Raw genomic sequence first — 144,179 nt, forward strand, 5'->3', positions numbered from 1 at the left:
TACATTCTTCCATCCATATGATAAGATGCATATGGCTGAGTGCCCCTCCCACAACACACAATCACACTCACACACACAGTCACATTAACTCGTGGAATTGTGAGGCATGTTTCAAACTCAAGGTTGAATGTCTCCAGATCATAGGCATAACTAGAGATTCTTCACATTTGCTTACTCTAGCCCTGGGATATGGTGTATGCTGAAGACCTCCCATGCATGCAACAACACATGAACTTACGGTTTTGGATGGCACACACAATCGGAGAGTGCTGGGCGTCTCGACATAATCCTTACAGTTTAGAGGCAGACAAAATCACCACTTGAGACTTGGGAGTCTACTTTCGGCTTCTTACACATGCTTACCAATGGATGTTTATCTCAAAATATAGGTAGGTGCATTTGTACCTACTCAGTATGGTTTTGGTTTTTTTCAAAGTAATGTTTTTTCAAATTTTTCTCATACATGTCGATGAAAAGTGAACATTAAATAGTAAATTGGGTATCTTGATGTATTCCTAATATTGGTGCTAAATCCTCTCAAGTTTTTTTTTTGAGGTTCTAAATCTAAAATGGACACACACAATCACATGCTAGCAAATACATAATTTGATATGGAGTAAGTAAATTTTACTATTACGCTTCGAAAGCTTTGTTATTTTTTGTTTGCTCACTATGAGACTTGCAGGAAGAAGTCTACAAAAATTGACTTGATCTAATTGGGATAAGGATAAATTATCTAATTTAATAAATCATTTCATCTCTCTCTCTCTCTCTCTCTCTCTCTCTCTCTCTCTCTCATCATAGTGAAGACTTGTTTTAATCATAGTGGTGACACTTTTCTATTTTATTGATTGAATATGGCATTGGGATCATATTGAAACTTTATATATGTTTTTTTCTATAGCTATGCTAGTTCAATTTGGCAGGAGATGTTAATAATCTCTCTCTCTCTCTCTCTCTCTCTCTCTCTCTCTCTCTCTCTCTCTCTCACACACACACACACACACACACACACACACACACACACACACACACACACACACACACACACACCACTTTCATATGCGACTTACTGTTTTGAGAATGGATACTTGTTGGTGGTATTTACACTACATGGATGGTAGGTATAAGTTAAAAAGGTTTCAAGTAGGACATGGATAACAATTGATAGGTTTTGACACTTGTATTACGTATTCAACGCTAACAAATGTGTTGTCTTGTTTATATGGATGCAAGTGAGGGCTCTATCTATGATCGTTTTGGCTAAACTAATGTCCATCATTGTTGAACTTGGCCTCTTTCACTGCAGAATCAGTTGTTCTTGACTTATCTTATGTAAAAAACACTAGAATATAACTCATTCTCACTATGATGTACAAAAATGAATCAAAGACTGAGTTGTTTTTGTGTTAATTGTTGTCCTTTGTCTAAAGCCAGCTTTTTTTTGAGTTGTTATGTTCTTTTGTGTATAAGTATCAGTCTAAAACAACAACACACACATCCTAAACACAAGGTTCTCCCAAAAAGCTTTGAAATAAGGACGTTGGCTTTGGAGATTTTTGTCTATAGTCTTTGATGGACCCACTATTTATTATGATTCTTTGTTAGGTTGACAAGTGTTAGGTGGTCTTTCTTTGTCTATAGATTGGATTCTTGCTCACGGATATTGTAGTTTTTGACTCTGCTGGTTTTAGGTTGCAGGTTAATCCAAAATTACTTACCCTTATGTAATTATTTGATTCTTGTGATTTCAAGAATATTTTACCTATAAATGAACTACTCTGGATGGATGGTCTGTTTAAGGAATATCCATAGAAATTGATTAAAGCATGGAAAACTTCTACGAATAACTATGAGCAACATCCATACTATTCTCTATTGGCTAACAAAGCCTTAAAACTCCAACTGGAGTATAATCCTCTCTGTTGACATTATCACTTATAGCTCCGATGAGACTCGTGGATTTTTTAATATGATACAGCTCCTTGGCTTCAAAGTTGACTATTCTATTCTCATCAACTTGATGAGGTAGTATTCCCATACTCAATGGGCCTACTGTTGACTCATTGAGTATGGTGCAAGGGTTAGGGCAGACACACACACACACATCACTTTCATTTGTGGCTTACTGTTCTGACAATGGATATTTGTTGATATTCAACACTACATGGATGGTAGGTATAAGTTAAAAAAGTTATAAGTAGGACATGGATAACAACTGACAGGTTTGTTGACACCTGTAAGTATTCTAGGCAACGAATTTTTTATCTTGTTTATATGGATGCAGGTTAGGACTCTTTCTTTACTTAGGATCTGGCCAACACTGTTGAACCTCGGCCCTTTTACTAAAGAATAAGTTGTTCTTGACTATGTTATGTACAAAAACATTAGAACGATACCTCATTCTCACTATGATGTACAAAAATGAATCAAAGATTGAGTTGTTTTGGTGCTAATCATTGTCTTTTGTCTAAAGGCAGTTGTCTTTGGAACTGTTATGTTCTTTTGTGTATAAGTCTAAAAACAACAACACATAGAACTGGTCACTTCTCTTGGCTATGTTGGCTCTTATGCTTGATGCAGCTGATGGTTATATCTACCGTGGAAAAAAACTCCATATTCAAAGGTTATTTAAAAGCCTCTTTATTTTTGTACAATGTTATAAATTAAATGACCCCCCTTTTCTTTACAAATTTTCCTTTTTTTAATGTTGCAAAACCCATCCTATACATTTAATTATTTGACTCTTGGTAATAACATGCTTGACTTTGGAATTAGCTCTATACATGCTAGAAATCTAGGGTTAGTAAGCATCTAGATTAGGGTTAGGCTCTGGTGGTTGTACCAAGCTATTGTCGATGATTGAAGAGGGTAACACCAAACCACAAGAGTTAATACAAAAGTGAAATAATAGTGTATCATAAATAAATACCTTTACATACTCTCCCTTTAACACTAGTCTTGTAAGAGAATGAGTCACTTTTGTGGCTTTTGGAGACTTTTGTATCCCGTCGTCTCATCACCTCCTCAAGCATCTCTGGGTGTCCCCATAGATCCCCGTCAAAATTCCAAATTGCGAGGTGGATCTCCTCATGTGTCCCATAGGCCGCAAGTTCCTATGAGTTATTTTTGCCATCAATGATAACCCTACCATCTTGGTATAATGCATTCTTCCCTTCTTTACGAGCTTTCTTGACTGTAGGCATGCATGCTCACCGGTGGTCCTGTTGCATCTCGGTGAGGTCGTCGTCAAGGTAGATAGGGGGCCCCTCGAGCACTCTCAAGATAACCCCCTTTCGGATGAAGAATGTTCAAGACAACATGAGAGCGGGAGAGAATGGCCTTGGCTCTCCTCTAGCCTCGCATCCGGAGCGATCGGCTCCACAACCCCTCCCTCCCTCTTGACAACGTTTTGGATTTGATGGTTTTGCTAGTTTTCAGCTTTGATGGCACACACCGATGCATAGTGGCTCCAATGAACCATTCCGGAGTAGTTTTTGCCGCGAGTGCGGCTCTTGAATGGTAATTTTGACCACAACATCTGGTTGATTTTGCTTTGTGTTTGGTTTTTGATGGGAGTGTTTTTTACCGATGAGGTAGTGCATTAGATTCTTGACATTTTGCTCATAGGTTGTGCTTCCTTGCAGTGTAGACTATGTATGATTGTGTGGGGCATTTCATAGAGTAGGTTTTTAGCACGGTTTTGTGCAGCCTTATGCATGCATTTGCAGATACAGCTTGAGTTGGGTATAGCTCGTAGGTACCAGGTTCACAAGTTTATAGAATTTTTGGACAGGGACAAGTCCATAGAGCCACTCGTTTAGGAGTGAGCGAGTTTCCAAGCTTTTGGTAGTGCATGTATACCATTTTTGGATTTGTTATGCGATACTGGTGAGGTTTTTTGAGTTTTCACTCAATTTTCAAAGGAAACTCTGTCGATTTTTTTCTAGATTCTCGCCATATTTTATGTGTATCTGCACTTTTTCTCTCTGATGGTTTAGTGGTTGAGTCTTACTCCCACTTTTGACAGGTTTTGTTAACCTTGTACACACTCTCGCAGGAGTGAGAGTTGCATATGCTCGTGTGGCTATAGACTTTGCTAGCCTACAGGTTTCACAGGTTTTTTAATAGATTTTTGGAGGCAATTTCTCTTGTGGGATTCCTTTTGAGCTATTTTTTTCACTACTTGCGTATATAATTATGTGCTTTACGCTTAATTAAGCTATTTTTACCAGATTGTATGCTTTACAAACATAATAGATTGTGGAGCTGATTTTAGGCATATGTGAGCATCGGTTTTGATGCGTTTGATCATGGTTTCCATGATTTTGTAGTGGTCAAGTTATCTCCTACTTTGTTGCCAGTTTGGCATGGTCAATGGTTGAGATTTTTCTTGAGTTTCCTACTCAATTTACAGGGGAGACTCTACCAATTTTCTTGCCATAGTTTCTTGACATTCACTTATGGTTGTAGATATGTGTGATAGTTTAGAGTCTCAAGTGATGATTCGTGAGGGACGGCAGTCTTGTAGTTACCAATATATTGGATGTTGCCATTGTGGTCACAAAGGCACATTAGGTGTCACTGTTTTTAGATGGATGAGGCAACAACAGAGATCTATGCGTGGTGCATATGAGGTTTTGACACATACTAGAGTGGTGGCTTCATATGCGAGTGACGGTGATGTCACGTTTCCTTTTAGAGTTCTTCTTCCTTACATGTCTTCTAGAGGTGACACACCTTCCCGTTGGTTGCTAAACGGGGATGCATTTTTTCATGTCACACCACATTGTGACTGGTTTAGCACCTTTTCTAGTGGAGCTTTGGTTGTGTTCACTTGGCCAATGGTTCGGCGTTTGACATTGCAGGTGTAGAGACGTTTGCTTGCCATTTCCCAATGGTGCATCATATACGCTACGAAATGTGCACTATGTTCCTCAGTTGTGAGATAGAGCTTGATCTCAGTGAGATGGTTAGCAGATTGTGGATTTTAGATATTTCTTAGAGAGTAGTCTTTCTTGATGCACTATGGTTCATTAGTGATTGCCAGAGCAGCCCACAATGGCTTGGTATATCCTATGCATGTGTATGAGGTTTGAGACATCATGATTTGAGCGAGAGATGAGAAGTGTCTCCTCCATGGGTGAGATCCACCATGCTCACGAGACAAAGAATTTAGCTATGTAGGACGTGCAATAGACTCTATAGAGACAAAGATAGATCAATAGTGCTCTAGTGAGACACAATAGGTGTCATTGGAATATGTGCAGGTGGAGGTAGAGCGCATCTGCTCCCTAGAGACACATGTAGGATTACGAACATGGAGTTCTTTGATATGCTCATGCTAGAGGTTGATGAGTTGGTGCCAAGATACACAATTTCACTTATGGAGAGGGACATAATCATCCCAGTGTCGACATTGGCACATCCATACGTGATGGATACACTGATGATGCAGTACATGCATATAGGACGCACTTATTGGCCGATTTCACCTTCAAGTGGGAGATTGTTGGGATAAAGGCCTTTGTGCCTTGCTCGGCCATCTAGGCTATGGGAGCCCACCCATTGGCCACCTTATTACTTTGTACATATACAAAGGCACCTCTTCTTCAGTGTTGTTCCACCCACACACCTTGCACTCCTTCTCCTTTCTCCCCTTTTTGCACGCACCACACCGCACGCATTCTGCAATACGCACTCTTCATCACCAAAGGTTTACTCCACAAGATACAGATATTAGATCAACAACTCATGTCTTGTTGATGATGTAGCATGTCCTATACATATGAAGTGAAGATTAGAGATCCCTTTCTTGATATGTAAAGAATTTCCTTTTTACTTTCCAAGAAACTCATCTTGTGGATGATGTAGCAGGTCTATACATCTAAAGAAAATATTAGTAATTCCTCTCTTGATAAATGAAGAACTTCCTTTTTACCTTCCGTTAGTATTGTGTTTCTTAGTTATTTATGCCTTGATGTCCAAGATTGTTGGCATTTTCCTAGTGCTATGCATTTAAGTGGAACATACTTGCACTTGTACAAAATACAAAAGGGCTACTCTTATTATGATATCAGATGGTATGTGGCTCCGTTTTCCAATGATGGTTTTCCACACACGGTTTTGGGCATTTGGCATTTTCCCACCTACCTTACAAGGATTCACAGTCTTCTTTATGTAGGTCAAATATTGGGCTGACTATACCCTATGGCACTAGCATAATGGCTATAAGTTCAACATCATTGATGCAGATCCCTTTCTATTCTTCAAGATTTATCTTAGGAAATCTCTATAGTTTGCCTTGAAAGTTGATGATCTCACCATAGCTACAGATACATTAGCTTTTTTATGAATGCTTTTAGCCACTTTGTATAGTTGAACACTAATGTGTTCTTTCCCTTGTATATGATCTTTTCAATGGGTTTTCCTCGCTTTGAGGTTTCCCACTAGTAAATTAATCAAAATGAGTTACCAAAAAAGATGTGTGTGTGTGTGTGTGTGTGTGTGTGTGTGTGTGTGTGTGAGAGAGAGAGAGAGAGAGAGAGAACGATTATCTAGCAATAGTTTGATTTCACAACCTATTGAACCATACAATGGGACTAGAGACCAAACAATGTGTATGTAATAACCAAAAACTATGTATACATTAGATAAAATGTAATCTTTAAAATTGACAAATTGATTTCACAAACTATTGAACCATACAATGGGACTAGAGACCAGACAATGTGTATGTAATAACCAAAAACTATGTCTACATTATATAAAATGTAATCTTTAAAATTAACAAAGATAAAACTACAATTGACATTTAGACTTGACATATACGTATACAATATTATTGTGAGTAGCTCCTTGAATGTTTTTTATGGGTATTCCTTCGGTACTCTCTCCTAATACGATGCCAATAATATATTGATGGATGTGAGTGGTAAAGGATACCTGTGGCATTGCTAAGGATGGCTGAGAATGGTAAAAGATGCATGGTTTGGCTAAGGATGTTGTGATTTCTTGCCTTGGTACCTTTTTTTGCCTTAGGCTGATGCTTTACAAAATGCTAATTGGTGAATCTTTTTCAATGCATGGATTAGCTATAGAGGCTGATTTCTACTTAATAGCTATGCTCTTTTTCTTTATAGTGTCTGCATGCAGGTTACTTGGAGCTATTTACTTACTAACTGATCTGGCATAGAATAAGATATTATATCTTGTAGCTGCTTTTGTTGGGAGATGAGGGCAAGCTTCTCTTCTTACTTTGGAATGACATTAAAACTCATAATGGTTTTGCGCTTATACTTTTGAGATTGACTAGTTGTACATGTAGGGGCTTTTGGAGTGACATTATACTATTACTTGCTCTAACACACTAATGGTTAATAGCAAAGTTTTCATTTATCTCTTTTGAAAGATGAAGCTGGCATGGACTAATGGGTCATGGAGCAATATGGCTTTGGGACTCAATATCTATATTGACTAGTTAGATTTTGAAATTAGCATGACATCAAAGTTATGGGGGTGATTGTAGCAACATGAACTATTGCTACTGAGGTTGGCTGTTGGTTTTCTCATGTACTAGGAGCCTAGAGAAAATTGTTTTTCTACTACTTTGAAGATATTTGAGGCATAATACAATGCTCAAATGGAATTTTGTTGAAAAAATTTTAATCCTCTTCTATAAAATCTTAGGTAAATACACATATGTTTTTTGTTGGGAATATTTTGGACCTTAGATGAAGTTATAAACACCCTGTTTCATCTCCTTGACTTGAGTAGTTTACACATGCTCAAGGTGATACTTGTCTCACTGAGATTCTGGTAGGGTTTGGAATACTTAGCTGAAGTTTTGAAGCCAAAACTACACTCTCATAGTAGTATCCTAGTACCCTGGACAAGATCTTGGAAGCCTTGCTTTAAAGTAACATTTAACCTTATCAAAGAGTTCAAACTTGTCTAACCATCCATAGTCCAACCACAACTTGTATGCAGATTTTAAAGTGATTTGAGAAGTCATGTTTTGTAACTAAATCCCTATTGTATGGATCTTGCATAATTCAAACAAGCATATTTAAGCGTGTAGCAACATATGCCATCGGACACATTTCCTGAGGACGAATATTGCTAAGTGAAGCAACAACCAAAACCTTAGTTTAGCAATCATTTTTGAGCCGAGAATTAAACCCTAACAAACCGCAAGTTTATTCTAAGTGGAGTACAATCCAAAGAGCATCAACCATTGAAAGCACTTAGCTAGCTAAGTATTCCAAACCTTGCTAGAATCTTAGTGAAACAAGTACCGTCCTGACCAAGTCTAAACTACTCAAGTCAAGGAGACCAAACATGGTGTTTATAACTTAATATAAGGTCCAAAATATTCCTTGCAAAAAACATATGTGTATTTATCTAAGATTGTTTGGAAGAGAATCAGAATTGTCTCAAAAAAATCCATTGGAGCATTGTATTATGCCTCAAATATCTTCAAGGTAGTAGATCAAACAATATGCTCTGGGCTCCTAGTACATGAGAAAACCAACAGCCAACCTTAATAGCAACAGCTCATGTTGCTAGAATCACTCCCAGAACTTTGGTGTCATGCTAATTTCCAAATCATAAACTAGTCAGTATAGATAGTGAGTCCCAAAGGCATAGTGCTCCATGACCCATGAGTCCATGCCAACTTCATCTTTCAAAAGAGAGAAATCAGAATAGCATGTCAGAGCAAGTAATAGTAGCACTCCAAAAGCCCCTACATGTACAACTAGTCAATTTCAAAAGTATAAGCCCAAAACCAGTGTATGTTATGGAGCATTTTCAGCTTTCAAGGTAGGTCAAAAAAGAAAACCTCGCCTAACCCATTTAGTCATCACATGTAGCATAATTCAGAAGTTCTCCACATTTATGATAAAATAAACAAAGTGAGATAGTAGAAAACATGTGAAGTATAGGCTTTCTCATCATATTCCATAACAGTAGGGGAGAAGATCCCACACAACCTCAATTTTTTTTTCTTTACTACAGACTAAATTCTCTCGCTCTCTTGAACCCAAAGCAGCCAATGTCACCAAATCTAAGTGAGGGATGAAGAAAGTACCTCACCTTTACATAGAAATTGGGCATGGTCTTGGCCTGGCAACTGGCAGTTACCACTTCTTATAGCCTATTCTTTTGCATGCAGTTAGAGAAACAAAGTGTTCAATGCAAGCCCCTTATGTAAAAGAGGACGTCTTTCACATGTTTTTCCCCAAGTGTGAATTGGAAAATTATGTGGATATATTTTTCCATGAGGAATTGATGGGTGCAAGAAAAACCCATATGGTAGTGTTGAGTTAAATCTTTTCCCTTTAAGGTGATTATATATCCCATAGGGAAATGTTTTCTCCCACTAGAGATGTCTTATTCCCTCTTGCTGCAAGCAATCCCTTTTTGGGAAAAACTCTTCCTTATGGAAATCGTGGTTTTCTTGGAAAAGGGGACTTTAACGTTTGTTCCATATGAAAATGAGGGTTTTTTTTCCTTTCTCTTAACAACCTTTCCCTTTTCAATAAGAATATAAAGATTAATTATATAACTACTTTGACAATGCCACTTCTCACAAATCCCTTTTTCTTTTGGTTTTTGGCAAAACTCACAATTGTGAGTGGTTGTTGTATTATAATGTCACAAAGTTAATTACAAAGCAGCCTCAAGCTCATGCCGAGTGAGCCTTGAGGGACAGCAAGTTACATTGAAACTTGGCCAAAACTACCCAGTAGAGTACCAACCTTTACACGACATAGCTCGATCGGGAGGTGAGAGTCGCCTTAATCCAATCATCTGAAGAATACCTTCTACTTACCACACATATTTTCACCTTACTTCTTGTACAATCTCTACAAAGCTAGCCATAGAGAGGTCACTGTGTAGTACACGGCAATTCCTGGCATTCCAAATATTGTTGAAGAAATATTATGTGACAATTTGAGTACAAAAGTCGTTCTAAATACCTGACAACTTTTGGCCACTGAAATCGTTCGTGATACTACGTGCTCAAAGTGGTCTTCAAAATGGATGTGACCAGCACCTAGGGACTCTGTTGTGACACATAATTTAAATAAAAGGTGCGAGTTTTAATCCCAGAGACTCATATTCTCCACATATGGAATATGTCTTAGATAAGGAGGTCCAAAAAAATGACATCCTTCAAGTATTAAATGTACTTGTGTGTGGAGGTAACTGGAAACACTCAACAACATGAGTGAGAGGGACCCTCACTAAAATTTGTTCCATTCTGGCTAAACCGAACTCCATGAGTTCCTAGATCATGTTGCACCCCTTGTGACAACATGTGTCAAACAAACCCTACCATGTAGGTCTATAATTGTAGGATGCAAAAATATACGAGTACACTACTACTCCAAATTTATGCTGCTACATGACCTTGTCATGTGTCTTAAGAGAAAAATGGATGAAAGAATTCTAGGATATTCATCCCACTTTGAAAACTTAATCAAGTCATATGAAAGAATGAAATGAAACCAAAACATAGGCTTATCTAGAAAATAAAGACAACATTCACTTACCCGGAGTTAAGTGCACGAGCTAAACCTAAAAGGTATAACCTAAAAAGTAAAACATGTAGCTGGTAACCCTGGGTGTTGCCTTGGCAATCCAAACCCCTTGGTTAGATTCTGCATGTAAACTATTGACATGGTAACCAACTCAATCTACCATGACCGAATCAATTTACTGTGTCCAATATAGAGTGTAATCAACTTGTAAAGTTGACTTATCAACTACCCCTTGTATATTTTGGATTGCTTTCCTTGACAGTATATCTGTGAAGAGATCTATCAATGATCATCAACACGCATGGAGTGATTTGGTATTTATTGGGTCATACCCCTTGAAATACAATTCCTATAGCCACAATTAGTGCTATATATTCAACCATAGATCTTCATAAGTTGGAATCATACTCACAACTAGAGCTTGAAAGAATCATATTTTTCCATGAACAAAAAAATAAAGATTCATAACACTCCAAGCAAAGTAGTCGTACTAAAGTTTCTTGGTGTGCAAACAAGAGATCCCATGCTTTGAAGCTCTCTAAGTCTATTCATCTCGTCCCATGAATTATTAGCTTGATAGCAAGGCCATGCCTACTTCCTATCCACAGAAACCATCTTCTATATTGCCAACACCTTGTGCATAAAAATTGCATGCATGTAGTCATATACAACGATCACAAGCAAATATACCATCCTCAATTATTCCTTAGTAGAGTGGCCGATGTTAGAGCGGAAGCATAAACCCTACTTTAATGGAATGAGTCTACAATATTGGCATGCCATGCATACATATACAAAAAATAGTGTGATAAACCCTTGGATTCAAACGATGGTCTCAACAGTTTGAGCCGATGGCATACGTGCCTTGCACAATTTGTGTTGATATGGATACATTACAATTGGTCATTTCCATAATTCGGGAGCTCTTAATGGCATCTATGTGCCATGAATCCCAAACATTCCTTCTCTATTGGTGTAGGTTGTCTTCTGCGTGTAAGCTACCTTGCCATCCACATCACCTAATAATTGTGTACATAATTTCTTAAAATTATTAATCTCATTATCCAATTCAAAGCCTGCCCCATGTAAAGGGGTGTGTAATTGATCCCAACATTTCTCAGCAAAGGACACCATCATGCTTTTCTCTCATGCTGCAAAGGACGTACTCTCATTTAGCTTGCAAGTAGCCTCATGCATGTACTAATATACCCACCCAAATATGAATGCATCTTTATCACCAAGCGCACTAGATACATGAAAGGATTTCTAACAGTGACAAATTTTTTCACATTTCTCCAGAACATTGAAGAATTTACAAGCTGATAGCACTTGGTGGTTGAAGCCTCATAGCAAGGATATTTGTGAATCCAAATATCCCATCATCTATCTGACTATTTCACAAAGAGCTAGCTTAACCTTGTGCAACGTTTCAAGAACGTAGTACACGGTCATGAACCGTGTCTCACAAAAGATTTGCAGATTCTTTTGGGTGATTTAGTTCTGAAAAGAGCATAAGTAAAATCATGCTCTCTAATAAACTCAATGACATGATTAGCATCTATTAGAGTCTACCTCATTGAAGACACTCTCCCAAAGTCTTTAAGAAGAAAACTCAAAGTGCAGGCAGCACACGGAACCCAAGTAAGCTTAGGATACTTGATTTCAATTGCATGCCATTCACCTTTGTAATTAGATGCATTGTCTGTGACAATAGCAATGAAATTTTTGGGCCCACTAGCTTTTCAAATTGCACGCTCGTATATATACCTGCCAAAAACAATCTTGTTTTTTCTTTCAAAGAGGTATCAAATGGATCCCTCAAACAAATCAACATCACATTTATCAATGGTTTCTTTTACAAAATTTTCATCCATCAAGAGCAATTGTACATCCATATTATGACACGTACTCAAGAACTATACGCTTCATAATACTCTGTGATAAAGCTTTTACTTTATCTAAATATTATGTACGCATCTTGTTGTAATCAGATGCCACAAATCCTTTCTTCGTTGTGCTCGTCAAAACATCCTTAAAGATAGGATTATGGATAATATTAAAGGGAATTCCGCATGCAAAACAAGCTTGGGTCCACTTGAGATGTAGTACAAGCAACTATTTCTTGTCAAACACTTGATGCAAAGCAGAACCACTATGTGTCTATTGACCACCAACCAACACTACAACGTATCCTTTTAAATAAGAAGTGGAAGTTATGGGGTTCGAGTTACCAGATTCTTGATTGGTAGCAGGGAAGCATTGCTCACCCCCTTGTGCACACATAGGCTGGCTTGCTTCATCTTCAAAATTCATATCCACATTCCTCTCAATCGGTGGAATCACTTTCGGACCGCTTCTTTTTTTCCCTTGAGCAAGTATTCTCTTTGCCTTGAGCACCCATTCAGGAATTTTTTTATGAATACCTTTGGGAGGGTTTTTGCAAGCTAGCACATTTTCAAAAAATTTGGACACATGTTTTTTTTATCGTGTGTGCATTCCCACTAAATTCATGGCCACAAGATTTGTACCTCAACCTTGATGAGGTATTTCCTGTTATCGATTCATCTACGTAGCTTGACTCATATCCTTTAACCATATTGTAAAGGGATCTGTAAACATCAACAAATCCATCTAACAACATTATAGCTCAAGTTAGTTTCAATCTATAACAATCATTACTATCATATTTAAAAATCAAACCATTATCATCGCTACAATCAACAACCATTTATGGTGTCCACAAGCATAATCATGAAAAATTCTATCATTTTCTAAATTTTAAAGCTTTGTTCTTGAGTTTTGTTTCATAATATATTGTTATTTAAATCTTGCAAATCCATCCCCATTGTGAGCTTTTACTCTACACATGATGAGGAGTCACCTAATTTATATCTATATAGCCTTCAAGTGTAAGTAAACTTTGCACATGACAAGCAATATTAAATCTTCTAAAGCTACTTAAATGACTTCCAAGTGTGAGTCAAACTCTACACAAAGCAAGAAATTACTATTCTACCTACCTAAATCACCTCCAGTGTGAGCATTGCTCTACATTTGGCAAGCATCTGCGAAATAAATTTACCTAAGTTACTTTTATGTGTGAGCATGGCTCTACACAAAGAAGTAACTACTAATTTTAAGTTAATTTGAATCACTTTCTAAGCGTGAATTTTTTTTACACGTGGTAAGCAATCACTAGTTTTTCAAGCACATAAGAGTCAAACACGATGCTATGAGTTTTGGCATTCCTAGTCATTCAAAACGAACTCTATGGGCTTTAAGCAACAAACCGTTTCTTTAGTATATACAAGGGCCTTTCATGCAAAAGGTTGGAGACTATGTTTGAGGAGCCACAATTTTGCCTTGATAACAAGAGGTGATCAGTATAAACGATTGTAAAGAAATGTCAAATTGTCAAAATGTGGTATGGCTAATTACAAGCTTCTCATCCATAGTGTGAATCATGACATAGGCTATAGATTGAATGCAAACGATGGGATTTACAATCCTACCATTATGTGTAGCTTGATCTATCACATTTGTCTACAGCAACAAACTCAAAGATGCACAATGGACTTAATTCAATCAGTTTATGTAGCTTCATCAAAAAGCACATTTATATATTGTTCGGTTGTTCACCTATGATTCATCTATTGTAGATTCTTCTACCATGACATATAGAAACAAAGGACAAATGCACATGTAAATAAGGTAGATGTCAAAACACAAAATTAGGTTCACACTAATTGAGCTATTAATCCTCACATATTACCCACATGGATTACTTAAACTTGCCACCCCATGATAGCAAATATGAGGATCTTTGCGACTAATATTACATTTTGAAATGTGTTCACATCGGCTCATTAATAATGTGGCATCAATTCTTTGGACTCATAGCCTCCTGGTAAACACAGATTGAGAGGCAACTGATTACGATCCTCTCACATATCATCCATAAGCAGACCCTTCGTTCGTGTTTAGCGCGAACTGATGTTGTCACATCATGTGTCACATCATGTGCACACAAGTACTTATGTTGTATTTCGATTGTCTTCTATAAACACTCTTCTCATTTGAGTAGACAAGAAAAAAAAATTCAATCCCTATGATTTCTTCTGAGTACTTGCAAGAGCTCTAGGAGTCGCTCATTTGTCTTTTAATCCGGGCGGGGGAAGGGGAAGGCGCGGGGGGGGGGGGGGGGGGGGGGGGGGGGGGGGCGCTCAGTCAAAACATATAAGAAAACATAAGATCTTCCAACCTTCTTTAGAACACCATTCATTGATTTAAGCCACATTTTAGGGTCTCATATTAGACATGTCATTATTAAGGTCCAAAGTAATCCCACATAAAACATCCATATTCAAGATCCATTGGGCACAACGTTCAACGACAAGCACATTGCTGTGTGATGGCAAACCATACCACCGAAACTCATCAGATTTGTCCATGCTCTTTGGTCTCAATCCAATCCTGCACGCACCAAGCTTGCAAACATGGGATGAAGAAATCGACCACTCTTGACTAGAAGCAACCGCGTAAACAACACTTTTAATTCATCTGCTTGTATGAAACAAGAGCAAGCACAACTAACTAAAGTGGATGGACTTTCAAACACGTTGTCTGCACATGCAATTCAAAGTTGAAGTGACATCACATCAAGTAGCAAAATCATGTGGCGAGAGATGCTAATCAAGACAACACAAGCTTACACAATTCTATGAGGAAACTACATACTCACTGCTGCATGCATCAGTGGGTACATGCAAATTCATACATGAAACATGACAAGAAACATTGTACTACTTTGTGAGACAAATCAGCCACAATGAGAAGGTAAACCCAATCAACCTTGCATAGCTGCAAAAAGAATGTGAATGTACAAGAGACGGCGAGTAAAACTCTATGTAAGGGAGTCCCTTGATTTCTTGGAAACATTATGTTACCCATTTCTGGAAATTCGGTATGTGAAACAAAACCTCATGAATTTCACGACAGTCCACTTCATCAAGAAGACAAAGTTGGGCATCGCAATCAATTCTCTTTATCAATAGAGCTTAAGGGTAACACCTATGTGGTTATAGGATTGTCAAATACAACAGTTAAGCACGTTCATCGGGTTCGTTTACACACTGTCATCTCTATTGAGGTTGTTGCTTTTTATGATGTTGAATTTGCAAAGCGGACATGTTGCATTGATGCGAAGCCATTTGTCAATACATGTGCAATGAAAATGATGGCCACATGGAAGCTCCCGGAGTTCAACTCCATCCTCATAAGCTGAGAGGCATATACAGCATTCCTGTGGTAGGGAAAAAAATATGAGCCTTTATTAAAAGACCAGTACACACATCAGCTTTTATTTAAAAGTAGAATCAAGGTGCCACAAAGGTATTCATAAACACTCTTCACCGCATTTTCTGCAGACAGAAACCGATCTTTAGCACCATCAGCAGGTGCCCCCATCAAGCTCATCACTCCTCTTGACGGGCTTGATTTGTCTCCCAAGGTTTTGTCAAAGCTACCTGTTCGTCGAAATTTAAACTTCAACAGCGCACTGATATCCTCATCAGATGCACCCTCCTGAAATGATGGGGTTCCTCCATTTAGTAAACTCGAGAGAGAAAATTCACAATTCATCTCAGACGGACAAAAAACAGAAGAGTTCTTTAGGCATCTCTCTCTCTCTCTCTCTCTCTCTCTCTCTCTCTCTCTCTCTCTCTCTCTCTCTCTCTCTCTCTCTCTCTCGTCGGATAGATCTTTAAGGTCTCTTGGGATGGTTTCCTACGATGTTAAAATACTCTTCTTCTTCTTCTTCTTCTTCTTCTTCTTCTCTCTCTCTCTCTCTCTCTCTCTCTCTCTCTCTCTCTCTCTCTCTCTCTCTCGCGCGCGCCCCTCCCTCGCCCTGCTGCGCTGCTCCTGCACGCTGCCCGGCCCCCCCCGCCCCGCTTGCTGCATCTGCAACCCCTCGCGCCCTGCTCCTGCGCTGCCGCCTCCCCTCGTGCTGCCTCTGCAACCCCTGCTCCTGCGCTGCCGCCCCCCCTCGTGCTGCCTCTGCAACCCTCAGTACTCGAAGAAATCAACACAATCAAGGAGCAAGTACGGGCCATCAAAGAGGGAGAAGAGCAACACAAAGAAATGACGACTTCTTGGATGGATGTTCTTACCAGAACTCAACAGAAGGCAGATGAAGCCGAGAAATGGATCAAGGTGGCCAAGAAAGGAAAAGGCAAGGAGATAACGCCCACGTCCACATCCACTATCATTAATCAGACACTAGAGGAGGAGCAAAGGAGACGGGTGCGCGCTTTACATGTGAGAATTTGCGGTCTTAAGGACAAAGGCAATTTGGGCGAAGAAGTAAAAGAACTCACAGCCTTGATGGGCGTTCATGAGCCGACGCACACAAGGGCGTGGAGAGTGGGCAACATAAAGAAAAATGGAAGCAGTGGAGAAACCTCAAAAGAAAGAGCACTCATCCTCCGTTTTCCCTCCATGGAAGCGAAGAAGTCCTTGAAGAAAAGACCAACTCTTAAAGAGACTGGCATCTTTCTCGGGGATGATCTCACCCTCTCGCAAATCGCTCATATGCAGGAAGTAATGCCAGAGATTAGAGCGGCAAGGGAAAAAGGCAAGATTGCCTTTTACCGAGATGGGAAAGTGGTAATACTAGAGCGACGCTCCACATGACGGTGCGAGACTTATGGGACCACACTCAAAGTGGCTGCCTGGAGCTGTAATGGATCTATGCGTCTTGACTCTTGATATAGGTGCTTTTGAGGACAGCTTTACTGGAAGAGACATCATCTTTTACTCTGAGACACACCGGGCCCCTGGGCAATCCATGCCTCACATCAGTGGATACAGGTGAGAGAAAGCTTACAGACAGGAGACGATCTCAGAGCACAAAGGGCGGGGCTCGAGGGGAGTGGCAGTGTTATTTAGAGAGGACTTGCAGCCACTGATACAGGATGAGCAGGCTAGGTACATGTGAGTGAGATTGAAAGCAGAGACAGGCAGATATCTCTACCTAGCTATTTGCTACTTTCCCCCGAGTACATCAGTTTATGCATCACCCAGAGGACAGTCCCCTTTCTCTATTTTGGATGATGACATATGGGAGTTCTCTAGGGATGGTGACATTATCATCCTAGTGGACTTCAATGCTAGGACTGCCCATCACCAGGCAGTGTTTTATGATACTTCAGAGGAGATGCTAAGAGAGCTAGATGTGGTGGAGACGGGCCTGTCCAGACTATCACACGATGTGGAATATACTGAGTATGGGCGACACCTGATAGACATGGGCACTGCACATGGATTGGCCATCTTGAACGGCCTACAGAGATTTCCTGTTGCGGGAGGTTTTACATGCTTCCCACACAGGCATGGAGCCAGCACAGTGGACTATGGCATGGCACAGCCGAATCTCATCCCTAGTATCTAAGTATCCATGATCTCACAGTTGGGCCCAGACAGGTCGGGGTAGCAATAGATCATGCTTTGGTGTCGATGACCATCTCTTTCCACTTCAATGTAGCACACAAGCCACGGGTAGCAACCCCCACTCGCTACACATTCACACACGAGACGGATTCTGTATACATGGACGGGATCTACAGACGCCTATGCACTGAGGACCCGGGGCGACCTTTGGAGGAGCTAACTACTATACTGACACAGACATTACATGAAGCAGCAGCAGAAGCATACCCGCACACCCAGCCTGAGCAGAGCCGCCGATCAGGAAGCATGCCTCAGAACAGCTGGTACTGTCACGATTGTGACGTATTCTTTACCTTCTTTACGTGATTCTCTTGCAGATACAAAGACGTACCAGATCAGAGACCCCTATACTCAAAAGGATGCGTCTCTTCGACCAAGAGTTGCACCTGTTCGACGAATAGCCATGCCTCTTCAGCGAATGGCTGCACCTTTACGCCAAAGGGTTACAACTCTACAGCAGAGAGACACGACTATTGGCCTAGAGTCATGTCTATTGGCCTAGGGTCATGTCTCTTGATCGTGTCTTTTCAGATTCTATATAAGAAACCCTCTTGTAACAGATTCAATCAATCAAACACACATTCCTCTCTTGTGTCTTTGTCTCTAGTCTAGTTCAGTTTTCAGTTTTCATCTAAGTACAGTTATGAATAAACACACTTAGTAGTAGTGTTCTTCACAGTGGTATCACAACAATTTTTTCCTGGGCCTCTGGACTTGGCTTCTACCTAACTTCGCCGTTGCTCACCCTACCCGCGACAATCTACGTGTTGTATGGCAGCAGAAGAACGCTGGTACACACATGAATCTGAGTATGAGGTAACTTAAGTGTTTTCTCCAATTCATACTTATACTATACTACAGCATACAGTGATGTGTGTGCGACATGTGTGTGTGCAACGTACCCGGAAACTTGCGAGTCCTTGTTCAAATTGGCACCCTTTCGCATGAAAAGTCTTTCCAACAGACACACCCTTTGGGCACCAAGAGACAAGACTCTCTCCAAGCGGTACTACTTTCCCAGCGATTGACCCCTTGCAGCGTTTCACACATAGAATTCGCTGGCTGGCTGCTTTTTACGTACTGCACACAAATTACGTGGCTGAAATTGCACTTTATCACTGGCTGAGTTATTCGCTGGAGTTTATTCGCTGGCTGAGTTTTTTTACTACGCTGGTTAATAACATACGCTGGCTGCCCCTTTATAAACTTGTATATTATTACAAGTGCCCGGCCGCCCCAAATTGGAGTGCCCGGCCATAAGAGGTTTTATTAACTTACCATATTATACAGCATGGCTACATTATTTTCTACGCAACGTACCAGCAACACAGGTCAATTTTGCAAAGCTGGCTTGCTTGCGCTCTTTTCTTCTGGACACACACTCCGCGTCGCAAGCTTTACTGCCTCATGGCCGATGACGCATATGATGTTCCCGTTCTGTACCTGTCGTACGTAGACGGAGTGCCAGATGAAATTCTCCCAGAGAATCCTATTCTGCCAGAACCTACTCCTGCACCTATTCCCGAACCCATTCCAGTTCCGGACATTCCCGCAGCCATTCCATCGCCGGTGTACTCTCCTGAACCACCGAACCCGCTGGAACGTGAATACTTGGTACACATTTGTCAGCGCCACTTTGGCTTCTAGCGTTGGTCGATTTGGAAAGTGACCATACAGTGTCAACAGGACGAGTCAAAGCATTACGAGTTCATCCTTACTCGTTTTCCGCACTTGGCACACCATATCCAAGCGTGTTTCGTTGATAGTCTTTCGGAGATTCAGACTGCGCACACGTTGGTTCCCTTTCATTCGGAGGAAATTGTGCCAGATTATACTCCTCTTACCCCAGAGCCCGACGAGGTCGAGGATCTCACAGAGGACGATCCAGCGTTTGCAGAGTTCTTAGAGCCAGTTCACACACCGCCAACTTTGGCTACAGGGTGGAGTTTTTTAGCTTCGCCTCGATACGAACTCTGACTTCATCATGTCAGAAACAGACCCAGGACAGGGACAGATGGATGCTACTGCACTCCTGGCTGCTATCCAGCAGCAATTCGCAGTCCAAGCGTCACGTCAAGAGCAATTTGAACACTACTTCATTCCTTATCAACAGAGGTCAAATCATTGAAGCAATCGACTTCTTCGCCAGATTCTAGTGCAGCTTCTTCCGTGAAGGGCGGAAATCATCCGATGCCAGATCAACCAGAACAAGTTAATAATCATGAACTTCAATATCTTTTTCGCTTACTCACAGAATCTAATAAAAAGAAAGTAGACATTAAACCGCCAGAACCCTTTGATGGCCGCCGTAATAAGCGAGTCATTGACCAATGGCTGTTCATAAGACACGTATTTCAATAATCTTGAATTGCCGGATGACAAGAAAGTGGCCTTAGCTGCTAGTCTCCTTAAAGATAGCGCCTTCCTATGGTGGCAAAATCGGGTAACCTTAGGCAAACACACATCGACGTGGGCAAAATTCAAGCGAGCGTTGTGTAAGGCTTTCGTGCCAGCTAGTGCCGATTTCCATGTACGCTCTGCTTTGCGTCACCTATGCCAGACAGGCTCAGTGGCTGCATATGTATCTCAGTTCCAAAGGTTGAACTTGGAGGTAATGACATTCAGTCCCGAGGACAAATTACACTATTTTGTCGATGGATTGGAGCCCACTTTACGTGATGATGTACATAAGGCTAATCCCTCTACACTTGAAGAAGCCATCAGTTATGTGGAAAGACTAGGAGACTATCGTAGAGAAAATTTTCCGTCTGGTAGAGCCGGTGATCGCCCATCTAGTCGCGGACCCCGTGCTTCTTTTCGCAACCAACGAGAAATCTCTTATTCAGGCAGCAGACAACAAAATGGCCCTAATTCTATGCAGTCACAATCAACTGCTAGTTCTTCATCCAGGTCTAATGTTTGGAGTTCTAGAGCGCAGAACGGTAGACCTAATTTCCAAAATGATCGGTCTCTTTTCAATCGACGTCGTTGAAGCCGTCAAACTTTTCGGCCAAATTCATATTCAGACAGACGTTCGTATGGCAATCAAGCTTCAACTTCTGTCGCTCCTCCTCAGCAGTCTACTTCACAACAATCCAAAGATGGATTGTGTACAATTTGTGGTGGACCACACAGACGGTACCAATGTGATAAGCGACCTCAACCGTCCAATTTGCGACGCAATGCTAATGCACAGACACCTTTAATGTTACCTTCCACTTCTGAGCAATCTACACCACAGCAAGATAAAGGCAAGCGTGTGGTTAGTACAATTCGTGTTTCTAAGGTGGCTACATTTCTTATGAAAAATGCCAATAATGCTAAGCCCGTCCCGAACACCTTGTCTAACCAGGTTTTAAGTCTTCTTGGCTTCATACATGGCAAACCGATTAACATTTTGATCGACAGCGGTTGTTCTAATAACTTTGTGAGCACCAACATAGTGCATCGACTTAAATTGCCTACGGTCCAAAGTATTCAACCATATGATGTTGAATTAACTGATGGTTCATTTTTGACATGTAACACAATTGTTCAGCACTTGCCATTTGATGTCCAAGATTATCAAGACAGCCTTTCTTTTGAAGTAATGCCATTATCAACTTATGATATGATTCTTGGTCAATGTTGGTTATACCAATATGATCCTCTTATCAGTTTTCGAGGACATTCAATAACACTTTGCAAGGATGGTCAACTCATTACGATAAATGGCTTATTTCAAGTACAACCAGTAGCTGTTGTTTCTGCTTTACAAGTTAAGCAGATGGTACGAAAATCTGAGAATTTTACAGCACTATTAATGATACGTAGCACAGATGCTGCTTCATTGGATACAATTCAATCCACACCAAAACCCAATCCAACAGCTTATCTTGAGCAACCATTCTATAAACCATACTTGGACCTCTTTCCTGATGAATTGCCGAGCACCTTACCTCCTCGTAGACCAGTGGATCATCCTATTGATTTAATTCCTGGCAGTGCTCCGCCCACACGAGCTCCATATCGAGTCTCATATTCCGAATCTCAAGAAATTCAGCAACAACTCGCTGATTTGCTTGATAAAGGTCATATTCGTCCAAGTAAAAGTCCTTTTGGTGCTCCAGTTTTGTTAGTAAAGAAAAAAGATGGTTCTATGCGCCTGTGCATAGATTACCACGCATTAAATAAGCTGACAATCAAAAATAAATTTCCTCTTCCAAGGATTGATCAACTTTTGGGTGCTAAGATATTTTTGAAGATTGACTTGAAGTCTGGATATCATCAAATCAGAATCAAAGCTAGTGATGAGTATAAAACTGCATTTAGAACAAAATATGGGCATTATGAATTCTTGGTAATTCCTTTTGGACTAACCAATGCTCCTGCATCGTTTATGACATTGATGAATGAGATCTTTGGTCCATATCTGGATAAATTCGTTATAATTTATTTGGATGACATTCTCGTTTTTAGCAAGAATATTGCAGAGCATAAAGAACATCTTCGTTTGGTGTTTTTAATATTGCGGACTAATGTGCTTTATATCAACAAGAAAAAGAGCGAATTTTTCAAGGATCGGATCGACTATCTTGGCCATGTTATATCAGCTGATGGAATAGCAGTTGACCCTCAGAAAATCAAAGTTATTGTCGAGTGGCCTCTTCCAACAACAATATCTGATGTTCGCTCATTCTTGGGTTTCGCAAATTTCTACCATACCAAGGTTTACAAGTTTTCGGACATTGTTGCTCCTCTTTCAGAGTTGACGAAGTTTGAAAAGCTTACATGGTCGTCAGAAGCAGAAAAGTCTTTTAATGATCTTAAACAGGCTTTGATTGCTACTTCAGTCATGGCCATTGCAGATCCTCTCAAACCATTTTTAGTAATGACAGATGCTTCAGATCGTGCTTCTGGTGGAGTATTAATGCAAAATGACAGAGTTATTGCCTTTGATAGTAAAAAGTTTACTGCTATACAGATACGTTACCCAGTCTATGACAAAGAGTTCCTCGCCATTATCCATGCCTACCGTACATGGAAACATTACCTTTTGGGAGCCGACTCTATTGTCAAAACGGATCATCAATCATTGCAGTATATTTTTACACAACCAGTTATGAATCCTCGTCAAGGTCGATGGGTGGAATTCTTGGCAAATTTCCACATGACTATTGAATATGTTCCAAGACTTCAGAATTCGGTAGCAGATGCACTCAATCGAATGCCACAAGCTACGAACATGGCAATATCTACAATTACTTTTGATATTCCTGATTGTTTCAAGAATGAATATTTGACAGATCGTGTCATAAAAATTAATATCTATCCAACCCAAATGATTTTCTCATATTAAACTAATCACTTAATGTGGGAGAATACACGGGAACAAGGGTTAAGATATAGACATGTGCTTATAGATCTATCTCAACACGCGGCCAATGGTTAAGGGGCCCAAATGAGAGATGGTCTATCAAAGAGCAAGGCTAACCAATGGAGCATAAGACCTTAGGGTTAGCTTCATTGAAGACCTCCAATAATGTGTGTAAAAGTCCTTTGACCTTAGGCAAGCTAGGGCTCAGCTTGAGGTGGGAACCTGGCCTAAGCTCGAGGTGCTTGTCTTGCTTAAGGTGCTTGTCGTACTTGAGGTGCTCGACATGCTTGAGGTGCTTGATTAAGATGCTTGAGGTGCTTGACTGGCTCCATGCTTGAGGTGCTTGACTTGCTACATGATTAAGGTGCTTGAGGTGCCTTGAGATGCTTGCCTGAGATGCTTGTGGGAACACCCCCTAGTTCAAGTGCTTTGTCATGCTTGATGACTAAGGGGCTTGCTCATCCAAAGTCAAAAAGATCCCTACAAGGAGGGGGGCGAGCCTACAAGGGGGGGGATGAGAGAGAACACACACACACACACACACAAGGGAAGCCCCAACTTGAAGAGGCAGCAAGGACACTTGTCAAGTTCCTCCCCATGTTGCCCTCATGGTGTGCCTGAAGCCTATTGGTTGGCCACCCAAGGGGTCCAATGATAATTTAGGATATTTAATTAATTGATTTTGCATTTATCAAGTCCTCTCTCTCAAAGGGGAAAGGGGGACACTTGTCCCAAGGCTACCCATGTTGCTTGTAATGGCTCCTGCTAGTGATTGACTAGACCTAGAGGGGTCCAATGAGCTTCAAGCATGAGCTACAAGGGGGGGTCGACCCAAGCAAGCTAGGGGGGTGCTTAGGGGGTATACTCACCCACACACACTCACAAACACTCTCATGGTGTGCTATGCAAAGTGCAAGAGCTCCATCTCCTTCTCCAAGCTCCTTGAGAAGTTGAGAGCCTACACCAACTCTCTTGGCTATGGAATGCAAATCCAACCAAGAGCTATGCTTCAATGCTTAAGCTTGCCATCTCCTCCTTCTTCATTACTATGCTATTATGTATGCTAGCAACAAGAATATGATAAGTGAGGAACTACTTCTTTCTCCTATGAAATGTTTCTTCTTCCTCTTCCCTACCCTCATTCCTTGCTAGCTCTCTCCACCTTCGAAGGTGTTTGAGGTCTTGGGATTGAGGCTTGGGATAGTTAATGCTTTCTACAAGTGCATGTTATGCTTATTGCAAGAAGGCTAATGGTTTATTGCAAGTAGACTAATTACTTAATGCAAGTAGATTAATTGTATTGCAAGGTAGATTAATTATTGCTTTAAGCACAAGTTGATGCATAAAAAGTATACATCTTCATGCACTCAAATGATTTAGGGAACACAAAGATTAATGATGTTCACAAGTTCTTGATTGTTTCCAAGCTAAGATGATTGTTGAAATTATGCAAAAGCTTGGTGTGTGAACCTTCCATCTTCATAGTGCCAAGGAGGTCTCAAGGAACACAAAGATTGTATTGTACCAAGTCTCTCTTAATGAGAGAATCTATAATACAAATGCCTTTTGGAGGGGGGACCGGCTCCACATAAATCCGGTCCTCAACTGTTGTCATATTCTCTACACTCTCTCTCTTGTAAAAGTATTGTTCATGCCTAGTTAATTAAGTGTTATGATAGAGTTGCTACTACCAATTAAGTTCACCCTCTATGCTCTCAAAATTGCTCACTCTAATTCTCTTAATTCCGCTATTCTCTAAGTTCATAGGCCATTCCCATTACATTGGTATCAGAGCATTTGGTTTCTCTTTTCTTGCTTAAGAAGAGGGGTCCTTAAGTAGCCTATAAATGGTTGATGTTGTTAATTATAATAGGGTAAGTGGAACTGGGATCTAATATCGGTTTTGTTAAGCCCACTATGTGGGGGATGGTGCACACCTCGGGAGCTTTGGACTTAATAATGGAGTCTTTTTAGACTTGCCTATGGCTTTACCATTATTGAGCCATAAGAAGTCCGAAAGGAGCTAGCCCTTGGCAACTCTGCTATGTTAGACCTACTCCTCTACTCTATAATTAACCACTTTGAGCCGTGGGTGTAGATACTTAAGAGCCGATTTTCAAAGGCTAAGAGGAGTGGCAACTAAGGTTTTGTATTGCCAAAGCATACACTAAGTATAAACATAAATTTTGTTAACATGGCTGACAATAATCAAGAGAGTAGAATGAACATTGATAGCTTTGATTTTGCACATGAAAGTGCTAATGATGATGCTCCCATGCTTCAAATGTCTTGTTTCTAAGCTGCAACAAGCTATGGCAAACCCATTCCTACAAGGCGAAGTTTTCCAACAACTTCATAGTTATGGGATTCTCCAAACTCCCCCAAAAGAGAGAGCACCTGAGAAGTCTCTTCATGAGATTTCCAAGAGAGGGCTCTCTACGGTGAGAGAAGAGGAGAACCCATACGAAGCGCTTAAATGTTTACTAGCGGGCTTACCTCCATCCAAGAAGAAAGACAAAGTCTCTACTTTAGAGCCTTCACCAAGAGGAGGAGAAGGAAGTGAGTCTTCCAATACTTCCAAAGATATGGCTCCAAGAAGACGGCAGCCTCAACAATCTTCAACTTCCCCCAAGGGGGAAAGATCACTGCAAAGTCCTCCTCCTCGTTATCACAAAAGGGAAGAGAGATACCAAATAAAGGAAAAGGAGAGAAAGAGGTCACCCTCTTCTCCATCTTCATCAACTTCCTCATATTCCAATGAAGGTAGCGGCTCTTCTCTCAAAGAGCCCCAGAGGAAAGGCCATCGCAAGTTCTATCCGGTATGGAGAAGGTCCAAGAAGCTAAAGAAGTTCAAAGAGGGAGGGAAGAACACCACTTTCCTTGCCTATGCTGGCACCTTTGGTGCTATGGACAAGGTCTTGGCCTTCATCCAACAACTTGATGCGGCCTTTGGTGATGAGGGCTTCACAGAGTCCTCTAAACTGCGTCAAGTATCTATGCATTACCAAAGTTCCGCTCGACAATGGTGGGATAGCCTACAAGCTCCAAAGACATGGAAGGCTTTAAGAGCCTCCATCATAAAACAGTTTCTGGCAAGCAACGCTAAAGAAAATGTCATCACAGAATGGCAAAACTTGAAACTCTCTCCCTATGAGTCTATCCAAAAGTATGTAGATAAGTTTTGGGATTTATTTCTCAAAGCCACTATCTACAAAAAGATAGACTTTGGGGAGCAAGAGCAACAATTATGAGCGGGTATTTCTGAAGAGAAGGCCGAGTATATTAACTCACAAAGGCCTAATACCATATCGGCGGTCATACACCATACTATGGTCGCCTCTCAAATCGATTCCCAACAAGGGGTTAAGAGAAACTCTAAATCCATGGACGTGAAGGATCAAAATGAGCCTAGAGGGAGGAATAATGCTCAAACTTCCTCCAAAGGCAACTCTAGCAACACCGATAACAAAGCTAAGGAGAAAGGAGTCTATAAAGGTAAGAATAAACTCTCTGCAATAGAGCTAGAGTGTTATCGTAAGGATAACAAATGCTACAAGTGTGGACAACAAGGGCATGTCTATCGTGCTTGTCCCCAAAGAAATGCACGCAACAAGCCACCTTGAGTTTCTATGTTGGAAACTCCAAAAGAGGATGCTTATAGAAAAAGGCTTTTGTTTTTCCTATGCTAGGAGATATGTACATACATGTTTATGAGTCGGGTAGTATCCTATTCCTTGTAAATATGCATGCTTTCACAAGTTAATGAAAATTTATATTTTCATATACATGATTTCTGTTAGAAAGTCTGTAAATGAATTTAATGATTCAACCAATAACAATATTATTAAATTTTTTTTTTTAAAAAAAAGGAATCAAGAGGAATTAGAATTGTATAAATTCCTAAATGGATTCCAAAATGTTTTTATTGATGATATCCCCGTGAGCTATCTCCACAATGAGGGGACAATGGCCATACAATGGAGCTTTTACCATGAAGCTCACTGCCTAATAAGCCTCCTTATTGAGCTTTACAAGATCCACAAGAGGAGTTCGAAAAGGCAATAACATGGACTAGTAAGTTTCGAGAGAGATTCAATAATTAGGTCACATTATCTCTAAAGGTGGTATTTCTATGGATCCACAAAAAGTAGAGGTAATAAAAGATGGCCTAATCCAAGGAATCTACATGAGTTGCAAAGCTCTAAGGGTATGAGTGCATACTAGAGATGCTTCATAAGAAAAATCCATGCTTATAGCAGGTCCAATACATGACTTAACAAAAAAGAACGTTAAGTATACATGGACCGCAAAGAGAGAAAAATATTTCTAAAAAGTTTAAAGAGAAACTTATTTCTCAACTTATGGGATCTCTCAAAGCTATTTGAGGTCCAATGTAATGCCTGGATGATTGCCTTTGAGCAAAACTTTGCTTCAAGAAGGGAATACCATAGCATACGAGATTCAAAGACTCAACTCCAATGAGCGAATGTTGGTCATATACAAAAGGACCTATGAGCTGTTTTAAATGCTCTAGACACATGGAAGTACTTCTTGCGGACTCCATTCATGATGCAAACCAAGCTCTCGGACAATCAAATGAGGTAGGAAAATTTCTTTTTGCAATTTAAATTCTACTTTGCTCACATTGTTGGCAAGCACAATCATGTAGCCGATGCACTTTCCCAATGGCCAAGGGTAGATAGGATATCAATAGCAACTTACAATGAGCTATGTTTTATGATAGTTAAATATGCTTCTAACCCAGGCTTTAGGGATATGATAATAGCCTTACAAATGGAAGAAAAAGAACCACTCATGTAAAAGGATGGTTATCTTCCATACCTCAATAGGCTATATCTTCCTTACTTCCCATGCTCCTTCCATATGCGGGGCAAAGAGAAATTCGAATTTACTCTGCTAGGAGTAAAAAGCATACTTGTATTGGCTTACCAAGAAACAATAACATACAAGAGAATGTTTCAAAATGTATGGTATACCAAAAGATGAAGTATGAAAAAAGGACCATGGCTTGCCAACATCTAATTGTGTCGAATAGAAATCCTACTATGACCACTAATTTTAGTCTCTATCAGAATTAGAGTAATCCTCTTATGTCGGCCTACTATTCCAACGGATGGCCAAAAGCAAAGTTACAAAACTAATGATCCTTGATCTACTAAAAGCATGTGATTCGAAGTAGATCAATGCTCAAAATGAGAGAAGTACTTATCTTAACAACAGTATGTCTCTAATAACGTGAACATACTTCTAAGGAGAAACTACCTTTCGAGGCTAAAGACGGAAGATCCAAAAGTCCCTTGTAGCTTAAGATACCTGGGAAGATCTTCATTGCAAAGGAGTATAGCCGAGATCAAAACGAATCTTTTTACAAGATTAAACAGGCTATATCCATTTATTAGCTAGGCAAAAGAGACTCCTGCCGTTACGCACAAAAGAGCCTTATTCTTTTTTCTTTTTTTTTAAAGTTGGGTCTTGCTAAACTTTCCCAAGGCTCATCTAAGGCAAATTACACACAAATGAAGACCTGCCACAGATCGAGGATGAAGCAGAGGAGCTCCAACCCAAGTTCATCCTTCAACAAGAAGACAAGGTATTAAGAAATGGTAAGATTACTGACAGTATCTTATTTAATTATCCTTTCAAAGATGCTAAATGCATGCAAAGAACATGGCTTAAGGATAATATGAACCTTGTTAATGATTCTTACAATGACACAAAAGAGTAAGCAAATGTAAAAGAAATGCATTTTAAATGATCAATGTTTTTGTCTTATAGGACTCTCTTTTTATGTTTTGTGCACAAATTTTAAAGTATGCATACTTAGGATCATGTTTGTGGTGACTATGTCTCCCAAACACCAAGTAGACCTTGTCACTCTACTTTGGAAGTATGATATGGACTAAAAAGAGCAAATATGCTTGCGGCAGACAATGTCTCTCAAGCACCAAGTGGATTAGTCATCCACTCTGGAATGATGTCGTAGGGTAAAAATGGATCCTCTACCCGCTAAGACCAATGGACTAATGGGTGAGACTTTACCATCTCTACCTCATAGTCGAGGACGACTATGATTTCAAGAGAGAGGTAATGTCATAAAAATTAATATCTATCCAACCCAAATGATTTTCTCATATTAAACTGATCACTTAATGTGGGAGAATACACGGGAACAAGGGTTAAGATATAGACATGTGCTTATAGATCTATCTCAACACGGGGCCAATGGTTAAGGGGCCCAAATGAGAGATGGTCTATCAAAGAGCAAGGCTAACCAATGGAGCATAAGACCTTAGGGTTAGCTTCATTGAAGACCTCCAATAATGTGTCTAAAAGTCCTTTGACCTTAGGCAAGCTAGGGCTCAGCTTGAGGTGGGAACCCGGCCTAAGCTCGAGGTGCTTGTCCTGCTTAAGGTGCTTGTCGTGCTTGAGGTGCTCGACATGCTTGAGGTGCTTGATTAAGATGCTTGAGGTGCTTGACTGGCTCCATGCTTGAGGTGCTTGACTTGCTACATGATTAAGGTGCTTGAGGTGCCTTGAGATGCTTGCCTGAGATGCTTGTGGGAACACCCCCTAGTTCAAGTGCTTTGTCATGCTTGATGACTAAGAGGCTTGCTCATCCAAAGTCAAAAAGATCCCTACAAGGAGGGGGGCGAGCCTACAAGGGGGGGATGAGAGAGAACACACACACACACACACAAGGGAAGCCCCAACTTGAAGAGGCAGCAAGGACACTTGTTAAGTTCCTCCCCATGTTGCCCTCATGGTGTGCCTGAAGCCTATTGGTTGGCCAACCAAGGGGTCCAATGATAATTTAGGATATTTAATTAATTGATTTTGCATTTATCAAGTCCTCTCTCTCAAAGGGGAAAGGGGGACACTTGTCCCAAGGCTACCCATGTTGCTTGTAATGGCTCCTGTTAGTGATTGACTAGACCTGGAGGGGTCCAATGAGCTTCAAGCATGAGCTACAAGGGGGGGTCGACCCAAGCAAGCTAGGGGGGTGCTTAGGGGGTATACTCACCCACACACACTCACAAACACTCTCATGGTGTGCTATGCAAAGTGCAAGAGCTCCATCTCCTTCTCCAAGCTCCTTGAGAAGTTGAGAGCCTACACCAACTCTCTTGGCTATGGAATGCAAATCCAACCAAGAGCTATGCTTCAATGCTTAAGCTTGCCATCTCCTCCTTCTTCATTACTATGCTATTATGTATGCTAGCAACAAGAATATGATAAGTGAGGAACTACTTCTTTCTCCTATGAAATGTTTCTTCTTCCTCTTCCCTGCCCTCATTCCCTGCTAGCTCTCTCCACCTTCGAAGGTGTTTGAGGTCTTGGGATTGAGGCTTGGGATAGTTAATGCTTTCTACAAGTGCATGTTATGCTTATTGCAAGAAGGCTAATGGTTTATTGCAAGTAGACTAATTACTTAATGCAAGTAGATTAATTGTATTGCAAGGTAGATTAATTATTGCTTTAAGCACAAGTTGATGCATAAAAAGTATACATCTTCATGCACTCAAATGATTTAGGGAACACAAAGATTAATGATGTTCACAAGTTCTTGATTGTTTCCAAGCTAAGATTGATTGTTGAAATTATGCAAAAGCTTGGTGTGTGAGCCTTCCATCTTCATAGTGCCAAGGAGGTCTCAAGGAACACAAAGATTGTATTGTACCAAGTCTCTCTTAATGAGAGAATCTATAATACAAATGCCTTTTGGAGAGGGGACCGGCTCCACATAAATCCGGTCCTCAACTGTTGTCATATTCTCTACACTCTCTCTCTCTTGTAAAAGTATTGTTCATGCCTAGTTAATTAAGTGTTATGATAGAGTTGCTACTACCAATTAAGTTCACCCTCTATGCTCTCAAAATTGCTCACTCTAATTCTCTTAATTCCGCTATTCTCTAAGTTCAGAGGCCATTCCCATTACAGATCGAGATTTTGCTGAAGTATTTCGAGTACTTCACACAAATACTCCCACACAAGCAGAAATGAATCTAGTTGCAGCATATACAATAGAAGATAATCTGTTATATTATGAAGACCGAATTTGCGTACCACACAATTTACGCATGAGGAAGATGATTATTCAAGAACATCATGAAGTTCCTTATACAGCTCATCCTGGAATCAATAAAACGTATAAATTATTGGCAGCTGTATTTTATTGGCCTCAAATGAAGCAAGACGTAGTGAACTTTGTTAAAGCTTGTCACTCCTGCCAAACTATGAAGGCCTCAAGACAGTTACCACAAGGATTATTACAACCTTTACCAATTCCAAATGAACGCAGGGAAAGCATTAGTATGGATTTCATTACAACGTTGCTTAAATCATCAAAAGGCAATACTCAGATATTGGTGATTGTGGTTCGATTTTGAAAGATGGCACATTTCATACCTTGCAGAATTACTGCTTCAGCACCAGATATTGCTTCGTTATTTGTGCAACATATATTTCGAATCCATGGATTGCCAAAATCAATAATTTCATATCGAGATCCCAAGTTCACAGGACATTTTTGGACTTCCTTATTCAAGTCATTGGGAACCAATTTGTAAATCTTTGAAATGAAATGTGACGCTCACTACTGCTGCTCGCCCCCCCCTTGCTGCGCCATCGCTACCCCCCCCCCCCCCCCCCCCCCCCCCACCCGCTGCCCCTGCGCGCTGCCGCCCGCCTGCTACCCCCCCCCCCCTGTTCTCGCGCTGCCCCAAAGGCTGCCCGCTGCCCTCCTCTCGCGTTGCCATCCCCACCCCACCCCCCCGCTCGCTGCCACTTGTGCACCCGCACATTCCCGGCTGCCCACTTCGCCCTCGCCGTCCCCCCATCCCCCCCCCCCCGTCCTCTTTGCTCCCGAAGGTTTTTCTGCACCTGGCTCGGCAATGCTTTCTCTTCGGACAAGTGCTTGGCGTACTCGTTCGCAGATTTTCTTCATCGCCCGCTTCTTCGACTCAGCAGTAGACACAAATGGAGGCTCCAGCTCCACCTCAGAGGGACTCGCCTGAAGCCCCCTCGCCCGACCCCGCTGAGCCCACCATTCGACTTGCTCTTACGCCGGCAGAGCAAGCGAGCCTTGCCACAGAGGTAGAACGCTTGCAGGCGACTTCTGTCATCTGCAAGGTTCTCGGCACTCGTCCCAGCAGAGGAGAGCTGCGAGATCTTCTCCAGGCCCGCCTCCTCGCAGAGGTGGGCAAGATCTTGGATGTCCAGATTCTCGGACGGGGGTACTACCAGATTGAGTTCGAGACTTCCGAGATGGCCTCCAAGGTCATAGCTATGAGTCCATTGGCCATCCGAGCAACACGCGCCCACTTTCGACAGTGGCGACATGGTTTTGACCCGTCTTCGGATGTGCTAGTAGAGGAGGCGGACATCCCCATATCAGTCTGCTTTCCGGGTTTACGGAGGGAGTACCTTCCACTTCTCTCCAGGATTGGCTCCGCCATCGGAACTGTCCTGGAGACACCTCGTACGGCAGCATCAGTAGCTGCCAAGGCGGCTGGCATCCCTTCAGTTCGAGTTTTGGTCAGAGATACCCACACGCTCCCGAAGGTCATCCTTCTGCCTCGGGTGAGTGGGGGTTGGTTTAGACAGAGTGTGGAGTACTCGGGTCTCCCGAACCAGTGTTTCATTTGCAGACAGATGGGCCACCTAGCGAAGGCCTGTCCACGGAGGAGACCACGACCCGCACCGCAGCCTCAGCCCCAACCTGCCAAGGCTGGGCCGCAGCCACAGCCAGCGACGCAGAGCACAGATCCAACGCCACCCTCCGAGCCTGGGGCTCCAGCGGAGGAGGGGTGGCAGCAGGCCCGTGGCCGTCGACGCCAGGGGCCACAGCGACAGCCTGGCACTCAGAGTGGCCCCCAGGTGCCTACTCAGCAGCAGTGGGTTCCCACGGGGAACCGCTTTGGTCCTCTTGAGCAGGAGGAGCCCCCTACGCCAGCCTCCACCTCCGCTTCACCCTCGCCAGCCGCTCCGCCTTCCGATCTCCCCTCCTCCTCCTCATGCCCTCCCCCGCCCTCTGCTACCGCTCACTCCCCACCTCGCCCCCCCCATGTCTCTGCCGCCCCACCCCGCTTCTCCTCTCCCCCGCCCCCCCCAGCCCCTTCTCCCCCTCCTCCTGCTTCAGTACCACAGTCGGCTCTGGAGACTGGACCCTTGCCGGCGGCCAGGAGATCTCTTGGCAGCGCCTTCGCCACGAGTCGCCTAGCGAGAGAGGGTCAGCCCTTCTTGCGGCCCCCACTGCAGATTCAGACATCTCCTCTTGCAGCTATCCCTCGTGGTTTGACGAGCTTTGACCTCCGACGCCGCTGGGATTTCTTCGATTACGGGTTTACTCGTTTTCTTGGCGATTCCGCAGCAGACCACGAGGCAACCTGCTTCAGAGTCCACGCTTTGTTCCTCGCCGCTAGGGGGACAGAGGCCTTGGACTCAGCAGTTGGTTTCTCCTTCCCCCTCTGTGGCAGGACTGAGACAGAGTGGTCCCTCGACTCAGTGGTGGGATGGTTGCATACACAGGTTCTCGAGTTCTCTCACCACATGGGACAACTTGGCGTTACAGATCTGCTGCAGACTTTGTGGCCACTGGCCAAGTTTGCGGTGACACCCCCACATTCAGCAGGATGTAGACACATTGTGGTGTACTTTTTTGCTGATACGCAGTGTTTGCCTTGCTATGTATTCATTCATGAGGACTCCTGGACAGAGGAGGTTGCTTTTCGCACGGCTCGCTCTACTTGGGCTTGGACCAGGCACTCACTGCAGTCTCGCCTATCTAGAGGACGCTCAGATGCGGATTACTCCCCATCCAAGCCTGCTTCGAAGATAGCTCGTCTTGCTACTGCGGCAGCATCTGTTCTCTCTCGCTCCCCATGAGGATCGTCTCGTGGAACGTGCAGGGACTCGGTGGGCCCCAGTTTCAGCGACAGCGGGGCCGATTGCGTCAAGAGCTTCAGCGATGCCTTGTGGGAGGAGAGATTGATCTCCTTATGCTTCAGGAGCACCATTTGTCTGAGAGCCGCATTCGGCGATGTGGTCAGATTTTGCGTGGACGCTATGATACCTTTTGGTCAGCTGCTTTTGGACCTGGAGGCATCCAGGGTGGGGTATGTATGACTATTGCGGACTCATTACAGCAGGCCATTGTGGGCAGAGGGATTATTGTACCAGGCAGGGCTCAGTGGATTACTATGCAGGTTCAGGGTAGCCTTGTGGGTTTCCTGAACATCTATGCGCCCAATGTGGCGAGTGCTCGTGCAGAGTTTTGGTCACAGATTGTTGAGTCTTTGCCACAGGTTGACCAGTGGTGTGTAGGAGGGGACTTCAACATGTTGGAGGACCCTTCTGACAGAATCGGAGGCAGCCATGCTACTGTGCATGGAGTCGAGTTAGCAGCTTGGGAGAGTTTTTGTATGACGTTGAGGGTCTCGGATACATGGCAGCATTCTGGCTTTGTGAGGCCTCCAGAGAGTCTTACCTTCTCTAGATCGGACCGCCGAGTGGGAGGAGTGAATCTATCGCGCATAGATCGCTTCTACACTAGTGACCACTTCAGTGACTTGGGGGGATCAGTGGGCATCCTGGCAGGGACATCCTTCTCGGACCATGCACCAGTGATCCTCACAGTGGCAGACAGGCAGAGGAGTGGGAGCACGATGCTTCGCATCCCAGAGCGGGTCTTGTTGGACTCAGCACTCAGAGAGAGGGTCGAGGCTCTATGGACAGAGGGCATGGACAGCCAGGCTCCACCTGCAAACAGAGTCGCCTCAGGCCTAGCTCAGCTCAGCCACTTCTTTCTCCAGGAGTCTTTGGCTCGACGGGCTGCAGCGAGAGAGGAGGAGCAGCGTCTCAGACGAGGCATTGCTTCACTACAGAGGATGCAGGAGCAGCATCCAGACAGTCCATGGTTGGAGGAGCAGCTTCAGCAAGCTCGACAGGAGCTTGCTTGCACAGAGGAGAGGCGCCATGAGTTTGCCTTCCACCGGCATGCATCTCAGTGGACTCAGGTGGGTGACAGAGTGACAGGTGTTTTTTTTGAGACAGTGGGACCTCGGCACTCGCATGCCAAGGTCAATAAGTTGAGGAGACCCGATGGGTCAGTTGTTTGCGAGCCAGAGGATATGCGTGCAGTTGCTACTGACTTTTACCGTGAGCTACTGTCGGCTGAGCCAGAGTCAGAGAGACAGGATGCATGCAGGGAGCAGGTTTGGACACAGATGCCTTGTCTTGTGACTGAGGAGATGCGGCAGAGGCTTGAGTTACCTCTTCAGCTTGAGGAGCTGCACACGGCTCTTAGGGCCCTCCCTCGTGGTAGCTGTCCAGGTGAGGATGGGCTGACTCCCAGCTTCTTCTTGGAGTACTGGGACCTGCTTGGCCCAGATCTTTGTAGTGCCTTTCAGTACATTCTGCACACAGGAGTGATGCCGGATAGCATGAGTGAGGGCCTGATTTACCTCATTCCAAAGGAGGGTGGCTCCTTGGATGAGATTCGACAGTGGCGTCCCATCACCATTCTCAACTCAGCCTACAAAATTCTTGCCAAGGCTCTGAGTTTGAGGATTCAGCCACTCTTGGAGAGCCTTATACATGGGACTCAGACAGGTTTTGTCAAGGAACGCAGTATCCTTGACAACATCTTCACTTTTTGGGAGGCTTCTGCCCTTGCACGGCTCCGTGGGGAGGACCTTGTGATTCGTCTTCTCGATTTTGAGAAGGCATACGACAGAGTTGACTGGGACTTTCTAGAGGGCACGCTACGTAGGATGGGCTTCTCAGAGGCTTGGATCAGAGGGGTGTCAGCTTTGTACAGACAGGCCCACAGTCAGGTGCTTTTGGCAGGAGGTAGAGGTGAGCGCTTCATGCTCACACGATCGGTCAGACAGGGTTGTCCTCTTGCCCCCTTTCTCTTTCTGTTCTATGCGGAGGCGATCAGCACATTTTTGGTGTCACAGCAGGTTGGTTTGAGGGGCTTAGCACTCCCTATACGGGGAGATGAGCTTCTGGACGCTGAGTTTGCCGACGACTCAGCCTTGTACTTAGAGGGCCAGGAGGCCAATTTACACAGATGTGGGCAGGCTTTGGAGACCTTCTGCTGTGCATCGGGCGCACTGATCAACTGGAGAAAGACAGTGGCTTTCTCAGTTGGTAGTGCTCCTGTGCCAGATTGGATGCCAGGAGAGGGTTTCAGGTGGATTCCTCCAGGGACTGCAGTTCGGTACTTGGGTTGTCAGGTTGGTTTGGATTTGTCCCCCGAGCAGCAGATTGCTCCTCTTCTCCTGTCCATCAGGAGAAAGCTGTTACATTGGAGCTCAGCACGACTTTCGCTGGCTGATAGAGTAGTAGTTGCCAACCAGGTGTTGTTGGCGACTATGTGGTACATCACTTCTTGCTGGATCTTCTCGAGTTCTTGTATCAGCCAGGTAGAGAGGCTGATCAGGAACTTCCTTTGGTCTGGTCGCGACACTCAGATTGCCCGAGCCAAGGTGGCTTGGTCGGTCATCACACTTCCTTGTTCTCAGGGAGGGCTTGGGATCATTGATCCAGCACAACAGAGCAGAGCCCTTCTTGGGAAGTTCGTCGTCAGAGGACTTCTTCCAGGCGAGGAGCCCTGGAAGGATTTCTTGTTGCAGAGGCTTCGTGCCAGGGTGCCTCAGGCAGGAGGCCCTTGGCAACCTTCGACCATATGGATCTTTACAGAGTTGCGCCGAGTTGGTTTGAGCAGGAGACTGGAGGACCGATTCGCTGTGAGTTTGCTTCGGTCTTGGGAGCTATTGCGGCGTGGCCTAGAGCAGCGACAACCGACGTGCACGGAGGAGCGCCTACGGCAGCCCCTCGTCTGGAACCCCATGGTTAGCACTCAGAGAGGCCACTTGGTTGGGAGTAGGCCTCATGTTTCTTGGGGTCCCATGGCAGCAGGTCCAGCGCGCTCTCTAGGTGACTGGCTAGAGTTCACAGGTTTGTCAGAGGAGGTGCAGGTTGTCCAGCTACAGGGCATGAGAGGGGTTCAGAGCATGTGTCAGGACATCTCAGAGTCAGTTCCAGCTGATTGGCTCACGCCTCTCGAGCCAGTAGCACCCCGGTGGATGGGAGCCTTCACACGACTGGAGGTTCTCATTTCAGTCAGGGCTTGCTCAGATACTGTCCCAGCCCTGTTCTTCGAGCTTCAGGGTGGGGGACGTTTACAGAGAGTTGCAGTAGAGGCCCCGCAGGTAGCAGAGTGTTGTTTCCAGAGGATCCGAGTTGTGGGCATCTGTGGGAGGACTTGCGTCATAGACCCTGACCCAGCAGCTCTTGAGACAGGACACTGGAGGCTATGGGCTTGGGAGTGCTGTCCACTGGCACGTGTACAGTGGGATCCTGGTGAGTGGCTATGGAGGGACCCATTCTCTTCTGCAGACCGCCCAGGAGTCCCTTTCTTTCAGTACACTGTTCGGCTTGGACGTCATATACTTGCAGCACAGAGAGAGGCCCGCCCCGCTGCAGCACGTCATTGGCAGGAGGAGGGTCTCACAGTTGAGTTCTTGGCAGCTTTTTGGCAGAGGCTGTGGGACTCCAGACAGCCGAGGCGCGTCACCTTGTTCCAGTGGTTGGTTGCACACAGAGCCACAGCAGTAAGGAGCTGGCTTGTACATAGTGGTCTCTCGGCCGCATGTACAGCCTGTGACCAGTTGGTGGAGAGTCAGCGACACTGTCTTTGGGACTGTCCCTCGGCCCAGCAGGTGTGGCTACGAGTTCTTCAGCTGATGCCTGCCCTCTCCACGGCTCGACAGTACACTTGGGGGGCGGCGGCTTGGTCCACCCTCACGGGCCCGGCACTTCAGTTTGAGCTATCTTCCACCAGCAGGATGATAGTGATACAGGGGGGTCGACCTACACTCCAGCCTGCTACAGACCTTACTCCACAGGAGTGGAGCAGTGAGAGAGAGGAGTGTTGGGAGCTCATCAGCGGCCTAGCTCTCTGGTTCATCTGGCGGGCCCGTTGTTTCCACATCTTTGAGGCTCGCCTTGTACCACCAGCAGAGACTGTTCGTGACTTTTGGCTAGAGCTGATCCATACTCTCAGAGGACAGCTTGAGGGACTACAGGGCAGCTCCGACCGCATGCGGGAGCGCCGCGAGGCTTTCCTTCATCTCTGGCGTCCTGGGCCGTTTTACTCCATGGTCCAGGGGGTGCTCAGATGGCACTACTGTCCACCTGTGTGGCTTTTCCCTCCTCCCATCTCTTGATTTAGCCCCATTGTATATATGCTGTTTTTTCATTGGGAGAGTCTCCCCATCATGTTTGTTGTAGCCCTCTCTTGCACAGGTGGATGTAGCCCTATGGGCAGCTTTCATTAACTAATAGAAGGATCTCTTTCTCGGAAAAAAAAAAAAAAAAAAGTCATTGGGAACGAATCTTTTATTCAGTTCAGCTTATCATCCACAGACTGATGGACAAGCTGAACGAGTGAATCAAATATTGGAGGAAATGTTGCGACATTACATACAAACCCGCCTAAATTCTTGGGAAGAATATTTGCCTTTGGTGGAGTTTGCTTACAATAATTCTTTTCATTCAGTGATTGGAATGACTCCTTTCCAAGCAGCATTTGGACATACACCATTGATTCCCGCAAACTTTGTGATTCAACATAAAGTTGCTTTAGCGGATCAATTGGTAAATGAAATGCAAGATATCCTTCTTCAGATCAAGGACATATTGGCACATGTTCGACAGACTTATCAAAAGCAAGCAAATAAACATCGTCGCCATATGGAATTTCAAGAAGGAGATTTGGTGTTACTATATGTTGCCTCGCATCGATACAAAACAGTAAAATCTATTTTTCCCAAGTTACGGCCTAAGTATTATGGTCCTTTCAAGATTTTGAAGAAGAATTCTACAGTTAGTTACAGAATAGAACTTCCAATAGCATGGGGAAAGATTCATCCAACATTTCACATTTCTTGGTTAAAGAAATATATTCCACGAGATTCAATTATTCCAGATGTCTCATCCTATGTTCCAGAAATTGAGGAACAACACTTGATTTTAGTCCCATAAATTATTCTTGATGTTCGACAAAAGGAGACAAGAAGGAAGATTATTACCGAGTTTCTAGTCAAGTGGATGGACCTTGAAGAGTCAGACTCTACTTGGCAAACGGATGAAGAAATGCAGCAATACCCTAACCTTTTACAAGAATTTTTTGATAAACGCATGACAATTATTTAATAACAGGGTTTTATTTTAAATGGGAGGGAATGTCACAATTGTGACGTATTCTTTACCTTCTTTACGTGATTCTCTTGCAGATACAAAGACGTACCAGATCAGAGACCCCTATTCTCGAAAGGATGCGTCTCTTCGACCAAGAGTTGCACCTGTTTGGCGAATAGCCATGCCTCTTCAGCGAATGGCTGCACCTTTACGTCGAAGGGTTACAACTCTACAGCAGAGAGACACGACTATTGGCCTAGAGTCATGTCTATTGGCCTAGGGTCATGTCTCTTGATTGTGTCTTTTCAGATCCTATATAAGAAACCCTCTTGTAACAGATTCAATCAATCAAACACACATTCCTCTCGTGTCTTTGTCTCTAGTCTAGTTCAGTTTTCAGTTTTCATCTAAGTACAGTTATGAATAAACACACTTAGTAGTAGTATTCTTCACAGGTACGATGAGGAGTGTTGCCAGACTAGAGCCAGACTTCAGAGGGAGGTGCTTTTGGGAGACGTCACTCACAGACAGTCACAGATTGACTTCCGACGCCTGGTACGGCGGAAGAAGAGGGCTTTTTTGGCTCGACTCGAGCAGGATCTATATCAGCTATTCTTGACTCGGGACTCGCGTGAGGCGTGGCGGCTCTTTCATGAGCAGCCCCCCCCCCCCCCCCGCTATTTCCTCCACAGAGACCTGGGGTCAGTACGCATCTTTGTACACGGTACCTGGACAGCCGCCCCTCTCCAACCCCCCCGACCCATGCCCACACACATGTGCTTTTTTCACCGCTGAGATGGTGAAGAAAGCTATTGACAGGATGAAGACTGGGAGAGCATATGATCATGATGGCTTAGTCGCCGAGCATTTCATACATGCCAAAGACCTACTAGCAGAGCTTCTACCAGTTATGTTTAACCGTGCCATGTGTGAGGGCCTACCGAACACTTAGAGCCTATCTACGATCGCACCTATCTTCAAGTCAGGAGACCCCATGGAGCCTGGGAATTATCGCACTATTATGATTGGGCACACACTGGCACGGTTGTATGCATCCATTCTTGAGCAACAGTTGAGTAGATGGGCAGAGAGGGAAGGAATGCGTGCAACTGGGCAGGCAGGGTTCAGGAGAGGCTTCTCTACTCTTGACCATATCGACACTCAGGGCCATCATCGAGGAAGGCAGATCTCATGGGAGACGGATCTATTGTAGCTTTGTGGACTTCCGCAAAGCTTTTGACACAATACCCAGAGCTAGATTGATGCGCAGATTACAGGAAATGGGAGTACCCACAGAGCTCATTTGGGGGATCATGGCATTGTACAGATCAATAGTAGGGCATGTACGCACCCCGGAGGGACTTTCTACACCGGTTCACTCCACTATTGAGGTGAAGCAGGGCTGCCCGCTCTCTCCTACTCTTTTCGGTATGTATGTGGATGAGGTTTCTGACTACATTGACAGCGATGGGGATAAAGGGGCACAGCTGGCAGGGACATGGATTCCACTTTTGTTATATGCTGATGATATTGTGTTGATCTCCGAATCCCCAAAGGGAATGCAACCTCAATTGGATGCTTTGCATACGTTTGCCCACGAAAGTGGTTTGTCTGTCAACCTTGGTAAAACCAAGGTTATGGTGTTTAATACCACCCCACAGTGGATCAAGAGGTCAGCACCTACATTCACATACGGCCAGGAGACTATGGAGTACACAAACACTTACACTTACCTTGGAGTGGTTTTTAGCGGACCTACATTCTCACTCAGAAGAGCAGCAGAGACCAGACTGACTAGAGCCCACGCAGCATTGGGTAGGTTGGAGAGGATGTGTTCGCAGGTTCAGTTTCAAGAGCCCCGGACGAAGCACTGGCTCTTTGACACCTTGGTGGCTTCAGCATTGTTCTATGGGGTAGAGATATGGGGACCTTCATTGGATCACCACGGAAGGCCGGGTCGCACAGACGGATGGGGGAACATGGAGAAACCTCTCGTCTCTATGATCTCGCGGCTCATTAGAGCCAAGGCATCAGTACCACGGGCCATTATCCGAGCAAAGCTAGCGGCCCCCCCCACTAGTGGTGGAGGCGCTCACCAGATCGGTCTCCTTCATAAACCGCACATGGGAACTTCCCAGGGACAGATATGCTCGCATAGCACTTGAGCCCTCTCGACAGTTAGCCATACAAGGAGATACAACATGCTGGTATGGGGAGATGACATCATGGTTTCAGGCGCATGGGTTCAACATAGACAGGCTGCCACCATTCCAGTACTCATTGGATGCACCATCTCTCATTCTTACACAGTCGGAGATCACCAAGCTCATCTACCAAGACCTGACCCAGCTAGACACCAAGAGGACATGGATACAACCAGCACAAGAATTGGGCACGAAGATGGCTTTCTATAGAGACCACCTTCTCCAGCTCATGGAAGATGGTTTTGTGACGAGACCAAGATATATGGATACCCACTTGTCTCATGGGATAAGATGTGCTATTGGCCAGTTGCGCACATCGTCTCACCAGCTACGGATTGAAACTGGGAGATACAGCGGAGTACCGGCAGAGGCCATGACATGCCCCTTGTGTGACATGGAACCTGAGGCAGAGCTGCATTATACATGCCGCTGCCCCGTTTACTACAAGATACGAGGCCGCTTCCATTGCTTGTTCAGAGAGGGTTTTGGACCACTCTCAAGAGTAATGGGATACGAAGATCAGAGATGCCTGGGTTTGCTCTTGCTCGAGCTGCGCAGACACAGAGAGAGCCTGATGAATGGCGAGGCTAGCCAGTCTCATAGACGGATCACAGACTTCTTCAGAGCAAACACGGGACAGCCGCAAGAGCCACTCCCACAGCAGAGCTCGCCCTCGTCTCACATCAGAGGCACAATGATCGACCGAACGATTGAACTCGGGAAATCTAGGCGCCCACAACTGCGAGGGACTACACAGCATCGACGGAGGCTACGACAAAAGATTCGGAGCACGCTGGCCAGGCATGCACGACGCCCGGTCAAACTACTAATCATGGAGGAAATTGATGAGATTCGCCAACAACCGATGCTAGATCTTTTGTGATTCAGCTATCCCAACAAGCCGTCCATTTTTGCTTAGTTTTTTGCTTAGCTCGCATCGACCAATCTAGGATCCCATAGTTTATATCTTTGTTTTGTACGGTTTTTGTAGGGTTGTTAGGTTATTTTGTTACTCTGACTTTGTATCAGATCCACCACCTTGTAACTTTCTGGTCTCATAGGTCACTATGGCCTTTTGAAGACGTTAATATAACATTTCATCTCATCTCATCTCATCTCATCTCTCTCTCTCTCTCTCTCTCTCTCTCTCTCTCTCTCTCTCTCTCTCTTCGGATAGATATTTAAGGTCTCTTGAAATAGTTTCCTAAGACATTAAAATACTCTTTTTCTCTCTCTCTCTCATTACCTCCGCTTCAATACTCCTTGGATGCACCCTCCTTGTCTCTCACACGGACAAAGATCATCAGGCTCATACGTCAGGATCTGATTCAGCTAAATACTAGGAGCACATGGATACAGCCGACACAGGAGTTGGGCACGAAGATGGCCTTCTACAGAGAGCATCTTCTCCAACTCACGGAGGACGGCTTTGTGACTAGGCCACCATACATGGATACACACTTATCTCATGGGATAAGATGCGCTATTGGACAGATACGCACATCCTCACATCAGCTCCAGATCGAGACTGGCCGATTCCGAGGGGTGCCGGCAGGAGCCGGGATATGTCACCTATGTAACTTAGAGCCAGAGACAGAACTGCACTACACATGCCACTGCCCGGCATACTATGAGATACGCGGACGCTTCCACTGCTTGTTCAGAGAAGGATTCGGACCTTTTTCTAGAGTCATGAGATACAAGGATCAGAAGTGTCTCGGATTGTTCCTGCTAGAGCTGCGCAGACTTAGGGAGAGCTTGCTGAGGACATCAGGGGAAAGACAGTCTCAGAGACGAATCACAGAGTTCTTTACACCAGACAGAGGAGAGCAAACGGAGGAGTCATTACAACCTACTCATACTAGAGGTACACTGCTTGACAGAGCCACTGAACTTGGCAGATCCACACGTCCACGACCTCGGGGGGTCTCCCACTACAGACGAAGGTTGCAACAGAAGATGCAGATCACTCTAGCTCGACATGCAAGACGCCCAACCAGAGTTCTGACCATGGAGGAGGTCGATGAGATCCGACAGCGATCGATGAGAGATTTCATCTCAACCCACAAACCCCCCCTTCCCCCCCCCCCCCCCCCCCCCCTTTATCTCCTTTCTCCTTAGTGCCTTAGTGTTTTAGTGTTAGTCTTATGTAACTGGGTAACTTTGTAACTTGGTAATTTCCGTACTCAGACATTGTATCAGATTCACCAATTGTAACTTTTTGGTCTCATAGGTCATTTTGGCCCTTTTTGAAGACGTTAATATAACATTTCATTTCATTTTCATCTCTCTCTCTCTCTCTCTCTCTCTCTCTCTCTCTCTCTCTCTCTCTCTCTCTCTCTGGGAAAAAGTCAGGGCTGTCTATTACTGAGTACAAAATAATCCCAGCGGATGCTAAAATAGCCCATCACGCGGGGTGTACAAGCTGAATGAAAGGAGGAGAGCCACTATAGTGACTACTCGACTAGAACAATCTCATGGTGGTCGGTGGGAGGAATGAAGGAGAAACCACTGAGGAGGGGCAGAATGCCAAGTAATCTGACCACCTGTCAGTGTGAAGAAGAGTGGGGATCGTGCCCAACGCCGAAGAAAGGCAAATCGACGAGCCTCGGCTGCTCTAGATGTACCGGAGGAGGAATCCCACTGCCAAATCAGGGTGTGAATGGTGTCTAGCCAAATGGCAACGAGGATATCCTGAAGCAGCTGTGGAGCCGCACTGAGAATGTGAAGACAACGAGCTCTCCAAATATTCCATAGTGTAATACTAGTGATGACTGAGAAAACTGCATCACGTGTCTGCGTATCTCCCTGCCAAGCAATCTGTGGTAGCATAGCCAAAGTCCCTCGTCGATAACCAGTGGAGGTAAGCATGAAGGCTGGATCTGTGGCTGAGCCCTCGTAGAAAAGATGCGGGCCGGGCATCGACATCAACCATGAGACAGATCCCCAAGTAAGAAATCCATGCTAAACACCTGATCTACTGAGTAGAGAGCAAACTGCAAGCCACACTACATGGGAAGCTGAGCATGACCAAAGACAGTGAGCAGGTGACTCAAGTTGACGCAAAGGGCAGCGAGTACATAACGGATCATGACCCATAGTAGCTAGCCAAGTCCCAACAGGTAGTCCCGCATGAGCAATCATCCACATGAAAAGGAAATACGACAAGCAACATGTAAATCCCAGATCGTGAACCAAAACTGCTGCAGATAGGCATGAGAGAGGCCTGAATGTAACCAGAAACACATTCGAGTGGGCTGCTGAGGTTGCTGTCTCATCAATGCTAATCTTCCAATCCGGACAGTGCACTCAAAGAAAGATACGGGTGCCCCTGTGGGATCTGAGTGAGGCCAATGCCACTCTGCTGGGTCCCAGTAAAGCTGCGATAGGGCACGACCCTCCCACACCCAAAGCCTCCAAAGTGCAGCATCAGCGGAAGCAAAACGGGGATCAACACAACGACGCTTCCCGCGTGAGCCAACTACTCGAATGGCCTCCCGTCGAGCGCCGGAGGAGATAAGTAGTGGAGAAGTGGCAGAGTATGTCAATCGAGCATGAATCCCCGGAGAGTTGTCAGTATCAACTGTGAATAACATGGTGTCCAAACGAACTAATAAGAGAGTGCTGCGGTCAAAGAGGCCTTCCCAGCCACAATGAGGAGGCATCTGAAGCGTGCCGCGCATGACTGCATCCCACCGTGAAGGAACGGCAGAATCGATCTCAAGCAGTCTGTTTGGCACCCCGCAACCAATGTCATAATGTTCTGTCACAAAATCTGCATCCAACATACGTGTCTCATAAAACAACCGCATAGAGGCTGCAGGGCCAGAATCCCAAGCAGCCCAATCAATGTGAGTCCTCTCTCCAAGCTGACGAGGTGGATGAACCGAAGAATCAAGAACTGTAGCATTCCAAATGAGAGGCTGGCGCTCAATCTCCTCACGACATGAGGGAGGTGAGCGTACGATAGTCCGTCTCATGGAAACCCAAATCTGAAGGAGTGATTGGAGAAAGGGTGAGAGGGTGGAAGTAGACAAGGGAGCATCCGTAAAGAGAAAACGATACCCTGAATGCCAAGTATGACCGTCTCTAGTGCCGAGTCGTGGAGTCACTGTGCAAAGAGCAGCCTGAAGAAGCATCTTCCAAGGTTCTTGGCCAGGAAAAAGACCTCGAACAATAAGCTTGGTAAGAAGTGCGCGGCTCTGTAACTCTGGATCAATGATGCCAAGGCCTCCCTCTGACCTAGGACGAATGATCGTGGACCAGCGAACTCTAGCACGAGTATCAATAGTCCCGTCTGTGCCACTCCATAAAAAGTTCCTTACTAGTCGGCGGAGCTGAGCTATCACACCAGAATGTAACATCCAACAAGAAGCCGTATACGATATTGTAGCCAGAATGACTTGGTTGGCGACCAATGCACGGCCAGCCAACGACAGATGACGTGAAGACCAATGGCATAGCTTCCTGCGAATAGACTGTAGTACGGGTGCAAACTGCTGTTGTGAGGAAACATCAAATCCAACCTGGAAGCCCAGGTATCGGCATGTCTGACCCGGCTGTAGCCATGTGAAACCATTAGCTGCCCCCCAAGTAGGTATGTCATCACTGCCAACCAATAACCCAAAGGATTTATGCCAGTTAATGCGTGCACCACTGGCAATGCAAAAAACCTGTAGGGCCTCCCGCATTGCATCAAGAGCGGGTAGCAAATAGCGCAACATGAGCATAGTGTCATCAACAAACTCTTGATCGATAAGGTCTGGAGCTATAGGTACTGGCATGGTCAATCCCCGAAATGCATGACTCTGAGCACGAAGAAAGTCAGACAAAGTCTCTCCCACAAAAAGATACAGATAGGCTGCTAAAGGACATCCCTGACGAACAGATCGAGAAAGCTCAAAACTGCGACTGACATGGCTACCAATGGTAATAGCGCTGCTGGCAGTTCTGAAGAGAGCAGAAATACCTGAAATCCATCTCATAGGGAAACCCATCCTGGCTAAAGATCCTTCGAGAAAGTCCCAGTCAACACGATCGTATGCTTTCTCGAAGTCTAGGATGAAAAAAGCCATGGGTTCAGAAGATGATCTTGCCCACTCTACTGCCTCATAAAAAGTGAAGATATTATCCAAAATGCATCGATCCATAACGAAGCCTGTCTAAGAAGTATGAAGAATATCTGGTAGGAACGACCGCAAGCGCTAGCTGGTCAGTAACGCTAATATCTTATAGACCGAAGGGAGTAGGGTAATAGGTCTCCACTGTCGGAGCTAAGTGGTGTCACCCCCCTTCGGAATAAGAGATATGAGACCTGAACAAAGAGCCGGATGCATATATCCTGAGTCAAAGATGTCCTGACAACCGCGAAGCAGTGGTGTATGCAATACATCCCAATATGTCAAAAAGAAGGCTCTAGTGAGACCATCCTCGCCTAGACAGGAGGATGGATCAAGACTGTCTATAGCAGCATGGAGCTCTGTAAGTGTGAAAGGCGCCAACAGGATCTCTACCATAGTGTCTGTACAACGATGTCTAGTGTGCTTCCAGATTTGCTCACGGGCAAGTAAAACCTCAGGAGTGCATACATCAGCAGTGAACACTGTCTCAAAATAATCTGCAGACATATCAAGAATAACATCAGGATGCATATGTAGTGTCCCCTGAGCATCGCACAAAGTCCGCAGAGTGGTGCCAGGAGGGCGTTCTTTATGTGCCGCGAAGAAGTCTTTATTCATTCGATCAGCTTTAGCTATCCAATGAGACACTGAAGCATGATGCGTGAACTCAGACCTAGCCTCCTGTACGCGACGAATCTCTTCTGTGAGCTCCGTCTGTCTAGCAGCGAGATAAACATCCTGAGGCCACTCCTCAAGCAACCGCTGAGTGGAACCAAGGAGGATGTGAAGATCGGACTCACGTACTCTCAACTGACGATGAATGATAGCAGTCTGATCACGGCAGTAAGTACTAGACTGAGAAATGCAGTGAGCAAGAAACTCTCCAGGGGGTCCACTATAAGAATCATCCGAGGACCACAAGTCATGAATCTGTTGCTGTAATAATTGAGTGGTGAGAACACTGTCAGGGATGCGGCAGCCTCGTCTCTGAGCAGAGGATCTAGTGAAGGAGAGAAATAATGATGTGGCAAAATGATCTGAGAGGCTGGTTCCTCTCCATATAGTAGTAAATCCGCCTAGAGTTGCTGCCCAAGTGCCAATGTAAAAACGGTCAAGTCGCTCTAATAATCTCCCTTGCTGTCGCTGAAACCCCCAAGAGTAATGAAGAGTAGCAGGGTGATGACCAAAAGAGGGTATGTGCCAAGCGTCCACACCTTGAATCGCTAGGAGAAATCAATCCCAAGCTGGCTGCTCATCGGGAGAAATGGATGATAGAACGGGAGGTGTGGTGGCTCGCCAATCAGAATCGCTCTCAACGTTGTTGAAATCACCTCCAACAACCCAAGAGTCTACAGCAGGTAGAGCAGCAGCCAAGGAGGACCAAAAGGTAGCCCTCTCCCAAGGGGTAGTGGGTGCGTAGACTGACATAAAACCAATGATAGATTCCCGAATCCGAATAGAAACATAAACTGCTCTGCCAGCGACTAGTGTGCCATGCTGCTGAACTGAGGCCAAGTAACGTGACCCCACTGAGATGCATACACAACTCTGACCATGAAGGCCCACAGCAGGCTCCCAAAAAGTGCGGGCGTCCGATGGCATGAGATTGCCAAAAGGAGCGGCAATCTTATGCTCCTGTACTAGTAGTATGTCCACAGTGCCCACTACATGAGTGTGTAAATCTCTGCAAAGTAAAAGCTTACGGGACCCTTTTACCCGAGAAGTCTGTAAACCATTAGCATTCCAAGAAAGTACATGTAAATCCATAGACTGCATGAAAGAGTAGGTATAATATCTCACTAACTACGCATCTTCTTGGAGGCAGCTGGACCATCCAAGGGGTGAGCTTCAGGCGGTAGGAAAGCAACCCGCAAGCCCTCTCTAAAATATGGTGTTTCATTGCACCAACTGCGAACCTCAGCTTGTTTACATTGCATTACCGATGCTGCAGCCTTGACACCCCAAATGCGCATAGACATAGGAAGCACCACATCTGAGGATACATGAATGACCATAGGCAATGAATAGCAAGCATAAACATCACTCCACTCCATAGCACCAATACATGAAGGATAGTGAGGAGACAGAACATCGGGGGCAGAAGTAGACAACCATAAATGTAGATGAGCCATAGTCTGGGCGTGCACAAAATGGAGAACCTGATCCTCGGACCATTCCTGAGCAGCGTGGAATGGAAGGAAAAAGGAATGCGTAGGCTGAGAGCGACTGCCAATCAAAGAAGGAACACAACCTGTCTTGTGATGCATAAGGTAGAGCTGAACCCGCAATGGTCCGTCGGAGTCACCGCACATCTCAGCCCGATGAGTGCCCCAGGAAAAAGGGCAAGAGCTGAGAAAACTGCGTGGGACGTAAGTATGAGCTGCTGAGGGAGGGGGGGGGCAGAAGGTGGAGGGGGGAGAGCAAGGATAGGAGAAAGAGGAGAAGGAGGGAGAGGTAGTAGCGGTGAATGATCCATCTGCATGGGAATAGGAGCCTCTGGAAGAGGGGGAGGAGCGAGTGGAGGAACAGCAGGTGGAGTAGGAGCTGGTAGCAAAGGTAAGTGATCCTGCGCTGAAGAAGAAGAATGGTGAGGAGAAGCAGGTGGTAAGGGGGTGGTGGAAACTTGAGAGGGAGCAGGAGAGGTAACACTAGGGGCTTTGCATGCATTGGAGGTTGCGGACGAGGACGGAAGGAATGGTTACGACCCACTGTCTGCCATGCTGCCTCGGTAGGAGCCGAAGCAGAGGGAGGAACATGGAGGGTCGAAGCTCTAGGAGCACCTGCACGCTGAGGAGGTGCTCGGGTAGTAGTAGGAGGAGCCGCTTGTTGGCCCTGACCACGTGGCTGAGCATGAGTGCCACGATCCGGCTGCTGTTGTTGCCGATGGCGTGGCAATGTGGGGCATTCTCGCGCCAAGTGTCCCATCTCGTGACAACGTAAGCACTGCCCTGGACGGCCAGTGACTACCATTCGGCAAGAGTAGTCTCGATCGCGCACAGCCACAGTAACTGAATCTGGTAATGAAGTATCCCCAAACACCAAAACCTGAATGCGAGGTAGACCAGAGGCGAAGATGCAGGATCCCGGTACTACTATGCCAAAGTGAGCAGCAATCATCTGAAGGAGATGCTCATCAATAAAATAAAGAGGCATATCCGGGAAGGAGAGGGTCAGAGGGAATCTGGGAATAAGGTGTCGACTGTCAAACTCCTCAGTAGTAAACTCGGGATACCACCGCGTCAGGTATATCATCCTGCGATCAGAGAGTATCGGAGAGCGAGCCAGGAGAGCTGATGCAGTGGCGGGATCGGAAAGACGTACCATGAATATGCCTCTGCCAAGGAATGTAAGCTCTGAGATCCGTCCCTGAGTAGTGCCCAATGCAGTCTGACACCAATCGCGGATAGAAGATCGAGGTGGAGACTGTCCAATCATCCGGCCAACCAAGGCATGTTGTGCCAAGTGTTGTACTTTGGAGTCAATGCGTGTCAACAGGTCACCAGTACAGTCCACGCGATAGGCAAGTGGTGATGGAGCGTCGTGTGTAGCACTCGAGACCGGTAAAGCCGCCATGAAGAATGGACGAAACTGACAAACGGGAAAAGCACGACCCGAATTGAATGTTGGACACTCTCTCTCTCTCTCTCTCTCTCTCTCTCTCTCTCTCTCTCTCTCTCTCTCTCTCTCTCTCTCTCTCTCTCTCTCTCTTAATTGCAAGAAAAGGAGGGCGTGATTACCCTCCGTATTACATTATCAGATTACAGGTCTGAAGGCATTACATCAGCCCGTAAGCAAAGCAAAATAAACAAAACCCCTGACATATACAATAACAACAAACCCAAGGAGAAAAACTACTATTGATACAGAGTTACAAAAGCCGGGTGATACTATAAAATTAGGAGCAGGGGAGTAAGGGAAGAAAGTAGCAGAGAGCTGACATAGAAACAGGCCACCCAAAGCCAAAAACTCCACCAAAGAATCTCCAGTATCAAACTCCGGATCTCCAAGGTTGTAACAACGATGCATCCCAGCAAAATAACATCATCACTACAAAGAGACTCTGCACCAAAAATCCGGAGGGGAGAGCCTCTAGCCATCCTTGGCATTGATCAACAAGGTTATGACATTCTTCAGCCTACAAATAACAAGATGACGATGGGGCGAACCCACCCGGAACCTCCACATTGCCAACAGGTCACACATCAAGAATCCAACAAACAAGAAACAAAACAGAAGGAACAAACAGTAAGCACATAAATGTGCAAGCGCACGCACACGCACACATCCACCGCGCACAAGCAAACACACAATCACATACAAACACAGGCAGAACACGCAGCTCACGCCACACAGAAAAGAGAAAAAAAAAACAGGTTGCAAAAAAGGAGGGCTTGATCCTTTGTATTACATAGCCAAAGTTACAAGGTCCGTAAGCTTGCAGGCAACACAAGAGAAATGGGACTGGCGATGCAAAGTTACAAAGGATGTGTGATACATCAAAAGCTAAGACAAGGAAGTAAGGCAGCTGATTAGGGTTCGTGCAGGTCTCTAAAGGCACGTGCAGGCAACAGCAGGACGCCCGATTTAGGGTTTCGTGCAGGAGTTTGCAGCATGTTTAGGTTTCGAGAACTGCACGCTGCCTTGGAGAGACAGAGAGTACCTGCACACTGCCTTGTTCACAGGCTGCTCGCTGCCCATCTGGCTGCTCAGGTGACCATGCCCGCCTGTGTGCTTCCCTCCTGTGCGCTGACCTGCACACACACACACACACACACAGCCTGCTGCTCAGTCCAGCAGCAAGCACGCGCACATGCATACACACACACACAGTCTGTTGCCCAGTCCAACAGCAAGCACACACCTGAACACATAACACATTCATGCACTCACACAGAAGCATATGGCCAGAGCATTGATGATGTACTGAATTACAACAGTGCACATTAGGAGGAGAGGAAGAACGAACGAGCTGCTGAATCTATTGTTCAGAAAATTCAGAAATGGAGAACAAGGTCAGCTCACCTGTGTGCAAATCCCCACCGACTGTGACAAAGTCAACATTCATGGTCACCAACAAAAGGATAACATGGGTGGAGAAAGAGATGAAAGATTGGAAGACCGAAATGGAAGGGTGGTGGAAAGAGAAGGCCAACCTCATCCAAATGGTCTTCAATGAAGGCTCACAATGGAAGAAAGGGAAGGAAGACCTACGGGCTGAAGTCCAAGCACTCCGGGAAGAGGTCTCAACCCTCAACCGAGAGCTTGCGGAAGCTAGAGTTGGGGAGGGAACTAGAGGAGAGAGAATTCCAGTTGTACGGATTCCCAGAATTCGCGCTGATAGCCTATACGGATTTTTGGATTTTACGTTGACATGCTGACGTGGCACAGTTGTACGGATTTCCACGTTTTACGCTAATTGCTGACGTGGCAGAGCTGTACAGAATTATGCTTTTGTGCTGGCAGCTTTTGGGCATCTGCTTTTGGGCCAATTGCTTTTAAGTTTGAAGGCTTTTCATGTAAACTGCTTTTCATAGGCCAAGGGCCTTTAAATATGTACAGAAGGCTCATTCTCTGGCACGCTTTTGGACAAAGGTGCAAAGGGTGGAGTACCGGCTTGTACTCAGTTGTTGAAAAATAAAGAAATACTGAAAGGGGCGCCAAGGTTTGGGGTCAATACTCTCTGGGGTGGAATTCCGCCACTCCGTGTCGCATGTCGCCTCTCTCTTTCTGTTCAATTGGTTATTGAAGTGCTAAAAGTATGTTCAATCTATTCTTTTCTATTGGCACGTGGTGCCCGTCTTGTGACAGCAAACCACGTTTCTACTGGCTTTAAGAGTTCCTTACTGCAAGATGAATCCTCGATAAGCTCCTTACTTCACATTTGAAACATGGCCAAAAGATGCAGATCCTTTTTCCACCCAAGAAAAAAAAGAATGGGTGAAACCAATGTCAAGTTGCCAATGTCTTCAAATGGCAGGTCCAAGCAATGGAATGTGCAACGAGTAAAAAAGAAACGAGGCCATTGCGTCTCAACAAGCTCTCTACAACCACACAATTTGATGCATTGTCCATGCATATTTGCATAACGTTGGATGGTCCGACATCAAGAATAGTATCTTTGAGAATACCAAAGATAAACTCCCTCAATTTTTACCGCTTGTATCAACAACCTTTAGGAACACACTTACCATAAATGCGTAATACAAGCACATTAATGATTGGCCTTTTCCTGGTGTCAGATCAGCCATCACATACAATCGTACATCCACATTTCTTCCATTTCTCTCATATGCCAAGAAAATCATTGTCTATGCATTTCACTTCATCTCTTAACTCATTCACACTCAAAGCCTCTCCTGTAGGTGGCTTGTATAAGGGCCCTGCTTCGCCAATGGCTTTGACCATATCCAGAAAATAACTTCGAACTTTGCAATAAGACAAAAGTTCGCACTACAATGGCTGCATTCTTCCTGGCTTGCAATGCCACGCTTCTGCAAGCTTTCAGTGAGAGTGGCTACCTTTATAGAACTCTTTGTCTTTTGTTTCCCAAAATTCCATCATTGCATGTACGAGAAGAAACAGATACTACAGACATTGGACCCTCATTTGACACACCCTGAGCAACTCCCAAGTCAAACCCTCCTTCCTTTTTTGCATGCATAAGTGCGGCGCATCTATAACCACCTGCATACATCTTTTACATGCTCTAGGGCATGCTCACATCTGTCCACACCATGGCCTGAAATGTTCAAGCTGTGGGCACATATATTCAAAAGCCCAACCCCCCCACCCCTTCCCCCGGGGGGTGCAAAATCCACTCATGAGGACAAAATTTACGTCTACAAGGGTACATTCCTCTTCCTTCCTTTTCCACATGGGTGACAAACTCCCAGTGTTCCAAGAAAACCAGGATTTCAAGGCTTGAAGCTTTCGCGAATCGGTGGTAGGAGCAGCCCTGAGCCATCGAGCAACAGCCCACGGGTAGGCACAAGTGGAAATGGGTAGGCCCATGGCCCACAGGTAGGCATCTGGTCATGGGTCTCAGCCTCTCACAGTTGTCAACTCTCGCTGTCCACAGTTACGACTCATGACCTGCCGACAAATTCAACCACTTGGCCTCTGTAATAAACGAATAAAAGGGCAGGCTTTTGATTGGCACCGAACCATGCTCTAGACGGATGTACCTCCAGGTGCTACAGGAAGAAACTAAAGTTGAGAGAATACCAGTTCCAAGACCAGCAAAACTGAATTTGCCAAGAAATACACAAATGAAAAACAGTGCGCCACAAAATGAGACAAGAAGCCACCAATCAAATCCGAGAGAGGAGCGCAGTCACTACTAGAAAGCTTGAATCGAAATCAACTAACCTCTGACTTACTTGAAGCCATCGCAAGTAGTGCAGGCCACTTACTCCATGTGGCCTAAAAGCCAAGGTGATTGTGCTTGTGAAACCATTTCTGCTCCAAACTGCCTTACATACTTGGCAGTCCTCCAACCAACCCAGCAGTCTTGTGAACCCTTTCTGCCTATTTCATACTGTGCCTACTTGGCATTCATAACGAACACACACACCCCTCCATTCTATTTCATACTTGTGAACCACCACCTGCATTCGCCAGTTGCCACTTTTACCACCAGCCCAGCAGTCTTTTCCCACCTGACAGCCTCGCGATTCCTAATTCACAATCACCTTTTCCCCCTTTCTCCCTGCACTATCCTAAAGCAAACAATTACCAATGCACTTTAAGTTGCTCCAGAAAACACTAGAAACAATGGCAAGACCACAAAACTTAAATCCATGTAAGAAATCACATAAACTGGTCTGAAAGGCCTAAAAAGAACAACAGGATGGTGGAGTACAGCACGACACTGAAGTTACTATTCCAAACTGAGTATTGATGCATCCAAGATATTCTAGGACTCGAGAGAAACACTCCACACACGCACGCACATCCATGCACACATTGACATACATACTAGTCGAGTAAGGTAGAGCTTACTTGGTCAGCCACAGCATACAGTATGGCAATTATGCAGGGTAGACAGCAGCACACAGCTATTCCAATAACACATGCTAGAGCCACACAGAATACCACAAAGAGGACGTCAAAGGCCAAGAAAACAACGCATAACCTGCAAAAAGGACAGAAGACTGAAATTTACTATCCGAAGAAACCTACTGGCTTTCGTAAAATTCAAAAAGAAATACCAGTAAAGCCTGGGAGCTTCTTGCACAAGAGCTTGACCACCAACAGTTATCCAGTAAAACCCAACAATCCACCACACAAAAGAAAACATTGTGTTTGCAGACTCCAATCGTTTGGCATAGCTGCAGTAGTGGTCAAAACAAACAATTATTTCATAGCAAAAGATGCCCCAAAAAAAAAACACCAAGGACCTCCAATAGAACATTAGTAGTGGCATAGCTGCAGTTGTGGTCAATACAAACAATTATTTCATAGCAAAAGACGCCCCCAAAAAAAAACACCAAGGACCTCCAACAGAAAATTAGCACGATCTTTTTCAGATATCTTCCATCATAGATGGAGACGTCAATAAACCTTTTTAAAACTTTGTAAAGTAAAAAACCTCGGTGCACGCGTAGGTATAGAGCTTAAAACAAAGCTGGCATAGTGGATGTCAGAGCCCACAGAATCGAGAGAGACCAAAGTTCAAACCAGAGATTATATTGTAAAATAAGCTAGATGTATCACCAAAGATCTGTATTAGACCAACGGTCTCTACTGCAAAGCAATTTCAAGCTCCAATATGGTGTAAAATAAAAGGTGGTCCTAATTTGGAAGAGATTTCCCTTAAACTCTGTCCAAACCTTTCTCTACTCAAAACTCTTACCTCCACTGTACCAAACATCAGAATTTACAAATCCAATTATAGAAGCTTGAATCCTGCTCGTTAGATTGATAAGGGTTAAATTATAAAAGTAATGTGATGGAATTGGATTTTCTGCTGAAAATCCTTAGGTCTTATGTTAGTGTACGCTACACACTTCACATGACACCAGCCAAGCACACATTAAACATAGAAGGGAGAAATCTGCCTCATTTTCCAGCCATAGAGCATGACTCAATTACTACATCCTAGCACCACACCATAGCTTGGGTGTCTGGGAGAGTCCTATAACTAGGACTTTGGGCCTTTAGTCCAAGGGTCTTTTGTACAATTGTAATGATCACACAAGATAGCTCACAAATCTGTCCAGAATCCTATTTATAGGACCCATATAAACCCCCTAGCAAAAAGGCCACCCTTTGTCCTTGCCTCTTGAGTCTCGAGATCTATCCCACGTGCTTTGAAAAATATTCGTTTACGTTGTTGTATTCAAGACTATGCTTCCTTCAAAGTGTGTGGACGTCAAGGATCCTATGGAAAAACGCGAAAAAGGTCAAGGCAACGAGAAGAGTGTTGAGCAAGCTCCGCCGCTCAACATCTATTCTCATATGTCCACTCTCTATCTACATTGCCTTCATATCTAGCAAAGATCAAAAGGGCAAAGGGAAAGCCAACCCCGGTGCATCTACACTTGAGGAGGCCGGTTATCAGTCCCCTTCCAATTTTCGCACCTAACCTGATCCTGATCCTCACCTATCGAATCACCAGACACCTCTAAAACTCCAATCTTTGACCCCGCTTTGTGTGAGGTCCTACTATGATCTTCTCGTGAGAGGAAGAGGAGAGCGCGCGCGATGGCTGAACCCTAACCGTGCAAAGGAGAGGGGCAGAGGGAGCGCACGAGAGGGGAGAGCGCAAGAAGAAGGTAGTGCAAGGTCAACCGCTTGGGGGGGGGGGGGAGGGGAGAGAGAGAGAAATGAAATGTTATATTAACGTCTTCAAAAGGCCAAAATGACCTATGAGACCAATCAGTTACAAAATAGTGAATCTAATACCATGTCTGGGTACAAAAGAACTAGAAAAGAACTAGAAGTGGAACAAAATACTACTACTACTACTACAATCTAAAACTACGTGGGTGTAGCAGCTGATACAATAGGTACCCGGTAAACTGGATGTAACAGTGTGTGAAACAAAGATGGAAGAAATGGTGAGGATCCATCCTCATCTGCACTCTGGATTTTAGAAGAGCCCACGTTATTTTCAGTTTGGGGCTGCCTTACTGTTATATACATTGAAATGACCTTTTAATTTAGGTGCCCGTTCACATGGGCGGACACCGGAACCAGGCACAACTGCCTTTATTCCCTACAACCTGCCACCTAAAGGCAATGTGCTTTTAAGATAGAAGAAAGGATCAGCTATCTATGTACAAAAGCTGATCTCATATATATAGTCATCCAATGCCCATCATCTGGCGGCAATATGCAAATCTCTCTGTTGGCAAACTCTTCATCAAAAGATCTGCAAGATTGTCATTTGTATGTACTTTGACCGACTCAATGGCTTTGTCATCAAAGACTGGATTCCGTGCAAGCATAATAGCACTCTGGCTATCACAATGTAGCACAGGAACCTCTTCAGCAATACCAAGTTCTCCCACCAAACGTTTCAGCCATAAAGCTTCCTTATAGGCTTCCGTAGCAACCACATATTCAGCCTCAGTGGTGGACAAAGAAACACACTTTTGCAGTCTAGAAATCCAAGAAACTGCACCTCCTATGAAAGTAAACACATATCCAGAAGTAGACTTCTTGCAATCTGAATTTCCAACAAAATTTGCATCTATAAAACCAACCACAGATGTCTTGTGCTTCCCAAAACATATGCACAAATCCTTTGTTCCCTTCAGGTATCTCAAAATACATTTCATTGCTTCCCAATGTTTCTTGCCAGGATTACTCATGTATCTACTCACCACTAGCTCACTCTTCGAGAGAGAGCTCTCTACATCAAAGAGGGGAAGTGCTTTGGATGCAGGGAAACGGGGCATATCTCCGTGAAGTGCCCTAAAAAGGCACCGAAAGAAGAGAACGACAAGGATGACGACAGGCCTGAGGGTTCGAAAGCAGCTGAGAAACGTGGACGAAAAGGCAAGATGAAAGCAGGACTGGTTCCAGATTGCATGGGTACTGACCCAAGCACGATTGACGAGAGTACAGAACTTTGCCGAGCATGGGGCAAAGTGAAAGACCAAGAAGCCCTGATCTTCTTTGATGGAGGAGCCAAGGCCAACTTCATTTCACCCGAATTGGCGGCGCGGCTCAAGATCACACCCGATCGGATGGGACCACTAGCAGAGGCAGTTCTAGCGGCACCCGGCAGGGACGTAGCCATTACACCTGTCATTGGCAAACTTCAGCTGCATTGTCACGGGTATTTGGGGCATGAGGACTTCTACATAATTCCCTTGGAAGGTTGTGATGTCCTCTTGGGAATTCCCTTGTACCATAAGAACAACGCCATGATCGACAATTGGGCGAGAAAAGCAACTTTGACAACAGAGAAGGGCCAAACTATTGTACTTGATGTAAAACTTAAGGGGAGTATTGTGTCGGCTTCGACCATTTCAAAACTAATGAAATCCAATCTGTTTGTTTACTCAATCTTTTTGAAAGAGTTGAATGATGAGGATAGGACAAATATGTTTGGAGTTGATAAAGGACGCCAAGATTTTCTCCACACTCATGCCGATTGCTTTTCAGAGCGCCTACCAGGCGAGTTACCACCCGCTCATCCTGAGGATCATACCATTGATCTGATACCTGGAAGCACACCACCAAACCGGCCACCTTACCGTGTGAGCCGAGCTCAGAACGAAGAAATTATGAACCAAGTGAAAGACCTCTTGGAAAAGGGTCTTGTCCAGTCTAGTACTTCACTGTACTGCTCTCCAGTGTTGTTGGTTTTGAAGAAAGACAGATCTTGGAGAATGTGCATCGATTATAGAGCTCTCAACAAAATCACCATCAAAAACAGATTTACGATTCCTAGGATCAATCATATTCTTGACCGATCACAAAGATCCTCGTGCTTTAGCACGATCGATTTGAAGAGCGGATATCATCAGATTCGAATCACACCGGGAGATGTCTACAAGACAGCTTTCCGGACGACTTTTGGGTTATTTGAGTTTTTTGGTGATGCCTTTTGGCTTAACCAGTGCTCCTGTGACATTTAACCGGATGATGGACAGGATTTTTCAAGAGTACAAACTATTTGTTGGCACTTTCTTTGACAACATCATTGTTTTCTCCAAGGATGAGGTAGAACATAAAGTACATCTGCTACAGGTCTTTCAAACATTACGAGATCACAAGCTGGTGATTAATGCATAGAAAAGTGAACTTTTTTCTACCAGAGATACACTTTTTGGGACACATTGTGTCAGCAATAGGAGTGCAGATGGACCCGGCCAAGATAGAGACTATCCGTGACTGGCCCGATTTGAAGAATGTCCACGAAGTTAGAAGCTTCTTGGGCTTGTGTTCGTACTACAGGCCATTCATTAGAAAGTTTGCAGAGGTTGCTTCCCCTTTGTATTTGTTGACGCAGAAAGGAGTCCCTTTCTCGTGGGGACTCACAAAGATGACTGCCTTTCAGACTTTGAAAGAGAAATTGACTACATGACCAGTTTTGACTTTGCCGGACTTGCAGAAGTCATTTGAAGTATATTGTGATGCTTGTGGTCGTAGTATGGGTGCGGTCTTAATGCAAGAAGGCCATGTCATTGCCTATGAGAGCAAGCATTACGAGATCACAAGTTGGTGATTAATGCATAGAAAAGTGAACTTTTTTCTACCAGAGATACACTTTTTGGGACACATTGTGTCAGCAACAGGAGTGCAGATGGACCCGGCCAAGATAGAGACTATCCGTGACTGGCCCGATTTGAAGAATGTCCACGAAGTTAGAGCTTCTTGGGCTTGTGTTCGTACTACACGCCGTTCATTAGAAAGTTTGCAGAGGTTGCTTCCCCTTTGTATTTGTTGACGCAGAAAGGAGTCCCTTTCTCGTGGGGACTCACAGAGGTGACTACCTTTCAGACTTTGAAAGAGAAATTGACTACAGGACCAGTTTTGAGTTTGCCGGACTTGCAGAAGTCATTTGAAGTATATTGTGATGCTTGTGGTCGTAGTCTGGGTGCGGTCTTAATGCAAGAAGGCCATTCCATTGCCTACGAGAGCCGATTGTTCTCAAGGCCGGAATTGACAGCACAGATTTATAAGAAAGAGCTTTTGGCGGTTATCCATGCTCTTACTCAGTGGCACCATTACCTACTCGGAGCGGATTTTATTGTCTTCACAGACCTTCAGAGTTTACGCTACTTCTTGTCACAGAAGCAGCTCTCGAAAAAGCAGATGCGGTGGGCGAACATCTTGTCCCAGTTTCACTTTTAGATTGTCCATGTGCAGGGACAGAAGAATTTGGTGGCAGATGCTTTGTCCCGGAAGCCGTTGGTTCTGGCTATTTCCACGATACACCATAAGAGCTTCGAGGATATGGTCAATCAGATACAGATTTTGCAGATATTTTCACTCGGATACGGAATGGGGAGATAGTAGTGGGATATTCCATTCGGGATGGCTACTTGATAAGGAAAACCATGTTGTTCGTTACACAACCGTTGAGGGAAAAGGTTATGACCGAATGCCACTGTCCACCTTTTACGGGTCACCGTGGCATTGCTACCACCTTGAGAGGGGTAGAGAGATGCGTCTTTTGGCCGAGACTCAAGAAAGATGTGAACCATTTTGTGCACAGTTGCTTGGTATGCCAGAAGGTCAAGTTTGACAGGCATAAAGCACAGGGATTGTTACAGCCTTTGCCCATACCCACCTGCCCCTGGGAAAGTATTGCAATGGATATCATTTTTGATCTCCCGAGAACATGGAGTGGTCACGATGGTATCTGGACTGTTATTGACAGATTTAGCAAGCAAGCTCATTTCATTCCAGTGAAGAAACCAGTCAAGCCGGATCACTTAGCGAGACTGTTTGTGGCCCAGATCTTCAGATTACATCGCATGCCCGAGACGATTATCTCCGACAAGGACCCAAATTCATGAGTTTGTTTTGGAAGGCTAATTGGGAGAACATTGGCACACGGTTGCAGTTCTTGTCATCTTTCCACCCGCAGACTGACGGGCAATCAGAGATTGCAAATTCAGTGGTACTAGATTTATTGAAGTATTACATCTCGGATTAGAACACTCAATGGGAAAAGTAATTACCTTTAGTGGGATTTGCTTACAATAACACAATACACTCTTCGATGGGGAAGACGCCATTCCCAAAGAAGACACCACCATCTTTGATGGACGAGACACTTACCACTTGACCTCAACACGTCAGATCACTTGCTTACACAAGAGCATCTACATGGACTTAGGGAGAGGATCTTGGATCTCTTCTTGGGCAAGTTCATTGCTTGGATCTATAGACTGGAGTGGACTTCAGTGCTTTGGACTCTCTTGAAGAGTTTACCCGTGAGATGCGAGAGATCAGGCATCCCGCGACTACATCCGGAGTCACCCGGAGCTTGGCTTAGATGGTAGAGCAGTTGCTCTTCTACACTATTGAACATTTGGATTGCTACCTTCAGAGTTGCTTACATTCACCCTCGCTAACCTTACAACAGACTTATCCCTTGACCTGGGCAGTAGGCCATCCCAACTCATTCACATTGAGAGCCACACCGGCATGCGGTTTGGTGGTGTTAGTGCGGATTTTGTTTTGGTTGACACACGAGGATTGGAGGCAAGAGAGACAGGCAAGAAGGTGCAGACAGATTGGTCTGGCCTTTCCTCTTCTCAAAGGATATTCACAGCGCAGACTGCTCAGTCTAGCTTCCCTTCTTCTACAGGATGATTACGGTGCAGACAGCTTGGTCTGACCACACCTGTTCTCAGAGGTCCTACGCAATGCAGACTGTTGAGTCTGGATTTCCCCTCATCTTGGATTACCCTACCTTCTGACAGGACACCATCCGGTGGTGGTCCGTGCGGTCTCTCGATGACAGCTGCAGCTTACGGTAGCTTCTACAATGTAGACTGTTTAGTCTGGCTTTCCTTGTTTCAGAGCACGTTTACGGCATAGATTGCTACATCTAGCCTTCCTAGAGTTTTACACAGCTTAGCCACCTATCCACATTGGGTTGCAGGTTCATGCATTGACAAGCATTGACAAGCTTCCAATCATTCTCATGACGATTCCGGGGCTTTTCCATTAGACACTTGCACGTCTATTCGCACTTCTTTTGTCACAAAATGATCACGTGGCAGTACTGTCTGGTACGGACATGCACGGCCAGACAATACGGACCGAAACGTGACAGCAGATGACGTAGCAAGTTGTACGGCATGCTAACGTGGCACTTGTACAGACGCCCATGAAACGTGCTGTTAGACTGCTGACGTGGAAGCCTATACAGAATCCCGCTTTTTGCGCTCATTGCTGACCTGGCAATCTGTACAAAATTCCAAAATCTGTGCTGACTGGTTTTTGAGGACCAGTTGCTTTGTGGGAAGTTTGCTTTTGAGTTTAACTGCTTTTGGGGCTTTGCTTTTGGGCACCCCAAGTCAAGAATCTGTCGCGACATGAGAGAGAGAGAGAGAGAGAGAGATTGATTCACTTAAAACACTCCACAGCATCAAATCACAATTAAAATGAGTTGACACGGCCCGGCATACCCCCTTCTTGAAAGAATAGTAAACTGTTTTTGGGGCTCTGCTTTTGGCATCCCTTGTAAGAATAAAAGGACCCAAGGGGCCTCACTCTTCAAGGCATCTGGACACAGAGTCTGAGAGCCGAGGACCCGTGGGAGTATACTTTGTTCAAAGTTTAATACAAAAAGAAATACCAAAAGGGGCGCCAATCTTTGGGCAAATGTCTCTTGGCACGGAACTACGTTGCGCCGTGTCGATGCCCAAGCCTGTGACATCTTTTGCAAAAACGTGCAAAGTTGCACAAACCTCTCACTATCCAAATTGTCATCATCATCCAACTTCCAAGTAAAAAAGTCTAGAGTAATGTAGACAAAAACATAAGAAACAGTACTATCAAATATCACAAGCTTTACTTTCAATAGACTAGCCATCTTCTAATATACCTAATTGAATCCAAGATAAGCCCAAATTCACCCTTAAAGGAAAGTGCAAGGTATAGACTCATGGTAGTCACCCAAAGGACATTATAACCATCAGCTCCATCATGCATAGTAATCACTAAATACTGCAACATTCCCATTGAGTTTTTATGATAACTCTAGAGATGAACGGCAAACTCAGCCATAATGAAGCATGGCACTAAAAGAAGCATTAAATAGCCAAAATTAGCACAAAAATGAGGTAGTTAGCAGACACGCACACCACAAAAGATAGAAAGAATTGGCACAATATCCATTGGTCGTAACTTGGACGAGAACTTCACGACATGAAGTCTGCATGCCTGCTATACGACTATAAAATATACCTCGATGAATCCAGGATCAGCCCAAATTCACCCTTGCAGGAAAGTGCAAGGTATAGACTCATTGTCACGTGCACATCTAACCCTATGTGCATGTGGACAAGCTACTTCATGTTTACGGTTCAAGTCAGCTTAGGAAGTGTTATGGCACCTTTATGAGCCTGTGCGCAGGCCGTGCATGTCCAGGCACTTAGAGGAGTTGCATATCCTCTAGTTGCACACATCATGATCATCAGCATTACAATCAGTAGCCATCAGGAGCATTTTACAGTGCACAGAACCCATTTTCCCTATTTTGGCCATATTTCACTTATTATTAATAAGTGACTTTGTTCGAAAACTGGGTAGGGCAAATTGACTAAGTTACTATATAAGTAAGCTAGTGCTAGCACTTTCTAGTAGAAGAGAGAGCAGAGAACCAAGTTCTGGCAGTGCACCTCCTCAGCAAGACCGGCAGGACCACCTAGCGTTTCCAGCCATCAAGACCAAGCTAGCGTTTTCTGCAGCATATCACCTAGAGTTTGCAGACTCCCAGATCAGCCTGGCGTTTTTGCAATTGCACATCTACATCAGCGTTTTGCAAATTCTTGGCAACAGAACCAACCCTAGCATCAGTGTTTTCAATTTTCAGCAATTAGACTCCGCACAGCAGCCCCCAAACCTCGCACATCTCACTTTCCCGCAGTAGCAGATCCTCGCCGCGTGGTCAAATTAGCCAATGTTTTCAGTTTCAGCCCACTGTTCACGGATTTCAGCACCTGCGTTTTCAGCGCATCGTCGTCGCGTCGTCGCCATCGCCGTCCTCGCCAAAATAGAGTCAGAATTCAGCAAATAGCAGATTTGCAGATTTCAGTGCCTAATGTTCTCAGATTTCAACCCGTCTCGTCGTCGTCATCATTGTCGTCGACATCGTCGGTAAGTCCATTGCATCTAGACCATTGTACCAAATTTGTGCAATCAATAGCATAGACCTCTCTCACCATAGAGAGTAGGGCCCTTGGAGGAGGGTTTGACAACATTCTAGTGTCGTATTCTTCTCTCTCACAATCTCAGCACCATCATTCATAGCGTTTATTTATCCACTTTCTAAAGGAACGGAAGGCTCTCCCTTCCGTAAGTAAAAGGAACTCCCTTCCGTAGGTAAAAGAACCCTTGAGCAGAGTTCGGAGCACTCATCTTGAGCAAAGTTCAACATTCACTTTTGATGCACCTTACATTGGTATCAGAGCTTTGGCAGTGTTTTTGTATCACTCAAGAAAAGAACCACAAAAAAAAAAAAATGCTTGTTGCGGTCGCACGAAACCCAAGTCCACTTGGGCGTGTCGATTCCTAATCGTGTTTTTGAAGAGTGACAGGAAACCCAAGAAAGAAGGGCTTGTCCAGCCTCCCCTTGTTTCTCTTTTCACTCATTGAGAGCGGACTGTGCACTTAGCGGCCGGCCAATCAACGTGAGGTTGGGAAAAAGCAACCTTGGTGTGAGCGCAAGGCCACCAAGGGGTGCACCCGTAGGGAACAGTAGAGCTCGAGTAAGAGAAGATCCTCCTCTAACACAGATTGCAAGCTAAAGAAAGACCTCAAGAACCTCAAGGACTCAAGAACCCAAGAACCTCAAGAATCGAAGTTCCTCGTACCAAGAACTCAGTATATGGTCATCACCCGAAGCGGAATGGATACTTTACGTGAAGGTGATGAGCATGGAGGTGGCGAAGAAGAATTTTCCCCACCCTGAGGGTTTGCCGACCCTCCCCCCTCCCCATCTACGCCAAGGATTGCACCAAATCCTATGGAGGCTTTGGTCAAGACGATGATGGACATGATGTTACAACAAGAAGCACAACGCGCTGCCTTGGAGCATGAGCGCGAAGAAAGAAAAGCAGCCTTAAATTGCGAGCGTCAGCAAGCGCGCTTGGCGGCGAAAGAAAGAAAGGCAAAATTGGATCGCGAGTGCGAAGAAAGACGGTTAGCCTTGGAGCGTGAGCGCGAGCAATAGCGCTTGGCGGCCGAAAACAGAAGGGTAGCCTTGGAGCATGAGCGTAAGCAAGCACGCTTGGTAGCCGAAGACAGACGAGCGGCCTTGGAGTTAGAGCGTGAGGAGCAAAGAGACCAACGCATGCAAGAGTTGGTCCTACAGGTACTTACCTCGAAACCCGAGTCGGTCAAAGATGTTGGTAGTTCATCAAGTAGCTCAAGCAAAGATTCAAACTCCCACAACCCCATCACTGAGAAGTTGACGTTCAGTAAGTATGATGGTACTATTATTCATTCTTGGTTGCATCAATTTAATGCTTACTTTGCGACAACTAAGAAGACAGGAAATAGCAAGGTTTTGACGGCAGCCATGTACCTTGCCGGTGATGCCATTAATTGGTACCACGCATGGCAAGAGGCACAGTTGACCGCGCACCTAGAGGAAGTCGAAGAAGGCGTGCCCCTTTCCTTCAATTGGGCCGACTTCCAAGACAAGCTCAAGGCGCGGTTTATGCCACAACAGTATCTAGCACCGTTGAAGGACGATTGGCACAGTCTCAAGAAAAATGATATGCTAGTTATGCTTTTCTCTAATCGTGTTTTTGCAGCTCGGCACCCAATTACGCAAATCGGAGGATGAGCGCAAGGAGGCATTCCTTTATAGATTGGACAAGTATATCAAGTATGATGTCGAGGTACTCGATCCAATCAATCTCAACAAGGCGGTAGCGATTGCTCTCGCATAGAAGATGAAGCACAATAAGGGAAACCCTAAGGAGAACAAGTCTTCTCAAAGTACCTCTCAGACTTCGCAGAACCCTCAAAACGGTAAGAATGGTAAGAACGGTAAGAATGTCGAGGTACTCGATCCAATCAATCTCAACAAAACGGTAGCGATTGCTCTCGCTCAAGAGATGAAGCACAATAAGGGAAAGCCTAAGGAGAACAAGTCTTCTCAAAGTACCTCTCAGACTTCGCAGAACCCTCAGAACGGTAAAAATGGTAAGAATGATAAGAACGGTAACTCTTCTAACCAATCTTCCAATAGTCTTTCGGAAAAGAACACTCACAATAAATTTAAGGGTAAAGCTAACACACTTGCTAAACCTAAGCTCATCCCATATGAAAAAGCTACACAAGGAATCATAGGAGGATACATCACAGCAGATAAACAAGTCATTTATTCTAAGGAAGGTCGATGTTATCATTGTCACGTCAAGGGTCATATAAAGAAAACATGTCCTAAGATTGAATCTAATGAATCTAAAGAACCCACAGAACCCACATCCTCTGTTAATGCCATAAATCAGAAGACTGATGTGTCCCAAGTTTCTCTTGATCCTCTCATTGATGAGTCTCTCATGAAGTGTTATGGTCATGTGAATGGTCAACACATGGTGGTCTTGTTTGATTATGGTAGTATGCATGATGTGATGGGTGACTCTCTTGTCGAAAGAGCCTGCTTGGAGACTCGCAAGACACCTCCTTTCGAGGTGTCGGGCTTCGCTCCCGAAATGGACTCTCTCATTACACGAGAGTGCCTTCATGTGTTATTCACGGTTCAACGAGTGTCCTTCCGCAGAAAATTTGTAGTGTCTCCTCTTTTAGAATGTGATGTGCTTCTTGGTATCCGATGGTTTCGTGAGCATAACCCTCTTATTGATTGGGCGGATGTCACAAACTGCTGACGTGTCAAAGCCCTGAAGAAGGGAGCCAGCTTGCAGATGTCGGCCAAGGGGCCTAAACCCTTAGAAGAACAAGTAACAGAAGAAGTCCTACCAACTTATGGGGACCCCATCCGATGGGGCCCCAAGTGACAAAGGATTAAAATAAAGCAGGACCTGCACACACACACATAAACCGATGACGTGGCAGATTTTCGAAAATTGCGTTGACATGATGACGTGGCAAGTTGTACGGATTTCCGCATTTTGCACTGGTTGATGACATGGCAGCTGTACGGATTTCCGTAAATTACGCTGGCAGCTTTTGGCATTGCTTTTGAGACCAGAAGCTTTTGAGTTTTGAAGGCTTTTCACTGTAACTGCTTTTCCGGCCAAGGGCCTTTAAATATGAGGTTAGGACTCATTCTCTGGCGTCATAGTTACCAGGAACGAGGAACGCGAAACGGAAACTGCCACAAAATGCCATTCCCTGTTACAAGTACTCATCTTTGAAACACGGAACGGGGATTCGGAACAAGAACTTAGAATGGGAACAGGGAACAGAGACCTGAAAACGGCCATTCCCTATTACTATGTCTGGCATGCTTCATGGCGAAGGTGCAAAGTCTGGAGTACCGACTTGTACTGTGTTGATGCAATATAAAGAAATACCGAAAGGGGTGCCAAAGTTTGGGGCCAATACTCTCTGGGGTGGAATTCCGCCACTCCGTGTCGCGTGTTGTCTCTCTCTCTCTCTCTCTCTCTCTCTCTCTCTCTCTCTCTCTCTCTCTCTCTCTCTCTCTCTCTCTCTCTCTCTCTCTCAATTCAGTTGTTATTGAAGTGCTAAAAATCTGTTCAGTCTGTTCTTTTCTATTGGCACATGGTGCCCGTCTTGTGACAGCGGACAATACTTTCACTTTCAATGCCAAAAGTGACTCTCCCATTGTCATTCGTGGGGAGAAAGTTGTTCATTCTTCACCTCTCATTTCAAATGTGCAGGTGAAGCTTGAAAAGAAAAAGGAGAAGGAGACTCTCTCAGTCTTTTCTTCTCCAAAGCACGACACACATGATTTGCATGATAAAGATGTGATTGTTCACAAGGATGATGGTTTAGTTGATGCTTTTTCTAGTGAAGCTAACCTCGTTGCAGATACGATCAATCACGAAGAACCGATCTTTGCTCTCGAGTCGAGATCTAAGGAACCCACTCGAGAAGTATTGTGTGTTCCCATGATTAGTCAGCACGAACTGTTCGAATGTTTCATTCGTGATGGTTTCTTGTATTTTGGTCACTGTCTTTATGTGTTCCCTTTCCACAGGCATGTCGTATTGTACGATGCACATGATTCACTCATGGATGAGCACGGATGTATGCGGATTTCTATCGAAAAAAGTTTGCATGACAGAGTCTCAGAAAGAGCACAAGAAAATTTTTCCGTCAAGCATTGGCATTTTCATTGTCATTTTCCACAATTGATTGATTTAGATCAGAAAGTCAAGATTTAACCCCATTTTTTGCATGTGTTTGGTAAACGGCTTGGCACTCCGTCGCTTTGTTAATCCACATTGCATGCACAATCTTTTAGGAAGACTAGTATTTTTCCAGTCACTCTACATGAAATGGATATCTTCATGTTTTTGTATTGAGAGTGGTTTCAGGAATTTTCCTCCTTGGAGATTCTTGATGAAGGTGGACCTACATCCATAGCCAAAGTTGGAACATTGAGGCAGCCACAGATCACTTTGTGTTGCTTTCGGCCTGGCCCAAAGAAACAAGCATTGGAGACCTTTATGAAGCTCAAGTATCGCACGACCCACGCATCAGAGTGGGCCAGTGAAGAGTCCTTCCAAGATTCTAGACATTGTTGGCGATCTCCCTCGACGCCATACAATTCGGTACCAGTACCTCACTTTAAAAAGGAGGGGATGTCACGTGCACATCTAACCCTATGTGCATGTGGACAAGCTACTTCATGTCTAGGATTCAGGTCACCTTAGGAAGTGTTCTGGCACCTTTGTAAGCCTGTGTGCAAGCCGTGCATGTCCAGGCACTTAAAGTAGTTGCATATCCTCTGGTTGCACACAGCATGATCATCAGCATTATAGTTAGTAGCCGTCAGGAGTATTTTACAGTGCACAGAAGCCATTTTCCCTATTTTAACCATTTTTCACTACTTATTAACAAGTGACTTTGTTGGGAAACTGGGTAGGGCAAATTGACTAAGTTACTATATAAGAAAGGTGGCACTAGAACTTTCTGGCAGAAAAGGTAGCAGAGAACCAAGTTCTGACAGTGCACCTTCTTAGCAAGACCGGCAAGACCACCTAGCGTCTTCCAGCCATCAAGACCAAGCTAGCATTTTCTGCAGGCTACAGCAGACAGAGTTACCGGGGAACGCCCCCTAGCCCCCGTTCCGGCATTCCGAGGGGCAGTTCCCTTCCCGAACGTTCCGAAACGTCCCGGAACGTCTGACGTTCCAAGTGGCCAGTGCAAACCGGAATGGCCGTTCCGGAACGTTCCGGAACGCCCCCGGAATGCCCCTAGAACGGCCAACGGCTACAAACAAATTTGGCAAAAATTGGAAAAATTGAAGTAAATGTTTGGGCTTCTTTTTGAAGTGTGCAAGGTCTCAAGGACTCATAAAATGCACCCCCCTCCCCCTTTCTCTCCACAAGCTAATCCTCAAGGGTCAAGCTCTCTCCCTCTCACACTCTCAAGATCTCTCCCTCTCAAGACTCACTCTCTCAAGGCTCAAGGCTTCAAGCCTTCAAGCTCTCTTCCTCTCCCTCCCACTCTCTCAAATCTCTCCCTCTCCCTCTCACTCTCTCACTCTCTCTCTCTCTCATCTTCATCTAGTCATAGCAAGGTTGAATGGTCTTCAAAACGAGTTTTTTGTGAGTATTAGAGTCAAAGCACTCTAATACTCCTTGTATTTAAACACAAGGAGCTAAAAAATGCACTATTTGGGTGTTTTTTAACCTCCCATTCAGCGTCGTTCCCGTTTCGGACCCCTAGCCGTTCCCCCGTTACGCGGGGATCCCGTCGCCGTTCCCGTTCCGCGTTCCGGGTAACTATGACAGCAGATCACCTAGCGTTTGCAGACTCCAGATCAGCCTGGCATTTTTGTAGACTACAGATCAGCCTAGCGTTTTTGCAATTGCAGATCTACATCACCGTTTTGCAGATTCACAACGACAGAACCAGCCCTAGCATCAACGTTTTCAATTTCAACAGTTAGACTCCGCACAGCAGCCCCCAAACCTCGCAGATCTCACCTTCCCGCAACAAATCCTCGCCACGTGGTCAAATCAGCCAGTGTTTTCAGTTTCAGCCCGCTGTTCGCAGATTTCAGCACCTACGTTTTCAGCGCATCCTCGTCTCGTCGTCGCCGTCCTCGCTGACATAGAGCAAGAATTCAGCAGATAGCAGATTTGCAGATTTCAGTCCCTAGCGTTCTCAGATTTCAGCCCGTCTCGTCGCCGTCATCATTGTCGTCGACATCGTCGGCAAGTCCATTGCATCTAGACCATTGTACCAGACTTGTGCAATCAATAGCATAGACCTCTCTCCCCATAGAGAGTGGGGCCCTTGGAGGAGGGTTTGACAACATTTTGGTGTCGTACTCCTTTCTCTCTATGTTACTAAATTGGCTTTATCTAACATAAAAATAATTCTAAATGAATTATTGGATTTATAGTGAGAGGGTTTTCTCACTTGGAACACCAAGGAAAAATAATTATAAATGAATTATTGGAATTTTAAGTGAGAGGGTTTTTCTCACTGGAGACATCTGAGTACAGAGTATTCCTAGTGAGTCATTTAAAGTAATGACGGGAACAATGTGAAAGGGAATATCTGTAAGGCCACCAAGAAAAGGTACTTTTGATGCGTCACATCGGATGGGTGACAGGGAGAATCGGGAAGAAGTATCCGACCATTCGGGAACAGACATCTCTGATGCGTCATAGGATGGGTGACATAGAGCATCGTGAAGGAGATTGTACCGTAAGTTCGGAAGGAAAGGACTAGGTGATGGGTATTCCTAATGCGTCACAAGGTGGGTGACGGGTGCATCGGAAAGGGAATATCTATAGTCGGGAGGAAATTCCGAACTGTGTTAGAATTGTGCACAAGGAAAAAGCAAGCACTTGAATGAAGATGGGTTCAGAGGAAACTTTGAGGAAAAACAGATGCTTTCTGAGAAAGCGAGATTGCTTTTCGGGAAAGCAGATGCTTTCCCGCAAGGAAGTCTATGTCTGCATTGCAACTGTGCATGTGATTGCATCTAGGGACGCCTGGGAAGTGCTGTGAAAGCATTGTTTTTAACTTATAAGGTTTTATTGAGTTTTTGGGCAGGTTCAGACTATTTTAAAAATACGTCGGCCGCCCACTTAATAAGTGGGCAGCCATCTAATAAATAAGGCAACAGATCAGCCAGCGTTTTCTCTCTCTCTTTTTTTGGCAGAACAGAAAAAAAAAAAAGAACGGCCGCGATCTCTACACGAGCAGCTATTCGTGCCCGTGGCTAGGAGCTATAAAAGCATCACATGCCCTCACTCAGAGGGGAGGACCAATCTTCGCAAGGAGGAGATGCTGCTGCAGATTTCAGCCGTAAAGAAGACGTTGCCGGTGATGCCCATGGCTGCCCCAAGTGCACCAGATGTCGCCAAGACCCAGTGTGCGAGTTCCCTCGCGAAGAAGTGCCTACGAAGCATGTTTCCATCGCAACAAGTTGCTGTTTTTCTCTGTTTTCAGCCCATAAGCGTCATAGACGGGGCTGATTTATGAGAAGGAACCCAAGAACACACTTCTTTTGTGTGTAGGATTGGAAGAGAGAATTTTCTATGTAGAAATCTCTTCCAGGGAATTGCTTTTCGAGAACCGAGTTGCATTTCGAGCGTCGAGACTTTGAAGGTAACGATTTTCATGTTATGAACTCTGAGTATTTGTTTGCAGGTGTACTTCCTCTTCGCAAGGGAGTAGGAGCAGAGGAAGGCATGAGCCTTTGCAAGAGAAAAGCGCTCTGAGGAACTAGAGCCAGATCAGCCGAGGGGTTTCGTACCCGAGTTTGGAAAGTAGATCCACGGATTGGAGAGAGGTAGTCTCTCAAGTTGTGATCCGGAAGTTGGGATTCCCAAGTAAGAACTTCGTGTCCGGGAAAGCAGAGTTGTTCTGCGGGAAGAGGACTCTGGAAAGAGAGTTGGAAAAGAGTTGCAAGGATGCCATGCCCTGAGTCTAGAAGGTGAGATCCAGAGGCGAGAACCTTGATTCTCGAGGAATTAGAACAAGGAACGAAAGTTCCTTGGAATAGGGTTTTGCCCTAGGAATCGGAAGCCTCAGCTTCCGGGAACCATCAAGTCTTATTCTAGAACGAACGTGGTAATGCGTTCGGTTCAAGTGCTTGTATAGACTTCTCCTTAGTAATAAAGATACTATTACGGGGGGGGACCAGCCCATCTTCTGGTCCCCAGTACTGTGTCGATCTTCTCACTCTCTATCTCTCTCTCTATATATCCTCTGGCTTCAATAATAAGTGATAAATCCTATTTATCCGAATGTATTTTATATTGTTATGCGCTCCCGTTTGTGACACTCTATCTCAGCACCTTGATTCACAGTGTTTATCCACTTTGTTTGCAATCATTTGCACTCTCTCACTAAAGGAACGGAAGGCTCTCCCTTCCGTAAGTAAAAGGAACCCTTGAGCACAGTTCGGAGCACTCTTCTTGAGCAAAGTTCAACATTCGCTTCCGCTGCACCTTACACTCATGGTAATCACCCACAAGACATTATAACCATCAGCTCCATCATGCATAGAATTGACTAAATACTACGACATCCCCACTAACGTCGTTAGTGCCCAATAGTGGGTGTACATTGTAGAACTGGGTACCAATATATGCTCCCACACACACACACCACGAGCATACAACATACAAAGATCTGCGTACTACCTATATTGCTCGCGGGGAATAATATTGTTTAGAGTCAGTTGTTTAAGAGAAATCTATTGGCTATTTCAGGCCCAAAATTATGTTAACGATATGTCATCACTAGAAGGTGGCATTCTTCAACAAAATTGTCATGCGCATGATTTGCTTGATATTAAAATTCAGGTAACCAGTTAAGTGACCACTACTTATTGATCTTCTTTCAAAGTACCAATAATATGCGTACTTTCTAAGCACACATATCCCATGCTCGTTTTTATCATGAACTTGTACTTAAATTATGATCAATTATGAGTATAAATTTGTGCGCATGTGCATTACACTAGTTTTGATCTTTTTTCTCTCCAAGTTCATTAAATGTGTGCATATTTATAGAAAGACAAAATTAGTTGGCTCTATTTTTGTGCTTTTTCAATCAAATGGATGTCAAAATGATGCTTGCTCTTATGATGGATGAACTGATTGTTTTCAACACGTTTGTCTAATCCAAGTTTGATTTCTCTGATTTCAAATAACTACTTGACTCTACATGCTCTCTAATATTCTTTTATGATGTATATCCCCACAAAGGTGTGAGATGTAACAATACCCAACTATGAAAGGGTTTAATAACCATATGCAAAAGGATGCTATACAGTCAAATCCTAACTACCCAATCCATTCAAGCAAGCAAATTCTGAAAACCATAAATTTGCACTGGTGGGTTATCCAAGCTATTTTTAAAAAGAGCCATAAGTCGAATGCACAGTCATGACCAAAGCCTAGAGACATTCTGGAAATCCAACCAGATATCACCAAACCTAAAAGAACATTACATAACCACACATTGAGATGTAATGCCCAATTCTAGCAATAACATGTGAAATTTAAAGGACTTCAAAATTGTAGCAATGGAATTGTCCAGTAAAACATTATTGATCCCCTTGAAATAATACTATCAGTCAAAACTAATTTCAAACTACATGCAGATGATGAACCCAGGTAGTATGCCAATTAGAAGGTCTACCTCATCCATGACTTTTGCAAATACAATGGTCAATGTTCTGATTAATATGGGCATTTGCAAACTGGGACCTTAAGGCTTGTTAAATAAAGGGATCTTACAAGCACATCAACACGTGACTAACTAAACAAACTTGAGATATAAACCATAAACACAAAAAATGATGTTTTAGAGAAAGCAAAACCTGTTACTTCCTGCAGGCGAGTCACCATCTTCCGATGACTGGTCCCCATCTAGCTCACTGCCAGGTCCCAAGTTTCCATATGTGGAGACACCATGAGCGATATTACTCCTTTGTTGGCGTTGTTGATATTGCTGATGGCGTCGTCTATACTCAACGCATACACATACCATGTGCAGCACACATTGGAGGCAATAGCCGCATACCCACAGCCTAAGGGGTGTACTTGGGAGCTCATTCTTACTGAGGCCAATGATGACAGCAGCAACCATGACAAAGGCAAGGTTCCATATGAGGTCTAGAATGACTACAGGCTTTGAATATGCCCAATCGCTCTGCCGCTCTTCAAGCTGCTCAGCAGCAGCCTCTCTAACCATCATTGAAGGTTCCCTCATCATCCTACGGTTACTTGCCTGCCGCAGAAAGCGAGCAGCACCTGATAACCCACCTCTTAAATTGCCGGGGCTTCTCTGTGGGCTGGGTGTGCTATTTCCGAGCAATGGTGAAGTGTCCACCATCGAATCATCTGCAATAGATGAGGTTGAAGGGCGTGTCCTCTCCATGCCCACAACCACGAAATCAAGCTAGTCTCTGTTATTCCAAAAGAATAGCGCGCTCCACATTTCTATAGCTTCTTTCTCTTCACGGTCGCAGGGGTCTGCGCATCTCTCATGCAGGAAAACGCACGGTTCTCTCTCTCGCTCCTCGTCTCTCTCTCAAGCTCTCTCCCTTACCTCTACCAGCAACAATTCAATTTGGGTCCCTCTATAGTCAGATTAGAATACCATTAACTGAACGCATTGTTGTGCATATAGCACAATGTATATTCTCAATACTTCACTAACAACGTGAAGTATTCACACGGGCCTTCAAAAGGCAAAAAGGTGACTATTGAGGGGTCATGAGTTAAAAATCTATTCTAACAAGGTGAAAATTCACTATGGCTTGCATAAGGCTATAAAAAGAATTTAATAATAAAATGTTTTTTTTGTGAGAGAAACAAGAAAGAGACACTACTTTTTTAAAACATTCGTTATCACAATAAAATAGTATCTTTTTTTGAAAAAAAGTGAATCAACAAACTACTTAGACTACAATATATTCCAAAAATATAAAAATATTGTTTGTAAAACCACTTGGAAGCATTGTAGCAAATTGAGAAAAACAAGTGATAAAATCACAAGGCCCGCCCTTGGAGAGTATCTTCTAAAAGAGGACGAAACAACATTCAAAAAAATTAAAAGAAAATTACCAAAATACCCTTGTAATTTGTGGAAGTTTCCAAAATACCCCTCAAATTTCAAAATTTCCCAATGTATCCCTATTATATTGGCCAAAAAATTCCCAAATGCCCTTTAATTTTTCCTTAAAATTAACCTCGCAAGCATCTTTAAAAACGTTTCTTTTTGCAACTCCTCGTAGGAAGAGTGGTTCTCCTCAAAAGAAGACGATACCACTAGGATTTTAGATGGTAATTGAGCTTTTTCATATGAAATTGTTCATCATTTTTGAATGCATATGGCTCTATTTGTGAGCTTATTGGTGAATAATTTTGTCTAAAATGCTAAAAGATAGATCTCCATTGTGATAAACATTACACTATGCAAAAATTGGGACAAATCTATCCCAAAATGATGCAAGGGTATATTGGAACTTTTTCAAATTTCACAGTTATTTTTGAAATTTCCACAATTTTTAGGAGTATTTTGGTAATTTTCCCTTGATTTTAAGAGTAGCCAGTATGTTCTCTAATAACTTCAACTTTAAATGAAACAAGTGACATCTTCTCTACTAAGACTAAGTTGTGGTAGCTGTCATTGCTCATGATAGTGCATCTGTCTTTTTTTGGAAGGGAGAGAATCTTCAAGAATACTATTAATGAACTGAGAGGGCCTTGGACTAGGGTCCTGGTGGTGGACCAGATCTAATTGTTGATGATGTTGGTGATGCCAATCCTTATTTATGAGAGCATGAAGGTAGAGAAAGCTAATGCCAAGGATGGCACCGTGTCAAATCCCTCCACTGAGAACCAGGAGTTTCAAATAGTTCTCATAATTATTCAAGATGCCATTAAGAAAGATCCCAAAAAGTACCACAAAATGAAGCACACACTTATTGGTATTTTTTAGGAGACTACCACTGAAGTGCACCACCTTAACCAGATGCAAACTAATGAAACTCTAATATTCCTTGCAAATAATATGAATGACTCAATGACTAGAAGCAAGTTTGACAATCTTTATGGTTGTGTCGTCATTCCCTGCCTGATCGTCTCTATGGGCTATAGATGTCAAGATTGGTGGGAAGGTTGTTGTCTATTACTATGGTGATGTTGGCAAATGTTATGTTGCAGCCATGAAGGCTCGAGTAGTAATCAATGAGATTGCAAGCTCTCATGGAGGGTCTGTCTATCTTGACATTAGAGGATGTGGTCGAGGTTGTAGACTTTTTGTAACCACTACTAGAAATAAGGATATTATTATGGCTAGCCACGTGAGAAAGACAAAGAACAATGCTATTGTCTGCAACATTGATCATTTCGATAATCAGATAGACATGCATGGTTTGGAGACTTAAGGGCCTCAAACTGATCACTTGATCCTCTTTGAAACAAAAACGGACATCACTATGCTGGCACGAGGGCATCATTGTGCTGGCACAAGGAGATTGACGAATTTGAGACATGCAACTGGGCACCCGAGCACTTACTTGTCCATAAGTCAACACTCCAACAAATGGGCTTACTTCTAGGACACCAGAAGGCTCTAGTTGTCCCTTATGCCATTCTCCATCCATGTCACATTTCATGATTAACATCTGTTTTGTTTCCCTCGTTTCAAACCCAAGATTGTCCCAATCAACATCAGACATGCTATCACCGTCCCTCTGAAACAAACACAACAATCGGGGAAGACCAATGACTTTGGAATTTAGACGCTTTAGCCACATGCATCTATAGCAATCGATCGAAGCTACACAACCGCGCACACACATGCACCCCTCTTCGAACATACAGGCATGGTACCATTTTCTTTCAACTTGAAGATGGGAAATTTTCCTAAAGAATGAGCTGTTAGTTGGACTGAAAGATAAATGGGGCACCTATTTTCCCAAGTCACCAAGTCTAGGCTGTGAAAACTTATTTTGTCATCTTTAAAGCTACCAAAGTAGACATCCTAGACCTTAACTGGAAACATGCTTGTTAGAGATCTGCAACAATGTTACTGAGATAATAAATATGCAAGAGACTTGAACTGCCACTAAAAACAAGGTATCCTCTTGCAAAATGACCCACATACTTGCATCCATGCATACATACATATGATGTCAAGAAAAGTCGATGACAGTGTTGGGGTGCACTATCCACTACATAAACTTGGACACTGGCGTAGACCAGTCTAGAGAATCATACTTTAGCAATACGTTGAAGTGATTTGTAGAAGAGAGATAATACTTCTACAATAAACTCATCCGACTTTCTATAAATTGAGATGTGTTGATGCCATGTTCCTTCACAAATCAGGTGACTACTCAGTTGGAGTTGTGGAATGAAAGGAAGCCTGGATCATATGCCAAGCAAGTATTATATGTGTTTTTCCTAAGCATCTAGACGAGAAGGTTGTTGCTCTGCATCTGGCCAAGCTTGGTACCAAGCTAATCAAATTGTTCAAGGATCAAGATGCTTACATCATATTGATGTGGAAGGCCCTTACAAACCAGCTCACTACCGTTATTGAGACAGCCATAGTTGATCTTATTAGAGTAGGGCAAGCTTAAACTTGAACACATTCAAGCTGCACCTGGCTTGCAGCACTTGTGTGAGGGCTTTAGGATTGCAAAGATAGAGCACAGAGGTTAAGCAAAGAGAGGAGTTGGAGGTTGGGGAGGTTGGTGAGCGTTAACTACAGAAAGAACCAACCTTCACCACAAAACCATGGCTTAGCATAATTCTCGCCCAAATCAGGATGCAAACAAATATAAGTACTCAGTAGCAAACATATCAGACATCAAACATATCTGAAAGCACACCTATAGTACGAGCTCCAAGCTGTGCACAACAGTGATCTTGCATAGATGTGCAAGTACTAAGAAGTGCAAGAGAATGAAAGCAGGACATCTAAAAAGAGTACGAGCATCACCCAATACTAGTCGGTGATCAATACAATGAGCAAGGGGCCAGGAGGGTTGCAACCATACGCAAAGAGAAAAAACCCTACAGTGCAGATGCTCCATGGTTTGTTGCAAGAACCGAAACACGTTTTGAGCGCTCAATCGCAAAGTTATGGGAATCCTAACTTACCAACTTACCCTTGAATGCAATCCCTCTGCCAAATGAAAATAGGACACGTGATGAGACTCCATTCAAAATAAGATTATATATCACCACTCATGAACAATGAAGGGAACGTGGCCTTTATTTTCTTCATTTAAAAAAAATTACCTTCCTCCCTCTAGTTGGCCGACACTAGCAAGAAGCAACTAGCCTTTATATGCCAACACCTAACTAGCAGAGGTGACTCCGAAAATGAGCATTCACTTCAACACATGTTCATCATTAGATTTACACACTCTTCATTTAAATGAGTGCACACTATCTTATTTCAACCAATCAAAATTTTTGGCCTATCAAAAAATGCTTGAAAATACAACTCAACTTTTCTTTCTATTTTAGTCAGCAAAAAGAGAAGGCATCTCTCTATAGCCTTTGCCCTTTGGGCAGGCCAAAAAAAGTAAAAGAGGACGAGAAAGATTGTGTGTGACCCAATTTTCAATGACCTCTTTAAAGAGAGAGGTACACAAATGTTAACACCTCTCATAAAAACCTAGAAAAAATATTTTTTAAAAAGTCTTTTTTTGCTATGTGGCACTAATCGGCAAGCTTTATCTAATGGTCCACAATCACCAAAAAACCAACGCTTTACTAAGGACTCCTTATGTAGTCCAAAAAGGTAAACGCTCATAATGATCTCCATGAGAGAGAGAGAGAGAGAGAGAGAGAGAGAGAGAGAGAGAGAGAAGGTATTGTTTAAAAGAAACCTTTTATTTAATCCTTAATGTAAAGTTGTGGAATTTAGTTTACTTATTAAGCAGTGTTTGCAAAAACCCGGGGTTTAGTGCATTTTTAACTAGTTAGATTTGCAAAATCCTAGCTAGATTATGAGATGGCCTTGACAAACATCTTAAAATATCTATAAATTTTAATGTAAAAATTGACCAATTTAATATTTTGACCTAATAATCAGCAAACTTTCAAGTGTGCCCTTAATTTCTTTGGTTAGGAAAAATCCTTTTGGCAAGCCCTGTTCTTAAGTTTAAAATGAGTTGTGGTTTAAAAAAATCAAAAGTTTTTTAAAAATTATTATGTTCAAACTTCAAATCATTTGTTGTATCCTTTCCAAAATAAAGTAAATATAGCAATGGGAAAGATCATGTGAAAGGCTTTCTCTTCAATGCTCTTCAAGGCTTTCACGACTTTTTGAAGGACACTTGTCAAACACCAAAAATTGGACGATCTTCATCCATATGGATGCTAAGGCGTTTAGAGGCCAAAAATCCTTCCTTTAAGACCTCATTTTGTTATTGTTTGAGACCACCCTTATCGACGGGCCACAATTCTTGGGCGATGTGAGCCGTCAGATTAAGTGCTCGGAAAAAATAAAATCAGCAATGTTTTTTCAAGGCAACGTAGCTAGACAATGGGAATTCATCCAAAAATCTAAGGTGTAATATTTGGATTATAATCAGCCATACATTATCACCACATTTTGATACATTTTCATACATAGTGTTCATCGTATGCTACATATCAAAAAGCTCATCTACACCCTTGCTAGTTCTTGCATAGTTATTTTGTTGGCGTCTTTGTGGGTAGTCACGTTCAAACTGGTCTTGACTACCACATCAAAATCCCTTGTCCTTATTTTGCACATTGTTATTGCAAAAATTTTGTGAACCTCTTTGACTCTCCCTCCCTTAAAAGTTTCCTCTACCACCTATATTGTCAACCATATGTTGATTGCCTTCATTCTAATTTCCATGGGCATGGCCACCTCCTTGACCAACTCCACGTCCCCTACGTCTACGTCTATTGTCATCATAATTACCTACATCTTGTGAAGATGACTCTTCATCGATGTTCTTTTTTTCCACAATCAATAAAGACATAGGGTCTATAAATATCAAAATGTTTTTTCGAGTATGAATTGAAGTATTCAGCTACTTATGTGCTAGTCCTAAATCACACAAGCATGCTTCCACCTTGTCATCATCATCGACCATAACACTAATATAAGCAAGGGATTCACATATGTTCTTTACCTTCAAAATATAGCCAATCACTAATAGACCCATTTTCTTTGTAGTGTTGAGGTCGAACTTCCACTCTAGCTTCCTTGCTTTGTTCCGCTGTGCGAGCTTTTCCTTCTTTTGGCAAGGCAAATGTTTTTGTTTTTTTGAGGGGCTTTACTTTACTACGGCAAAAAGGAGGTTCAATCTTCGTCTCTTAGACAACGGGTCACGTCTTGAACTACGTTAAGTTTAGCCAAGATGCTTTGCACTATTTGTCACATCTAGTGAGACCAAATCCTTCCGCGTCGTTAGAGGAATTAGCGTCTTGTATATGCCCAATCATGGTACTCTACACCTTGATAGAAAACTTGTACATGACCTTCCATGCTCCTTAATTTCAATCTTTGAAGGCTTTCACTTGTTGAGGAGTAGGATTCTCCTAGGGCAACATTGGTGCATCTTCATGTTCACCTTACATGTCCTCCGAATAACCTTTACCCATTAGGAAATCGATCATTCTGAACTTCTAAGCATGGAAGTTGTTGTTGTCCAACTTCTCACTAACATTGCCTTTGATTCCATCATTGTTAGAGACATTTGCAAAAAATAAAAATCTACATAAAAGGGCCTGGAGTAGCGGACCAAAAATAGCCTTTATCTATCACAACCTATGACCACAATATGTGTACATACACCCAAGACAACACTTCACATTACTATACAGTAGCTACAAAAATTGTAGTGCTAACTAAGCTTAGTGCAACACCAAATTGGGAGATTTGTAGAAACCCAAACCTTTGTGTTCCTAAACACAAACACACTCTGACTTGAGATTACAAGCCAAAATGCACCCTATGTGAAATCTAGCTGCACACTTTTTGAATCCCAAGCAGTACGATCTCCCATAAATATTGTCAAAATTGGAGATAGTTATTGATGTCTCCCAAAAATCTTGGTGGTGAGTAAAGTATTGACATGTGAGGGAGGGGAACACAAAAACCCTTACCCTCAAACACTTCTTTTACTACTCTTGCTTGCCGTTAATAGCTCCTTAGCCATAACTAGGATCTGATACCATGTAAAAAGATATAGAAGGAGAGAGCTTGATCTATTACAAGCACACATGCACATGCCCAAGAGAGCACACAATGGAGATGGAGGCACAAAGCTGCTTCTTCTCCTTCACTACACAAAATGGTAGTAAGTTCTACAAGACATAAGTGGGAAATACAACACAATAAGAACTATGAGCAGCAATCAATGTGAAACTACTATTGAGTGTGCTTGCAAGGTAAGTAGCCATCACTCTTGGTAGGTCATCATGCCAATGAATTCCAACTATAGTACCACTGGCGATGTTCCTTCTGTTGGCTCCCTCATGTTTCCAATGATGAATGTAGGCAAGTATCCTCCATGCCTACCATGTGAGGAGCTTGATATCTCAACATTGTTGCCATCGCCACACAAAACTTTAACTCCTCCCAGTTTTCTACATGGCAATATTGTGAACTGTGAGGGACAAAACACGAAGTAAATCATCCTATCAAATGACTACTACCAAATCTAGTAGCATGACTGTGTCAAAAAGGTGACAACAAAGTTTGGGCTTCACAACTTCTTATATCTTTTTTCCAATGGTACAGATTTCAACTAAAATTATCAAGTGACAATGTCCATCAAGGAGAATGGCCATGGTGCAATTTAAGAAGTCAATGGAAAGATTGTTGGAGTGTAAATAACATCATACCTCACAACAATGGCCCTTACACGTGGATAAATTTGGTAATGACTTAGTCCATAAAGCTCACAAGAGATGGCTAAAGTGCAACATTTTCGCTACAAAAATGGTAGGAGTGCATATTTCCAAAATAGTCCGAAAAGAGATGAAGCTACCTCTGCTCATTTATCCTCGACATTTTTCTCTTGAAAAACCTAAAAGATAATCTATGTCCTATAGCAGGGTTGCCCATGCGATGACCAAAGAAAGCAATTGAAGGGTATGAATTGCATGTGCAACTTCTCTCAATTGATAATGCATTATCTCATAACCTATACAAAAATCAAGAATGCAAAGATTGTTTTGTCTATGAATGGGCAGGGAGCACTGACATAGATAGCATATTATGCTCTTGGAAGAATGGAAGACTTTATGGATGCACCCAATTAGCAAGATTGACAAAGTTGGTTTGATGTTGGCCAGCCGTAGTGGAACAAAGAGGTTTGCCAAAAAGCAAAAGACTATGATAAAGAAAATGAGTGAGAATGATGACAAATAAACAAAACCCACAAAACTTCTTCAAGCACTAAGGAAGATAAATAGGAAGAGAACCCAATCCTTAAACAATCCCGCATATATACTCTTCCTTTCATCGAATTCAAAATAAAACTGAAAGAAGTTAGAAAAGAAGTCGAGAGAAAAGTGGATTGAATGGGTTGAAGTGTTGGAATTAGGGTTGCAGGGAAACACAAACACCTTGGAGAAGATGAAGGAAGCTCAAGGCACACAACAGAGAGTGTATTACTTAGTGCAATGGAAAGATAGATAGTCCTAGAATGAATGGGTGTATATACAATGCACATGGGGGGGGGGGGACTCCTAAAGAGGGGAAAATTGCCCCGGCTGTCCTAAGTGTGTTCACACACATCACTACCACATGTATATGGTAACAAATCCCCCCTGAAGTGATGCAGTGAACCAGAGCTGGCACATGAATAAAGGGAAGTGCCATGCCCTGAGGACATGATCATTCCACAAAGGGGAGTAAGCCCAAAGCTTTGCAAAAAGCTTTGAACTTATCACGAGACAATGCCTTTGTGAAAATATCTGCAAGGCTGTCCTATGTTGGCACATAAGCCAAGTTGATCTCTCATGTTGAGAGTCTCTCCCTAACATAGTGGTAATGCACCTCAATGTGCTTTGTGCGAGCATGAAAAATTGGGTTCCTCGCAACTATCAATGCGCTCTGATTGTCAGTGTAGATAGTGTTGGCAGTGTCATGACCAACACCCAAATCAGCCATAAGGCGTTTGAGCCATACACACTCAACCATAGCTGTGAAGACCGCCTTGTACTTAGACTCACAACTAGAAGTGGCCACAGTAGGTTGCTTCTTGCTCAACCATGATATACATGAGCTGCCAAGCATGAAACAAAAACCACTTGTGGACACTCGCATGTCAAAACAACCAGCCCAATCCAAGTCCAAAAAAGCATGTAAGTCTGGCGGCAATGATCCCCCCTTGGGATAAAACAAGCCAATATGTAAAGTGCCACTCAAGTAGCGAAAAATCCTCTTGATAGCCTACTAATGCTTAAAACCTGGGCTATGCATAAATCTGATGACCTGTGAAATTGCAAACTGAATATCCGGCGTCGTGTTGCATACATAAATGAGGCATCCAATAGCAGTTTGGTAAAGAGTGACATCTGCAGGATCACCAACATCATGAAGACTCAATTTCAAACCTGTTTTCACAGGAGTGGCAATAGGTTTGCAATCCTCAAGTCCAAACTTACATAGCAATGTCTCTATGTAACTTTTCTGACACAAGGCAATACCACCATCACACTACTTAAATTGTATACCCAAGTAATGATGCAGCATCCCCAAATCTTTCATCTTGAAAGTAGCATTCAAATCAGCCTTAAATTCAACAATTTGTCTCTCATTTGGTCCAGTGATCAGCAAATCATCTACATAAAGAACCACAATGAGAAGTACATCACCTCACACTTTACATACAATGTGCTTTCTGTTGGACTCTTACAAAAGCCTCGTTTGACCAGATGAGTGTCAGTCTTCTCATACCAAGCACGAGGAGATTGCTTCAACCCATACAAAGCCTTGTTACATTTGCACACCTTATGCTCTTGTCCTTTTTTGACAAAACCGCGAGGCTGTGTTACATAAACTTCCTCAAATATGTCATTATTCAAGAAAGTAGTAACAATGTCTGGCTGATGTACATCCCAATCAAAATGAGCTGCCAATGCACATAGAAAATGCACAGTAGTCATACGACAAGTGGGAGCAAAAGTCTCTTCATAATCTATGCCTTTTTTATGTGCATAACCCTTTGCAACAAGTCGATCCTTATAGCGATCAATCTCACCATCCGGCTTGCATTTCAACTTGTAAACCCACTTTGTATGAATGACCTTCTTTCCAGGAGGCAAATCACATAAAGTCCATGTGTCATTTTCTATAAGTACATCATATTCTAATTGCACGACAACCATCCAATTTTTTGAATTCTGTGCTTCATCAAAAGATAGAGGTTCCTCAACATCATGTAGGCTAGACACAACCAAAGCATAACAATTAGATGCATAAGATGCATGGAGAAAGCCTGAACGAGTGCGACTAAATAAAGGTGCATCCAATTTATTGTCATGCAAAGTATGCACCGGCCATTTAGGCATACCTCTAGCCTGCTCATTTTCAGCCCTTTCCTCAAGTACATCATGTACATCTGCATCAATAATAGGTTGATATGTAACATTTTCAGAAACCCCCATAGGCTGTACATTTGCCTCATTGGAATTTATGTTCGTACTTCCACCACTAAAAAGAGGCAACAAAGTGTCATAATGTCCTATGAGCTTACATTACTATCTCTAGTACATGATAGCAAGGGCTGAACAGAATCTTCCACAAACACAACATCCCGTGAAAGCAGAATATGCTTTGTTTGTGGATGATACAACCTGTAACCTTTGCTTTCAGCACTGTCCAACAAAAATACATTTGACAGCCTTATCATCCAATTTTCTACGTTGTGTTTGTGGCACCAAAGCATATGCCAAACAGCCAAAAACACGCATGTGTTCTCAATAGAAGGCTTTCTCCCATGCCATATGGAGTAATAGACTGCAAAGCTTTCGTAGGACACCTGTTTAGTACATAAGTGGCACACATGATGGCCTCGAGCCAAAAAGAATGTGGCAAAGCTTGACTTTGACCATACATCATGCCATTTCCATAAGTGAAATATTTTTCCTCTCAGCAACACCATTTTGTTGAGGCGTATAGGGCACTGTATATTGGTGTTTTATCCCACGACTAGCCAAAAATGAACTAAATTCATGAGACATATACTCCCCGTCGATTGGAACAGAGGGTGCCCATAGTACATTTCAAGACATTTTCAGCCATAGCCATAAATTGTTTGAAGCATATAAAAACTTCGGACTTCACTTAAGCAGAAACACCCATGTATGCCTGGAGTAATCATCAATGAAAGTCACGAAGTAAAGGTAATTTCCCAAGGATGAAATTTGAATGGGCCCACAAACTTCACTATGCACAAGCTCCAACCTGCAGGTGGCTCTAACTGAACCATCCTTTGGAAACTTAGAACACTGCATCTTACCCAAAATATAACCTTCACAAACATGTTTGACAGGTGCTTCAAGAGGCCGTAAAGAAGCAACCATATCAAATTTCTACAAATGTAGCAAAGTAGAAAAATTCAGATAACCAAAACATGCATGCCAAAGTTTTGCATTTGAAATAGCCTTTGAATCCAAAACTGCATTTGCAAAATTTTGCCCACACTTGTCATACAAAGTGAGCTTATATAGCCCACAGCGTAGCCAGATGCAACAATTTCATCACCGAAACTGAGATCATGTATTGTACATCTGTCATCCACAAATTTGACTACAAGACAAAGTCTAGCAAGTGTAGATACAAACAAAAGATTCTTCTTGATCCCAAGTACATAAAGTGCATCAACAAGTGTGAAAGAACTGCCATTTGCAACAATAAGCACAATCTTTCCAACTCCCTGAACCGGATAAGAGGCATTGTTGGCACAAGTAACTGAATTTAACATGAGGGACAGACTCAAGAGAGGTGAACAAATTGCAATGTGCTTTGTAGCACCACTATCAAAATACCACACATGTGAATCTGCAGCAATTGACATGCATGCATCATGGACGTCATTATTATAGGTACACTCTGCACTAAAAGCCCATTCTGCATCAACATCAGTATCACAGTCTCCTTTCACAGAAGACTCAACAATAGTTGCATTTGTAGTGGAACCGGCATTTGCAGTGGAACCACCCTCTTTCTTCTTAGCCTCTTTGACCTTCAACTTAGGACACTGCTTGATCAAGTGATCATTATCTTTACGATAATGGCAACGCATCTTCTTTTTGCCCTTATCACCAAAATTTCCAGACAAATTGCTGCCAGCAGAAGCATTAGGAACATGTGATTTTCCACTCGCAGAAGAACCATAAGAAGTGGCTGCATTGCTGTTACCACCCTTTCTTTGAGCAACAATAAAATCTTGTTCAACTACACATTGTCTACTCGTGCTTTTTTTGGAAAGTAACTCTTGCAAGAGCAATGTGCATAATGCATCAAACTTGACAACTTCAGGATTTCCTTGGGTCATAAGTCTCCAAGTACTAGCAAAAGTCTGGTAAGGCATCAAGAACAGTCTACACAAGGGAACTGTCTAGAATGACTTCACCTACAGAAATAATTTGCTCATTGATATCCTTGACACAATCAAGGAAAGTGTCCATAGCATCTTCCTCATGCATAATCTTCGACTCCAGCTCTTTACACAACAATGCAATTTTTGCCTCATTGCGGCTTGCATAAAGACCAACCATAATATCCCAAGATTGTTTTGCAGATTTCACTAACAAATGTGAGGAGTAATGGTGCACTTCACAGACAACGCAATCAACGCATGAGCTTGCGCATCCTTTACATCCCAACGAGCTTGTTCTGTCGTAGGGAAAACAACTCTAACAGCAGCAAGACTTGCAACATCCTCAAAATCGCCTCCATCCTTAGAACCAGGACGTACATCAATGCCCTGCACAATATTCTAGACGCCTTTGACACAAGAACATGTTGCATCATGTGGTAATTGTCCCCATCCAATCTGTCCTCAGTAGCAAACATCTTGAACACGTCTGTGTTGTTGTCAGCCATGGTAAATACTACACATGATGTGAAAACTGCCCAAAAAAGAGGAGTTGAAGCGGGAACAACATGTTCTATATAGCACAAAATGTAAAAGACTGCAAGGGACCTGTTATGCAAAAATTGACACTGACTGAAATTATGCACAAAATGATGAAATAGCTTGTGCAATTCTGCTTGTAGTGGAAATGAAGGCCGAAATGAGCTCGAATTAGAAATCTGAGCAGGCATAGCTCTACGAGCTTGCCCTCCGTTTCCACTGTAGGTAGTACTGCACATGACAAAAATTCTGCACAAAATGACGAAATAGCATGTGCAGTACTTCCTACGAATGCTTACCAAAGCTCACTAAAATTGGAGAAAGTGAGCAGGGGTGTGTTGGAACTACTGGCAACTTAAGCCCGAAAGGATGCAAACTGATCTGATACCAATTGTTGGAATTAGGGTTGCAGGGAAACGCACACAGCTTGGAGAAGATGAAGGAAGCTCATGGCACACAACAGAGAGTGTATTACTTAGAATGCAATGGAAAGATAGATAGCCCTAGAATGAATGGGCGTATATACAATGCACGGGGGAAAAAAACCTCCTAAAGAAGGAAAAAATGCCTCGACGGTCCTAAGTGTGTTCACACACATCACTACCACATGTATATGGTAACATGAAGGCCTCAAAGCCCAAATTGCCAATGTTGAGGACCTATGATGACCCAAAAACTATCAAAAGCTTAAGAATCCTAATTAGTAGAAAGATAATAAGTGCCATGGATGGAGGTTGGCCAAAGAAAGGTTCCTATAGGAGCAAAAGAAATTGCAAAAGGCTCAACAAGATAGGGACCAACAAGAAGAGAGTAGAATCCAAGAAGAAGTAGCCACAATTTGGTCTATTTTTTCATTATCCTCCTTAAGTTTGAAGCTGCACTCAAGGAGTAAAACACCAAAGGGTTGACCAATTATCAAGGCTACATGATAAGTCTAAGCATATCACTAAGCAAACGAAGATAAACTGACAAGAATTTCCCTACTAGTGACGAGCTAACCAAAAAGAGCCCAGCTTGAGAATCATGCGGCCCCTACATGCGAGTTAAAATATGGAGAGGTGTCCCCTATGATGGACTGGGTCTAAGTCGCCTAGAAAGGAGTGTCATAGATGGTGAGAGCTGTGTCAAACTCGGACCCTATTGCTCCATGAGGTGCCATCGACAAGTGGATTGTTTGGAAATGTAGCCGTAAGCGGGTGGTAGATTCTATCCAAGGCTAAATAAGGGCAAGAGATCGATAACAAGAAAGTATTGCAATGGTAAGATGAAAAGGATCTTGAAAAGGGATATAAAAAATGCGAAAAAGTGCTAGGAAGAAAGTGAATAGAGGCCGCGACACCCCGTTGGATGCAGAATGATGAGAGATGGTCTGACACTCGTCGACACCGAGTGTTGGTCAAAGAAGAAGAAGAAAGGTTACACAAAGAAAAACAAGAGGAGAAAAGAGCTTAAAAGGAAAGAAATGGGGAAGATGATAGAGTCCTATACCCTCCTTCTCCTATAACAACCCATTCTTAGGAACCGACCCAAGGAGACTAATAGAACAACCAATGTTTCTCCCTCCTCCACTTGTGAGTCTATACAATCCACCAGGGTAGCCAACGAGAACAACCAATCCAAAACACTTTTGAAGACCAAGACCAAGGATCTAACAAAGGAGAAGAAGGTAGATAGAAAGAGGATTCACCTAGATTTGACAACAAAGACTAGGAGGATGATGACCAATGCAAAAAAGAAGGTAACAAGAAATAAGAAAAGGAAGAGAAGAACGACAAAGCATAAGGTGACCAACATGAGGATGCATATCCACCCATTCATATACAATGATCTAAAGACTAGAAAAAGAGTGTTATTCCAACAACACAAATGTAGCTTGCTACTTGTAGAGAGACTATTGCTTTGAAAACTTCCTACCATAGAGATGGAAGTCTGAGTCATCCAAGATTCATCTCAGACTTATGAGCTGAATGAAGTCATTGAGCACTAGCTAGATCATGAGCACCTCTCCTCTTTTCAAGACATGTCTTCACCAACATTGATAAATACATTTAAAGAACATGAAGTCAGCTTGGCCTTGGCACTTTCACAAGACATGGTTAACAAGCTGAAAGATGTTATTTAGCTAGACTATGTTAGCATCCACCTACTCAAGAGAGCCAAGTTAGAGCAACACAAACTTCTATTAGAGTGCAAATAAAGAGAAAGAAGTTTCAATGTTTTCAAAAATCCCTTTCATGAGAAAGATTGGTTGATGGATCAAGACATAGCAAAGAGGCAAAAACTACAAGACGAACTCCATGGGAGGCAAGCTCAATTTCTATCATCCAAGCAATCTAAACAAGTATACCAAGAAAAGATGGAAATCAAATAGGCATTGTTGAGGAAAACACAATATACATCCATCATCTATTAGGAGAAACACAAAACATTAAAAGACCCACTCTCAAAAGATAACGGAGTTACACGTTGTAGCTACCCAAGGGACTCAAGATGAAGCCATACCATTTTCTAGCACTCTTTATGAGAAAGCCACTTCAAGAAAAAGCTCAAACTATGCAATATATTATTAACATGGTTGAGCAGATCCAATAGAAAGAGAAACTAGCCAAAGAAAAGGAGCAATCTTTATAAGATGAGATACAATGAGAATTGGTAGCTAGGAAGACATGGGTACCCCCGGAATCTACTACAATCATACAAGCTCTATTGGATGCTCCCAAAAATATGGACCATACCTCTCGTGCAACTTGGTTTTGGAGGTATCTCCACAATCAAAGCGGATATTATTGCAAAGCTTTCCTTGGAGCCTCAGGGGGGGTCACTATGTATAAATTGTGTAAATCACGTGTATTCAAGGCTTATTTATAAAACTCCTTATCTGTAAATTTTTGACAAATAAAATACACCCTTTTCCTATTCAATCTATAATTTTTTTTCCAATTCCATTTTAGGGTACCATTCTGTATGTGAAAATGTGAAAAAAAGTAAAATTTAATAAACCCTTCTACTGCACTGAGACTACACTCACGTGATAGTCACATAATTATTAAGAGACCCCCCCCCCGGAGCATAGGTTCTTAGATGAAGATCAAGAACTCAGAGAAAAAATTCAAATTGAGAAGATGAGATAGGAGTACAAGGTTTTGTATTTGGCAGAACTTATCTATCGTAAGTCAAATATCCCAATCAAGGACTGTCATATGTGAATACTCACTTTTCCACTCATTTAGAGAGAGATCACTCCCATCGATCAAGGATTCTCCCTTAGAGCCCTACAAAACTCTTTAGGTGGATATGATGAAGTGACATTGAAAGAGCGGGATAAGAGCTTTGTCATGGACAAGAATTCACATGAAGGAAGAGTTAGCTTGAGTAGAGGCCAAATGACATGATTTTTTACTTGATTACACTCATGCAAGTCAACATTGACCCAAACTTCTACCTTATGACAAGAAATTGGACATGGTGGTCCCTTAAAGAGCAAGATATAGGACATTATGCATGGCTAAATAGTATGAAAATGCAAGTACACATCAAACGATATCAGACGACCACAATTACACTACGACTCATAACAAAAAGTGCAACCACTAGGGTGTCTACGACGGCCAAATTAAATGGGAGGCAATGTTTGTTTAACATTATTTTTTGGAGGTCGTCTACTACTGCACTGTGGTTTGTAGGCTCGTTCACTTCCATCCTTCTGTACCCATACATTTTGTTTGCGTATGATCTATGCATTGTCGCCTGTGGTGTCTCATTTTTTGATTGAGTACGGTGGGTGGTTTCCTGGTTATCCTTCGTAGGTATCTTTTGCTGGTTAAGTGGCACTCATATTTTTTTCTCTTTATCAAGTGATTGTGGCACCATTATCTGGCAGAAAAGGCAGATAGAAAAGCAGAACTGGTACCACATGGTGTGGGACCTACACCAAATCTAATGAATGAAAGTACAAACTTTGCCGCTCTTGGGGCAAAGTGAAGGATCAGACGATGGCAGATTGGGCAACTATTTGGGAAGAGCACTACAACAGTGATCCGGCCCTGACTACTCCACCAAAAAGTATGTCAAGGTATACCATATTTTTAAGACTTTCATATTGGAAGGACTTAAAATACAACACCTCTTGGGATCCCATGCACATATTCAAGAATGTAACTCAGGCCCTGTGGGATCACATTATTGGCAAAAAAGGCTCATTGGGGGTGAGGGAGGATTTAAGTGCATTGAAATGTCTCCCCGCCTCCGCCAGTCCATGTCAAGCTCCCAATGGGAAGATTGTGCTTCCTAAAGTGCCATGGATGCTAACCAAAGAAGAGCTAGATCAAGTGAAGGGTTTCATTGCATCTATTTGCACACTAACAGGATACATCAGGTCAGTAAAGGGAGATTTCACAAAAGCAAAGAAAGGTAGAAGCATTCAATTGTATTGGTTGAAGTCTCATGATTGGCACAATATGCTACATGTAGTTCTCTCTCTCTCCCCCTCTCCCTCATTTTGTGTAGATATTGATTTGTGTGTATTACTTTTTCTCACTTTCTTGTTTACTACTTTGACATTGTAATTCATTTTGTTTTGGTGAGTGTCCATATGATGCCGGGACAAGAAAGTGAGGAAGCTATTTTCAAACTCAGAGAGTTAGTAATGTATATCACATCTCCACTCAACTAAAATTTTCTATGTACACAATACACACAAAAAGCACTTAGTGTACTCTTGTGTTTTTTTTTTTGTAGATTTGCGTTCCAAAGAATTGAAAAAGATGCCATCCTTGCTACTCAAACACTTACAGTGGAAATGGTGTGTCCCATTGAGGATGCATTTCCTCGATCAATTCTTCTTAGTCAAATCCACCTCTTGGTTCACGTGGTTGAGGAGATCGCTATATGTTCAGTAGTGCATTCACGCTGGATGTTCTTTTTAGAGAGGTTTTTAAAGACTCTCAAAGAATTTGTGCGGCTACAGTCCCAGCCAGAGGCATGTATGGCCGAAGGGTGGATCATGTAAGAGGAATTTGTTTATATTTTAGAGTATTTGGCACAAGTTGATCCCTCAATGCCTCGCATATGGTTAGACGAGGAGGATGCAAGGATGACTTCGGTGTGCGAGCGTTGGTGCATGAGCATAAACACCCCACACTATAAGAGGAGAAATTGAGAACCACTTCTATTATCGTAGAATAACAAACGGAAAAGGAGAGATAAAAAATTGTGTGTGCGGTAATCGATGCGGTAATAGTCGTGGCAATTGTTTGTAACTAGCAATAAGCGCGATAATAGACGCAAAAATATATCCATGGCTATTATTGCATATATTGCCGTGCCTATTATCGTGGATATTGCTGCGGATATTATCGCTACACGATTATTCAAAAATAAAGGTGCTCATTTGCGCCACCCAAAATATGAGAACCTTTATGTTTGACCTGCATAAAACACATGAAACATCAATTATTTTTTGAAAAAGTGTAAACAAAAAAATAAACAATAGAATTTGAATTTAACTTACCTTGATAATTTAAAGTGCAAAAAACCAACTATTTAAAAAATTTACAAATAAGATGGAATTTAGTTCAGTTGTGTATACATATGCTCATAGAGTTTTTCTTGTGTTACGTTGGGACTTTAAGAGAGGACTAAAAATAAATTTCTATCTGTTCAAGTCCTCCAATGCGCTACCAAAAGAAGTACATCAACGATGCTCGGGTGAAGCAGGAGTGGAATGGAGTGGTGTGGGACCTAAAATGGAAGGGGAGTGGGACCCTATGTTGGAGGAGGAGTAGCTCGGTAAGACGGGACTGTAGAAGGAGGTTCCATCAATGCGAGGCTCTGGATGTAGATAGTCCCTCCCTGGCTCCCCCATAGCGTGGACTACTAAGAAAGGTCGTAGGCTGCAAGCTGCTGTTGCTGAGTGTAATGACCAAATAGTCCCTCCGTCAAACAGAGGTACTCGTCTCGTAAAGAGAGTGCGCGTTGGAGGTTTGGATCTACCATTGGTGGAGGAACCTGGGTAGATGGACCGGCACCTCCGAAGGTGTAGGAGGGCTATGCCTGCAAATATAAAAGAGAAACCTACACTCATGCTCATGAAAACTAGCTACAGGTAAGCTTCATATCTTTTGTTTGGACTTACCGCCTCAAGGTTCGGTTCCACTGGAGGTGATGCCCAACCTGGATGGCAGCCCATTTGAGAAATGAACCAACCAAAAGAAGAATGTGATGGCTTCTCCATAGGAGATGGTCTCTCGTCTGGCATCTACATTACAGGTTGATAGATATCAGAATCTAAGGCTATATCTAATTTTTATATTGCTACATACATAGTCTAATCCTCTCTTTATACCTAAACATACGTATAGAGAGGGTAGAGATATATAATGATTCAAGCTTTGGTTATGACTTCTCTTAGTCTTCGAAAAAATGCACTCAAGTAACTACACCCGTTGTTAGGAGTCTTTTGGAGCAAGGGATTGCGCATATGTACAATACCCATGCATGGTGCATCGAATAAAGGATTGCCCATTTTCCAGAGCCAGGTGGTTACATGGGGCCCACATGTGTACAAGTAGGACAACATGTACGTAGTGCATCGATTTTCATCGTCACCAGTATCAGTGTGCTTTTTCTATAATAATGAGGAGTTGGTAGCACGTAAAAATTCTCGAGAAAGCTATCGGCGGGCTGACACCATGAGGTAAGCACGTGCGTCAGATGGTATCTAGTGGCATTAGGAGGTCGAATGGGGTCAATATTTGCACGTGGATAAGTACGGACACAATGTGGATGTTTTCTTGTGATAATTATGTAGAAAGGTCATCATGAGGACTCTATCTAGGGGCCACTTCACATGGTTGCGGGATTCATTATTGGAAAAAGTTGAGTGCTAGGTGTGCGGATGGATGCAGCAGGGTGACAACTATGCACTACGAGGCCACTTTTTGGCATGTTCGGGGTCCGTTTGAGGTCAACTAAAAGTCCAAAGGTGCCCAAGTAATAAAGCTAAGTGTGGGAACTGAAAAACCTGAGAGAAGACCATAAAAAACATGGAGAGAAGAGGAAGAACAACCGCAAGTGAGTTTTGGCTGTTTTTGGAGCCTGTTTTAGCCATAAACTGCTCATCCGAGGTCAGATTTGAGCACTTTGACATTGTAGACTGGGGTTTTGGGCCATTCCAAATGTGATGGATCTGTCCATTTTGCAAAAATCCTCACTATTTTTTTGCTGTTTTGGCTGTGTAAGTTTCTATGAGCGAAGTCTCTGCTCCAATTTGTGATTGTATCTGGCATATTTTATCCATATTGTGTGAGATATTTGCCCCATTGGTGTTGGCAAAAGCTCAATTGTATCTAAACATAATAAATTCTTCTCTTTTGAGTTGGGTGTGTGTGTGTGTCTCTCTCTCTGTGTGGAGTGGGCAAATGGATAGTCTCTCTCCTCTCACTCCATCGGTGTGTTCCCTGTCTCGGCCAGGTGGGTTGTGTAAGCCGAGTGGTGCCCCATAGTGTGTGTGTGTGTGTGTATCATCCCAAGAGTGTGTGTTGGGTGATTATAGAGGCGTTGTGTGTGTTTCCATCCCACTCACATTCTTTTGGCGCCCCCACGGAGGATCTTCTTCTAGTACCTTCAGCTTCGGGATTACAAGTTGCAGATTACAGGTTACAGACACAGGTGATTCACACAGGTATAGGTAGCTAAAGTAGAGTGATACACTGGCAAGTGGGAGTCACTTGCAGTTGCCGTGGGTATGCATCATTTGGTGCCTGTTTGAGCGCATGGTCCGCTAGTATTGTAGGTTACTTGTGGAAACTACCATTGTACGCCTTTGTGGAGCCTTACTTGGTTTTATTTGTCAGTCCCAGCCATTTCTGAGACTTGGTCTAGAAGATAGTCATTTTTGAGACTTGACTATACGAGATTTGCATAAGCTTTCGTGAGAGAGTCGATAGCGTGAGGTTTTATTGAGCTGGGAGATTCTCAAATGTGAGATCCTTTCGGTAATATAGGTGGCTGGAGCACCCTTTTCGTGACCTCGCCATAGGCTATGTACTAGTGATGTCTACTTGATGCTCGAGTTCTATTGTTGGAAGATTATGCATACATTTACAGTCTATATTTTGGGTTCTCACTGTTCTACTTCTGGGAAAAGTCTGTCAAAAATTTTCCAAGTTATGATGGTTGGTTTTTTGGTCTTTTAAGCCATTTATGCTGTTATGCTGCTAAAATTCTGGCAAAATCAGAGGATAAGTCAGGTGTGTCTTCTTTGGAGCTGCATGGCCCTCAATTCACTCCTTTTCATTTAACACAAAGAATCCAAATAAATGTTCATGTGTCCAGGAAGATTTATTTCCAGCAACGCATAGTCTTTATGTTCGGGCCAAGAAGATTAAGAGAGATACTGGAATGCCCTTTGCCTATTGTAATTACGATGATTAACTATGAAAACTCATTTGATGTGCATGTGTTTTTCCTTATCTAAAAACAAGCTCCATTGAAGTTTCTAGGGATTGAGTCAGTAAAAAGTTTGGGTTCTTGCACGTGTGTTCAAAGGGGTTCTCGAAGCATTGAAACTTGGGTAGCCATGGCTTTCTCTTATCTAGAGTTTCATGGAAGAAGTGATGAAGATGTGGAAGAATTTTTGGAAAAGATGGAGGTTGCCTGCATTAGCAATCAGATTCACGATCCTACACAAATGTTACGTCTTCTCCAAATCTGTTTGAAGAGTGATGCACGAGTTTGGTCCAAAGCATTTGAAGAGGAGTTGCGTGCGGAGGATCCACCTGTGAGATTAAGTTGGGACAATCTAAGGCATGGATTGGAAGTGGAGTTTGTGAAGACAGAAGATCCTGACAAAGTGTGGTAAGAAGTACAAGGTTTGGTGCAAAAGGAAGGTGAGCCAGTAGATGCGTACATACGTAAGTTTTCATTGGCATGGGAGCGGATGTGCAAGGACTTAGCACCACAGGTACCCCACCTGACATGATGAAGAAGGATAGGTTCTTGGCTGGTCTTTGGGAGAATATACGTTGGAGAGTGGAGCTAAAGAAGCCTAGAACATATGAAGATGCATTGGAGGTGGCAAGGAATAAAGAGTGGAAGCTGAGGAAAATGAGCCAGCTAGGGGTAGAGTCTTCGCGCAAGAGACCCGAGTTTCAGCCTATGGACTCTTTACAAGGTCGCATGCCAGGGGTTCATCACGAACCAGTGCTTCCTGTTACTCCTCAGGTTATGCCAGCAGTGGTCACTACAGCAATGCAAGATGATGGACTAAGGCAAGAGATGAGGCAAGTGGTAGATCTAATGAAGGATATCAGCCTCAACCTGTTAGGTAATGTGGGAAATAATCGAGGTCAAGGGAGGTTTTCAAATCAGCTAGGGAGTGAAGAAATGCCTAGGAATGGTGTTGGACAAAGCAATGGTAGGTTCTGGAGGTAGACACCCACATGTTATAATTGTGGAGAGTTGGGACACATCAGCCCGCAATGTGATAAGCCAGCAAGGATGGGGAGAGACATGTATCCATTGCCAAGACAGGTGCTAATTAGGTCAAATGATTATGGCATTGAAATTAAGGGAGAAGAAGGAACCAGTTGATTGACCCAGGAGGAAAAGGGAAAGACAAAGGTGATAAGTGTAGTCACCTTGGAGAAGGCATCAAAGCTAGAGGATACATTAGTGATGCCTATTGGGAAGAGGACCACAGAGCACAAGGAAGGAAGAAGTGCCCCAGGTCCTAGTAAGAAGAAGGGAAAGAGCCATGAAGGCAAGGATGTCAAGGCCAAGAGGAAATGAAGGGCTCGTGGCAAGTTTCATGTTTCAGATTTTCCACTAGGGGATGGGCAATTAAGCTATGACTTGAAGGAGGATCTAACAAGCAGGAAGGCAGATGTTACTTTTGGACAGCTGTAAGGTTTCCAGTTTCTGAAACCTTAAGATTGTATAAAACTTAGTTCAACTGATATGATTATTGAAAAAGCAATGTAGAATATATTGTCCGACCGTGACAAATATTGGTATTTTTGAAATCTTAAGCACAGCAAACCCCGGGCTAGAAATTTTCAGAATCAGATTCCTATAAAATCTGGAAGAGTTACGGGCCCTGATAGGTTACAATAGAAATTCAATTAGGTAAGTAAAATTGGATGGTTTCAGTAATTATTATTATCAAAGACTTTCTTATCCTAAGGTTCTAAAATTTATTGATATTTCCAAATCATTAAAAGTCAGTGAAAATAGTCAAAATAAATTCTGGAAGCTGAGGGGGCAGTGTGGAGCTACGATGAACCTGCCAGGGACTCAAATAATAGCAAGGGACGCCATCTTCAGCCTGGGGACTGCTTGAACTGCAAGCAACTGCCTTTTATAGCCTGTGAGTGCCAGAAACCTCTAAATAGGACCCCTTGCTTCACAATTTGGTGGACTCGGAGCCTTGGCACACTCTCTCTCATCTACAGAGACCGCTATGCATAAATCACTAGAGATCAAGCTCTAGTTGGTTAATTAAACGGTAATTAGCATAACCCTTCTTAATTAGCAAAGCTAGGTTAACCTATTTTCTTAATAAATTAAAGATTAATCTTATGTATACTCAAAAATCCTCTCTTAATTACATATTCTCTGCTGATTGTTGTAATTAAACTTAGGGATATTAAGCTAATTAATTTATTATATCATATTAGGGCTGCAATTCTCCATATTAATCATAAATTACTGGGAATTATATTAATTAAGTTTAGATTATGTTGAGATAATTATCACAGCTGCATTGGATTGTCATTAAGCTAGCAAAATTATCTTATAATTTTCTTGATTTTCATAATTAATTAGGTAGAATTACACTGTTTTTTTGAGAAAACTAAAGGGGAAAATAATCAAATTAATTCAAAATGCTTTGAGTTATTTATCAAAGGTTAATTACATGTTAGAGAACTTGTGATAATTATGTCAAGATCAGATAATTAATTTACCTAATTACTTTAGCAGAAATACTCTGTTTTTAGATCAAATAAAATAGGGGAGATTAGTAAATTGATTCAAAATGATTTGAGTTATTCAAAGGTTAATCATATGTTAGGAAACTCGTGATAATTATATCAAGCTCAGATAATTAATTTATCTAATTACTTTAGTATAAATACTCTATTTTTAGGTCAAATTAAATATGAGAAATTAGTAAATTGATTCAAAATGCTTTGAGTTATTTATCAAAGGTTAATTATATGTTAGGAAACCTGTGGTAAATATGTAAAGCTTAGATAATGAATTTACCTAATTACTTTATCACAAATACTCTGTTTTTAGGACAAATTAAAAGGGGGAAATTAGTAAATTGATTCCAATTACTTTGAGTTATTTATCAGAGGTTAAGTTTATGTTAGAAAAATTGTTATAATTATGTCAAGCTCAGATAATTAATTTATCTAATTACTTTATTAGAAATACTCTATTTTGAGGACAAATTAAAAAGGGAAAATTAGTAAATTGATTTCAATTACTTTGAGTTATTTATCAGAGGTTAATTACATATTAGGAAACCCTTGATAGTTATGTCAAGCTCAGATAGTTAATTTAACTAATTACCTTAGCAAAAATACTCTATTTTTAGGACAAATTAAAAGGGAGAAATTAGTAAATTGATTCCATTGCTTTGAGTTATTTTTCAGAGATTAATTACATGTTGGGAAACCTATAATGATTATGTCAAGAGCAGATAAATATTTTATCTAATTACTTAATTAGAAATACTATGTTTTTAGGACAAATTAAAAGGGGGAAATTAGTAAATTGATTCCAATTACTTTGAGTTATTTATCAAAGGTTAGTTACATGTTAGGAAACCTATGATAATTATGTCAAGCTCAGATAGTTAGTTTACCTAATTACTTTAGTAGAAATACTATGTTTTTAGGACAAATTAAAAGCGGGAAATTAGTAAGTTGATTCCAATTGCTTTGAGTTATTTATTAGGGGTTATTTAAATGTTATGAAACCCGTGATAATTATATCAAGCTCACATAAATAATTTACCTAATTACTTTAGCAAAAATACTCTATTTTTATGACAAATTAAAAGGGGAAAATAGTAAATTGATTAAAATTGCTTTGAGTTATTTATTAGAGGTTAGTTACACCTTAGGAAAACTGTGATAATTAGGTTACCCTGAGATACTTAGTTTACTTAATTATCCTAGAAAAATTACATTATTTTTAGGGAAAAATAAAAGAGAGAATATAGTAAATTAATCCAAAAAATTTGATATAAATACCAGAGGTAGAACACACCTTGAGGAACCCATGGTAAATACCCCAACCTCAGATAAATAGTTTAGGTATTTATCTTCAATGAAAGTAACCGATTTTGCGAATAGAATAATGAAAGAAAATTAGTAAATGAATTTATTTAAATACCAAATAAATATCAAAGGTCCAAATCACTATCAAAGGGTGAAAAAATTACGTCAACATAAATGGTTGGTATAACAAATTACTATCAGTAAAATTCTGCCTAAATTAAACCATAAGTATAGGAGGGAAAGGTTATAAATCAAATTTATGAAAATTCCTAAGGATAGAACATATTCAATTACAATTTAGGGTGAGTAATCCATTAGCCAATAGAAATTTATAATTTACTAAGGCTAAAATGGAATATAGACTAAGGATAAGCCTAGTTAAAGGGCTTCCCAAATTAAATGGTAATTATGGAAATTACTTATAGCATAAATAAGTTACATGAGGAATATCTCATCAAATTGACTATTAAAGATACCTATTTACTCCAAAAATCCTTATTTTTGGGTAAAAAAGAAAAAAGAAGATTATTCAATTAAACTTCTAATGGATTAAGTCTTTTTATAAGGCGGCCGACATGGCTCCAAAGAGAACCAGGGGAATCCTCTTACCGAGGAAGAGGATGCTAGCAACAAAAGAAATAAAGTCACTAATGACCATGAGGCTGGGCCTAGCCATAGGCCGACGGAGGAAAGTCTACGGTCTCCCGCCCAACAACACATGGACGAGCAGTCCCAGGTGGATTTCTATTTTGTTCACTTAAAATATTTTAAAGCTCATTTTTAAGTTAGCATTGCATATGTAAGTTTAGGAAGGATAAACTGGCTAAAAACGAAAGGTAACTTCCAACGTGCATTTGTTTATAATGTAGAAAAGAATTGTTTAGGTTAAAATTGGTTGAATTAGGAAAGATATGATTGATCATCCTTAAAACAGCTTGTCTCAAGACACCGCCGACTCTTTAGTATAAATTTATGATAATGATTGGCTTTCTAGCCACGGATAAGTCGGTTACCCCCATGAACATTGAGTTTCTACTCCGTGTCATGTCTTGATATTTCTACATAAGTTAGGATACCGTATTTTAATCCTAGGGGAGCGGCCCGGTTGTATGGGCAACTGGTTTGGTGTATGGGCACCTGGAACCTTGAGTGGGGGTTTATCCACTCCAGATTGTGAATAAGGAATGGGTGCCATTTTTTTTTCACCCTTAGGTGGTCTTGAGACAAGAAGAGTACTGGTCACAGTTGTTATGAACAATGTTTTGATTGACAGTACCCTGTCTTAAGTTTAAAGATGTCTGTTTGCTAAAAGAATGTTTTCAATACTGTTTTCAAGGGTTGTTTTAATAAAATCCTGTTATGAAGTATAAAAGGAATCATTATTTTAATTATGATAAGAACGTGGTAGTAATTAAATAACAAAAGAATCATGTGTGAGTGCGGGGTGGTAAGTGGGGATTGACTAAGGTTGTCAATCATGGATGGGTGGACCGGATTAGTCAGGTAACTATCCATCCCTACGCACTAAAACGTTTAAAAAACTTCTTCACTTGGAAGAGGAGTCCACCAACGGCTGTGCCCTCACATTTGTTAGGGGAAAAAAAAGCGTTGGTTGAGGATACCTTAGCCCAATTGTGGCAGTTATAGGGCCGAAATAGTTTTTTGGACTTTTAATACGTTGTCTCGTTTCCGCTGCGAGATAGGACTAGGTCTTCTTCTAAAGCTATAGACCCAAGCCATTGTCAATGGTAAAGGTCAATTCCTTGGATTTTTCTTGTTTAGAGACTCTGATTTTTATCAGACCTAGAGACCTGTCAAGGATCCCATCCCGATCTTGGTATTGGCGGGTTGGGGACCTTACAACAGCTTATAGATTTGGTGCCTAATCTAAAGCGATAGTGGAAGAGGGTGGTTAACCCAATGGAGAAAGAGCCAGAGAGAGGTCAGTGAAGGTGTTGGCAATGGACGAGTTACCAGACATTTGCCCAATAGTAGATGTGTGGCACAAAAGAAAAAATTTGGGACAAGGTTATGTGGATGGTGGAGCCCAAATATGTGTCATAACACACTCATGCGTTGAGAAGATGGGTCTTACAGTGACTGGGGTGTCAGGTTTTCGGATCAGATTGGCAAACCATCAGAAAGTAAAATGTTTGGGTGTTGTAAAGAGCTTAGAAGTGGAGGCGTATGATGCAAAGGTGGTGGTTGATTTTCATGTGATGCCAGCAAGGTTGGGAGCATATCCTATTATACTGGGCAAACCATGGTTACGTGCAGTGAGAGCTGTTCAAGATTGGAGACATGGTACAATTAGCCTCTATGGAAAGACAGGTGCCAAGAAGCTATATAATATGGACACAAGGAAATTATTGGAAGAGCATTATGAACATGAGGATGAGTCTAGTGATGAAGACTATTCCACAATGTGACTGATGAGGACAATGATAGTACTACTAGCAATGATGAAGATGTTGATGTTTCATTTCTTTTGATGGACAAAGAAATCCAGGAGTTTGGTTTAGCTGCATTTGCAAATGAGGTTGAAGATAAAAGTGAAGGGCCTTATGAAGTGATTGAAGGGCTGATGTAAACCAAGGTTGAATTATCAAAGAAGCAGGAATTGATGACACAAATGATCAGTGGAGACCTCTCAGCTATGGAGAAGGAGATATATATGCACATGATGGCTAGTTTTGTTCATTACTTCATATGAAGAGATCAGAGGGTTCAAGGGAGAAGAGATGCATATAGAGTTGAAAGAAGGTGCTAAGCCAGTGCGGCAAAGGCTAAGAAGGATGGGTCAAGAGAAAATGGAAGCCTTGTAGGAAGAGGTGGACAAGTTATTGAAGGCAGGGTTCATAGTCCCAGTGGAAACCGCAGAATGGGTGAGTCCAGTAGTAGTCAGTCCAAAGAAGGATGGGAAGTGGAGGATTTGTGTAGATTTTAAACCCTTAAATGCAGCCACAAAAAGAAGAACCCATATCCTCTCCCATTCATCGATCAAACCTTGGATTCAATGGTGGCAGGTTATGAGAGGTACAATGGGTGTGATGGTTTTTCAGGCTATTTTCAATTGAAGATTGCTCTTAAAGACCGAACAAAGACAACTTTCATTACGCCATGGGGCTGCTATTTCTACATGGTATTGCCATTTGGGTTGTCAAATGGACCATCTTTCAATCAAGAGAGAGAAAATTGGGTATTGGAACCATTCATTGGTAGTTGTGTTAAAGCTTTTATGGACGACTTCTGTGTCTACAACAGTAGATCTGAACACCATGAGAAGCTGCAGATGGTATTGGCTCGATATGATGAATGTGGAGGACAACTAGATCCAAAAAAATGTCATCTAGCACAGCCAAGGGTGAAGTTATTGGGCCACATGGTGTCAAAAAATGGCATTGAGGCTGATCCAAACAAGGTTAATAAGTCTATTATTCTTCTTCCATCACCTACGAGTACAAAGCAATTGGCAACCTTTATACACAAAGTGAAGTACATGGTGCGGTTTATTCCATTGTCTTCATAGCTCCTTTATCCATTACAACAAGTGGCAAAGCATGATCCATTGCAATGGGATGACAAGTGTGAAGAAGTGTTTCAAGAGGTGAAAGCCTGGTGTTAGGGGGGTTGTCAGCCATGCAGGCTCCTAATTGGGAGCAAGCATTTTATGTAAATCCATCAGTAGGGGATGATGCCATTGGAGCCATTCTATTGCAAAAGGGGAAGGGCAGCCATTATATGCGGCCAGTGTATTGTGCAAGTCGAGTGAAGTTGGTAGCAGATAGAAAATTCTCGGAAGTAGAGCTAGTGATGGCCAATGTAATATTTGCCTGTCGATGATTTCGTCATTACTTGGTACCATGACCTTTTGTTTTCTTGACAAGTTACGCCTTTTTCCATAGTTAATTAATGTTACTAACATGTCAAATGTAGTCAAGAAATGGGTAATTGAGTTGCAAGAGTTTGAGTTCTCTTTTTTAGTGGAAGACAGCACAAGAGCTACCCTAGCTAATTTATTGACCTACAAGGAGAATCCACTTATTGTTAAGGAAGAGGCGGTGAGAAAGATAGTCGAAGAAGTTTCACAGATCAGCAATGTACATGTGTTGTTCTTTGATGGCTCATACAGAAAGAGCCATGATGTGACTTCAGGGGGTATAGCACTTTACGATCCAGAGGGGAAGCTAGTATGCAAGAGAGGGTTCCAATTGGATGCTCATAGTAACAATGGGGCTGAATATGCTACTTTGGAATCTGGACTACACATTTTTTTGAAGCATGGGATTAGAAGGTTGAGCATAAAAGGTGATGCCTTGTTAGTTGTGAAGCAAGTGTTGGGTGTGTGGAAGAGTAAGAACACCTCATTGAAGGAAATGTGTTTCAGAATTAAAGGCCTGTTAAAAAAGTTCGAAGCATGGAGCATCAAACACATTGAACGTGCTCTAAATGGAGAGGCACATGAAAGCATGATTGGGGAGCTATTTGTGTTGAGGACCAATTTACCTCTTTATCATGGCCGAGAAAGTTTGTCTCAAGAAGAGGAGTTTTGCTAACAGGAATCATTCCGAAGGACATTCAGAAGTCTAAAAAGTATGGTTTTGTACGTAGAGCATACAGGTAAAAATTGATTGGTGATGTCTTGTACATGAAAGGGGCTGATCTCGTGTTGAGACGTGTACCTTGGCGGGAGGAGCTTTATAGAGTGTTGGAAGAGAATCATGAAGGTGCATGTGGCGGACATTTTGCTCTAAAGATCACCTTGCATAAGATCTTGCAAGAAGGGTATGTATGGCCTAGTTTGCACAAGGATGTTCACCATTGGTGTAGGTCTTGCAATAGGTGTCAAGCATTTGGGAAGAGAGTGTTGAAGCCAGAGCTACGAAAAACCATTATGGCGTTTGATGTGTTTGAAAAGTGGGGGATTGATGCAATAGACCTGTTACCTATCTCAAGCAGGGGCAAAAGCTATACTTTGACTGCAATGGACTATCTCTCTAGATGGGCAGAGGCTATAGCAGTAAAACAAATCACTGCAAAGGATGTGGCAAAATTTGTGTACGATGAAATATGTTGCAAGTTTGGGGTGTCATTGGAGTTACTTTCGGACAAAGGGCTTGGATTTAGAGCTAAACTGCTAGACTTCTTATGCGCGAAGATGAAGATTAGGCACCAGCATACCACTTCTTATTATCCACAATGTAATGGCTTAAATGAAAGATTCAAAGGTGAGTTGGTACAAATTCTTTCGAAAGTGACAGAGCACCAAGGAAAGATTTGGGATTTGGAATTGCCTAGTGCATTATGGGCTTACCATACTTCGGTGAAGACATGTACAGGGTTTACTCCATTTCATTTGGTATATGGAAAGGAAGCACTATTGCCTGTGGAAGTAAAGTTGCCTGCGATCAAGATGCTAGAGAAGTTGCTTGGGCCGCCTAGTGATGCATTCAAAGAGAGGCTCTTACAGTTACAAAAGGTTCAGTTGGATAGGATGAGTGCATTGTAACATTATGGGAAGATGCAGGATAAGGCTTTGGCAAAGATAAATAAAAAGGTCAAAAGTAAGGGTATCAAGAAGCATGACTTGGTTTTGCACTACAACAGTAAGCTGCACAACACATTCCAAAAGAAGTTTCAAGTTAAGTGGAAAGGCCCTTTTAAGGTGGTCGAATGTTTCCCAAATGGTATATATCAGCTGGCTAACCTGGATGGAATCCTACATAAGTCAAGGGTAAATGGATAGCGTCTTAAATTATATCATGCCAGTTTAATGATGGTGGAGCAAGATGAGTTGTCTGTGGAGCAAGTAATGCTGGTGAGGGATGAGGAGACTTGTGACGCGGTCTCATATCTCTTTTTGCTGCTGTTGATCATGAATGATCTAGCAAGCTAGGGGATGGGCAAACTATATTAGGAGTTTTTTTGAGCAAGGGATTGCGCATATGTACATACCCATGCATGGTGCATCGAATAAAGGATTGCCCATTTTCCAGAGCCAGGTGGTTATGTGGGGCCCACATGTGTACAGGTAGGACATCATGTACATAGTGCATCGATTTTCATCGTCACCAATATCAGTGTGTTATTTCTATAATAATGAGGAGTTGGTAGCGCGTAGAACTTCTCAAGGAAGCTATCCGCGGGCTGACACCATGAGGTAAGCAGGTGCGTCAGATGGTATCTAATGGTGTCAGGAGGTTGAATGGGGTCAATATTTGCACGTGGATAAGTACGGACACAACGTGGGTGTTTTCTTGTGATAATTATGCAGAAAGGTCATCATGAGGACTGTATCTGGGGGCCACTTCACGTGGTTGTGGGATGCATTATTGGAAAAAGTTGAGTGCCAGGTGTGCGGATGGATGCAGCAGGTGACAACTATGCACTGTGAGGCCACTTTTGGCATGTTCGGGGTCTGTTTGAGGTAAACTAAAAGGCCAAAGGTGCCCAAGTAATAAAGCTAAGTGTGGGAACTGAAAAACCTGAGAGAAGACCAGAAAAAACATGGAGAGAAGAGGAAGAACAGCCGCAAGTGAGTTTTTGCTGTTTTTGGAGCCTATTTGGCCATAAACTGCTCATCTGAGGTCAGACATCCGAGGTCAAATTTGAGCACTTTGACATTGTAGACTGGGGTTTTGAGCCGTTCCGAATGCGATGGTGCTGTCCATTTTGCCAAATTCCTCACTATTTTTTTGCTGTTTTGGCCGTGTAAGTTTCTCCTATGCGTGTGAGATATTTGCCCCATTGGTGTTGGCCTAAGCTCAATTGTATCTAAACATAAGAAATTATCCTCTTTTGAGCTGAGTTTTTTGGGTGTGTGTCTCTCTCTGTGTGGAGTGGGCAAATGGATAGTTTCTCTCCTCTCACTCCATCGGTGTGTTCCATGTCTCGGCCAGGTGGGTTATGTAAGCCGAGTGGTGCCCCATAGTGTGTGCGTGTATCATCCCAAGAGTGTGTGTCGGGTGATTATAGAGGCTTTGTGTGTATTTCCATCCCGCTCACACCGTGGTTTAGAATATTGTTTATTGCAAAGAGTAGTGGAGTGGGTTTAACAATACTAAGTTGGCACCGGTTTCTATCGAGCTTGCTAATAGCTCAATAATGATTAAGCCGTAGGCAAGTCTAAAAAGACTCCATTATTAAAACCATAGTTCTCGATGGTGTCCCCCGAATCTTATAAACAAGCATGCCAATTGAGATAATAAATCCCAGTCCCATTTATCCTATTGCAATGAGCAACTCCAACTTTTTATAGATTAAAGGAGTGCATCTCTCCGTTGGTAGAGAAGAATGAAACCTAAGCTCTAATCATTAACTATCTATCACTACACTCTCTTTATAGAGATGCAGAGAGGTGTAAGACGAGGACAATAGAGTAGAAAGAGAGCAATAGGAGATTTTGTACTCCTATTGCTGTCTCCCTCTCCCTCTCTTTCTCTACCTCTCTCTCTCTCTCTCTCTCTCTCTCTCTCTCTCTCTCTCTCTCTCTCTCTCCCTTTTTCTCTCTTTCTTTATCCCTCTCTCTCTCTCTCTCTCTCTCTCTCTTCCTCTCATCTCTCTTTATCTCTCCCTCTTTCCCTCCCTCTCTATCCCTCTTTCTCTTTATCTATCTCCCTCTCTCTCTCTCTCTCTCTCTCTCTCTCTCTCTCTCTCTCTCTCTCTCTCTCTCTTTTCCTCTCTATCTTCCTCTCCCTCTCTATCTCTATACTTTTTCCTCTCTCTCTCTCTCTCTCTCTCTCTCTCTCTCTCTCTCTCTCTCTCTCTCTCTCTCTCTCTCTCTCTCCCCCCCCCCCCTCCCTCCCTTTCATCTCTCTCTATCTCTTCCTCTATATCTCTCTATCTCTCTTCCTCTTTCCTCTATCTCTCTCCCTCTCCCCCCTTCCTCTTTCCCTCTATCTCTCCTCTCTCTCTCTCTCTCTCTCTCTCTCTCTCTCTCTCTCTCCCCCCCCCCCCCTCTTTCCCTCCCTTTTTTATCTATGTCTCTGTCCCTCTCTATCTCTTTCTCTCTCTCTCTCTCTCTCTCTCTCTCTCTCTCTCTCTCTCTCTCTCTCTCTCTCTCTCTCTCTCTCTCTCCATCTCCCCCTCTTTCCCTCTCTATCTCCTCCTCTTTCCCTCTCCCTCTCCCTCTCCCTCTCTATCTCTATCTCTTTCCCTCCCCCCCCCCGTCTCTCTCTCTCTCTCTCTCTCTCTCTCTCTCTCTCTCTCTCTCTCTCTCTTCAAGAAATGGAAAAATCAATAGTGCAAGACACACGGTTCAACAATCAAATTCATAATGTGTGGCAGAGGTGTAACTTAAAATCAATGATGGGTGCAACTCTTTATAGGGACAGTGCATACAAGATCCACCATAATGTTTAATTTTCTATGGTATTGTGCACACAACCTCAACCATGACGTCCATGCCACTTATTTTACTATGGTCATGTGCACACAAGCTCTACCATGTTGTTTAGTCTACTCTCTCTCTCTCTCTCTCTCTCTCTCTCTCTCTCTCTCTCTATCTCTTTCCCTTCCTTTCCTATCTCTATCTCTCTCCATCTATATCTCTCTCTCTCTCTCTCTCTCTCTCTCTCTCTCTCTCTCTCTCTCTCTCTCTCTCTCTCTCTCTCTCTCTCTCTCTCTCTAACCCTAAGCCTCCCTCCTTGCATCGAGAACATCTCCCCCTGGGCGAGGGCACCCCTGGGGGGGGGGGGGCGTCGAGACTTCAGCCATGCCCCAGCTCCAGCGCGACACACAGAGCCCCCGTGAGCGGCCGAACAGAGTCCTCGTGAGCTTGTCCTTAGCACCAGCGCGACACACAGAGTCGTCGTGAGCTCTACTGTCAAAGACAGAGCAGGACTCTCTCTCTCTCTCTCTCTCTCTCTCTCTCTCTCTCTCTCTCTCTCTCTCTCTCTCTCAAACCCTGCCCGTGATGCCCAAGCTGCGGGCTGCTGCCGAATACAGAGCCGAGCTTCTCTCGAATACAGAGGGGGCACAAGCCCTTCTCTCTCTCTCTCTCTCTCTCTCTCTCTCTCTCTCTCTCTCTCTCTCTCTCTCTCTCTCTCTCTCTCGCTCTGTGTGTGTGTGTACACTTGCTGTCACTTGCCCAACAGCCTTGGTCGGCCTGCAGCAGTCATGACAGTCGCAGAACCATCCCTTCCTCTTAAGCATTAAGGTCATTTTTTGAAAGTCTGCAAGAGTGGGGTCGCACAAAAGATTTTTCTCACAAAGCAGAGCTTGGCCACAGGCCCAAAGCTTTCCGCATAGTCATGACTTCCTTCAACACACCAATTTTCAACACACGTAAGAGTTTTCTTGCTGTGGCAGCTGCGCCCAGAAAGGATCCCGCTGCTCGCCAAGACGCAAGGATCACAACTTTAGAGGTTCAGATCCAAGAACTCTCCTTGGAGAATGCTGAACTAAAAAAACGCTTGATTAAGCTCGAGGACACAAAGGTTAAGGAGAGAGAAACTTTGCTTGCAAAGAAACTCGAAGTTGAAGCGTCTCTCATTGAGACTGTCAAGACAGCCCAGAAAGAAGCCAATGAGGCAGCGCATAAAAAGATTGACACCGAAATACAAGCTGCCTTACAAGAATGCCGGATACAAGAATCCCTTGCCTTAAAGATTAGGATTGGAGGACTCCCCTCACCATGGTGCACTGAGGAGGATACCCTCGAAGAATCTATCATCAAACTCAATAACCTTCTTCAACCAGTCAACGTCGAGCCCGACACTATCTCTTGGATCAACGACACACATAGGCGTGTGCCCCATGGCCAATGCATCCTCACTTTCAAGAACAAAGAAGAACGGATGAGGTTGCTACGTCAATCCTATCACCTCAAGGGGACAAAGTTGTTGAAGATGATGAAACATGAAACAGGAAACAGAAGGAAGACAACAACTCAGAGTAGGAAGAAGATGGAGAAGGAGAAGACACAGAGCTTGCGTACGAGATCTCTGTAGTCTATCTCTCTGTATTGGAATAATAATGTATCTACAAACTCAGAGCAACAAAGCTTATTTGAAACCCTAAGAGATAAGGTGTCCTTTCACCCCGGATGTCCAGGGGGAAAAACCCAGTGGGAGAAAAGTGCCCCTGGTGAAGCGCGTACACACACTAACACTACTACATGTCTACAAATCCCCCCTGTAGTGATAGTGTGAATCCGTACAAGGTAGCAGATCATCATGTGTATGAGAGTAAGCCCAAAGCTTTTCGAAAAGCTTCAAACTTTTCTCGTGATAACGCCTTCGTAAATAGATCTGCAATGTTATCCTGTGTAGGACAGTAAGTTAGTGTGATCTCCCCTGCATGTAGCCTTTCCCTGACATAGTGGTAGTGAACCTCTATGTGCTTTGTTCTAGCATGAAATACTGGATTCCTTGCAACTGCCATAGCACTCTGACTGTCAGTGAAAATGGTAGTGGGTTCCTGTTGACACTCACAAAGATCTGCCAATAACCTGCGTATCCATACACAATCAACTGTTGCCGTGAAAGCTACCCTGTACTCAACTTCACAAGTTGATGTAGCCACTGTGGGTTGCTTCTTGCTTAGCCAAGATATACATGCATTTCCCAAGAAAAAACAATTGCCACTTGTGGAATGTCGTGTGTCAAAATCACCAGCCCAATCTGAATCGCTGTAACCAAGAAGCTGCATAGAACTGTGCTTTCCATACATATCCCCCCTTGGAAAGAACATGGCAAGATTAGGGGTACCTGAAAGATAATGAAGTATGCGCTTCACAACTTGCCAATGATGCATACCTGGGCTGTGCATAAATCTGCTTGCTTGTGAAACCCCAAATTGAATGTCTGGACGAGTGTTGCCTGCCAAATATATCAAGCAACCAATGGCTGCTGCATAAGTATGTACATCAAAAGGTTCTCCAGCATCATGCATGCTCAACTTTGATCCAGTTTCTATAGGTGTAGAGATTGGTTTACAATTTTGCATACCAAACTTGTCCAAAATTTTATGCAAATATTTTGTCTGCAACATGTATATGCCATCCTCTGATTGCACAAACTGAATATTTTGTCTGCAACATGTATATGCCATCCTCTGATTGCACAAACTGAATACCCAAGTAATAATGTAGCAAACCAAGATCTACATACCTTTTGCTCTTGACCTTTTACAACAAAACCACTTGGTTGACTTACATAAACTTCTTCCTGCAAATCACCATTCAAAAAAGAAGTTTTGATATCCAACTGATGCACTTTCCAACCATGATGAGCAACAATTACCTTTTGCTCTTGACCTTTTACAAAAAAACCACTTGGTTGACTTACATAAACTTCTTCCTGCAAATCACCATTCAAAAAAGCAGTTTTGATATCCAACTGATGCACTTTCCAACCATGATGAGCAACAATTGCAACTAGTGATCTAACTGTGGACGCACGAGAAGTAGGAGCAAAGGTTTCATCATAATCTATGCCTTTCTGTTGCGCATAGCCTTTTGCCACAAGCCTTGCTTTGTACCTGTCAACAGTACCATCTTGTTTCCTTTTTACCTTAAAAACCCACTTTGTAGCAATAGGCTTTTTACCTGTAGGCAAGTCCACTAGATCCCATGTATGATTCTTATGAATAGAATCAATTTCTTGCTGCATAGCATCTTTCCACTGAACACACTCTAAAGATTGTTCAAATGAATCAGGCTCATCTGCATAAGAAAGAGTGCTAAAGCAAGCCAAATCTACTTGCTCTCTGCCAAAAGTAGTACCAGCACGTGTTTTTCGTGGCAACGTTGCATCCAACTTGCTATCCTGCAAAGTTTTCTGAACCCATTTAGGCAAGGTTCTTTCTTCCTTGAGAACTTCTTGCTCTTCACGCACAATTTCCTCTACATCATGAGGTGTCACATGCTGATCAAAAGATTGATCAAGATTATCAACCTGTTGTGATTCTTGATTCTCCACAAAAGAAGGAAGCAAACCTTCAAATACATCATGTGTCTGCATATGAGGTACATCAAAAGCAACCATAGGTTGAGCAGTAGTTTCTGCAAAAATTACATCACGACTTTCAAAAATCTTGTTTGTAGCAGGATTGTAAAGTCTATAACCTTTACTTCCACTGCTGTACCCCACAAATATACATTTGATTGCCTTATCATCAAGCTTCCCACGTAACTGCTGAGGGATGTGAGCATAAGCAAGACAACCAAAAACACGAAGATAACTGACTGAAGGTTTTTTGTCATACCAAGCTTCATATGCAATAATGGTCTTCAAGGCACGAGTAGGACACCTGTTCAAAACATGTGCTGCACAAGCAACTGCCTCCATCCATAGCTTATGAGGCAAACTCTTAGCCTTGAGCATACATCTAGCCGTCTCCATTAAAGACCTGTTCTTCCTTTCTGCAACACCATTCTGTTGTGGTGTGTATGGCATAGTGCATTGGTGTTTAATGCCTTTCTTTCCCAAAAAATCCTTAAATGCACCTGACATGTATTCACCTCCTCGATCGGTACGAAGAGTCTGTACTTTGCAACCTGTTTCATTTTCAACCATGGCGACATAATGTTGAAAAACTGCAAACACATCTGACTTTGCTTTGAGTGGATACACCCAACAAAACCTGGAAAAGTCATCAATGAAGGTCACAAAATAAAGGCTGTTTCCTATAGATGGCGTCCTCATAGGACCACATACATCACTGTGTATAAGCTGCAACTTTCGTGTCGCTCTAACTGAACCATCCTGCAAAAATGCAAATCTGTGCATCTTTCCAAGAACGCAACCTTCACATACATGTCTTGGTGGCATCTCCAATAAAGACAAATCATGCACCATATTATGACGTTGGAAAGTCATCAAACTGCCATAACTAACATGCCCAAATCTAGCATGCCACAACTCAGCATCCTGCATGGCCTGAGTCTTTGTTTCTGCAATACATACCTGAATCTGCTTTTCATAACGATCTAGCACAAATAGTCCATTGTCCAGCGTACCTGTAGTGATAAGAGAATAACCATTCTCTCGATCTCGTACAACACATCTGTCATCCTCAAAAATGACCCGAAGACCATTTTTTGCAAGAGAGGATACAGACAACAAATTCTTCTTGATCCCTGGAACATATAAGACATCTGGCAAGCATAAATCTGAACCATCTGAAATGGTAATCAAAATCTTACCAACGCCTTTGATTGGATAAGAAGCATTATTTGCACATGTCACCTTATTTCCTGTTGGAGCTGCATCCAATGAACAAAACAAATCCTTCCTTGAAGTAATATGCGTGGATGCACCACTATCAAAGTACCAAATCATTTGTGTCTTGTCAACACTATAAGCAGAAAAATCTGAACATACTACAAAAGCATAAGAATCCTGCACAAAGTTTGCAGACTCTTCTTTACCTGTAGAAGAATCACCAGAAGCTGAAACAACCAAACTTGACTCTTTCTTCTTTTCTTTAGCAATTCGCTTTTTACACTCACTAATGTAGTGACCAGGTTTCTTGAAGTAGTGACATTTACCTTTCTTCTTGGACTTGTCGGAATCACCTTTAGACTTCTCTGAAGAGTGTCCTGCACTAGACTTGGAGTGATGAGCACTCTCTTTACCCCTGTTTTTGTTCTGTACAACAAGAGCATGATCCATACCATCCACCTGTAAAGACTTGTTCTTACGTGATTGATCCTCCTGCAATAGCAAAGCCACTAACTCTTCAAAATGAAGAGGGCCAGGATTAGCTCGCAAAGACAGAGTCAAAGAAGTCTGAAAAGTCAAATAAGATGGTGGTAGTGAACTGAGTGTTTTGGAAACCAAGTCCTTCTCTGGAATCACTTCATCAATGCTAAGCAATTGCTCTTTAAGATCCCTGATTTTTGTAAGATGCTCGACAATATCGTCACCTTCGTCCATCTGTATTTTGTCAAGTTGTTTCTTCAAAAACTCTATTCTGACAGCGTTTCTTCCTCCAAACATAGCTTGCAGAGTGTTCCAAGCATCCTCAGAAGTTCTGCAAGATCTGATATGTGGTGTGATTGTCCTCTTTATGGTTAAGGCAATCACAGCCATAGCCTGTGCATCTTTAGTATCCCATCTCTTTTGCTCTGGAGTGACTTGTGAGGGTCCTGCACCAACAGCTGCACCACGACCGGGCGTGGCAGGTGCAATGCTACCCGGACGAACTTCATCTCCAGATACATAATCCCACAATCCTTTACCAACCAAAACATTTTTGGCCATAAAAGACCAAAGAGAATAGTTGTTACCATCCAATTTGTCTTCGGATGTAAACACACCAAAAATCTCTTTCTCCGTAGATTGAGCCATACTGTGGATGCACACAAGAGAGAAAAAGAACCTCCAAGAGATTCACAAATCTCCTCTCCAATGCAAGCAAAACTCTACACAAAATCTCAGCACAAAGCTAAGACAAGCTGCTTCCCAAAAGAACTGTTTACCTGAAGAAAATCTGTCAAAAAGCACACCCTCTTGATCTAAACGCCTCCGAAAAGTAACTTCTGCTACGCTGCTCAGAACAAAATTCTGAGGGCTCGAACGGCTTTGAAAGGGGGGTAAAACCCCAGGTTACCTAATCAGAATACTCTCGGAACGTCGAGGATGCTCCCACGAGCAAATTTTCCGAAAACTGCATGAAAACTGCGATTGCGCGCCCGGACGCGAAAACGCAAGTAGAGGCTCTGGAAATCACCTTGCTCTGATACCAATTGTTGAAGATGATGAAACAGGAAACAGAAGGAAGAAAACAACTCAGAGTAGGAAGAAGATGGAGAAGGAGAAGACACAGAGCTTGCGTACGAGATCTCTGTAGTCTATCTCTCTGTATTGGAATAATAATGTATCTACAAACTCAGAGCAACAAAGCTTATATGAAACCATAAGAGATAAGGTGTCCTTTCACACCGGATGTCCAGGGGGAAAAACCCAGTGGGAGAAAAGTGCCCCTGGTGAAGCGCGTATACACACTAACACTACTACATGTCTACAAAAGTTTTGGATTGCCAAGGAATTGACTGCAAATCAACTCAAGCGTAAAGCAAGCGAGCTCAAAAAGATGCATGAAGCTCGTAGACAAGGTAAATGGGCAGTCTACCGTGGCGGTAAAGCCATCATTCAAGAGTTTCGAACTCCCAAGCCAGCTCCCCCTCAACATGACCTCCCTTAGGGTTTTGTTTTGTTTCGTTCCTATCCTTCCCTTTCCCCCCTTTCTCCTTTATCCCTGTTGGACCCTCAGTCCCTAACTGATATGTATCGAACGCTTCACCCTGAAAGAACACATGTAATGCTTTTGTTTCGATCCCATGGGTCATATTTGACCTCCGTGGACGATAATTAAATCTATCTATCTATCTCTCTCTCTCTCTCTCTCTCTCTTTATCTCTATTTTTATTTATCCATTCTCTTTCTTAAATTTCTTTTGGCCTTTTGTTTAGTGTTTAACTTTTTTGGTTTTACTTTTTTAATTAGATTTTTAAACATCTTTTAAGTAGAGCACTTTTTATCCTAATATAACACTAACTTAACATTAAAGAACCAAAACAAAGAAGCAATCATTTCTTTTCTCTATCTACTTTAACACTAATTTAAACATTGTCCATTAAATTACACTAATCCATCTCTCTCCCTCTTTCTTTTTTCACTATTTTTATAATCACACACTCCCAAGCTCATCATTTTCTAACCACAAGCTAATCACACTCTCTCAAGCATTGCCCTGCGAATAATCCAATACTCAAGCAACAAGCAAAGTGATGGCAAAGAAGCAAACACCATTTACAAATATGCAAGAGGTATGCCGTTTTTCCATTTGTCTATGCTTATGTATGTGTATTTAAGACAATAGGGTGGGGTGGGTTGTTAAAGGAGCTTACCTCTATTCTCTTTCTCCACACTTGTAACTTCTTGTGTCCTCTTGTGTGTAGAGCTATTCTGCGCGATCATTTCTTCTATCTCTCCAGTCCACTCCTTCTTCTCAAGGTCCAACGGCATTGAAAAGGTGCTCCACCAAAGGGTCTTGTGTGTGTGCGTGTGCTTGTATGGGTGTGTGTGTGTGTGTGTGTGTGAGAGAGAGAGAGAGAGAGAGAGAGAGAGAGAGAGGGAGGGAGGGAGAGGGAGGTAGAGCTTGATAGGGACAAATGGAGAGAAGAGAAAGAGCAGGTGCAATGGTGGCAATGCAAACAAAGCAAGGTTTTCCCAAAAACGCGGCATGCCTTGCTCTGTTCCTTTTTTATGAGCGCCAAAAATTACCGTGAGCATTACTGCGGTTATTACTGTGCATGTTACCATGGACATTACCGTGGGTATTACTGTGGATATTACCATGTTTGTTAAAATCAAACGTTCAAAAAGGCGTCTGAGGTTGCAGCCTTTTCTCCACCCTCACCCTAAATTCCCACACCGTTTGGTACTCTTTTTGATTAATTTCTAGCCCCACTTTTCTTTTTTACTCATTGTATCTTTAAAGATTAGATTTTAAGTACTATCTTTGATTTTTTAAAGTTTTTATCCTTTTTTTACTCATTGTAATTTATTTAAAAATATTTTTAGTCATTTCTCTCAATTTTCCAATTGAAACTCTAGTTGACACCTAACCTACAAATTCTTCATTTTTTAGAGCACATGCTATTTGAAATAAGTTGTTGTTGGTTACCAAATCAGGATAAAATATTAGAATTTGAAATGAAATTGATGAACATTGATAGTGAGCATTTGGGTATTCTAGAAACCAAATATAAGGCTATTATCAGGATTCCATCTCAGGAGTTTGCTCAAATTTGCCATGATTTTGAGCTCAATTAGAGACACTGGTATACTACTCATTGCACTTTATTATATATTTTTTGTCATTTCTTTCAATTTTCCTATTGATACTATAGCTGACACCTAATCTATTAAGCAATTGTTCATTTTTAGGCATATTTAATAACTTTTTTAATTAACATGTCGTTGTGTCACGCATGTGCAGGACGATTAGGATGATCGTGGCCCTACAAACAGTCCCAAACGTGATCAGTGGCTCAAAGAAAAACTCTTTTGTCCCTCCACCTAGTGCAAAAGGACGATCCCTTACTTGAAACACATTACTTTGGAGCATCTAGAGAACGAGGGGCTTTGGTGACCTCGAAAAAGCACTCAAGTAGATAAGAGCCCAAATTCCCCCCTCATCTGAGGAGGTCCCCCATTGGTTTGTGTTCGGTGGTGGTGCTCTGGCACACAAGTCTGAGAGACAACGACAATAGCTACTGGATGAAGGCGTGGCATGGAGTGGTGACACTCCCACTAGCTCTTCTTCGACAGCTCCTCCACATGCATCTCAGAGACACTTTGAGCTTGAGGATGAGAATATGTTCAACGTGGTCGATGAGTTATTGGCTCACGAAGGCAACATGTTTGAAGAGGATTGTCAACCATGCACTCGATAGGCAGCCTGCAAAATGGAGGAAATATTGCTGACGAGTGCCCAAACACCTCTCTACGATGGTGCAGAGCACTCGATTCTCCAAGCATCATTGAAAGTCCTCAACTTGCAAGAAAAGTTTGGTTGGAGCAATGCAAGTGTAGATGCACTCCTTGGGTAAGTTCTATCCATGGCTTTTTATACATGTTCTATCCATGGCTGGCAAGCAATGGTGTCAATCCCTTTGGCACCAAGTCCACTTCATGGAACACATGGCCTGTGGTGATCATCAACTACAACATTCCTCCATGGGAGACAACCAAGAAGGGAAATATCCTCCTTTTCTTGCTTGTGCCTGGGAAGTATAAGGTGGAAAATATGGATGTCTACCTCAAGCCCATCACCAAGGATTTGGAGGAGTTATAGAGGGGCATTCCTGCTGTAGATGTTTCACTTCCAAAGGAGAGGAGAGAAGCCAATGTGAGAGGAATCCTTATGTGGACTATGCATGACTATCCTAGGCTTGGAGATATTTCTAGTATGAATCCTTTCATTCTTCTCTCTGGTTACCATTTCTAGTTTGAAGCTTCTCTCCAATGATGTGATATGTGTGAAGAGATTTCCACATCGGGCCACAATGCCTTCCCTACTTGCGGGCCATCATTGGTGACGGAGAGGCTAGATGCCTTGCATAAGGTAATCTATCCAAACAAACCATCATTTCTTGCCCCAAGGTCATAGCAAATACAAGGCTCCAACAAATGGAAAGACGCCTCTAAAGCGCATGATGGCAGATTGAACAACTACTTGTGAAGAACACTACAACAATGATCCGGCCCCGACTACTCCACCAAAAGACATGTCAAGATATTCAATATTTTTAAGACTTCCATATTGGAAGGACTTAAAAATACAACAGCTGCTGGATCCCATGCACATATTCAAGAATGTAGCTCACACTCGGTGGGACCACATTATTGGAAAAAAGGACTCATTGGGGCGAGGGAGGATTTGAGGGTCTTGAAATGTCTCCCTACCTCTACCACTCCACGTCGAGCCCCCAATGGAAAGATCGTGTTTCCTAAAGCACCATGAATGCTAGCCAAAGAAGAGCTAGATCAAGTGAAGGGTACCATTACGTCTATTCACACACCAACATGATACATAATGTCAGTAAAGGGAGCTTTCACAAAAGCAAAGAAAGGTGCAAGTGTTCAATTGTATGGGTTGAAGTCCCATGATTGGTACAAGATGCTACATGCAAGTCTTTCTCCCTCTCTCTCTTTCTCTCTATTCTCTATTGTTTATTTTTTAGGGCGCATATGATTTGTGTGTATGACTTTCTCTCAGTTTCTCGTTTACTAATTTCCCATTGTAGTTCATTTTGTCGGTAAGCTTGTGCATATTCCGGGACAAGAAAGTGAGGGAAGCTATTTTCAAAATTGGAGAGCTAGTAAGGTATACCACAAGACTCCACTCAACTAGACTTTTCTATGTACACATAACTTCAACTAGCACTTCATGTATTCTTGTGTGTTTTCTTGTAGATTTGTGAGCTCTAAGGAAACTAGAAAAGATACATTGACGAGCGACGAACCAACATGGACTGTGGCATCATGGGCAACTTTGACACAGATGGTGGTGAGGCCATGTACTGTCGTACTATTGAAAGTATATTAAAGGTTAATTTTAGAACCTTTCATACCTTCATCTTCGAGTGCAAGTGGTTTGCAAATGTGTCTAGACGGCATGATAATGGCCTCTACATGGTGGACTCTAGTGTGCATCACATAGGGAGGTATGACAATTTAGTTTTGCCACACAATCGTGAGTAGGTGAGTGAATAACTTGTTTATCTTTATTTGGTTGTAACATTAATTATATCAATTAATGTTACTCATTTTGAGCTTCTCTTCTATAGGTCATCTATATCCCATCACTACACCAACCAAAACTTTGGTTCGTAGTTCTTGTAACACCTCGGGGGAGAACCAGTTTTTCCACTAATGAAGTAGAGACTATGATAGATCCTCTTCCACCTACTGCTTTGGAGGAAAGGGAGATAGAGGAGAGAGAGATCGATGATTCATGTCCCATGGCCACAAGTCTTAGTGAGGATGATTGCCATGACGATGATGATGATGAGATGAAGGCTCGATGAAGGATGACGAATTTGAAGATGATGAAGCCAAAACATTCACAAATGACAATTCTATTTCTCTCTTTATTGATTTAGGAGCCATGGGCTTAGAATTGGATGACGCTTCTTGTAGAGATTTTTTGGAAGATAGTTCATAAATATTTTTTATACTTTAAGTTAAAAACATTTTTGTTGTGTCGTTCATTCATCTCTCTCCTCCCCCCTTTTTCTCTCTCTAATTTTATGAAGAATGGTAGATTAAGTTAATCAATTGGGAGTGATTAATTTAATCGATAATAAAATATCTATAGTTTTTTGGAACAATTATTTATGAAATAAAGCATTATGGATGCAACTGGAGCTAGCATTCTGTATTGTGCACAGTGCGAGAGTGCTATAAAAAATAGTTTCAAGAAACTATCATAGGTGCTACATTCTGGTAAATTGTGGGCATACTTCACTCTATCATCCCCATGCCTCGACAAAAGATGTCGTCCATGTTTAGCTTCAAGGGCGTTTTGCAAGATAGTGCTTCAAGAAACTAACATAGGTGCTACTATCTGGTAAAATGTGGGCACACTTCTCTTTATCATCCCCATGCCTGGACAGAAGATTTCTACCATGTTTGGCTTCTCATCTTTGACAACGCTTGCTTTAGATGGAGGCACGTGTATAACTTTAGGATGGACCAAGCTCTTTGTAATTTCATGTTTCTCACCATAGCTATTGTTTCATGTTTTAATTTCATTTTTTTGAAAGTTTAAATAATGTTTTTTTTTCACAAGTAAAACAAAAGGAAACACCAAAATTTGAATATTTAAGCACCTATATACGTGATAATAACAACGATAATAAGAGTGGTATATAAACGTGGTAATGATAATGGATATAAGCGTAGTAATATTTAAAATACAAAAAATTCTCTCCTTGCCCTCCTCTTTCTTCCCTTCCTAGCCCATTTTGGACTCTCTCTACAAAGCGTGGTAAATGAGAGTGGTAAATAGTTTAAGATTTTCATAGTGCCAATCCAACTCATGTAAATGACATTGGCATCACGACCTTCGACGTAAGCTTTGACATCTATCTAACCAACATGGAATCTATTCCTCTTCATAATAAACCGAAGGCACTCTCTCTGAAGGCTCTTCTTCATGTCCCATCGTATGAGAGTGGTCTCCATGGCTATCATATGGAGGCGATGGAGTGTGAGAGAAATCTGTGTGTGTGTGTGTATACATGTACGTATGTACATACATACATGCATATATACATACATGTACACACACACACACATACATACTCATATGCATATGTATGTGTATAAATATATATAGAAACACATACATACATTTTTACATACAAACGTACATTGTTTCCTCTTGTTGTGAACACAAAAAGGCAGTATACTATGGTCCCTAAAAATAAGAGACCTCCGCGATTCCATGAGGAGTCATGGACCCACTTTCGATCGGAGATGCGATTACGTGTAGCATTCCTGCAACAAAAAGTAAGTCAATTTATAATTTGAATTTCTAATTAAATTATTTATGTATTTACTTATAATGTAACTTTAATATCATTTTATTTTCAATGAATGCAATGTAGGAGACAACACATGATAGAATAGCGAGCGGCCACACATCCCACTTGGGTCGCATAGGCAAGATCGGCTTCATAGCCACTTTTGTCAGAATATATTTATAGATTTTCATAGCACAATTTTTAAAATGCATGATGTGAATAAGAAAAACCCTAAACTTTGGATTTGTTTTGTATAGCCAAAGATTACAATCGACATCCGACTCCAATAGAGATCGATATGGAAACATACCAAGGATACAAAGCCTTGCAATGCACCCTTCCACCAACACACCCTTTTGTGATCTGTAATATTTGTAACTTTGAGTTATCTGTTTAAGTCAAAATGATTTTCAATTTAGTTTTTAATTATCAATAGATTTAATTTAACTTTTATGAATGCAAGAGGTTCATGGCAAGAGAGATCTCAAGCTTGTTGCGAGAGAGGAGGAGGAGGAGGAGGGTAGGAGGCCGATAGATGAGCAACAGGCATGCATTGCATCATCTTCACACGATGGGCCAGGACAATCTTCATATGCTGGGGGACATGAGGAACATTCGGACGAGCCCGATATTGATACATAGTCGTAGTGGAATTTAGATAGATGATCATGTTTGATTATTGACGTTGTATACATACATACATTGATGATTTATATATGCAATCTACTTTAGTCAGCTCTAGTCTACTTGTATAGTACTGTTAAGTTTCTTCATTCACATTCAATTTGTTTCAATTGTTTTTGTTTATACTATCAAGTTTTTCCATTCATATTCAGATTACTTCAATTGTTTTTGTTTAACCACATAGTATCAAGGAAGAAAAGATCATACCATGATCATTCATCTTTTGATTTTGTGTGCGTATAAATTTATCGATTGTCTATTTGTTGTAGTGTATGTAGAACGCTCCTGAGTGTGTACTTTCTGCTTCAAATCTTGTTGTTGAGCATGAGAGAGAGAGAGAGAGAGAGAGAGAGAGAGAGAGAGAGAGAGAGAGAGAGAGAGAGAGAGAGAGAGAGTGAGAGAGAGCTTTGTGTGTGTGTGTGTGTGTGTGAGAGAGAGAGAGAGAGAGAGAGAGAGAGAGAGAGAGAGAGAGAGAGAGAGAGAGCCTTGGTAATTTAGCAAGGAATATATGACCGAGCTCCCAAGAGCCCAACAAATATGTGCTAAAAAAACCCCGGAATACCATTGCTTAAGTGATATATTGAATAGTACATCGTTTAAACGACTCCAAAAAATGATTATTATTTACATTGCTTAAGTGACGCCATTTCCTATTGCTTATATGATGCTTTTGCATCGCTATGGGCGTCACTTACGCGATGATCCTTTAGCGATGCAGTTTTTGTAGCTTATGCAATGCTAAAAAGTGTCCCTCGTGACAAAGCATCCTAGTAGTGGTGCAACAAGGCTTACCTGGTCATTTGACAAGTTGAATATGCAAGTAGTATGTCCTAACGATTTTGAAAAAAGAGAAGAACAGACAAATCTTTCCAGATGCACCGTCGCACGAAGCACGAAGGGAGGGACAAAGCACAAGGTGGAGGCAGGGACGAGGACGGGTATGAAGCAGTAGGACGGGGACGCTTGGCCAGGTACGAGGCGGTGGAACAGGGTGCGGGGAGGTGGGCGAGGGGGAAGCAAAGAGCAAAATGAATTTTTTATTTATCTTAGGTAGAGTTCTGTGAGAGCAACCAAATGATGAGGCTTAGTTGGTGTAGATCGACGGAAGCTAGAATTAATCTCGGAACGGTGAGGGTTCGAAACTAATGCAATGCTGTTTTGTTTGACTCAATAACTGAGGGTGCGAGAGTGAGGGTGTCGTTATTGAGTTGGGAGGAATCTGGACACTAATTGAATATAATAGCGAACCTACCAATATGTTAGAATAGAGGCAGTAGTTATAGACGGTCATACACCGTTCTAGATTTTTTGCATTCCTCTATGCCTTACAATAACACATTTACAATGTCTTAATTGAATGAAATTCATCACACTTAAGTCTTAAAAACAGAAGATTATGTGCACCATACATGACACCATTGCATGGTAATCAAGCACAAAAAAAAAAGTGTCACTATTAGTAGGACCACCATGTTGGGTTTACACTATTCACAATTGATGACCATTTATGACTTTGAAAACATCTCTGAATCAATTTATGATTGCACCACGCCAATTTAAACAATGTGTACCACACCACATATTGTATTGAATTACATTGCACCATGGTCCATAAGTATTGAGAGAGAGTGGATGGAGTGATCAGCTAGAGAGATAGAAATATAATCCATCACTATATAAAAAAATTCCCATTGCAAGTTTGGAGTCTATAAATCTGATCCGATAAATGCAAAACATACAAGTCAAATATGATATGATATACATCTATACAAAATTACCAGAGTCAACATAATAAATTAGAATCTAGGCATCATCTCACTTAAGTAGCTTCACCAATTTGCATGACAACAAATTGATTGACTACTTATAAATCAAGAGTGACTACTAGTCTAGTGTTTCACAATGTTACTTTCGGTCCAACAATAGGACCGATGCTGACGTGAAATGCAAGATCGACACTTTAAAAAGTAAAAAAAAAACATTAAAAAACTTTAAACTAAATTTATACCAAATAAATTGCACCATAAATTACATGAGATTAGGGTAAGGATTATACCTTAACTAGAGAAGGCTTGGAAATTTTGAAAACAAGGGGGACCCCCTTATATAGAACCCAGAGGGCCCGTCAGGCATGCTACTCGATGGGTTGCTCAAATGTAGCCTGGTGGGCCCCGATATGCTAGACCTCTATACTAGTGGGAAAATCTAATCGACCCCTCTGGTAGCCTTCATGTCACATTGTCATTTTTTGTGAATGTGAAGAGTTGTGAATTGAAAATTTTGGTAGTTAACAATGTGATCACAAAAACACACACATGATTATGTGAATATGAAATCCCTAGTGGTACTGGCAGTGCCGGTGCCACGACATTGTTGGCCCCGTCTTGGCCCCTAGGTATGTACCCCGATATTCAGGTGTCTTGTGTGGTAGTACAAATTGAGAAGTTTGTGGATGTTTTTGAAGTTGAATGGTATTCCGATAATAGAAAAGACTAACAAATTCAAAATGCCATATAAACTCTGGTGAGATACAAGGGACTTTTCGTACTATAAAATATCTCTACCATGCATAAGAGGACCATAATTGGTATATGGATAAAGCTTTTGGCCATCCATGGAATTTTTCTATTATACAAGACCACTACCCTGCAGTAGAATACCAAAGTTGGTACTTCACATAGACATTGGTCCCAGACAAGGGACTTTTGGTACCTTATGAGACCATTGTCTTTATAGCAATTGCCAAATTTGGTACTCTCTTTAGGCTTTGGTATTATAAAATTTTCTTTTGGTACAATGAAAAACCAATCTTGTATAGGAAAGGCCCAAATGCTTTAGTACTTTAGAGAGGCTTGAGTACTATACATGCCACTTTGAGTACCTACTCCATGGAAGGATTGATATGCAACAAAATACTGGTTTTGATACTCCAAGCTATATATAAGAACTATTGCAAGATCATTTGCACTTTACTATACATGCTTGTTATGGACACAAAGCACCAAATTTGGGTATTGTACAATATATCAACCTTAAAAAACATATCAAATAAATAATAATTCAAGGAGTTAAGGTAACATGAGAGTCATCAAGATGATGTACAAGATGTTAGGTGAAACTCTAGTCCCTTATGTGTCTAAAGGCATATACAAAATCTCTTGTTTCATTGGTAATAATGTTACCTCAAAAAATTCTCCATGACAAGCGAGTGACAAGCACTCCAATAGCAAAACTTCATCCTCATGTTTTATCACCAAGTGATAACTTTTAGTGGCTATATTCGTTCGAGGAATGTCCAAGACACTAGCAATTTTAGATTGGTTTACCAATGTTGTGACATGAGCATTATTCAAGATCATCAACAAAGATGTTCTCTTCATAAAACACTGGCTAGCTTAAGGCTAGGTTCACAATGGGGTGGGGGGTGGCAGGAATTGCACTCCCATATTGTCTTTCCACGTTGAAGCATTGTAGAATGCCCTCTTCTATTGCCCATCAAATAGGGAGTGGGGAAAAAAGTTGGGACAATTTTCTTCCGCCACCTAATGTAAACTCAAGGGGCGACTAAATAAAGAAATAAAAAGAGCAAGACAATTCCAATTACAATACATACATACCCACACATGCATACACTGGCTCATAGACACACACTCTCTCTCTTCCAACATGTCCAAGAATAATAATATTAATTGATATGTATTCTTGTTGTGATAATTAATCTTATCTTCTTTGCACAATTCCTTGCCTATACCATTTCCAAGAAGTTGTTTTTAACGGTGTGAACTACACAGTATACCGTTAGGCAACAAAGCAGCTTGTATCTTTTCCAAATGGAGGAGTTGATGCATCCTAACAATGATTAGCCACCTCACTAGTAGCATACCTTAGTCCATGAGTGCAAGCTTTCAAGCCTTCAATTCTTACATGCACAATTTTTTGTTTTTTTAAAGATAAAACAAAAAATTAATTTAAAAAAAAGGAGAAGTTACAAGGTCTCAAAGGTGGGGGAAGAGACATCCCAACACATGTGTACATTTTACAAAGGAGCGTGATTTTAGACAGTGCTCGCTTACACGATAGAGGAGAAGCATACATGCTTGACCCTTCTTGTACTCGAGCAAAAAAGGGATCGTCACCGAGGACTGAGTAAATTACTAGAGGATGAAGTTCTTACTGACGTTGTGTGCGTAGCTGTGGAGGTAGTATTCATGAAATGGGGGCCTTGTACAACATTATAATCTACTCCAGCTTCAACCTGCTCATAGAAACTGCCCGGACCCTGTGGCAGCATGGGCAGCTCCACAGCAGAGTCCTCGAGCATCTGCACTATGCCTTTCATGGTGGGTCGAGCACGCGCCTCTTTATGCAGGCACAGGAACGCTATCCTTAACACCTTCTCCACCTCTGCACAGTTCACCTCCTCGCGTATGCGCGCATCCACCACCGCCTCCAGCAGGCGCCCGCTCTGCACTTGCCGGAAGGCCCACGCAGGGCTCATAATTACTGTCCCATCTTGCGCGAAACGGAAATTCCTGCGCCCGCTCACTATCTCGATCAACAGCATGCCATAGCTGAACACATCCGCCTTGGCTGTGATGGGCATGTAAGCCAGCCATTCCGGCGCCAGATAGCCCCGCGTCCCCCTGATGGTCGTCGTCTCCAGCGTCTCGTTTCTTCCAAACAAGTAGGCTACCCCAAAATCGCCCACCTTCGGGCGAAACTCTCTGTCTAGCAAGATGTTCTCTGGCTTTATATCACAGTGCACGATGCAATCCAGACAATCCTCGTGCAGGTATGCTAATCCCTTTGCCGTGCCCAAACAAATCTCGTATCTTGCCCTCCAGCTCAACGTAAATGGCGGACCCTGCCTCATACTCATCTGATCTCTAAGTATTTCTTCCCCTGCGCCTGCTGCAGCAACCCCTCCATTGTCATGTTCCGTGAACAGGAAGCTATTCATGGAGCCATTCTCCATGAACTCATACACTAGTAGCCTGTGAGGGCCTTCTGCACAGTAGCCATACAAGCGCACCAAGTTAAAGTGGTGGATCCTCCCAAGCGTAGCTATCTCGGCTTTGAACTGATCATGTGTGCCTGCTCCCTGCAAAGCACTTGCTTGAAGCGTCTTCACTGCAATCTCCCTTCCATCTGGTAAAATCCCCTTCACAACTTCTCCGAATGCTCCAGAGCCCAGTGGCTGGCTGAAGTTGTCGGTTGCCTGGACAATCTCTGCATAGGTGAATGAGCGGCAGCCAGTATGCTCCATGAAAGCTGGTGAAACCTGATCCTGACGATGTGGCCGGATCAAACCGCAAAGATTCGTTTTGTACAGAAGGAAGACAGCAAGTAGAAAGCAAAGAAGCTCGCCAGAAGAGATAGCCGAGATAATAATTACGGCTGTGGACACACGCAGTACTGATCTGGGTGGTTCTGGTGGTGGTGCAGGTGGCTGGGAGCAGCTAGTGGGACCTGTCGTAGGCACCGACGTATTGGACTGCACTTCCAGCTGTAAGGCCTGGGACCAGAAAACAGAGGAATTAATCCAGGCAAGGGTGTGCGAATTTGGAGGATTGATGACGGGCCGGGATGCGTTACTGTTGATCCAAATCTTGATGTAGGAATCTCTGCCACCTGCCTCCTCTTGAGGGCTGTATCCATGCGTGAGTTTGTTCTTGAGCCAGCACATTCCCGATCCTGACAAATCGTAAATCACCGCCACGCAGGAGCATTCCTGAGTGCACAGATTTTGGCAGCTCGCAAGCGCTATGCCCCTCAGATACCGCATATCATTCCAATAGAAATTTGTGTTGCGCAGCACCACATAGGTTATAGCTGATCCCGTCGAGACATTGCTATTATTGTCGCAGCTTGGCAGAGGGAGATTACTGTCGCGACCGCAGCCACGAGAGACATCGCCCAAGTCTGTTGGGTGAAAACCGGGAGGGCAGCCACATGCTGCTTGAGGCGGAGAGTCCACACACACCCCATTCGGCCCACACACAGGCACCGCAAATACGGCCATGCTGTAGCACAGCTTCAGGTTCGCTTGAGACAGCACCGCCCACATCCCTGACGCATACTCCCAGCCATACATTCGCAGATTCCCATCTGGATCCAGCGTAAGCCGCCTGATTACTGGCTCGTCGCTGCTTGGCGCTACGATTCCATAGTCGCTGGGTATGATTTGAGCGACGGGATCTCCAGAGGAATTGTACACTAAGAAGAGACCATTACTCTGCATAAACTGGCCTGCTACGCCTGACCTATTGTTAACGGCATCCACTCTGTAATAGACTGCCGGCCAAGGTAGCCGAACTGGACTGATGATGGACTTACCAGACGCAGCATCAATGTAGTCCATCACGGGCAGCTGGCCTCCTTGGATATTGTAGATCTTGAAGTTACCATAGCCCAAGGAAGAGGAATAAGCAGTGGGACGGGATATAAGGGTTTGGTTGACGAGGAAGGTTTGAGAGGGGAGAAGCGTGTCTGTGGGTGAAGAGAAGCTTTCCCAGGCGTATGTTGAGGCAGAAGAGTTTGAGGCACTGCTGTTGAGCAGCAGGACGACATTACCAGAGTTGAGAATCTGGATGGCGGAGACGCCCTTGGAGGAGGTATTGGTTTGCCAGATTGGCCGGGTGCTGTTTCTGTCGAAGCTAGAGATGACGAGGTTGCCGTTAGCAGTGAGCTCTAGAGTATCGTTGTCGGAGGCGGGGGAGTTGCGGTTGGCCGCCCACACAATGGCGTTGTCAAGACCGGCGTACCACACGGCGACGTAGAAATTATTGTGGCTAGCCGCGTTAATGGGGAACTGCAGCCATCCGAAGCAGAAGACTCTGGCAGGGGAAGCGAGGTACGATAGATTTCTGGCTGGCCAGGAGGAGCCCAGCGGCATACTACTCATGGGCTCCTGCAGCTGCTGGCCTGCCACTACCCGATTACCATTGCCAAGAAGCTGACTCGCTATGATCAGGAAAATTAGTGCGGCGGCTGCCGCTGAGCTTATGCCGCAGGCCGCCATTGAAACAGCTCGCTGATCTAGACAGCTTCTCATCCGAAGTAGTCGACGACCTCGTCCGTACCGTAGGCAGGCCGGGGCCACCGGGCAAGGTTGGCAGCGATTATGTGGCCCCTCCGATTCCGTATGAACTGTTCACTCTTGTAAAGTCAACCTCTTCCAAGTTGCCTTAGCAAGTTGGCATCTTCGATGATGGTGGCCTCAGGACTAAAGGGCACGGAGTCCTTAATGCAGACCCCTTGTTTTTTTTTTTTTTTGTTGAGAGTAGAACTTTGAAATTACAACACACACACCCAACCCCCGTAGGTGGAGGCAACCCGACTCTTAAGGTGAGTCTTCCCAACCAGGTTAGGGTGGCCAATCCATCATTTGGACTAAGGGTACAGCCCGTAAGGGTTACATGTCATACGAGCTGTCAAGGGGGTTTGAACCCAAGACCTTTGACACAAGGGGCTCTTGCTCTACCAACTGAGCTAGCTCTCGTTGACGCAGACCCCTTGTTTTGGTCTCACCCCTTACCCCCTTTTGTATGGAGCAAAGTTAGCCTAGCAAAGCAAACTTTGATACTTCCCCCCTTATGGCTCTCACTTGTATGCTAGCCCCCCCTCACAACTAAGTAACACACAATATTAAATGAAGGGTGGTAAGGGGATCAAGGGTTGGGAACTGGCCTCGGGTGGATGGAGGCCATCCAAGCCATCCACGTGGGTGATGGGATTGAACTAAACCCTGACAGCGAGATGGCATGGGCTCCAGGTCATCGCCATGCGGGCAAAAAACGAAACCCGGGCAGTGGTGTGACATGGGTCCCACGTCAGTGCCAGGCTGGCAAAAAACTAACCCTGAGCAAGGTGGGGGAACCGAAAAAATTTGAAGTTTAAACCTCATTCTAATGTTTTTTAGTTGGGTTCTGGGAGGGGGGAATATGCGCATTTAGGTCTACTAATTAGCCTCTACAGAGAACTGAAAGGTGATCAAGTGGCTTGTTGGGCTATGGAGATGGAAATGAGCATAGACCTCAATGTTGCATGTATTGAGGAAAGAGAAGGCATACCTCAATGTTGCTTGGGGGATCATTTCAACCTCAATGTTACTCAAGTGAGACGAGGAGTTGAGCAGGGCAAAGAAAGATTTGATCTAAATGTATACTTGGGGGAAGAGGAAAAGCTAGAAGCTAGAGTGGATGATCTTTAGAATGTACAAAACCATGGTGAGCAACCACTACACTCTCTCACACCTAATTTAAATAAAATGCATGGGGGTCTCCAGGATGACACGATGGTGGGCAAGCATTGCACATCTTATATCTAACTTAAATGATTGTCCGGAGGAGGGTGATAGCTTGTCATCCACATAGTCAAGCACCAACTCGCTTGGATGGCTTAATGAGGAACCCGGATCAGATTTCCATTCCAAGTGTCCTTCGAAACTTGGTGCAAATTCAATCCAGGAGGTTGAACCTCTTGTTCGATCTCCTGATGCAGCCTTCATGCATGTTTTTGAACATTTCTTTAGCGTTGATAAAGATAGCTACAACCTAATGCTCCAAGATATTCAAGGGATTTGCAAGCCAACCTTGCCTATGCTTCGTAATGTGGACCTCGACAACATAAAAAGGTGGAATAAGATGAAGGATAAACTGATGATCTGAGGCCCTTATGTTGGATCAGCTAAGCTCTTCCTAAGGAGTGTGCCTCCCAAGACAATCGCACCACATGAGCAGTGGGTAGCCATTACAAAAGAATGTCACATCGACAAGCATGGAGCTCATCTGGGGTTGCTAGACACTATAGATAAATTAAAATCCACATGGTGCAGAAACATCAAACTGCATTGCATACCTATTTCCTTTGTGAGAGATGCATGTGATGAGATATTGCGAAGTGTGCAACCAATAAAATTTTAACAGATAGGTGCCACCTAAACAATGTGTTGGTAGGTATTATGATCACGCACAAAATGGGGCTTGTCAAGATAAGATCAGTCTGGTTGGGGGACTAGTATGTTTGTCATCATGGTAGCTCACAAAGGCACCATGTAGATAACAAGCGCAGGGAGAGGAATACAAAAAGGTGTGGTTGTCCTTTCAACGTACGAGTCCAGTTCAACAATGGAGTAGAGGAAGTCACTATTGTGCTCCATGCTCTCAGGTTGATTTTTATTTTCTCCTTGTTCATCCATGAGTGCTTCAATGTTGCACAGAGGGCTACTTTGATATAGGTACATCTCATCATGTTGCCAAAATGTTAGTTTCAAAAGAAAACTTCCATATGGAACAAGTATCACCACTAGATCACATCACTTATCGATTCTTCATGATCTCAAAAGAGGTTTGACAATTGGCATATACTTTGCAACATCGAGGAGACATCAAGGTAGGATGGTTATTGCTTGACAATGAATCGACCACATTGGACTTGATTGTTCTTTTTTTGTTGTAGGACGAGCATTTGAAAACGAGTGATTGGCCATGTATATATAGGCTCTAAAGTTACAAGCTAATGGGAAGGTGGTTTGACTGTCCTTCTTCCATTTCTAGTTATGTACTCGGCCGTTATATTTTCGTTGGTATTTTCTCTCTTTAAAAGGTTCTATATGTCCAACCATACAATCCAAATGCCAAGCAAGACATTGACAAATCATTTGTTGTAATCATTATAGATAATTGGATGCTGAGATGTGTATTCACTTCTCATGACATAATGCATGGGTGGTGGACAATATAATGTATATGGATTGCCATTATATGCTGCAGTTCTACCAAATCAATTTGGAATTAGACTCCCTATGTGGTTGATGGTGTGCACAAGTGAGGAGGGACATGTCAAGAAAGCAATGCCCTTGAGTTTGACTCTCCGCATTATATTGTTACCATATACATGTGGTAGTGATGTTTTTGAACACACTAGGATTTCTGGGGCATTTTTTCCCTCTTTAGGAGGTTTTTTTTCCTTGTGCATTGCATATACGCCCATCACTCTAGGGCTATCCATCTTTCCATTGCACACTAAGTTATACACTCTCTGTTGTGTGCCTTGAGCTTCCTTCGTCTTCTCCAAGTTGTGTGCGTTTCTCTACAACCCTACTTTCAACAATTGGTATCAGAGTAGGTTGCGTCCTCTTGGGCTTAGTAGCCAGCAAATCCAGCACACGCCTGCTCATTTTCTTCAATTTTAGTGAGCTTTGGCGAGCGTTCGTAGGTCGACAAAAATTTCGGGTAAGCTCTTAGAGCTTAATCTGCTCAGATTTTTGATTCCGGCTCATTTCGGCCTCCGTTTCCACTACTGGCAGCATTGCACATGATCACTACACCAAAACCATCAAAGATGAGGAGAAAGATTCTAAATGCAACATGGTTTTTACAAGGGGTCATGTCAGAGAGGACATGAATTTGGAGGGGGGGAGTGTTGACCCATGGGTCAACAACACGACATAACTCAATTTCCATACCAAATTCTTATTTTTTGATAGTTATGATATGGTGCGGATTATGGTTAAAAACATCATTTATAATGAGTAGTTATTCTAGTTGTAGAAGCCGGGGTGCAATGGCACTTCCAGATTGTAAATACAAAGCCATTTGACCCCTTGAACTCTATTTTGATTTAACCTATGGTAGCCTTAGTATATAAGGTACCTAGGTCATTTTGTAAAGAGAACTTAATCATAATCAAAGTTTTAAGCTGTCATTGACCGTGTGTGAGAGAGAAAGAGAGAGAGTGTGAGCTTCATCCTAATGCTACTGTGCCTCCTCATCGCATTGGAGATTCAACTACACCATCACAATTGGCTCGGAGAGAGCTACACAACAATGCCAAGCATTCCTTGCAAAATGGAGCACGTGTGCTAACGCATCTATGAGCTATTTGTGGTTGTAAGTGTATCAAATGATGTCTGTTTTTTGCATGCAAGTAGTCATTATAATTGTGGCGACACTAGGTAGCTCCACAAGAAAGATAGTCATTGATATCTCTCTCTCTCTCTCTCTCTCTCTCTCTCTCTCTCTCTCTCTCTCTCTCTCTCTCTCTCTCTCTCTCTCTCTCTCTCTCCCCCCTCTCTCCTCTCGACGTACCTACAAAGATGGTCATCTATCTCTCTCTCCCTGTGTGTGTGTGTGTGTGTGTGTGTGTGTGTGTGGCTCAACAAAAAACCCAACGTGCCCGATTAGGGCCCTCTATGATATTAAGCTGTAGCCCACCGGGCTTTAGGGTTTTCCTGACGGGCCCGTAGGGAAAATGCATAAGCTCGGCGGGCCCCGGCGGGGAAACGCAAAAGCCCGGCGGGCTTTTTGTGGGTTTCCAGGTTGTTGCTCTGAATCGGCTTGTTTGTGATCATGTTAACTATGATTATGTAAATATGTCAACAAGACCTTGTGATCACACAAATTTTTTGGTAATTACGTAAATATTAAATCCCTGATCCCGCGGCATGATAGTAACGCGGTGTGCATGGGCAGCTAGGATATATCCATCGCTGAAGAATTCAACGAGGTAGTCTTTTGCAATTTCTTGAAGGCAGAGAAGTGCACTGCTGGCCCATCGCATGCCGACTCTCCACGGCTCGCAAATCTCTCGCACTACTCGCTGGAAAGGAAGACGTGGAATAGCCAGTTGAACGTGTTGTTCGATCCTTTGCAGCTCTTGTAGTACACCTCTGTGCGCCTCATATCGGTGTCTTCTTGCTTGAGCATTCAAAGAGTCACCTGTTTCCCTTCTAGGCGTGGCCTTTGCACGAGGCATCTCTACAAATAGCATAACAAAAAACAACATTTCATTTGTCAGCACAAGGGACTTAAGATTTCAAAAAAGGTCAGTACCAAGCGAACAAGTGCATTGAACTAAGTTTGCCTTCTCTTATTCTCTTGGTACTGACCTCAGAAAAGTGTAATAGCAAACATCACTTAAATTTTCTGAGGTCAGTACCAAGCGAGAAGGTGCATTGAACAAAGTTTGCCTTCCCTTATTCGTTTGGTACTGACCTCAGAAAAGTGTAATAGCAAACATCGTTTATATTTTTTGAGGTCAGTACCAAGCAAACAGGTGCATTGAACAGAGTTTGCCTTCCCTTATTCGCTTCGTACTGACCTCAGAAAAGTGTAATAGCAGATATCATTTAAATTTTTTGAGGTCAGTACCAAGAAAACAGGTGCATTGAACAGAGTTTGCCTTCCCTTATTCGCTTGGTACTGACCTCAGAAAAGTGTAATAGCAAGCGAACAGGTGCAACAAAATACTAATGTGAAGGAGTCGTTTAAGTCCATGCTGTCCTAACTGTCATGTTGTGCCCTCCCATCACCTCCCCTAATCTAGGGGGGGTGGTACCATTGCTTCTCCCTCCCACGTCTACCTCTCATGAAAACTCATGGTGGTACTCCAACCCACCGCCTCACAGACCACTCATCAGTTAGAACCCAGGCCTTGCTTTTCAGGCATGTCCATCTAGTCTATTTAACCATCAGTTTTTTCAGAACCTCCCTCAAGGTTTCACAGAGCAACTATAGGAAGCTTGGAAAAGTGGTGTTGCCTTTTCAAGGGACACTCCTGCAGCGCCAGCCGGACCGCATCCGGGCCCTCCTCATGAGGTCCCCCCTTGGTCCTCCCCCAATGGTACCCTTAGCGTTCTCCACCGACACAGCGTGAGAGTGGCTGCTATCAACACGGGAGTCAATCCTCGAGGTAAGCCGCTGGTAATTCTATCTGCCTCAACTGCCAAACCAACACCCCCATCCTTTTTCCCTTTGTACCAACCCTTGGAAGCTAAAAAATTCTATCCTTTTTGTTCCTAATTTTCAAGCTCCTAGTTTGAAGATCTTATTTGCTAAATGCTCTGTGCAGGATGCTAACCTCAAGCTGGAACAAATGAGGATCTACAGGCACAGAGTCTCAACCTCAAAGACTCTCTGGAAGCAAGAAGGGCTGAAGACCTGCAGGGATTGCTCGCCGAGAATGGCTCTCTAGATGTTATCTATAATTGGGTACAGGAGATGAAGGATGAAGTGCTTGAGCTAGCCAGTAAATATGAGGAAGCCCTGAACTTTGCCAACAAGCTTCAAGAAGAGATAGACTAGCTGTGAAGGAAAAGGATTAACTTCTAATTGTTTATTGCTAGTTGTATCCCCCAGAAATTAGTAGACCACTTTTTGTAAAGTCTGAAACTTGGCCTTTGTGCCTGTCCCTAGTGTTTTCCAACTAAAAACCCCCTACATGGGTGTTAAGTTGTAATTTTGCTTCTCCCTTATAAATTCAAAACGTTATTTGGTAAAAAAAAAAAAGGTGCAACAAACAGGGTTTACCTTCCCCTTATTTGCTTAGTACTGACCTCAGAAAAGTATGATAGCAAACATCATTTATATTTTTCGAGGTCAATACCAAGCGAACAGGTGCATCGAACAAAGTTTTCCTTCCTTATTCGCCTGGTAAAAGTGTAATAGCAAACATCATTAATAACGATGATGGTCAGTACCAAGCAAACAGGTGCAACAAAGAGGGTTTACCTTCCCTTATTCGCTTGGTACTGAGTACAAAAAATACAAGTGCACAAAAGTGTAGTAGCATACCTCTTCATTGTGTGTAGAGTTATGCGTCACTAAAGCACTGCAAAACAGGAGTAAGAGGAGGATGCGCAAAAAGGAGGAGCACTAGAGAGTAAGAGGAGATGCGCAAAAAGGGTTGGGAGCACAAAGGAGATGGTTTGCTTACCATGTAGCGTTGATGGGGGTAGAGTTAAAATGATGGATAGTAGAGGATGCAAAAAGAGGCAAAAGAGCACTCATTTGGATGAGGGTATAGTTAAAATGTTTGGCGGGGGTACTGGTTCTAAACTTAGAATGCTTAAGTCAGCGAGGGTGACAACGTCACTTATGCGCATGATTACACCCGAGATTGTGGTTAGTAAATAGTACTGCATGGGAATCTGAGCTCATTTATTATTGGTTATCCTTGTGAGCGTAATCCACGTGCCTTTTTTGAGTGACCATTTAGAGTTAGACGCCGATCGCCCTTGCAGTCACCATCTCCATCTCCAAGTAGAACAAATATATCACCGTTGCCTTTGTCTTTTCTGCGCTCTTCCCCTTAGACACCTCTCGTGATCCTGCATTGAGTCAGACACCGATCGCCCTTGCAGTCGCCATCTCCATCTCCAAGTAGAACAAACAGATCGTTGTTGCCTTTGCCTTTTCTGCGCTCTTCCCCTTGGCCACCTCTCGTGATCCTGCATTGAGTGACCTCCACTGGTTTGCGTCCTTTGCACTGGTTTGCGCCCATGCTCATCACCGTGCACCAGAACTATTAGGAATGTTTAATGCAGAGTTTTCTATACAAAGGATTATAGATTGCTCATTTGAGTACCTACAAACCCATTTGCAACAGTATGAGGTAGTCATTTGTGACAATTCCATGACAGTTGATGGCATGAGATATGTGCACCCAGCCAACCTTGACCCTGACAAGAGTGCTTCAAGGAGACTGAATCACTGTTTAGAAAAGTGTCCCTCCAATGTACTGCTTGTACAAGACAGGTGTATGAAGCACTTCAAAAAGTGTTGCTTAATGGGATTCTACCACGGGTTTGTCTGTTACTTATACTTGGAGACGGCCGATGGTGAGTCAGAGACTTCCCAGTCAATAATTTTTGGTAGCTGTCCATTGGCGCCGGAGGAAGAGGTAGAGGATGTGGAGTGCAGTTTGACCTAGAAGAAGAGCGGGTAAAGGTATTAAAGGAAACATTTGATGCGGGCTTGACTCTTGCTTCTCTTACGGATGCAACAATAGGGTACAAGAAAGAAAGCCCAAATAAGGAAGTGACTTTGCCTCTGAATTGCGCTCCCGGCTTTGCTATGGCGGGCGACACCCACTACGTTCTGCTCATAGATATCATGCATGAGATGAATATATGGGAAGACTACTGCGTAGCTACAATTGCAAATTTTTGTGAGGCAGACATGGGATTTGTGGATGATGATGGAGTGGACCAACATCTTATTGATGACAAAGCTCTCCGCCGTGACTCACAGTTTACTTCAGGGTGGAAACTGATCAAAGATACATTCAATGAAGCGAAGTCCAGAGAGGTCAATTTGCCAACAGATGAGCAGTTTCAATTGACAAAAAAACAACACGGCTTGGAAAACATGGGTAGGCCCGTGGAACCCAGAGCTCAGGTAATGAATAGTCAGTCTATTCACTTGTGGGGAAGGTCGATGCTGGAAATGGACAAGAATCAGATGGTAATTTTTATTGTGCATTCAGATGGTATTGGAGATGGCCCAGTGATAAAATATCATGATCAATTTTTTTGTTGACAGGTGCTAGTATATGATGATAGTTTCCTTAGAAGAGCGGGAGGCTCACGACAAGGGCTTGTCACTGGAGTTCACGGCAAGGATGCGACGTTGTCTCACTACATTGGGCGTTTCAACCATAAAAAGGTTTGTAGAAACAATTCAAATACTTGGCAATTGTACTCATCTCACTTACGGTCCATAAATTCATTACTATTTTTTTGTAGATCATAATATACCACAAGGAATACTCCGAGGACATAGCAAAGTTCCCAATGTTTGCAATAAAAGTTATTACAAGATTGTGTGGTGGGCACCCCCTCCCACTAAACGCAGAAAGATTAATTCTGATTGAGAAACAGTTTGCTCTACACGTCTTTGGCATTAGGTATGAGTGCCAAGCACTCAGAGCCCCCTATTTCATGTCCTACACAGCTCAGGCTTTGGCCGCAGGGGTTGAAGACCCGGAGAGCTTAGATCCATACAACAAGCAACGGAAAGAAGATGCCTAATGCCCGTGGGGATGTTTCCATCAACAGAGGAACGAACTCATCTACAGAGCTTGCACATCGAAGAGGTACAAAGTGAGGAAGAAGGAGGTGCATACAAGAGGATAAAAGTGACGGGCTTAGGTCCATCTTCTCCCACTCCTAATTCGTGACTGTCGCCACCTCGCATGGCGCTCCCCCACATTTGAATTTCCCCAAGCCATTTGTTTCTTATCTTTGCGGATGTGTTGTAAATATCGTGTAATTTCTGAACTCTTAAGAATCTCCTTCTACCTTGCTCTATGAATTAGTCGTCTATAAGTCCATTGGTGTAACTCTAATAGGCTATTGTCCTTATCCATTGTCTAGTGTGCTTAAAATAACCTGTTCTTACCATGTAGTGGGTTTTTTCCATGCCTTGTGTGGACCATATTGATAGTGAGCCGTATGTCTTGGCAAAATATGGACCATGGATGAACAGTATGTGCTGCATTGAAATAAAACAAAATGGTCAGTAGAGTACAATTTAAAATTTTGTTTTGTATACGTAGAATGCGAACCCACCATGTAATCTGTGATATGTTGCCCACCCCACCTTGTAAGGTAAGCCTTCTTCCAATCCAACAAGGTTGCTTGAAATGATGTGAGCTTACTTTGGTCCCAAGAATGCTGCTCAACGTAGTGGATAATTTTATCTAGTGATTTCCACAGGTTCGCCTTGTGATTCTGGATTGCCCCACCACCAACATTGTCTTTAACCACTTTATGTAACTTTTTCCATTTGTTGAACAGGTTTCTTCTTTCTTCTCTATCTGAATCTTTGAGGCTAAACCCAAGAAACCTTCTTGCCTTCATGCCGCCTATCGATGTTTTCCTAGGTACCTTGTAACAACTTTGAGACATCTTAGGGTCCTCTTCGATTTTGACATTGCCTCCATGCAAACCAATGTCTGAGATCACTCCCTCTAATGCTTTGATCACTCTTTTGACTCATTCTCTGGCTTTAATGTCCATGCAAAACATATGTACAAATGAACCACCTTTTCAATTATTCAACAGAGTGCATGAAGTGTATAGACGTGAACTCTACTCAGAGGAATATCAAGCACTGGCCTAAAAGTTTTATCTTGAAGATGCCTGTTGGGAGCTCTATTCCATTGCACACTCTCACGAGATTGTGCATCAGCCATGCAATATAAGCATGGATTTGCTACAACTGCTATGTGTGTTATGTTGTACATACACTTAAGAGTCTTTAAGTCACCTGCCATGTGCCATTCCACTGTATAGTCACCAAATCCTTCCATTGAAAGAACGGCTCCATTTCTTTGTTCACTAATGATAGAAGGAATTTGGGTTTGACTAAAACCAATCGATGATTTTTAAATTTTCCTTATCAATCTGCAATGAAAAACAAAAACACAAAATCAACAACCAAATAATCAATATTTTTGTTATTATAGAGTGAAAAAAGTATACGTGAAATGATCCTAGAGTTAGAATGTTGTTTTTGGATTGCACGTTGAAGTATCGTGGATCCTCTTTCGTTATTGATGGATCCAGAGCTCTGTTCATGAGGATAATGGTGACTCTCTCTAGCTTCTTGTTCTTCAGGACCTCGCACTCGTCGAGCTTCAAAACAAACTTGAGAACCCCACCCCACTCCTCTCGCTGATGTCAAAGAAGTGAATTGCATACCTTTGCAATGCTTCAAGATCAACGAAGAGGTTGTTGTGCTCGTTAAACTATACCTCTCTGCTGCCCTTGCCTAAGAACGTTGCTTCAACATGGAATGGTGACCCAACTTTCTCAAACACCTCATTGTTTACGTTGTTGGGAAACAAGCAAACTGAAACACCTCTATAGTGATGTCACCCAAGAGCGTTGAAAGAGAACTACAAGACGAAAAAAGCTTTGACAAATCCTTCTGAGACACCACAAGTCCAATAGGAGTAGACCCTTGGGAATTTACTAGCCGTCGCCCACCCAAGAGACTATGTCACATAGGAGCAAAACCCTGCCAAAGCATGGATTTACAGCACATGCCGACCAATGCATATGAAGACAAGAGCCTCTCCTTTCACAATCAAACATCACAAACCCACAACTTCAACATCAATTCCATAATTCATAGATACATGCCCTCCGAATCTGTCTACACACAATTTGCCACTAGGCTGCCATAGCCATAACCCTGCAGAGAACTAGTCGTAACCTGATGAGCACAACTCCAATTGGGGCACTTTAAAGCTTGAGAGGAAGCTTGAAAAATGACTGGAGAGAAAGCTGAAGATGACTAAAATTGATTCCATACGCCCCTATGAGCAAAATTGACGTGAACAGAGAGCTGTCCCAACACGACTACACGTAGAGAAGGCTAGTCGGGGCAAAAAACTGCATCCAAGAGCACCGAGGAGACAGAACGAGCTAAAACCTGCAAATTTCTGATCTTTGGTTGAACTTTTTTTAGTTTGTACATGAGTTTAAGTTATATACAAGGCTCACTTCAAAAAACTCACTCACGGGCACTTACAGTAGCCCGACAGCTGTCACTAGACCAGCGACTTGCAGTGCATGTACATGTGCTTGCTAAAGCAAGCTAAAAAACCCACAAAAAGAAAGCCCACACACCCTTTTGACATCGGGAGTCATGTCCATATGTACAAATTTACAAAAAACGGGGTGTCAGAAATGCACCCAACATAGTTTGCCACACCCCAACCTGCTAGATCATTCATGATCAGCAGCACAAAAGAGATCCTGTAAACCACATGAGGGAGTCTTCACCTCATCTTCATCATTAACCACATGATCAGAAAATTCTTCAAAAGAAGGCTCATCCTCAATCACAGTCATCAACCTTGCAATATATTTCTTCAACCTGTAGCCATTCACACGTGCTTTATGTAGGGTACCATCCAAGTCAGCAAGCTGATATGTGCCATTTGGAAACCTGTTTAAGACCAAGAAAGGACCTTGCCACTTGATTTGAAATTTCTTTTGAAAAGTGCTATCAAGCTTACTATTGTAACGAAGCACCATGTCACCCTTCTTGATGTCCTTGTTCTTTACCTTCTCATTTGCCTTTGCTTGACTCTTCTTCAAGACCTGCTCATAATGCTCAAAAGCTAACACCCTATCCAATTGTACACATTGCAAATATAAAAGTCTTTCTTTGAATGCATCCTTGGGATCTTCTTCAAGCTTTAGCATCATCTTCAAGGATGGTATCTCCACCTCAATAGGAAGTAAAGCCTCTTTGCCAGAAACTAGATGGAAGGGAGAAAAACCAGTACCTGATTTGATGGCAGTCCTATAAGCCCATAGAGCACAAGGTAGCTCTAAATCCCAAGTCTTCACATTGTTTCTTGTCATCTTTGTAAGCATCCTTATGAGCTCTCCATTAAACCTTTCATTCATGCCATTGCATTGGGGATAATATGGAGTAGTAAACGTGCGATGCACATGAAGCTTTTCACATAGATAATCCACCAACTCTTCCCTGAAACCTGGACCCTTGTCAGAAAGTAACTCCAATGGCATGCCAAATTTGCAGAAAATATCTTCATATATAAATAAGGAAACATCTTCACTCGTGATGTGCTTAACAGCTTTGGCTTCGGCCCACCTGGATAGATAGTCAACAGCAGTAAGTATGTAACATTTGCCTCTAGCTGTCATAGGTAGAGGACCTATTGCATCAATACCCCACTTCTCAAACACATCATAAGCCACAATGGTGCCTCTAATTTCTGATTTGAGAACCCTATTTGCCATGCTTTGACACTCTTTACAAGACTTGCACCAATGATGAACATCACGTTGAACACTTGGCCACACATAACCCTCCTGCAAGACTTTATGCAAAGTGACCACCATAAGAACCCTCATGATTCTCCTCTAAAATTTTGTAAATTTCCTCTTTCCAAGGCACTTTTCTCATCACAAGATCAACCCTCTTCATATACAAGGCATCACCTGCAAGTAGCACATACCTTTTGGCACGACGTAGGAAGGCGTACTTTTTTGGCTTTTCCAACTCTGATGGAAGCATACCTGTTTGTAGAAACTCTTCCTCCCTCTCTAAAGCTTCCCTTCCCAAATAAAGAGGAGAATCAGCCCTTATCACATACAATTGCCCAATTGAAGCTTGCGTTGCACCATGTGCTTCTTTATTTTGAGACTTGTCCACATGCCTTAAACTCCAAGCTTCAAAATGCTTAAGCAGATTCTTCACTTGAAAACACATATTTTTCAGCCTTGGATTCTTACTTTGCCACACCCCAAGTACTTGCTTCACTACCAAAAGAGCATCACCTCTTACCCTCACACGACGGATGCCAAGCTCAAGCTAGGCAAAGGTTGAGACCTTTCTCCAAAGTAGCATACTCAACTTCATTGTTGCTTTGTGCTGCAAGCTTCAAACTCCTTTTAGTTACCAAAGCACCTTGAGGATCATAAACTACCACACCTCCTGAAGCTTCACCATGCGCTTTCCTGTAAGAGCCATCAAAAAACAATAGATAGGCATTGTCTATGTCAGGAGCTTCCATGTGTTGCTTCTTCACTGCATCCTCCTTAAGAAGAAGAGGGCTTTCCTTATAGGTAAGCAAATCAGCCAATGTAGCCCTTGTACTCTCCTCAACAAGAAAAGAGAATTGGAATTCCTGTAGCTCCACAATCCACTTCATGAGCCTCTTTGACAAAGTAGGGCTATTCACCAATTGAGGTAGAAGAGTGTAGCTAGTGAGGAATGTGAATGGTTTAGGGAGAAGGTAGTGCCTAAAACTTCTACATGCATAAATCACACTCACCATAATGAGCTCCACCTCAGTATAGCCTCTCTCCACCTCTAGCTTCACCCTGCTAGCACAATAGATAGGCTTCATGTAGTGGGAATTGTTACCTCGTTGAAGAAGCATAGCTCCAATAGCATCCTCACCTACTGATGGATTCACATAAAACTCCTTATCCGAACTAGGAGCTTGCATAGCAGGAAGAGAACCAAGAACCTCTTTGATACCTTGAAAAACCTCTTCACATTCATTTGTCCATTGTAGAGGATCCAACCTTGCTACTTGTTGTAGAGGATAAGAAGTTGAGAGGACAAAGGAATGAACCTTGCCATATACTTCACCTTTTGAATAAAAGTAGAAAGTTGCTTTGTATCTTTAGGTGATGGGAGGAGCACCAAAGCCTTCACTTTGTCAGGTTCCGCTTCAATCCCATTCTCTAAGATCATATGCTCCAAAAACTTCACTCTTGGTTGAGCAAGATGACATTTCTTTGGGTTGAGTTGAACTCCACTTTCATCATATTGCTTCAATGCCATCCCAAGCTTTGCACAATGATCCTTCTAGAGCTATAAACACAAAAGTCATCAATAAGATCCTTCACAAACTTGCCAAGAAAGGGAGAGAACACCTTGTTGACGCGCTTTTGATACCACGCACAGCCATTCATAAGACCAAAAGGAAGTACACAATAACAAAAGCATACCCATGGCGTGATAAATGTGGTCTTCTTTTGATCTTCCAAAGACAAGGTAAGCTGAAAATATCCAGAGAATCCATCACATACACTATACCTCTCATGCCCTGCAATAGAATCAAGTATGTCATCTATGAAAGGAAGAGGGTATGGATCCCTCTTCATGGCTGCGTTTAGAGGCTTAAAATCAACACATATCCTCCACTTTCCATCCTTCTTGGGTGTGACAACAACAGGACTCACCCATTCTGCAGTGCTCACAGGACATATGAAACCTGCTTCAAGAAGCTTGTCTACCTCTTCCTTTAAAGCATTAAGTTGTACCTGTCCCATTCTCCTTAGCTTTTGGCGTATGGGCTGAGCTCCTTCCTTGATTGGAATGTGGATTTCCTCTCCCTTAAAGCCTCTAATTTCCTCATAAGAAGTGATGAATAAATGGGGAAATTGTTGTATCATATGTAGGTACTCACTCTTCTCATGACTAGTCAAGTCGGGAGACAACATACCTTGTATCAGCTCCTGTTTGACATTAGGTTGAACTTTGGGTTGCATCAGCTCTTCAATTTGCTCATAAGGACTAGAGATATCCTCATTCTCCATAAGTCCAAGAAATCTTTGTTTCTCATCATGCTCTTCTTCAAGAAACAAGGAGGAAACATCCAGATCACTATCACTGCTATCTTCCACTTCACTGCCCTCATCCCCATTGTCTTCTTCTTTACTTCAGTACTCTTCTTCATCACTTTTCTCATCAAAATCAGCATCCAAAGATTGCTTGCTAGCCATGTCAAACCTCTTTTTATCACCCCTTCTATTGTAGAGAGTGATGGTACCATGTCCCCAATCTTGTATAGCTTTGGTTGCCTGTAACCATGGTCTTCCAAGGATGAGAGGGAAAGCACCAATACCCGCGGGCATAACATGGAAATTGACCAGCACTTTAACATCAAATATATCCACCTCCAAGTCCTTTACAACTCCCAAGCACCTCATCCTTGATTGGTTGGCAAGCTTTATGCGAAAACCTGAATTCTTCACCATGTTGAGTCCCAACTTTGATACAAAAGCTTGAGTAATAACACATACCTGTGCACCTCCATCAATATAAGACTCTCCAATGCACTTCCTCTTATGCCATGCATCCATAGTAGGGCATATATCAGGTAGCTCATTCAAAGATAGGACTCTCACTGACCCCCTTGTAGGCTCCTTCTTGATGGGATACGTGCTTCCATTGCCTTTTTAACTTGGGACACATCTCCATGAGTTGCCCAAAGGTAACATCAGCCTTTCTAATGTTTCCTGGGCTTTCTCTTCTTCTTCTCTTTACCTGTACCTGTTTCAACTTGTTTCCCTCTTTTATGGCTGGGACTTGCATCACTCATGTCATGATCTCTTGTAACCCTCTTACCTACAGGCATGAACATAGCTCCCAAATCATCCTCTTTCTTCTCCAAACGGATTATTCTTACCACTTTTGTGTGTCCCTTCTCTTT

General features: G+C 43.0%; 2 protein-coding genes and 1 pseudogene across 2 annotated transcripts; 1 reads left to right on the forward strand and 2 right to left on the reverse strand.

Annotated features, from left to right (window-relative positions):
- Nucleotides 1-15,378: 15,378 nt before the first annotated feature.
- Nucleotides 15,379-74,883, reverse strand: LOC147437866 (E3 ubiquitin-protein ligase At1g12760-like). The gene is made up of 5 exons (XM_086487301.1): nucleotides 74,112-74,883; nucleotides 55,171-55,290; nucleotides 54,962-55,094; nucleotides 15,960-16,130; nucleotides 15,379-15,849 (listed from the first exon to the last, which is right to left on the reverse strand). The coding sequence occupies exons 1-5, from the start codon at nucleotides 74,669-74,671 to the stop codon at nucleotides 15,673-15,675; spliced, it is 1,161 nt and encodes a 386-aa protein (XP_086343427.1). The 5' UTR covers nucleotides 74,672-74,883; the 3' UTR covers nucleotides 15,379-15,672.
- Nucleotides 74,884-75,739: 856 nt separating this feature from the next.
- LOC147437867 (adenosylhomocysteinase pseudogene) lies at nucleotides 75,740-77,845 on the forward strand (annotated as a pseudogene).
- A 47,513-nt stretch (nucleotides 77,846-125,358) lies between these two features.
- On the reverse strand, nucleotides 125,359-128,506 carry LOC147437868 (G-type lectin S-receptor-like serine/threonine-protein kinase At5g24080). The gene has a single exon (XM_086486015.1). The coding sequence runs from the start codon at nucleotides 128,458-128,460 to the stop codon at nucleotides 125,539-125,541; it is 2,922 nt and encodes a 973-aa protein (XP_086342141.1). The 5' UTR covers nucleotides 128,461-128,506; the 3' UTR covers nucleotides 125,359-125,538.
- Nucleotides 128,507-144,179: the final 15,673 nt, after the last annotated feature.

The sequence above is a fragment of the Adiantum capillus-veneris genome, chromosome 17, assembly GCF_014529385.1.
Source record: "Adiantum capillus-veneris isolate H3 chromosome 17, ASM1452938v2, whole genome shotgun sequence".
Lineage (NCBI taxonomy): Eukaryota > Viridiplantae > Streptophyta > Polypodiopsida > Polypodiales > Pteridaceae > Adiantum > Adiantum capillus-veneris.

What these genes read in the sequence shown, in the direction of transcription:
- LOC147437868 (XM_086486015.1), bottom strand. Translation starts at nt 128,460, where the DNA reads ATGAGAAGCTGTCTAGATCAGCGAGCTGTTTCAATGGCGGCCTGCGGC.
- LOC147437866 (XM_086487301.1), bottom strand. Translation starts at nt 74,671, where the DNA reads ATGGAGAGGACACGCCCTTCAACCTCATCTATTGCAGATGATTCGATG. An exon ending in GAAGCTCCCAGGCTTTACTG is followed by an intron (nt 55,095 to 55,170) that starts GTATTTCTTTTT and finishes TCCTTTTTGCAG; the next exon opens with GTTATGCGTTGTTTTCTTGG. An exon ending in TTCTGTCTGCAGAAAATGCG is followed by an intron (nt 15,850 to 15,959) that starts GTGAAGAGTGTT and finishes TCCCTACCACAG; the next exon opens with GAATGCTGTATATGCCTCTC.